We start from the raw sequence: 144,179 nt of genomic DNA on the forward strand, positions 1-144,179 counted from the left end.
AATGGAGTCTAAATAGATCTTTCTTCTTTATGAATTGTTGTATCTCGTCTGCCTGTTACAATAACAGAGAGGCAACCGCCACAGAGCATACACAGAGGGTAGATATTTTTTTTCTTCTTTCAGCTTTTTCCAAAAACGTGTGCCTAGTTATGTATATAAGCAATAATGGTGGCACTGGGGTCCAAGACCTTTGAGAAACCTTTAACTTCTGGACAGACACCAGGCAACAGGGCCTTTTCTGGACAGAATGGATATGTAATTTCCTTAGGCAAAGAGCCTAATCCTTTACACCTGTACTTTTCTGTTCCTTTTTCATCATACTTAAATAAAAGGCAAAAAAAAAAGGCACAAGTAACAGAGTTCACTCTAATAATGGCAGAACTGACTACATCTTTAAAGCAAACCTTTTCTTTGAGGCTGAGGAATCTGGAAGAAAAGTGACTGCTAGAATATAAAGAGTGGGGTCAGGGTAAAGGGTGGAGTTGAAAGCAGGAAAGAAGCAAGTACCCCTCATGCAAACAATCAGAAGTCTTGCTCTCAAGCATTCGTGAGGAAGACTCAAAGCTTCATACCAGAGAGCTACGAGAGCTGAAGTGAGATTTTCAGGCATCTGAGAGGATGTGCGCGTCACTTTGTGTTAGCCCAAAGCAGCACTGCCTGACAAGGGTTTAAATAGCTAAGTAGGGTGGGAATTACTGTTCCCAAAATGGTGGGGGTAAAGCTCTGCTAACATGTTCTGATGGATCTTAGTACAGTACCTGGTGGAAGCTGAGCATTTCTCACAGGATTCTAAACAGCACAATTATCAAAGACACCAGGGGAAACTGAATAGTACTCCTTGTGGAAGGAGGAAAAATTATGATTAATTCTCTAGAAGAAAGGCATTGGTGTCACACATCTTATATCCCAGCACTGAGAAGATGGAGGCAGGCCAGTCTCTGTAAGTTCAAGGCCAGGCTAGTCCACAGAGGAAGTGACAGTTCGGTCAGGACTGTTATATAGAGAAATTCTGTCTTCAAAAAAAAAAAAAAAAAAGATCAGCCAAAATATAAAACAAGGAAAAGAAAGCTGATCAATGGATAAGAACTCTACATGACAGAAATTTTGGGAGTTCAGACAAAGGAACCACAGATGCTTGCACAGCTGTGTTTGATGGGAACAAACCCAGAGCCAAACAGAAACTGCTTACAGCAAGTAAGCACTGGGAAGCCAGAACTGGGAAAGCTAAAGCATCATAGTAGAAAAACCTGCTGTTGGGTCTATGTACTAGAATAGAGAGAGCAGAGAAAAAAACAACAGGCTCTGGAAAAGCTTACCAACATCATTCATGGCGGTTTCTCAGGAAATTAGGGATCAACCTACCCCTGGATCCAGCAATACCACTCTTGGGAATATACCCAAGAGAGGCCCTATCATACAACAAAAGTATATGCTCAAATATGTTCATAGCAGCATTGTTTGTAATAGCCAGAACCTGGAAACAACCTAGATGCCCTTCAACGGAAGAATGGATGAAGAAAGTATGGAATATATACATATATAGAGTATTACTCAGCAGTAAAAAACAAGGACTTCTTGAATTTTGCATACAAATGAATGGAAATAGAAAACACTATCCTGAGTGAGGTAAGCCAGACCCAAAAAGAGGAACATGGGATGTACTCATATTTGGTTTCTAGCCATAAATAAAGGACATTGAGCTTATAATTCATGTTCCTAGAGAAGCTAAATAAGAAGGTGATCCAAAGACAAACACATAGGCATCCTCCTGAATATTAACCCTCATCAGGCGATGAAAGGAGACAAAGACAGAGACCCACATTGGAGCACCGGACAGAAATCTCAAGGTCCAAATCAGGAGCAGAAGGAGAGGGAGCACGAGCAAGGAACTCATGACCGCGAGGGGTGCACCCACACACTGAGACAATGGGGATGTTCTATCGGGAACTCACCAAGGCCAGCTGGCCTGGGTCTGAAAAAGCATGGGATAAATCCTGACTAGCTGAACATAGCAGACAATGAGGAATACTGAGAACTCAAGAACAATCACAGTGGGTTTTTGATCCTACTGCACGTACTGGCTTTGGGGGAGCCTAGGCAGTTTGGATGCTCACCTTACTAGACCTGGATAGAGGTGGGCGGTCCTTGGGCTTACCATAGGTCAGGGAACCCTGATTGCTCTTGGAGCAGATAAGGGAGGGGGACTTGATTGGGGGAGGGGGAGGGAAATGGGAGGCGGTGACGGAGAGGACGCAGAAATCCTTAATAAATAAATAAATTAAAAAAAAAAGAAAATGGAAAAGGGGAATAGAAAAAAATTACAATTATGTCATTTGAGATACAAAGAGGATAAGAAAGAGATTATCTTAGAATACTAGGGAAAGTGTCTGAAAATGCCACAGTATGTTGGGAGAGGGTACATTTATAGATTCAGCATCAGCAAGCCTGAGTCAGATGGTTTTTATATCCCAATCAAAGTTTTCCCTCCCTTCCTTCATCCCAGTTCCTTCCCCACTGCCACTTCCCCATTCCCTGCCCCACTCTTGGCCCCTCCTGCCCCATTTACTCCTTTTTGACAGTTTCTCTTAGATACAAACAGTCCTCCCATGGATATCAGCCAGCCATGGTATATCAAGTTGCAGTGAGACTAGGCACTTCCTCTTCTATTAATGCTGAATGAGGCCATCTGGTAGGAGAAAAGGGTCCCAAAAGCAGGCAACACAGTCAGAAATAGTCCCTGTTCTCACTGTTAGAAGACTTGCACGTTTTAATCTATCCACTCAAAACATAGTTTGCATTTTTTATTTTAGTCACCTTTATTAGCATTTATTAATTAAGTAAATGAATGGATGGGTTTTGTTATGGCATTTATATGTATTATATTCTGATCATCTTCAATATTCTATTATCATATACTGTTCCCCACTCCTACTGTTCACCTTCCTCTACAGTTAACTTGAAATCTGCTAGAGAGAACAGTCATACCTTTTGAATCTGTGAATAAATATTGCATGGTTAATGCTACAAGGACTTGAAGACTCTGGGACCACCATGTTATAATATGTAGACTAAAGGAGAACAAATCAACAAACAAGAACCTTCATCCAGAATTCCGTTACTGAAAAATGTCCATTGAGAATTAAGGTTGGGTAAAGGCATTGTCAAGTGATGGAAAACTAAGGGTGTGATTTATCACTGACTTTTCTTCAGGGGAAATGCTTGTTGCAGAATTTCAGACTAAAAAGAGATATTCTGGAGGGACACCCAAACCTTGAACAATAAAGGACTATCAACAAAAAAACTCAGTCCTGGTTGGGCATAAATTGATTTACTTATCTTCTTAATTAAAGTAAGAAGACTGACCATATCAGTTGGTGAACTTTATCTGCAAATTATGTGACAATAAATATGCTTTGGATTGTGGAACAAATGGTCTCAGCTCCACATGCTTAGTTTTGCCATCACAAGGTTTATGCAGCTCCGAAGAATGTGTAATGAAATGAGTGTCCATGGGTTGTCCAGAGGTTGCTGATTTAGAAACACTGACGGTAGCTTGACAATCCTGGATCTAACTGTAGCATCTAAAAGACAGACATTATATTCAATATCATTTGAATACTAAATTATATTCTGTATAAAAAGCACAATCAATAAAGAGATGGTTATTTATTAATAACAATCAACAGAGAAGGCATGACTTATTAACATCAGGGAAAGTAGACTTCAAACAAGAAACACTTTTTTTTTTTTTTTTTTTTTTGTTTTTTGTTTTTTGTTTTTTCGAGACAGGGTTTCTCTGTGGCTTTGGAGCCTGAAGAAACACTTTTAAAGATAAATACATCAGAATAGCAAAAATATCAAGTTATTAAATAAATATGAGATGCTTTATGGACTTCAAAAGAAAATTTCAAATGCAAGAAGCAGCAAATACAAGAATTTGCTGAAAGAAAATAGATACATTTACAGCCATTATTGAAGACCAGAATTTTCTTCTCAGTACTAAGTAAACAGAAGATCATTTGTGCTAAAGAAAGCCAAACACATCCTCAAAAACTTGATCTGTAATTGATGTATTACCCTACGAACAATATAAGGACATACACAAATTATTTTACCAAAATGAAAACTAAAAGGAATAATTATCATATTAGATACAGAAAAAATGAAAGGGCAAATTTATTTCTTTAAATATATCTGTAAAATCATTCAGCTAGACTAGCCATTAAAAAGCTAAAAAATAGAATTATGAATACAGCAATATAGTGAGAGAATTTAAGACTAAAGGATGCATTTGATCTCTAATATGAGCTGAACTACAGTCTTGAATGGCCTCGAACTTAATGGTTCACTATCTGGAGAAAAGTACAAGATTGGAAGGGGAGATGAGAAGGGAATGGAGGAGGATAATGTGAGGGAACAGGATTTTGAGGAAGTGGAAAGGACAGTGAAGGAGAGAAAGGAAAGAACTGTTGGGAGAAGTAAACCCCAAAATCCTGAATTTCTTGTAAACAACTTGTTTTCCCCTGATCTGAGTGCCTATGGGTGCTCTGAGCATGAGACCCTCAGGAGTTCCTGATGGCAGGAGAGTGGTTTCTAGTGGGTTTGGCTGGGGCATGGCTATCCCTATATAAGCTGCCCCTGAACACAATAAAGGTGCATTTTGGGGCCATTCCTGCATCAAGGATGACCTGTGTCTCGGTCTCTGTGTCTTCGTGTGTTTCAATCTCCAGCCTCTTGCCTGGTTCACGAACTGTATGGTGGCGCATAGATCATAGACGAGTGTAGTGCACCACAGTGAAATACATGGCATAAGGGAAATTCTCAGAAATCCACAAAGATGAACCCAGCTAAGACTCTAAGCAACAGTGGAGAGGACGCCTCAGCTGACCTTGCTCTGTAATCAGATTGATGATTAGATTAATTTTCATCATAGAACCTTCAACAAGCAACTGATGGAAGCAGATACAGAGATATCTAGGAACACATTCTCTTTGGAGGGATACCTAGATAGAGCCTAGATAAAGCGGGGAGGGCCTTGGTCTTGCCTCAAAGTGAAGTGTAAGACGCTGTTTTATCCCCATGGAAAGCCTTAGCCTTTCTGAGAAGTGGATAGGGGGGTGTAATGGGGATAAGAGTGGTGTGAAAGGAAGGGAGAAAGGGGAAGCAGGGACAGCTATGTAGAATGAGAAAAGATCGTATTAAAAATTATTAATAAAAAAGGAAATAAAAGAAAAAGAAAAAAATGAAATTGTGCCGGGCCATGGTAGTGCAGGCTTTAATCCCATCACTTGGTGATGCAGAGGCAGGGAGATCTCTGTGTGTTCAAGGCCAGCCTGTTCTACAAAGCAGGTTCCAGAACAGCCAGGACTGTTACAACAGAGAAACCCTGTCTTGAAATGACTCCCCCACCCCCCACCCCCCCAAAAAAACTAAAGAAATTGTACTATTTTCCCATTATTGAAATAAAACAAATGATAGTAATTCAAGGTAAATGATATTAAAAACAAAAATTATACATGCTGTGGAATAATCGTTTTGTACACTGTGAAGATTTGTCACCATGATTGGCTTAATAAAGAAGTTGATTGGCTAATAGCTGAGCAGGAACTTCCCCCAATAAACAGTAATTTTTGAATGTTGAAAAAAGTGTTATTAAAAACATGTTTCTGTTGCTAATGTATTAGGACTTATCCTAGTTTTCTAATGCTATGATAAATACCATGGTCAAGGAAACTGATAAAAGAGAATGTTCAGTTTGCCTTATGGTTTCACTGGGTGAGTCTATGATAGCTGAGCTAACATACAGCAGAGGGCTCCCATCCTTATCCACAGCTGCCAGGCAGAAATAAGGAACACTGAGAATCATAGGAGTATTTGGAAACCTCAAAGACAAGCCCCAGTGACACAACAGCTTCAATAAGGCCACACCTCCTAATTCTTTACAATGACTTCTATCAACTCAAGACCAAGTAATCAAATATAGGAACCTATGAGAGCCATTTTCATTTACACCACTACATTCTGTTCTTTGGCCCCCATAGGCTTGTGGCCATGTTATGATGCAAAATGTATTTAGTCCAACTTCAAAAGTCCCCCATAGTCTTTCAGTCTCATCATTCTTTAAAATTCCAAAGTTCAAAATCTCTTCTGAGATTCAAGGCAGTATCTTAACAGTCACTTCTCCTCTCTGTTGGGTTGGTTCCATTCATTGTATTTATCCCGGGCATACATCCCATAACTCTGGCACCTACCCCATCTTGGAGTCACCAAAGCAACCCAGACTTCACTTTCATAGCTCCCTTCTTCTATGTCCTTTTATGTAAATGGATGTTAGAAGGTACAAGCAAGATTGATGATGTATCTACTTACTTCCAATGATTAAAATAAGAATAACCCCTCACAGTTCTGCCCACCTTTTTAAATTTTAGTTGATTCTAGATATCATGAAGTTGTCATTCAATATTAGCCACTGTAGGATTTTCATCAGTATAATCTATCAAATGTTGATTCAATAAATGAAGTTGGGTCTGGAAATTATCAATCACTGTTTCTTTTTAATAGAATGACTAAGTATGGATAAATGAAACCACTGTGACCTTTGTACATTTGAGAAAAGGTACCTCTGATGGACAAATGAATTTGATCATGGTGCATGGATTGGCAAGCAGGAGTTGTTGACATTTTCTTTCTCCTGTATGTTCTCTTGGTCAAGCACTTTCATGCAGGGCAAAAACTACATAACTATATCTGACAGCTCTAATCAAGATAAAAGTCGGGTGTTACCTTGTCTCTAATATTAACTGTTTTTAATTCATTCAGCAATTTCAAAGATGTAAAGAGTAAAACCAAGGTAGCATTTCTCTGTGACATTAATCGATAATGACCATTTCCTACTCATAGAGGGGGTATGACAAAGGTCAAGTCCTTCTGTCAATCAATTCCCTAAAGGAAGCCAAAGGCAAGTAGGGCTGGGGCATAAATCATTTGCAATAATTAGAAAAGAAATGTGGAATGTTAGTTCAGAAGAGTGTCATGGAAATAATTTAATCTTTTTTCTTGCTACCCAGAAGAAAGATATTACGTTTAAATATGTTTAAAAGCTTTGCTAAAACCAATGCTAAAAAGACTTTGGAAAGATTGACATAAAATTCAGTGTATTCTGAGGAATGCACAGAAATTTATTATAGTAAAGAATTAAGTTGGGGGTCTTAATTTCTCTTTTGTGGCAGCTTCATTTTGCTTTGTTTGGTTTCCAACAAGAGATAATAGCAATATCATTTTATTTTCTGATTTATTCTATCAATAAATTTTTACCAAGAGCTCACAAGTCCATGCTCTTTGCTTTAATAGTGTGTACTTCACCCTAAGATAGAAGTACTACCAAGAAACAGGACAAATTAATCATAAAGACTATGGCCAGTTTATGATATTTTGATTCACTACATTTTAGCTTGGTAGTAGTGTGAAAATAATGCATATTATATAGAAAGTGTATTCCTGAATATGAATTCTGATCTTTCCCATGGTTATGTATTTATTATATGACACGTTTCATGATGCCCAGCAATATCAGACGGCCCCTAAGCCTGAGTTAGATACAAAGCTATGATGGTAAACCACCAATATCCTGCTACATAATTTCTTATCCTCTATGTAAATCAATATATTCCTTTAAGATACTTTCAAATCATGATTTTTTTTGAAGAATCTGTATTATAAATATAAACAAATCAATACAATGTAAATCTTTTTCTTTAAAAATCATTGTAGTTTTAGTGTGTGTGTGTGTGTGTGTGTGTGTGTGTGTGTGTGTGTGGAGGGAGAGAGAGAGAGAGAGAGAGAGAGAGAGAGAGAGAGAGAGAGAAAGGGTGAGCTTGTAAATTCAGAGCCCACAGATTCCAGAAAAGGAAATCAGATACCCTGCAGCTGGCACAGACAGCAGTGAGCTGCCCAACAAGGATACTAAGAACTGAATTCCCAGTCTCTGGAAGATCTCCAGATATTCTTAACCACTGAGCCATCACTCCAGCCCCTACAATGTGAATCTTGTACTAAACACAGTAACTTTTATGTGCATGCCTACAAGTTCACTATTGATTACAATGCAGTGTATTGACACATGTCCTGTTTATCCACATGTCTTCAACTAATCTAATAGGATTTATTTTATAAAATATATACAGATAAATCAGAATAGCAACTCACAGGCAAATAAACCAATAGCACTGTCCAAAAAACATGAGCCGCTTTGAGCTCAGTGGTTACTGTTATGTTGTGGTAAATACAAGAGTATGCAATATATATATATATATATATATATATATATATATATATATATATATATATATATATATAATGACTATATGATAAATTATAACATAAAATATTTTTATATTTTGTGAATATATGATATACGATGTTTATAAATATATGTGTATTTATTATGCAAATATAATTTAAACATTTTAAACTTAAGTCTTTATGTGTTTAGAGGTATTTGTTCATCTGGGAGTGATAGAGTATCAATCTTTGTGTGAGCATGTGCCTGTGTGCATCAAATTAAGAGATCTAGAACAGAAGCACATTGAGACTCACATGTCATCTTTAGAAATCCAGCTGTTGTACTCTGATTAGTCCCTTAACTTAATGCTACAAGCTATATTCACACCAATTTCCCCATATAACCACTCACTTTGATAAATTCATTGTTCAGAGCACATAGCACTGTAATAGAAGATCCTGTCTGTGTTCTAGGTGATGTGGTGGGGATTATAGGACAGATGACCACTGCTATTGGCATAATGCTGAACACTTTGTGGGCATTTTGGAAATTTGTGCTTGCAGGTGTTATTTGGTTTCACAAACTCCTGCTAGGTTTTTCAACCATTGCTCACCATGCTAAATATTACATCATCACCTCTGCATCCTTGGCTCACTCCATTCTGTGGTTTGAATTGTCATTCTTCCTCTAGAGTAAAAGAATCTTCCTGCGATCCTCTTCCTTTGGTCCATTTACTCCTACTCTATATCATCAACAACACAGAACTCTACAGAACTAACATGTGAGTCCAAAGCAGAGGCAACAGAATAGAATTCAGCACAGCACTGTCCTCTCCAGTGCATGGCAAACTGAATCGAAAGCTTTCAGGTTGTTCCAAGCACATTAAAAACATTTAAAAATGACCATTGCAGAAAATGCAAACTAATTCTATCAGTCAATAATGCTTCGCACATTTAGCTCATTAATAAAATCTTCATAAGCATTATTAGGATAATAATAATAAGGGTGAGACTCTTTGATCCTCAGTGAGCTTGCTGCTCAATACAATGCGAAGATGATTACATTACAGAGACAATAGGCACAATATTCATTCCAAATCTTGTAAGTCTCCAGCTGACACAGACAAAGTAAGCTGTTAAACTTGGATGGCAGCATTGTTTTTGAATCTGTAATCTGGAACACAGTTACTTAACAGAGGCTGTAATTATGAATAATGTCTTCTGTAGAGTCCATGACATCTGCAAAAGATTTTAGTATCTATTTCTCATTTAATAGTCTCATTTTACACTCTTCTGTATGTGCTGCGCATGTGCTTGGGGCATTGGTGGTATGTGGCTCAAGCTTACGTGTACATGAGTGTGCAAGAGCTCACTTCTTATTAAGTGGCACATGAGGGCCATAGGTGGACATTGGGGTATCTACCAATATCTACATATCTACCATTCTCTATCTTGTCTTCTGAAATAGGGTCTCTCAGTGAACCTAAAGCTTGCTATTTCATCTAGATTGGCTAACCAATAAGTCTATACATCCAGTGCTGGGATTATATGCACAATGCTGCCAGACCTGGCTTTTAATGTAGGCACTGGGGATCTGAACCCAGGTCCCCATGCTTGTATAACTAGTGTCGTATCCACTGAGCAATTTCCTCAGATCTGTCACTTAGTAGTTCTTAAAGTGAGCTATAAAGACTCACTTCTTACCTAAGTTCTGTAATATTAGACTGATGAAGCTGTTTCAGAACTTGGGATTTATGATTTTCAGCCCAGTGCTACCTAATCACCATAGATCAGTTCTCTTTCTTCACCTCCATTTCACCTAGTCAATCATTCTCTATACTCAGCACAGAACAGCTACTTGAAAGCTGTCTGCTGCCTGCCTGCTGCAGCAACCTGGACCCATGCTTTTCCCAGTATCCTGCTTGTGATATGTCATGGAATTCTTATACTAAGTGACCATTGCCAACTGGTAAGGTTTGCACAGTTTTGTCCTTCAACAGAAAATAAATCAGAAAAACTGAGGTTCCCCCCCACCACAAAAACTGCGTTCTGTAGTTACAAATGAGAAAGGTTTATCTCATATTTTTAAGGGTTCAGATAGATTTAAACTTAAATTGGAGTTCAGAGACTAACATATTTATATTTGCATTATTTCTTATCTAGTACAAAACATGAAGATAAATTTAGCTATATACAAAGCAAAGATTTAATGATTAGACTCTACAAAGAACACCTTAAACATTCCTAGCACATGTCTGTGTAATTAGTTAATAAAACAGTAAATGTCATAATAGCAATTCCTTATTCATCTAGGACAAAATTGAGCAGGATAATTTGTATGCACCTGTTTCTGATTTGCAAAATAAACTCACGAAATAATTTGAAATTATGAAAACTCTTTTATTAATTATATTTCATGGAATTATTTGTTTAATATTTTTCCTTAAAATTCTTTGTGGCATCCTTTGAGAAATCTTTTAAACTATTAAGAAAAAAACGTATTTCCTTTCACGTAGCTTCTAATGTCAGAGAGCATGTAGGGCCGGCAAAGCATAATTGACTAGCAGATGGTTTTCCGAATAAAAACAAGAGTCTCAAATTCAGCTCTGTAATGAGAGGCCTCTAGAGGTAGGCTAGACAGAGTTCACTGATGGCCTACTTGACCCACAGGTATGAAAATAAAACCAGATGGGAAGTATATAGAAAAAGAATCCTAGTGAAAGGATGATCATCTCCTTATGACGTTCAATAAGACAGAACAATGTCTTAGTGACAGAAATCAATTACAAAGGTATGTTTAGAATTTACATTGACTATGCATTTTCCCCAACCTTATTTCTTTACCTTATATTAAGAGAATTATATGTCATTTATGTATAGTCATATGCCACCCTTCCGTATGTAAAAGTCAAAGGGCTTTGTCTTCTGTCTTTATTACATTTGTAAATCTCACATTTACAAATGTCACAGGATTCGGGGCTGCTGAAAAGGAGTTACAATTTTGCTGTGAAAGGGGTTCTCAGTGTGCTAAATACACTGCTCTCTTGGAGTCTAGGAAGATTTGTAAACTCAGTTGCATTTGAAAAGAAGAATAACCTATGGCTCACCTGTATATTCAAGTATTATTTGTTATAACAATAACTGTGAGATCTAGGAGGAGGATTGGGAAGACCGCAGACATATCATGGTATCTCTGATCTCAATTCAAAAGAAAATGAGTGCGAATTGAGTTTTTACATCCTCATTTACTGCCTGCTCAGCTTCTGACTCTGAAGCCCACCTCTTGGCAAATGAGTGTTTGGATTGTTTATCAGTGTGTGAAATCTTTTTCTTCAAAACATTCTGTACAGGAAGTAATCAAACATCTCATAGATGATGGACATGGAAACCTGGCATCGTATCCTGAAGGTCCAAGGTGAATAACTGATGTTTTATAGGAGAAAGACAGAACCTGTAAAGGAATTACACATAAAAGTAAATGATAATATTTATAAGGTAAAATGTTTCCAAAATGTAGTGAAAACTATTGAGGAAGTCTCAATTGATATCTATTGTAAGTGACTGATCACTTTGAGGAGGAATGAAATTTTTTATTGAGCTCTCCATTTGAATGAAAATGTTTTGACCCAGTTGCTCTGTTGTGACATTTGTTTACCTACCTGAGAAGCACACTGGGGTTCATTTGTAGAAATGCATCGTGTCAGCTCCTTTCCACTGAATCTAATGAGTTTGGAGGTACATTTAAGATTACAGAGAACAAACTTCCAGGCCCAACACCCAAACTCACTTAGAAGACCTAGCCATCCAGGAAATGACATATATTCACATTTTCTTCATGGGTGCACACTTACCCAATGCCCATTTCCTTTCAGACTCCTTGTAGTTTCGAGAAATCCTGCAAAAGAAAGTAGATAAGTTTGATATGACCATAAAATGCCCCAAGGAAGAACATAACTAAAACCCACATACCTTCCTGTTGGTGAGCGAATCCATTGAGAAGAAAATCAGTAGGGTTCCTCATCAGGACCATATACACAAGAACATGGGGACACATGAGAAGATGGTTGGTTTCAGTAGTACATTATATTAAAGTTGAACAATGCTGTTGAGCTCTCTGATGGGCATTGGACTCTTAGAAAATGTGAATTCTTCTGAGAAGTGAAGATTTGAAAACTTGGAAAAACTGCTGAGTTGTGAATGAAATTTCTGTTTGTTAACACCACACACCCTGTGTTATTGCCTTCTGCAGATCTCCCTCCTCGAAACCCTAAAATACTAACAGCTCTACATGGAATTCTTCTAGGAAGCAAATCAATAGATTTACTTATTGTACAGATGTACTTCAGGGCACCACCCGTTTATCTACCACAAAACCTGATTTATGAGTAAGAGAAGCTATATTTCCAAATGGATGGAAGACACTGTATTTCTTCCAGGCAATCTGTGTCCTTCTTGTGATTTTTATATTTAAAATGATACAAAAGGATCATTTTTCCTTTACCCATGCATTTAAAAACTTTTAGGAGGTGAAGCGAGGACTGTAAAAAAAAAAAATCTTTTTTTTTTTAGATTTAATAAAATATTGCTGCTGGGACTAAACTGTGATAGCAGGGATTTTAACATCTTTTTCTTTGTCTCCCAGGTTTTAAGTAGTTTGCTCTAATTTAAGCATAAACATCCTCAGGTCCTCCTAGTGATGCTGAACAGAGATACTTGCCTTGTCATATTGATTCATGTTTAGTATGTTATTGTCCTAACAAACTGCTAAACTACCTCCAGTCCAAAAAGGTTCTCTTCAAAATTCAGCTTAGGAGCTACAGAGGTGGCTCAACAATAAAGAACAGCACCCAAGCCAGGTGTCTTACAAACTCCTGTAACTCGAGCTCTAAGGGAGTTACAACTCTCTATTCCAAGGGCATCTGTACTCAAATGCACATACTCACACACATGCAGAGAGTGGGGTAGGGCTGGGGCAAGGAGAAGGAGGGCAAGACGGAGAGAGGAAGAGAATTAAAAAATAAAACAAATCACAATAAAATTCAGCTCAGTTATCTGAAGGCAGCACTAGCCTAATGAGTTAAGAATTCTCATTGAGGACACTTTATCAATGTCTTTGTCTTAGCTATTATTGCCAGCAGCTGCTGTTTCTTTGTCAGTCTCTAGTGTTGCTCATGCTACTACAGTTTTCTCGTTTTATTGTGCACATGGCCGGTAGAACATTCAGAGAGCATTTCCTATGGATTAGAAAAAGGTTATGTGTGCGTGTGTGTGTGTGTGTGTGTGTGTGTGTGTGTGCAGGGAGAGACAGAGAGAGAGAAAGAGAGAGAGAGAGAGAGAGAGAGAGAGAGAGAGAGAGAGAGAGGAGGGAGAGAGAGAGAGAGAGAGAGAGAGAGAGAGAGGACATAGCAAAAGTCACCCCTAGCAAACATTTACACATGGTTAAGCACTGCACATTGGGAAAGATGATTGCACACGAAAATTGGTGCTTGCCTACCCTAGAGGCTGTGTGAGAACATAATTACCGATTTGGCTCTCAAGGATGTTTTCTTACAACCATGACATTAGTATTTGTAGATTTTCCACTTCGTGAACTTACGTAAGGGTCCTGTTCTTGCACCTGCCATGGGAAACAATTCCTATTTGTGTAAACTTTTATATAACTTTTCCCTTTAAGATTAAAATTAAAGTAGGTTATTTCAAAAGTTTGTTTTGCATAAAATTTCATTAAAAACTTGCAAAGAAATTTTATGTTTTATTCAGAATCCTTGTACTAAAACTTAAGGGTAAAGATGCTGTGGGAACTCCTTCAGCCAATGGCCTTTAAGGGACCATGTGGTGTATGTTGGTAATTAATAATGCACTTTTCTTTTTCACATTAAAATTAATATTTCATGGGCTCTAGAGGAGAACCAATCATCTTTTCATATCACTCAAAATCTGAGCAGAAATGACATGATCTATCTGTATGCATAAAAAAACTATGTGGACCATTTTGTTATGATTACTATGCATATTATTCAGACTTTGAAATCTGACACAGTAAGAAAGGAAGGAGATATATGACGCATTACAGGTTGGTGTTGTGGAAAAATCTTTGCCATGGCACCTTCTGATTCGTTTAATAAAGAGTTGAATGGCCAATAGCTTGGCAGAAAGAGATTAGGCAGGACTTCAGGGCAGAGAGAGAGAGGGGGAGAGGAGATGAATCAAGAAGACTAAAGACCCCGGAGGACAGAGAGAGGAATCAGTAGTATCATATGGAAGAGAGGTAAAAGTCAGGAGCCTATACATAGATGAACACAAATGGGTTGATTTAAGTTATAAGAGCTATTGAGATAAGCTGAAGCTATAGGCCCAACTTTGATCATTAATAATGATTCTCTGTGTCATTTTTGTGAACTTGGGCTCAAAGAAAAATCTGTCTATAGGCTGGAGTCCCCAGATCACCCTATTGGACTCTTTAGCCACCACGATGCGGAATGTTTCTATGTTTGGAAATAAGTATCCAAATAGTTGTTTTGTTTTGTTTTCCCGTTTATTTATTTATTAAAGATTTCTGTCTCTTCCCCACCACCACCTCCCATTTCCCTCCCCCTCCCCGAATCAAGTCCCCCTCCCTCGTCAGCCCAAAGAGCAATCAGGGTTCCCTGCCCTGTGGGAAGTCCAAGGACCACCCACCTCCATCCAGGTCTAGTATGGTGAGCATCCAAACTGCCTAGGCTCCCACAAAGCCAGAACGTGCAGTAGGATCAAAAACCCATTGCCATTGTTCTTGAGTTCTCAGTAGTCCTCATTGTTCACTATGTTCAGTGAGTCCGGTTTTATCCCAGGCTTTTCAAACAGGTGATTGTGAGCTGAACAACCTGTGAGTGCTGGGAACTGAATTTGGGTCCTCTGCAAGATAAGCCCTTCTCTAAACTGCTGAGCCATCCTGCTAGCCCTGCATATCTCCTTAAAATTCATATTCTGCATTTGTTTTAGAATTCAGTAACATGATAAATTCCTTACTGAGCTCATAACAGAAGAATGGGAGCTCACCTTCCACTATCCTTTTCATTTTTTTTGTTGTTGTTGTTAAAAGAATGTCTAAGAGAGTAATGAAAGAGAAGAGGTGAGGAAAAGGAAGACGGGGCAGTAATTTTGGATGTTTCTATAGAGATAATCACCTTTCTCACAGAACAGTCGAAGCATTACCTATCTCTACATTTTGAACTCATTCTTCCTTTTCACTTTGTTGTGCTTTATTCTCTTGCATTCAAGCAATGCAAATAAACCAATTCAGATTGACTATATTTTGGATCTTATTTAAGGGAAGTTTGCCAATTACTTTAAAAATCAGTTAATAGTGAAGTCAAGCTTATAATTTCCTTTTTAGTTAGAGTCATTGATACATAAGAAATATCTGGAAAGGCATTAACAGTAACAATCACAAGCACTGCATACATGACCTATGTAGCTGTCCTTTACCTATCTGTAGTCCCTCCAAGTGTTTTAAGTCCCCCCACCATACCGGGGACATTTTATGATTCTAGTTGTATATCTACAAATGAGGTAGAACTCGCCTTAACTGTAAGGTGAAGATCTTTGTTTTACTAAAGGATATAGAAGAAGTACAAAATGTGTAGTACTCTAATGGCATAAGAGCTAACTTTGCTCTCTAACTAGGTAAATATGAACACACTAAGGCTCAGCAAGGAGTCACGCCAAGTAGGTGACTCTGATCTTTGTTTATGCTTAGCACCAGAATAATAATTGAGGGTAACTGAGGATAGAGAGAATATAGCTAGGAACTCTAGCTAGGACTTCTAAAGCTTTTAAGGAAAAGGACAGATTTTATTGGTTTCCAAGGTCACGGTCATAATCTATTGTCATCAGTACAGCAGGTATTCGGGTTCTAAAGTCGCATCCAGGTGCATGGCAGCCGCAGACAGAGACACATTTCTCATTTAGACACCACAGCTTCCCTTCCCTATCCACCTTTTGTACCTAGTCAGGCTTGCTAATCACGCAGTGTCAGGATTGTAAATTCAAAATCATTTGAGAGAAATGGCAGCTATCTATCAAATCCAACATATCAAGTAAAAATAGACGACACAGCTTTTAGATTATGAAGCAAAATTTGCTACTAAGAAGATAAATGCTTTCTGGCTTTTGGAGTTAAAATTTATGGAGGGGCCCATTTTTTAAAATACAACCCGTAGTTTTATAATTTAGGTATTGTTATTCACACAGAAAGGCAAACCATGTAAATATTCAAAATGTTCAAAGCATCCCTCTAGGAAGAGTGAGTGCTTGCCTGCAACTAGCATAATTGTGATTGTTGTACATAATGTACTTAACTATAATTGAATACAATATACACATTCCCTAGAGATTCCCAAAGAATACAAAAAGTTACCGTTAGGTTTAATCTGTTATTTATGTATATGGGTATACATATATTACATCCATATAAGTATGTATTTGAAAAGTGAAATGTTATTTGAGAACACTATTTGAGGCTATTCTATCTATAATTTTTCTTATACTTAAACATAGAATTATTTCCTTTGCTTAAGTATAGCCACGTCTTATTTAAGATTTAACAGAACATGTAGAATCATCACAAACCAGGCAAAATTCTGCTTGAAAAAATTCTCATCTTAGATATATATTATTAAGTCAGTTTCAAATACATTCTTTTAGATATGAGCTCATATATTAAGAAAATCAGCCTAAAGCTACCCTTATGGATTTTCTTCGGAGTGGCACAGGATATGATTTGAATAATGGATGCCCAGTTGCAGTGGGGTGTGGTATGCAGAGTGAGGCCTGTATGCTGAAGTAATGGCTACCCTTTTGGAGTTTCAAAGATCGCCCTAGGTTCCACCAAGTTCAAGTATACAAATCAATCCATTGGAAGGCTATAATATTATGCTAGCTGAAAGACAGAATTTGTTCTTAAGTGGTAATATCTTTGAACTTTAGAGCAATACAAAGAGATGAATGTTAATTGCAGGTCAGGTCTCAAAGTCATGAACCTAGAGATGAGGGTGCTGATGCATGAGCCTTGGTGGGTAATTCCAGACTCAAGTTGTGGAAGCTGATTAACTATGTCATTATGTATCTTACCACAGCATACTCCAGCACACGCATCATACAAGTTCAGCTGAGTATCACTGACTAAAACTGAAAAGTAAGCTGGTCTCTGACATGCGTGTCACTCAAGTATGTTAAAAATAGAAATTCATATAGCAGTTATGCTGGATACATAAAAGCTACTGATAGACTTTGATTTGTTTAGAGCCGATAGCATGAGTGTTTACCGAGAAAATGGCTCCAGTAAACTGAGCAACTGGACCTTTGTGGGATGAGTGTTGAAACTGAGCAGCAAAAAGACTTGAGGACATAACTTGGCAAAGGGTTTTTCTTTTAAGGACCTCAGATTAAAATGATAAAAATTCTCATGCTTGGAAGATAGGGAACTAATACAGTGACTTAAAAATCAAATAACTGAGAGATAGGAGTATGGAAGAGTCCTCCATCATGGTGGATGAGTTGGCATTTTAGCTGTGTCCCCACCACACTGGGATATGCCCACTGGGCCCCATCAACTCCACCTTTACGTCTCACTATCATTTCGATCTTAAATGATACCTAGCAGATAGCATTCTATAAAGCGCATTTCTGCAGAATCAGATAATGTAGTGTAGCTACGTTATCTCTAAGGATTCGGTCATATGAATAAATATTCAAATAAATTACAGAGATTCTTATTTCAAAAGACAGTAGAATTTATTAGTTTTTCTCTAACTCCCACCAAGGATAGAAAAGGTTTGATAAAGGCTATGAATAGAATGGCATAAAGTTTGGAAATATGTCTTCCCCGCAAAGCACAGTAAAGTACCCCAATACTTTCATATGCCCCTGCTAGTCCTGATGACCATTTTTAAAATATTGATATATCTTTAATTTTTATTAGATTTTTACATATGTGAGTGTTTTCCTGTGTACCACATGCGAGCCTTTTGCCTGCAGAAGTCAGAAGAGAGTATCTGATCTCTGGGACCCATAGTTACAGGAAGTTGTGAGCTAACTCATGCGTTCTCAGAACTGAATCAAGGTCCTCTACAAGAGAAACAAGTGCTCTTAACAGCTGAACCATCTCTTCAGCTCCAAGACCATTTATTCCTAGAATAGGTGGTCAGGACAACAGACACTTTTGGCCCCTTGTTCTGATTAACCAAAAGTGCCAAGATGGGCTTTGCATTGCAGTCTTGCCCTACTTAGCCTGCCCCCCTGAAGAAAAGCTGGGAAGCATCCTCACAGCTTTCTCATTTAAAGAGTTTTCTCACACAGCCCTCCTGTTCCATCACTCTCAGTAGCTCACATCCTTGTAGCTGGGGCAAAGGGAAGGATTAAATCCCGTTCAGTTAATTTCATTTCCACGTCAAGTTGCCTCAGGATGGTAAGTAGTCAAGTAATGCAGTTTGCACAGAACGCATTAAGAGCCAATCTGTGTATTGTCTTAATACCATCCAACTAGCAGGAGGAATTTTTTTTCCTCTCAACAGCCATTTAGGACTTTATAACATTAGGAAATTTACTCTGTAATTAAAACCATAAAAAGCATGCATTTATGGCTTTAACAGGTCGTTAAAATATACATAAGTACCTCTCTTAGAAAATGCTGAGTCTTTGAGAGATTTTTCTGGGAGTCATGCATTTTTCTAAACCATATTTAACATTTCATACTTGTCCTGCCAATCTGCCTCATTCTCCACTGCGCAGACAGAGGCGTTCTTTCTAGTGTCAAACGTCTCTGACGAAAAGTTCCTTGATTTATTCTTTGCATGGCAGTGGCTCCTCTGAGACATTATCTTCTCTGTTAATTTCTCCCCTGCAAGGATGCAAACACCATGGGGCAGAGATGTGTCTTGTTTCCCAAATCCATTACTATTATGAATGAAGGCCTGAATGAAAGAAGACACGTGTGCAGAAAAGGAGACCTGGCCGTGTCATTTCATAATAGATTGACTGGAAACTGCTACCCGATTGTGGATTATCCTCTTAAGCAAAATTCCTCTGATTGTTGTTTAGGTGACTGTTGACTTCACATTCACCATTCATTTCTGCTCTGTTTCCCTTTTTCAGTCCTCTGAGTCTTATCACCGTGGATAGATTTAGACCTGGATGCTGGTCTCTCTCTCTCTCTCTCTCTCTCTCTCTCTCTCTCTCTCTCTCTCTCTCTCTTTTAATTTGGCAAGTGTCAGTTTCCCAGCAAACACACTTTAATTATAAAATCATATCTGTTAAAACATTTGGATGGGAAGTAAGTCAGTTTTTGTCCTTTTAGTGTCCCCGGTTCTTGTGTTATAAAGAATTTGACAACTTCCGAGGAATTATTCTGGGGTCACTGCTTTTTGGTTTGGATAAAGAGAGATGTCTCAAAGTGAATGTAAAATTAGGCCTTTCAAAGAAGTTGTTTTTGTTTTTGTTTTTAAATAGTTTGTGCTTAGAAGCCAAATCAAAATGGCAATTATTTTTTTAAAAAATTAACTTAAAAATGATCAGCTGCTTTGTGACGTGCTAGCATTTTCTTCTTCATTTTTTTTTGGTGCCTAATATCTATTTATTACACATTTAGGAATCTCAAAGCTACTTTATCCATCTATTGTAGGCTACTTCAGGCACCGAACATTTCTCATTACCTATTGGGTAGCTTTATTATGCCTCCCGGAGAAAGGAGGGCTCACAGGCCAAGGAAGGTAAGAAAAATTATGAAAACACTGCAAGGTGCACAAGACCTTTCCCCAAGATCAGATAAAAACAGTAAGTAATCAATGAAAGAGGGATGCGTTTGGAGGCAGTTGTCTAAAATGTATACAGGTGTTCCAGCAATGCAGGACACCATGCTGTGATCGGCTCCCCTGCTGAAGCTTCCTTTGGGTTATCTATATTCCTGCAAGAAATCTCTGTAAGCTCATTGATTTGCCAAGTTAGACTGCATTGGAGTCATTTCCTTCATGCTTTCTATCAGGGTGAACACACTTTTGGTTGTTACATCTCAGAAAATTCATACATTCCCATAGCCTGTATTCTTATTGCCCATAGGTTTATCGGAGACCATGTTTGTGTATGCTTTTTCTAAGTCACTTAAAACATCACTTTTAGTTGTCTATTATTGATCCACACACTGTCTTTATGTCCAGAGATTCAACGTTGGGAATTTGTCCATGATTTATGTTTAAGGAGTTCACAAAGTACACTGGAAAATGTGCCCATATGGGGGATAAAACAGCAGAGAGGCCAACCCCCTGCAAATATACTTAATGTCTTTAAACCCTGACAGGATGCTCAGGCCAACATCTCCATCTCGTGCTCCTTGCCTCACACTTCCATGGCTTCTCCTCCACTCTCACATACATCACTTCTCCCCTTCTTTTACCACCAGCTATAAGAGAAGTCATTTTTTCTTGCATTTCTATTTTATTCCTTTGCCTTTCTAGTTGATTTTCCATATCATTAAAGTGTCATTTCTTCTTAAGGCTCATACACTTTTTCTCATTCCTAAGGTTGATAATACATGCTTCCCTGATTTCCTGGAGGCTAGGATTCCCCATCAGTTTGACGTTTATTCAGAATAAATATGTCAGTTTGGATGCTAGAATGCAACGTTTCTTTCAGCTCTAGTACCTTGACGATAACATCTCTGACTTACATACTTTGGCATCTTGTTCCCATTTTCTACTTCTACCAGTCCCAGCCTTCACTGGCTTGAGTTTATAGATCAAGTTTATAGGTCAGCCCTAAAGCCCTATTTCTTCCTCTAGTCCAAATGATTACTGTCCCTCTCCTTTCATGGGAGACATGAGTTCCCACATGTAAACTTTAGGACTCCACACCTCTGAGAAATCCCTTCTTAAACTTTAACCATTTTCTTGATGATTTTGGTCATATATTTAATGCTATTAATTCATCACAGATGATTAACAATTTCTGGTCCCCAGTCATCTATAAAGCTCTGAGTACTCTGATTTCTGATATAAGCTGTCTTTTAGATGATTTTCTCTCATTGTAAATCAAAATGGTGCCATGTCACCATGATTGGAGGGGCTCATCTAATATGCTACCTTAGCAGATAACAGACAGACGAAAGAGATCATTCTGGTCCCCTTGAATTGTATGGAAATCAGGTAGTAAAGTGTGTGAGTGATTTCTGAGTGCCCTGTCTGTACCCTCCATTAATAAGCCAAGTTCTCAGTATTACAGCCACAAGAAAGGGACTTCTATTCATGACTAGGATAGACTTGAAGGCAGTTCTGTCCCTAGTGAGTCTTCTAAGAACTAAGAACAAGGTCCAAGAGAACCTAACAGGAATTCCAGGAAGACCCTGTGAAGCACATAGAACACAGCTGCTCGATTTCGGACCTGTGGATGCTGGAAAATATGACAACGTTTCCAGTAAATAATTAACCTGCTAGTTTCAGGCAACTGCGCCAACGGTCACAGGAAATGAGGATAGTCACAGAGGTATTTTATGTTGCAAGTGAGAAAAGTCATATTGAAAAAAATCTCAAGTACTTTACCTAGGCTGACATTATTGCTCAGTTCTCATGTTCGTTCTTTATCCAAGTTTCAAATTCTTCTACTCCCCTTCCCACACTGCAGAAAATACAGGTTAACAAGTACTGAATGATGAGAGGGTGCCAGGCAAGTCTCACTCGGCACAGGCATTGCCTTATTTAACTTCATCATTACAAAAACCCTTTGAGGAAATTCTTTTTGTATCCTTATTATAAATGGGAATTTTTAAGATTGTGTCCCATGTAGAGATGAAAAGTTAAATGTCATCCCCCAAACCTAGAGTGCATTAACTACTGTTTGAGCTCCCCCCCTAAAAAAAAAGCATGTTTCTAAGCATCAGTGCGGATCTAATTTATGTTCTCGTGTCTATTTTGCCTTATAATATTGTCAGTGCAAGAAGTCAGGCTAAAGTTTATTGTCTTTGCTTATTGTCTTATTCTTTCTACTATAATTTCAGCAGCATAGGGAATTCCTCTATAACCCTATGCTATGTATGTGTCAATTCTCTGTCTCACCACAGAGGCAGAATGACTGATACAAACTAACAGAGGATATACTTAGGTCGACTTACAGTATTGGAGTTTTTGGTCCATTGTGGAGGGGACAGTGTGATGGAGCAGAGCTGCTCAGCTGATGATAACCCGGGAATGCAGAAGAGCTGTAACAGAAAGGGACAGGACAAGATGTGACACCTAAAATAAGCTCGTTTTACAGTTATTATTAATTTAAATTAATATGTGGCTAATTTGAAATAAGAAATCTATAAAGTGAAAACTGTTCTTACACATGTTGGATCATTGGGCTTCTGAAAAGCCTTTAAAATGAATGAAGCAAAAACACTTTTAGACAAATTGTTATTATTTTTAATAAGGTGTATGTGTGTCCAGGTGTAGGAATCTGAATGTGAGTGAGTACGTCTTCAGAGGACATTGTCTTTGGCTCCTCCTGAGTTATAAACAACAGTGAGCTGCCTTCTGTGGATGCTGAAAATTAACATTCCTTAATTGAACTATGAAATGTTAACCACGGGCCCATCTCTCCAGCCTCACTATTATACTTTTCATCTTGAGAAGTTTCATCTCCATGGTGTAAGAGACCCACCCCACAATTGCATTTCAGCACAGGGATGTGTGCTGTTCTGGTTTTAGGGAAAAGGAGCGGGAGACAACTGGAAAGTGATGCTAAGGAGGCAATAGGATTTCCATAGCCACGGCACGTGGCGTGAAAGCAACTGAGGAGACTAAAGAGCATTAAATCAGCTTTTTTTGCAACTATATCAGCCTCAGGTATCTACATGGGCAGCACCTAAGTGTAGATTATATTCGGACCAGAAGAACTAACCACAGCAACACACCTCCTAGAAGATGGAGCTCAGAACACCGCATAGGAAAATATCCCTTCTCTGTTTGTCTTGCTTCTTATTTCTTTGTTATCGCAGAGAGAAATGCATTCAACTTAATGAATGGGAAGATGTGGATGTGAATACATTCAAGGCTAAATTGTTCTAGCACAGGAAGGGTTTGAGCTGAAACTGGATTCACTCTACCGCTGCCTAGAGCATGGTATCCACACACTGTAATTCCTGCCACCGAACCCAACAAGATACACAGTGAATATTGTCAGCGGAGAGCTAGTGGTGCTTTCAGGAAGGAAATAGCATTGTAGCAACAAGACGTCAGTGAGATAATTGCTTTCACTTAGAAAAAAATATGGCATTACATATCCTCACACAATATAAAACACGCTAACCAAACCTCATTTATCAAGAACAAGATGACCCAGTGATATAAGAACATGAATAAAATATATTTTAACAACTCTTTAAAACCTCTTATATGATCACATTTCAGGAATTAGTGCATGAATATATGTTTAAGTAAATGACTGAGAATTCAGAGTACTCATAATTTTATGAAACAATCTCCAAATCTGAACATATTTTAGGCTGTGAGAATTCAAATGCCGTCACACAAGGATATTATTGCTAGCACGGATTTCATTTTAAGAAGTGAGAAAGGTTGAACACGTTTTTATTATTATTCTACAGGCATGTCTAATTAGCTGGCTTAGTTCATAGTCTAGAATGCTCACATTAGAATGTAAAAGTTTAGGGACAAAGTAAATGTTAACATCAGAATATGTCTGATATTGCACCTGAGACAGGATCTCACTATGTAACCTACAATGGTATTACACTCTCAATGGAGCTCCGAGTTCTGATCCCGACTCTGAATCTAGGGCAATCAGGCATCCACTGTTGCAGCAGCTGAACTGCAGTGGAGATTCAACCTAGCACTTCCTTTGTGAGCGTTTTCTGTCAGCAAAGTAATTATATATTCACGACAGAAAAACAAAATTAGGCCAGAGGGATGACTCAGTAGTAAGAGTGTTGTCAAGCCAGATGACCTGAAGTTGACCCCAGAAGTAACATAGTGAAGGAAGCAAAAAGAGATGTTTCAAGTTGTTTCTGACCTGAATGTAAGTGCCAGGGCAAGCATGTGCCCACACACATTCACACACACAATAAATAAATCAATGTAAAGAGAATAAAATTGAAATAGAACTATTATGAAAGGTAAAATATGGTCTTATTTTGTTAACACATGATATAATTTCACTACTAATATAGAACAAAAATCTCATCATAGTCTGTGTGTTTACATATGAAAAGTACATAAATACATATATTTAATGTAGACTGCATAAACAAACAATAAACTAATTATGCTCTTCAATATAAAAAATTAGAATTGTTTAAATTGAACATTTATATCTGTTTATATAAATTTGGAGTTATTAATTTATATTTATGTATTAAGATTATATCTCATTAAACTGGTTGCAAATATATGATCACATAATGATAAAGTCAAGCAGCATCTTAAGATTGGCTTTTAAGAACTGTCAATTAAATAGGTTTAATAATTGGCTATGTCGGTAGTTCTCAAACTTCCTAATGCTGTGACCCTTTAATATTGTCCCTCATGTTGTGGTGACCCCCCCCAACCATAAGGTTATTTTGTTGTTATTTTACAACAGTAATTTTGCACTTTATAAATCATAATGTAAAATATAAGATATGCAGGATATCTGATATGCGACCCCTGTGTGGACATGATCCACAGGCTAGATGACAGCCACATCTCCAATGCTGGTTTATTGTTTTTAAAAAAGCGGGTTGAATTTAATTCCTTCATTTTAAGTCAATTTTTAAAGAAAAGTCATTTTTTAACTATTTAGAAATGAATCATTAGCCATTAATATCTCTTAGACTTTATCATTCTCATAATGATTTTGCATGAAACCACATGTATACAAGTTTCATTCTGAAGCCTGAAATAATTCACACGTCACGGCTGAGATAGTAATTTTTCACTCTAAGCATTCTTTCAAGAATCTGTGTGTGATGAGTGATTTAAGTTAAAAAGCCAACTCAACTGTTGGCCACCTTTGTGAAATCCCCCAACCGAGCATTTGCATCTGTGAAAATAGACACTTAACAGTTTGTAATTCATAAAGCTAAGTAAAACTTAATTTCCTACTAGTAATTCTAAACCATTGAATTTATTTTCTTTTTTTTCAAGCATTGACAGACAATACATACTAAACAGTATTTAAGTACTCATATAGTCTTGGGAGATGTGCTCCCCAAATCTGGGACTTGATTTACCTCTAGCAAAGATGTCAGAATGTACAGGAAATGCACACATGTGAGGGGAAATGTGAAGACTACACTTTGTGAAGTATTAAATACATTTCTAACATTCAGTTTGAAAAGAGTCATAAACATAGTCATTTTTCTTTCCTGCTATGTCAGCATTTGGAAAACATTATTAGCTTACGAACCTATCAACTCAACACTATCTACTCTAGGACGACCCTACATGCCTTAATTATTGGTGGAAGAAAGATGGCCCATATTGGTGCCCATTTACAAGTGTGTATGGAGATGCAGCAATGGGCACTGACGTTAATGCCACTCTGCATCATTCAGAGGTGGTGATTGCTGGAAAGACGACTGTTGCTGCGGACACAATATAATGGACTTTAATGTCCGCATTAATTTTGAAATATACCCCAGGCCAAGATAAAATGGCAAAATAGACACTTAAATGAAGTTACCCACATTATTGATTTTATTGCTACTCCCATAAATATGAGAGGTTTCTGTAACTTTAGGTCCAGATACGACAGGACATTTCCATTCTGTCTGATTTAAAGGGCCTGTGAATGTTCTCTGTGGGTGTTTAAAGTCTAAAAACATTTTGAAAATGAAATTCCTTGCTGAATTTCATCCAGTGAAGCTTTTGAAAACAGAAATGATTGTTTTCCAAATAGATGCTTTTAAAGACAAGTGTGCTTGCTCACTTTCTCATACACACAGAATAACTGTGTGTATGTAGAGGCAGATCTCTGTATTGGTGTATATGCTAGTAGATATATCTGTAGTTCCCAGGGAAATGAATACATACACTAAAATTTTTCTCCAGATCATTTCTTTGATCTTTGTTTAATTTTTCTCTATTATTAGGTATTAGTGATGCTGTTAATAATGGTAAATATTGCAGGATCAGTTTTAAAAGATGACTTATTAAATAAACCTAAAGAAAAGGGAAAAGGGTAGATATGGAGGAAGGAACAAACAAACAAATGAAGGGAGTGAAGAAGAAAGAAAATTCCTGAGTCAGAAGGCTCTATGGTCCACTGCAATCTGTGTTCCTTTTGTAAGTAATATGACTCAAAAAATCTTCATTTTGTTTTTTAATCAAGGATGATTTGTGGTGAAAGAAACATTTTACCAGTGAAAATATGAATGATAGAATGCATTTTCATGTGATATGGATGTCAATATGGCAGTTTAAAAATAACCCTAATCAGTTATGGCATGTGTCTGTTTTCTAGCAAAGTGATTGCATGACTATGAAAACATGTTCTGTAGGCAGGGTTTGAAAGTTGAATTAGGTACCTCAACTTAGTATCACACACACACACACACACACACACACACACACACGACCCATAAAAATGAGATATGAGCTAGGGACTATGAAGAATGGCTTGCACACTTGCCTCGATGACAGTACTGTGTGGGGTTAAACAATAAAGTGTAATGCAGATGTCCAAAGATAATAATAGGTGAGCATTGAAAACAGATGTTTTCAGACACAATGAGAGGAAAAACACATGAATCATTGCCATTGGCTTCCTGTATGTAAAATAGGAAAGACAGTATTAACTGCAATATCAGATGTGGTGGGTTTGTAGGTATATAAGGCAAAACAAAAATATACTTGTATATAGCTCAATCAGTCAAGTGCTTAATTAGGACATGAGTTTGGATTTCCAGGGCCCTTGTAAAATCCAGTCACAGTGGCATGCCTGTAACTTCAGCATTGGGTGTAACAGAGACAGGCAATGCCTGATGCTCAGAGGTTAGACAGCCTAGTCAATCCATAAGGTAACAGTGTCAGCGAGACTCTTCCTTAAAAAATATTCTAGATAGTGATCAAGGAAGATATCCAAACTTGACCTTTGATTTCCACACACACAGCAAACACCTTTGTTGTGTGCAATTGCTATTAACTCTTTCTCTCTCACTAAAGAATATGGGATTTTATTGAAGTTTGTTTCATTGATCATTGTTAAGAGTATCTGCCTCCTAGGATTTGGGGAGATTTAAAGTGATCAAAAGATATTCATCTATGTAATTAAAACTTTCTAAACTTCAAAGCACTACACACATCTAAGAAGATATTAGCATTTGATACGTTATTCTGTGCAAGGTTCATTTTAGTTCTGCTAAACAATAGACTACAAAGAGTTCTCTAATATCAAAGAGCTCTCTGATACATAGACATAGATATGTGTAGGGGAAGAGGAGATATAGAAGAGGAGACAGGGAAATAAGAGAGTTCAGACTGGAAAGTGCTTGTCAGACAAGCATGATAGTCTGAGTTCCAATCAGTTCTTGTCATTTATGTAAGAAGCTGGATTTGCAAATACAGATGTGTTTTCTGGAGCTTGCTGGCCAGTAAGTTTAGCCAGTTGATGAGCTCAAGGTTTAGAGAGAGTCTGCCCCAGTAAAGAAATTGTGGAAAGCAATTGAGAAAGACACCTGACATCAACTTCAAACCCCCACTTTCATGTGCATACCCACATATGATCACCTCTTGCTTGCACACACATGAAGAGATCAATATAATTAAAAGAGAGAAGAGAAAGTGAATAGCCTTCTTAAAACATAAAATATAAAATCAATATATAATGTATTATATTATAAAATATAAAAATAATTCAATAACGTGGAGTGTCTTCTCTGACAAAATAGATAATCAAGATTCTCTTCTCATGGTCTCTAAATTACTTACACTGTATTTGCATGTATGTATGTGTGAGTATTTCCCTATAACTTATGTATAAATCAGTATATTGTCTTTCCATATATTATGTGTCTACCATCTATGCATCTGTGTATGTATGTGCTTATCTATCTATCTATCTATCTATCTATCTATCTATCGTCCGTCTATCTATCTATTATCTATCTATCTATCTATTATCTATCTATCTATCTATCTATCTATCTATCTATCTATCTATCTACCTATCTGTGTAGTTATTATGAAGGGTGTTGTTTCCCTGATTTCTTTTTCAGTCCTTTTACCATTTGTATATAAGGGACTAATGAGTTTTTTTTTAGTTAATCTTGTATCCAGCCACTTTGCTGAAGGCATTTATCACCAGTAAGAGATCCCTAGTAAAATTTTGGGATTCACATATGCATGCTATCATGTCATTTGCAAATAGTAAAAGTTTGACCTCTTCCTTTCAGATTTGTATCCCCTTGATTTTCTTTTGTTGTCTTATTGCTCTAGTTAGAACTTCAAGTACCACATTGAATAGATATGAAGAAATTGGTCAGTCTTATCTTCCTGATTTTAGTGGAATAGCTTTGAAATTTTCTCTTTTTTATTTGATGTTGGCTGTCAGCTTGCTGTATCTTGCTTTTATATGTTTAGGTATGTTACTTGTACCCCTAATTTCTCCAAAACTTTTATCATTAGGTGGTGTTGGACCTTGTGAAAGGCTTTTTCAGCATCTAATGAGATAACCATGTGGTTTTATTTCTTTCAGTTTATTTATATGATGGATTACATTGGTAGATTTCTTTATGTTAAACCATCCCTGCATTCTCTGGGATGAAGCCCACCTGATCATAAAGGAAGATCTTTTTGATGTGCTCCTCGATTCTCTTTGCCAGTATTTTGCTGCTTATTTTTACATCAGTGTTCATGAGGGAATTTGGTATGCTATTCTCATTCTTTGTTGAGCTGTTGTGTGGTTTGGATATCAGGTTAACTGTAACCTCATAAAAAGAATTCACCAATGTTCCTTCTGTTTCTACTTTGTGGAACACTGGTATTAGCTTTTCCTTGAAAGTCTGGTAGAATTTTTTGCTGAAACCATCTGACCCTGGGCTTTCTCGGTTGGGAAACTGTTAATAACTGCTTCTATGTTCTTAGAGGTCATAGGTATATACAAATTTTTGGCTGATCTCGATTTAATATTGGTACATCATATCTATCAAGAAATTTGTACATTTCATTTAGATTTTCCAATTTAAAAAAATAGATGTATTTATTTATTTATTTATTTTACATCCTGGCTACAGTTTCTCCTCCCTTCTGTCCTCCCACTCCCTCCCCCATTCCACTCTGTTGCAAACCCCCAGTCTTCTCCTCTTCATTTCTGTTTAGGAAAGGGCAGGTCTTCCATGAGTATCAACAAAGCATTACATATTGAGTTGCTGTAAGACTAAGTACTTCCTCATCTATTAAGGTTTGGCAAGGTGACCCAGTATGTGAAACAAGGTCCAAAAAGCCAGTAAAAGTGTCAGAGGCAGAACCTGTTCCTACTTTTAGAAATCCTTCAAGAGGATTAAGCTGCACAACTATAACATACCTGAAGAATGCCTAGGTTAGTCCCCTGCATGCTCACTGGTTGTCAGTTCAGTCTCCGTAAACCTCTCTGAGCCCAGGCTAGCTGGTTCTATTGGTTTCATTGTGGTGTCCTTGACTCCAGTGGCTTCTACAATCCTTTTTTCCCCCCTCTTCTGCATGATTCCCTGTTTCTTGATTTTTTTTTTAAAGCTTCATTCAGAGGAAGGACAATGCAAGATTTGAAGAGGTACATTTGATGGGTTTATGCAGTCAGGATTATAGCTTAAAATGCCACAGTAGAAATGTCAATAAACATGGGAAATTGATTCCGTTACAGAGAAAATAACATTTTATGGTCATGTTCGAAAGAGCTGTGGAACAATAGAAATTAAGCTCTGTTGGGAAGGGAAGTTCTACGGAGGAAATGAGGTGGGATCTAGGATGCAAATAGGATCTTATTATGCAAGGCCTGATGCTGACGTGATGAAGTAATTCTTAAAGTCATAGCATCAACCTTTAAGCTTTATCTTTTGCAATTCCTATTGTCCCTCGACTGCCTTCCTAATTCCCTAAGGGCTGGGCTATTTGATGGAAATAGATTTCAGACTTTGTGACCACTTCTGTATTCCTTGAATCACTTACTCTTCCTTGTCTGATATGCTTCTTGACTGTATAGACACTAAGCAGTCAGAATGTAGTTGCTCTGAGTTCAGGTGCTCACAGTGTGAAATAAAGGACTAATTATAAATGCTTAATGAACAGAGTAACATTAATAACAATTACATAAATAATTGATAAATTAACTTCATTTTGATTTATTAAATTATATAATTAAATTAATTGAACTTATTTTTAATGTTTCTATAAGAATTTTAAAGATATGTAAAAAGGACTGAAGCAATGGCTAGGTCAATAATGTTCATAACAGGCAAGCATGAGGACTTGAGTTTGTTTTCTCAGATACATGTAAGTGTTGTGCACAGTGGCATGATTCTATAATATTAACACCATTGAATTTGACACATGGGAATCCCTGGAGCTTGATTCCAGTAAGCATAGCTTAGTCCATGAGTTCCAGGGTCAGTGAGAGACCCTGTACCCATAAGTGAGGTCGAAGACATCAGACATTGAATCTCTGGACACCACATGCATTGGTGCCTATGTACACATATACCCTCATGAATCTATGGGTTTGTGTAAACACATACATCAAAAACCAACACATAGAACTAAATATGTGTAACAATTATATTATTTTAAATGCAGGGACTATATTAAATAATGGCTATTAGATAGCTCACTGTCCTTATAAACTAAAATCTGCCTGAGAGCTAAATGTTACAGGTTAAAGTATTAAGTTGATGGGGGGAGAGGAAACATTATAACAGAAACTGTAGAATCCCAATGCTTGACTGATGTAAATTCTGAATTATGGATGGTTCTTTTACAAAAAGCATAAATTGAACTCCACTTATCAGAAGTATCACTGGTAATTCATGGATTCCTTTATGTCTTTGATTTTCAGGGTGGGGTAGTTAACTGGACTAAAGGAAAGAAAAGTTGATAATAAAGATAAGAGAGAAAAAGAGGCTGTATTATAGTGTGGGGTGGAAAGGAACACAGTAGAAGAAGTAGACAGTAAAGGTCAACGATGACTTGGGTTACTCTGTAAGTGTGGGCATTGCCTCCATTCAGTTAGCTGATGGAAATCCGTAATTCTACTGAGAAAAAGTGTCTCACTGTAAAATTGCAGATGCAATTCTCCTTTCTTACAAGTGTGACTTGAAGCAATATTCCCAGGAGAGTTTTTGTCTTACAGTATCTGCCCCAGTAAATGTATATTATATCATGGTATGAAATCCAAAAGCATTTGAGCTGCATAATATCACCATCAATATTTTGTCAGGAAGAGGAGTGATTTTTTTCAACTTTTCCATTATATGAGAAAGTAATCTATGCAATGCATCAAAGCTGTGCTTATGTAGAGCAGATAGTTTGCAAATGTCAACAATTTTCCTCTCCATCTCTAGGCAATCAGAAAATAAATCAGAGCACAAACAGAAATCACTTTTACGGTGTATACAAAAACTACATGATCAAAAGTATTGTCATGAAGCTGTGTTCAGCCAGACCTACTCAAACCTCCTTTTTGAAAGTTGACTGCAGTGTGTCTCCCTGAAGTAGAAGGGAGAACAAACATAAGGTCTCACTGAAGAAGTACAGGCAACTAAAGAATGCTGAAATTGGAAAAAATATGTTTGCTCCCCCAGAGAAGGGCACACCAATTCTTTATCCAATACCAAGTGGTCAGCACTGAAAACATACAAGTAATACTATACAATATGTGTATATGTGTGTGCTTGTATATATGTACACATGAACAATTAATAAATAAAGGGTTCAAGGATTTGAAAGAGAGCCAGGAAGTTTGTATGGGAGGCTTTGGAGAGAGGAAAGAAAATGAAGCAATGTTATATTATAATCTCAAAAATAAAAGAAGAATAATGAAAAACAGAAGATAAAAATAAGCAAACCTTTTACAAAAGAGGTTGTGTCCAAAACTTCATTTTTTTTGTTTCTTATACACTTACAATTTTGCTTTTTAACTTCTAAAATTTAAAGCCAGATGCTAAAACAATCGCTGTATGATCTAGTTGGTTCTTGTTGCTATGATCAAATACTTCACAGGAATAGCTTAGAAAATGGAAATTCATTTTGGGTTCATGTTTTCCTTGGGTGCAGTCCTTAGTTGCTTGATTCTACATGCTCACACATAACATTGTGATCGTGTAGGCCAGTGTTGAGGAGGGGTGTCAGGGTGGGAAGACAGGTTTGGGAGTCACGTATTATCTTTAAAGGCTGTTTTCTGTGACCCGCTTTCTCCAGTGAGGCTTTTTTCTCAAAATTTCCACTACATCCCAAATTAGTACTGCCTGGTAGATATAAAGAATTTACTATATGAACTGGAAAGGAAATTTACATATATAAGACTATAATAATATTATTCTCTAAAATAATGATTCATACTGAATATATGTTTTTATTTTGTTTTGTTTTCTCTTTGGTAATACCAGGGACTGTATCTAGATTCTCAAGCTTTAAGGTGGGCATTACAGTACCAGCATTAGAAAAATAGATACTAAACGCTACATTGATTTCCGTCTCCCAAAATGTATTTCCTCTTTTAGTGCCCAAAGAGCAAAATAACATATACAGAATGCATGCATATATACCCACACACATGTAATCAAAAGTAAAATAAATAGCAACAGGATTTCATAATTATATGAAGATTTTATGCATGGGGAAGAGACAACTGTGCACTGAAGCAAGTCCTGCATGGGGAGGCCTCTGGGATATATTAGGTTAAAGTCACTTGTCCACGTGTATATGATGAGTGAACTGGTACTGTAGATGTCATGAAATCTGCATGCATTCCTACTCTCAGAGCTTTCAGGAACTCCATCTGTTCTCCATATGGCACACTATCTCAGACTCCCCCTACTGGCTTACAGGCTTCTGCTTCTCCTCCTTCCCAATCCTTTTTATTTTCTGTGTTTTGATAGCAGTCACTCTAACCAGGACAGGTGAAATCTCAATGTGGGCTGAATTTGCCTTCCCGGATGACGACAGATGTCAAACATGTCTTCAGGAACCTGTACTCAGGGTCTTTGCAAACCTTGATCTTCTCTTTTTAAAAAGGAAACAAGCGAGCAAAGATCTGACTGTGTTTTGTAGTTTTGGTTAGGAAGTCAAAAGTGCTCTATAGGGTAAAAGGTAATGAGGTAAATTGGTCTTTCATGTGTGAGTGGGAGAGATATTATTTCTTGATATCTATATGTGTTCTGCTGTATTGGTGTTTCCCTAGATATTTTGTAGTCAAGATATAAGCATACAGTAATTTCCAGATAGTAATATCCCATTTTACTATCCAATTACATTATCCTGTTACAATATCTCATTTTAATATTACATTATAATACCTCATTATAATATGGTGGACGAAGGGGGAAAATCTACTCCAAGCCCTTGATCAAATGCTTTCAGCAAACCTTTATGTGTGGACTATGACTTTATTCGGTGATCTCATGGGCCCACACTCTAATACACACCTTATAGGAGACAAGAAGACAGGAGGGTCTTTGAGTTTGAAATTTCTCTTCTCCCAGGTTGGTCAAATATTTCTGTGGAGCAAGGGTTTTACTAACAGAATTTTCTGTATGTATTTGAAGATAGTGACTGATATGTTGACATGAAATGTTTGGGAATCAGAAGAAGAAGTAAATGTTTAAAGAGAGTAATCTGAAAATCTCACACATATGTACAAGAGATGTCATCTCCCACAAAACATATTTATTATGGATTCACATTTTGTTAAACAACTTTTTGATAATTGAAATTGACATTTTTATTCTCTGATCTATTATTTTTATTTAAGTAAGCATATCACTATTAGTACATAATGATACACTATCTAATTAATATAAATAAAAATAAGCCATTTGCAAGGTTGCTGGTATTAAACTCTTTTCAGAGTATGTATTGTATAGAATTGGTGAAGAGTAATAACCAAAATGTGATTCTTTTAACCATCTAAAACTATAGGAAGTGGGAATTATTTATTCAAGTTTATGTATACTATGAATGTTATAAAACCTATTACTAACAATTATAATAATACAGTTTCTATATTAACAATTATATAATTGTGATTAATGAAAAAAAGATACTTTAACAAGATCCATATTTTAAAATGTTATATTTTAGACATTTTTTCTGATGCTAGAAATTGAACCCAGGGTCTAATGCATATTAAGCTTATACGCTTCTCCTGAGTAATACAACTCCTCAAATTTCTTTTTCTTGCTCTATATTTCTATTCTGAGATCAGTAAATTATATTGTCTAGAAATAGTAACAAATTGCATGTTCTTGCTACGTAGGAAACAAATAAGAATGAGAAAATAGTATCATTCACTTTTCTATCATACAGACTAATAAAATATTATCTTGAAAGTTATAATCTTATGAAATATCAGCTTGTAATATTTTAAATCCATTTAAACACTAACAAATGAAAAAAATCAAATCACAATTACTTTACGAGGAAAAGTTGTAGCATTTGACTATTGGTTCTTCTTGTGATGACCCTGCCTGCAACAATGAACTACTGTGATTGCACTGTCTACAATAGAATGTGAAATGGAGAGTTAATTTGCAGTTTATATTAAAGTGATCGATAGTTTCAAAGCACAATATAAGGAATTCATTTCTATGTAGTTTCCGAGTGATCATCATAAAATCTCTAAATAGAAAAAGGAAAACTCAAAGTTATCTTAATAGAAAAGAGAAGGGATCTTGCTCTGGTTCTGAAATGGGCTTGGTACAATGTGGATCACCTCAGGCTACTGTAATTACTGTGTACATAGGAAGAAGATGGGCCAGACCACGAAAATGCCTGTGGGGAACATGATGAAAGAGTCTCTTTTGTGGTTTTCACAGTAGAGTGAGCAGTAGTGGCTCATCTCAAGAACTATTCTCAGGGATGTCCCTGAGATCGTTAAATACATTATAGGAAGACAAGTCATGTCTGGAATACCTGCTCAGTTGGGTTCTCTATGAGACAAGTTCTTCTTTGATGTTATAGCTATGCAGGGTGCTATGAGAGGGAATCTCTCAGTGCCTTAAGCCACATGTGGAAAATACATTGCCATCTTTTGTTCCTTCTTTTCATAAAGTAGTCGTGGACATTCTAAGCAAAAACTATAGTCCTAAGATATGTCTCAACTAGAATTCTTTTATTACTTACCTTTGTGAGTAATCTGTGGATGAGTTCTGTGTTTTTATTCATACTAAACAAAAACTTGTGACCTATTCTTGGAAGTTCCTGTATCTGTAAGAGTTCTCATAACCCTCACATGTCAAGTGGAGCCGCGTATAGTATTTCCAAGAATTGTCTGGGTTTGGGGAAAATGCTTAATGTGGGACTCCCATGGTGGTTTACCAACCAAGTTCCCATCATAAGCCCGCTCAAAATTATCTGATTTCTAAGAGTTTCTATGAATCTATTGAACAGAGAAAATCTGATATCCCAAACTTAAACAGAGTAGAGTTTTCAAATGTCACTGGCAGCTGATCACTTTACAAGTTCTCCTAAATTTATCAAGGAGTGAGGGCTTCAAAATTAAAATATGTTTCATTTTTATTTAAATGTATAAAAAAGACTTGTGTAATATACTTTCCAAAATAATGAAGTACCTTCCATTTGTACATGAAGACAAAACAATTAACTCTGAAGCATAGAGCAATGAATGCTTCTCTATCTTGATTATTGATTAAATGGATCGTGTGTACTTTTATTTTCTGTCAACATTTTTTAGCATTATGCTTGAAAAAAAGTATAGCAAAATATCTAACTTTATAATTTAGTTTCTAGGTTGAATTTTTTGCTTCAGTTAGATAAATCTGCTTTTGCAAAATTCTGAGTGTGTAGCATACTGTGTTATTCCTCACTTAAATAATTGATGTTTTAATTACCACAAAGTATATTTCCAAGGAGAATTTTTATTGGACTTTATATATCTTGTTTATAAAATGCCTATGTATCTAATATGTAAAATTATATAAGCAAAAAAATGGAAAAGTAGATTTTCATTAACTACATGCCCAAGGGGATATTTATTTCCTGAACTACAGTGAATTTTATTTCTAAAAAGTTTTAATATCGAAAATGTAAAAATAGATATCATTCAAGTATTAATAACCTTTTTGCAGAAGTTAGGAATGTGTGCATTTTAAATTATTACCGGAAATATTAAATTTAGGGGAAAATGCCATGGTTCTGTCTGAACATGTTCACTCATACCTGTGGTCTCAGCACTCAGAAAACAAAGCAAGGAAGATCAGGAGTTAGACACCAGCCTTTATTTATTTAAATTTTTGTTTAGTTTAATAAATTATTTATTTAAATTTATTCTATAAATTTAAAAAATATAGAATGTGTTGTCCTATATGTTTTCCTAGCTTGGTGCTAATAATGTTCAAGAAAAATGTATTTCAATTTCAATAGTAGACACAAAGCACAAATTATGACTTGTACACACATGAAAGGAAGAACACACAAAGGTGTAGCTTGGAATATTCCACTCTTAGATACCATAGTCGAGGAATCTCCATGAAGCTACCTGACCTGCCTGTGCCCAGGAAGACTATGTCTTCTATCAAATGGGCTCATATACATTGAACCAGAGATTAAAGATTGACTCTAGATGGCCATGATGAATGAACTTTTCATGGACTGTAACACAGGGATCAGGTAATTTTTTACGTTGTGAGCTCTCTAAATCAGAGAACAAATTTAGTCTGGGAACAATTTGATGGTCCTGGGACTAGAACATAGATTTCATGTTATGAGTGACCACTCCCATCTCAAGACTTCAGTCAAATTCCCTGTACTTTGCTTGACAAGACTTTCTTCTGTTTGTGAATAACTGAATGCACAAAATAATAGTTTATCAAAATGTATATTTTAATTTCAAAATGCAATAAACAATAGAAATAATTACATAAGTAGATTTTAGACTAAAATAAAATAAGTATTCATACATGTGATTTTCTTCTGGTCTGAAATTCAAAACATTTTACCTATCCTAATATACACATCTTTAGGAGATATGAAGTAAAATTACATTCATGTGTACATCTCATAAAGACTGACCTAGGTGCTTAACGTCTATAAACCGACATTTTTTGTCTTTTTCATGGTATTTATTTTTTGCTTTGTTTTTTGAAATGGAGATTTCTTATGTAGCCCAGGATGACTTGGAATTTATAATCCCCCTGTTTCATTCTCCTAAATCCTGGATTACTGGTGTATATCACCCTGACTTAAAAATCTTATAATTTCTTGATAAAATTAAAAAATTATTATTCTTTGTTGAAACAATGAATTATTTAAAAACTGATTACCCTGGCTTGCCATGGAGCAGCAAAACTCATTCCCGTCTTTTATGTGTGTGTGTGTGTAAAATTTATTTATTTATCCATCTTATTTATTTATTACATATCAATCCCAGTTCCCCATCCCTCTTTTCCTCCCATACCCTCATTCTCCCTACCCCAACTCCCATCCACTCCTCAGAAAGGATAAAGCCTCCCCTGGAAAGACAACTAACTCTGTCCTATCACCCCCTTGAGGCAGCCAAGGCCCTACCTCCCATAACGTGCTTAGGATGAGCAATGTATCTCTCCATAGAGAATGGACTCTATGAAGCCAGTTCATGCATTAGGGTTAGATCCTGGTTCCACTGCAGTGGCCCCATACACTGCCCAAGCCACATCACTGTTACCTGCTTTAAAGGGGCCCAGTTTGTCCTATGCAGGTTCCCAGTTGTCAGTCCAGAGTCAGTGATCTCCCACCAGCTCGGGCCAATTGATTCTCTGGGATTAACCATCATGGTCTTGACCTCTTTGTTCATATCGTTGCTCCCCCCCTCACTTCAATTGGACTTGGGAAGTTGCACCCAGCTGTTAGTTGTAGATCTCTGCATCTGCTTCCTTCTGTTTCTGAAAAAGAGTTCTAGATTCTCTGGGGTTGTAGACTGTAGGCTGTTTATCTTTTGTTTTATGTCTGGTATCCACTTAGGAATGAGTCTTTCTGAGTCTGGGTTACCTCACAGGACAGGTTTTTCTAGTTCTGTTCATTTGCCTGCACATTTAAAGATGTCTTTTTTTTTAACCACTGAGTAGTACTCCATTGTGTAAATGTACCACGTTTTCTTTATCCATTCTTCAGTTGAGGGACATCTAGGTTGTTTCCAGGTTTGGGCCATTATGAATAATGTTGTTTTGAACATAATTGAGCAAATATTATTGTGGTGTGAAAGTGACGCATATGGTCAAAAGTGGTTTAGATGGGTCTTGAGGTAGATTGATTCCTAATTTTCTGAGAAATTACCATACTGATTTCCACAGCGGCTGTATAGGTTTGCACTCCCACCTTCTTACTTGTTCTTCTTACCCCACCTCTTCTCCAAGCTCTTATCTGTGTTTTTGATCTTAGCCTTTCTGATTGGTGGAAGATAGTATCTCAGACTTGCTTTGCATTTCCCTGATGATTAAGGATGTCCAGCAATTCCTTAAGTGCCTTTCAGCCATTTGAGATTTTCTGTTGAGAATCCTCTGTTTAGATCAATAACCCATTTTTATTTGGATTATTTGGTAGTTTGATGTCTAGTTTCTTCAGGTTTTTTTTTTTTTTGTATGTTTTGGAGATCAGCCCTCTGTCAGATGTAGGATTGGTGATCTTTTCCCATTCTGTAGGCTGTCGTTTTGTCTTGTAAACAGCATCCTTTGCTTTACAGAAGCTTCTCAGTTTCAGGAGGTTCCATTCATTAATTGTTGTTTTCAGTGTCTCTACATTGATTCCTGTCGTACTATAACAGTGGATTTACAAAACATTTCCTTCCTCCTTGCTTCTTTACTCCCATTATCTCATAACTACCATTTCATACTTTTATGACATCAGCTCTTAATTTTCTCATATGAACAGATCTTCTGGTGCTTGGAGAAAGTGTAAGTCATACAGAGGACATACAAATCATGTGACTGTTATGGAAATAATACAGAAATACCTTTAAGAACCCTTAATGTAGAACTGCTCTATGGTTGAGCATTGTTACTATTGAGAATATTCCTGTAAGAACATCGATCAGCATGTCCAAAAGAAACACCTGCATTCTTTTGTTTGATGTGAGACATTTCACAAGAGCCAGGATATTAATTCAAGCAAACAATTTATCAGTGGATGAATGGATAGAGAAAATGAGGTGTGTGCATGTGTCATATATGCACACATATATGTAATAACTACTATTCGATTATTAAAAAATTACATTCTGTCATTTGTTACAGGATTGATAGATTGTTAGAAGGATTGATGGACCTTCAGGACAGATTGTAGTAAGAAATAAATCAAGTACAAAGGATCTTAGAGTTTGTTAAAATTATTCTCTGAGATTCTCCACCTTCTAAGTCTGGTTAACAACAAATGCTTCTATTTTATAGTACCCATTTCTCTGGCTAAATTTCTTACCTATTCATTAATCATAATCACATTTCCATAGTCCCTTGAACATATTTAGAATACCTGCTTTAAAGCTCTTACCAGCTCATTTAAATGTATGGGTAAACATGCACTGACTTACTTTTATTTCATTTTTATTAGTATTAGTCCAATATACTTCCTTTTTTGTGTACCTCATAAAAATAAAAGCAACATATATTACTACTTGATTCAGCAAGGACTCAGGGAATTGGTGTTTGGCTCATAATAAAACAATATTAAAAAACCTTCCATATTTAGTACTTTGACATATTGGCCCATTAAAAATATAATAAAAGCATAGAGATAAGGCACGGCAAGTAAGAGCTTTTGATGCTCCTACAAAGAATCCAGGTCTATTTTCCATCACTCACATGGTGGTTCACAATATAACTCCAATTTCAGGGAATCTGATGTCCTCTTCTGGTCTTCCCATGCACTGCACACACGTGGTATACACACATGTAGGCAAGCAATCATTCAAAAACTGAAACATACATAAATCCAATTTTTAAAAATGACTAAAATCATGGTGGAAGAAAGGCTTAGTGGTTAAATAATACTAGCTGCTCTTTCAGAGGTCCTGAGTTCAATTCCCAGCAGCCACATGCTCACAACCGTCTATAATTGTAGCTTCATTGGATCAGATGGCCTTTTTTGTGTGTAGATAGATGTAAATGCAGACAAAACATCCATATATGTGTGTGTGTGTGTGTATACATATATATAATTAAAAAATCTTTCAAAAATGACTAAAAGTATCTCAGTAAATATTCAGATATCACAGCTGTGAATCCCTCTAGTAAACTGAATATTAACTCAGAGAAAAGTTGACATTAAATGTAAGTCATTCCTTAGTATATTGAAAACATATGTATGTATTTTTAGAAATATATTTACATATTCACAAATTATATACGTTTCTGAAACATAAATATTTTGGTTCTTTGGGAAATCGAGTTGAAGAAGCTTTACAAACTCAGTTGTATCAAAAAATGCAAATACATTGTTTTAGAAAAGCATGCCTGCTTTCTAGGGTAACAGAAGCTGGAAGACGTGGTTAATTCAATCATGCATCATTAGATGACTTAGCACTGTGGAATGCAGTTGCTTTACTTCAACTGATAAGTCAGTCAATGTTAAAATTAATAAAGAATATCTCAAGAAGCATTCCTAAGGGTATTGCTTAGGTGGAAGAAGTTCAATTAGATTTAATGGCACATTAAGGAATAGATCTAAATATTGCCTAAGTAAAGGAAAGCTAAAACCAGGATACAAAAGCAAATTTATTGAATTGGTGTTATTTATTTTTAATATAAAAAGAGTAGCGAATCAATATTCTGGGTAAATATTTAGAAGTAAATGATATGAAGCTCGAATATTGTCTTTAAGGCTAAGCAGAAATTATGAAGCTAAAGAAAGCAATCAAAAATTTAACTCAGCTGAAAAGTGAGACATAGTGAGTAAATTTTAATCAAAACTAAAATATGTGCAGATTGCTGTAAACTTCATTCTGTGTAATTACAATTAAACAATCACAGATAAAAGAGATGTATGTATGTGTATGCATGTCTGTGTGTGTACATGTGTTTGCGTGTGTATATGTTCATGTGTGGGTGCACATTTGTGTGTTTATGCACATGTTTGTGTGTGTTTGTGTGTAACCCATGTGTGTGTGTGTTTGTGTGTGCCTGTAATGATTGATATAGACTCATATATCTTGCTATCAATCCATCATTCATTGCAGTAAAGTAACTGTTTACATGATATTTGTATTGTGTTAGGTATTAAGTAAATAGTTGATTTATCACATATAGAACGCATAGTGGCCTCTGTGAATGAATATGATAGAAATACCTCAGTTTCATAAATGAGATATAAGGATCTTTGTGTTTAGGTACCCTTGAGAATGTTCTGGAACCAGTCTCCAAAAAAGTGCCTCCCTAAGGGTAGGTACAAAGATTTTAGAGGTAGGTTTTTAGTAATTCTGAGAAATGTCAAGAAAATTTACAGTTCATTTTACTTTTCCTGGGCTGTCTGTATAGTCTTTCATGCAGAAAATGCTGATGTAAAAGGGCAATATTGCAAGGTGGGAAGTGGAAGCGTGTACACATTTATGTCTGTCATCTGTCTGCTGCAGTGCTGAATGGCTATAATTATGAATTGTCCTCACAGCACTGCTGACCTCTAGGTAAACTTAACATGATGAAGAATCGCCTTAAAGATCCAAAGGACCAGGGCGCTGCTCCCCAAATAAAGCAGGTCTCGGGTGGAACAGTCCAGAAAGAAAACAATCCCCTTGTGTGGATTCCAACAGCTTTGGCATTAAATTCTCTCGTAAACAATTTTAACATGCGCTCTTCTAGAGAAGCCGTCCTGACAAACGCATGGCTGCTATAGGACATCTTGCTGCCAGGCTGAGTCGCCAGCAAAAGTTGGCTCTTTGGACACACGCAAGACTAGGGATTTACAAAAGCAGACTTGTAACTGGCAAGAAGCAGATCATTTCGAATAAAAACAGGGCCTAAGCAGCCAGATTATATAATATAATAAATATGACACTCCGAATTTGAAGAAATCAAGGAGGGGAACATGGGAGATTTTGGAGGGAGAAAAGGGAAGGGAGAAATTTTGTATTTATACTCTATTGGGAACAGGCAAAAAGCGCCTTGTACTACCAAGCTGCAATTTTGGCTTCCGACTCCATTTTATCTGTACGCTGAAACCAAATTCATGTTTCCAAGCCTTAGGGGGAGCTGGGAACCTTTTAATACCTGACCAACTCCCTCCTTGAAACATAGAAAGAGTCGTTATGAGTCTTTAGTTCTCTAGAAACATTATGGCTGTTTCTACCAATAGAAATAACAGACGATTCTGATTCATTAGACTGAAAAGCTTGCCTTGTATGTCGGTTGGCAATGATGGAACCCTCAAGGAAAGCCCCGAATATTTGATTTCTGATAGGTGAAAAAAAAATGTAATTATAATTTGGCAACAAATGCTTATGATTTTTGTGCTTAAATATTTGCTTCAATTGACATTCCGGGTCTTGGTTCAGCTCCTGAGTCTGTTCGGTGGCCCAGATCGATCAACCCCTCCACCATTTCTTTTGAACTGCCTGTATTAAATCTTGCTTTGTTGTTAACCTTTTGCATCTGTTTGGGCTGATTCAGAGTGTTGGGCCACAACAATTATAATCTCAAAAAATAAATACTTAAAATAGGGCGAAGATTATCCTGAAAAAATCTTAGATTTTAATTGCTAGTTTTATTTTTCATACAACACATTATAGATTTGTACTTATTAAGTGAGCAAGAGTGAATGGGTGAATGAATTCATGCAATTCGGCACTCTGATTTATAGAGCAATTTGATTTTGATATATTTAGTGTGTGGTTCACTAATTGACTGCGATGTCCCACAATCTGTTCATGAATATTACTTTAATAAGCTGCATAACATTTCACTCAGATGTTTGCCTTAATTACAATATAAATCTTACATCATTTTTCTAATTTCAGAGTGCAGTCTTATGGACCCATGAATGAGGGACACATGTATAGCTAAGGCACAAATACAGAAGGGTAGGAAGAAGCAAGTTTTAAATAGAAATAGAGAAATAGATTTCCCAGTAGATTTTTCTGTAAATAAAAATAAATCATGGACCTTAAGTCCAAATGAAACAGCCATCACTCACCACCTGAGGAACAGACACTACACATGATGTTAATTAAGTTCATTGCCATAGTATTGGCCAGTCTGAATTTAGCTAAATTCTGATGTGGATAACATAAATATTCATAAAAATATTTAAAAATGGATCAGAAAACTGCCTTGCTTGATATGATTTTTACCCTGTCTTAACTGGTTTTAGCCAGGAGATTTGCACGGATAATTTGAAATAAAGCACCAAGTAAGAGAGAAAGAAGAAATTTAGATTACATCCATTTTGTTACTAATAAAGTAGTCTCCTTTCCATGAGGGAGAGATTGAGTGACTTTTTTTTTATTTGTTCTTTGTTTTGTTTTGTTCTTTTGTAGACCAAGCTGGCCTCAAACTCACAAAGTTCAGCTCCACCTTCCAAGTTCTGGGATTAGAGACTGTGTGTGATGTCCAAACTAGGTGAGAAAAATAAATTCTGACAAGAATTATTAAAAAAAACCTGACTGTCAAAGAATATAATTTACTAAATACATTTTTTAAAATTATTTGTTCTTATTTTCAAACAATTTTTATGTACGTATTATTCCCAAAAGAATCTCCTTCAGAAAAGTTAAGTCTAATTAAATATCCCACATACTTTAAACACTAATGAATAGCTATGCAATTTCCTATATAGTATGAATATTAATAAATGTTTAATAATTTCAAATATTGAATATAGCTGAAACTCACATATAATTAAAAATGGCTTTTTATCTAATGTTGAAAAAAAGGCCTTTTTTTTTTTTGACAAGATTGTCCTGATGGAGCTTTGAAAGTACCCCACAGACAGATGGCTTTCAAAATCTGATACAAGGACATTTGTATCAGCATCGTGTTTGAACTCAAAAATACCAACGTTCTTGGCCTAACCCTCGATATACAGATCTTCCTGAGAGAAAAGCTAGCAGATTCAGACTCAGAGTAAGGCCTGAAAACAACCAGTGTAGCAAAGCCTGTGAGCTGCTGCCACATGTGCTTTAGTTTTCTCGATTAGAAGGAGATGGCTGCTGCCCAGGAAGCAGGCAGCATCTCGATTCCTTTAAGGCAGAGGAAGAATAGGTTCCAAGATGATCCAGTTCATCATTGGTTCAGGGAAAAATGGTTTTGTATCATAGAGGGGCTTCATGAACAGAACATAAAAACAAACAAGTCTAAATAAAATTATCTATAAAGCGAACCAAAAAAAAGTGTAAAGAAGTCTAAGTCTGGTGTGGTGGTGCTTGCTTAGCAATTACACATTGAGGAGACTAAGGCAGGAGATGTGGTTCTTTGAGTTGAAGTACAACTTAGGATTCAGAGTGGGACCTAGTCTCGAGAGCCAAAGCAAACAAACAAGAAAGAAACTGAAGACTAGAATCAGGTGCAATCAATGAGGTCGAAAAGCCAGATATCACACCCACTCTCGAAAGTTCACCATATTCTACATGACAAAACAGCACTGTTAAAAAAAATAACCATAAAACTAAAAAGCCACAAATAGCAGAAAATACCTATTATGCACTCAGAGTCTGGCAAGCATTTTAATGCAAGATTCTAGTTAATCTTCTTACAGATCTGGTGGGATAGCCATAAGTATCATTTTGAGTTTACACAGCAGAAAACTACTTTGAAGAGAGGGGGTAAGTGGTCTTATTGAAGATGTAGGTATAGAGGTGAGGGTAGGAACAGAGAGACTTAACTGGGACCTGGGATCAGCAAAGTGCTTAACGCATTGCCTAAATAAAGGCAAATCATTTTAAAATGTGGAGAATTAGAAATTGTTGAAGCTGTCTGGTGGGGGAGATTAACCACACAGTAGTAACCATACATCTTCATACCCACTGTGGGGCATCAAAGACTCATATATACTTGGAGAGGCAAGAGTGAAATGAAGAATTAGCCATCTGGCTGCTATTTTATCATCTTCAATATCATCATTTTGAAATGCCATTATTTAGAAGATTATACAGAATTTAAATTGAAAGCACCAGTGAAATGACATTGAAGTCACATTGTGTCAGTATCTCTTTATTTTTTGTCTAATAAATAAATAAATAAACATAGTCTTTAGTTTTTGTCTAATCAAATTAAGTCATGTAGAATAAAGAAAAAAAGTGAATATGTAACAGAATTGAAGATAAGCAGACAAATGGCTGTTTTCTCACTTTTATTCTCCTTTCCACTGCCTCCCAAGTGCTGGGATTAAAGGTGTGCACCACTGCCTGGTGAATTTTTTTAAGAAAAACATGATAAAATTATAAAACCTGCTTTCTAAGCTCTCAGAAAATGGTTTAATTTAGGAAGTTCTTCCCACATAAACATAAGGGCATGTGTTCTGATCCCTATTACTTTCATAAAAAACAGACACAGCTGTGTGTTTCAGTAACTAACTGCAGGGATAGACATGTATATCCCTTGAGCTCATGTACTAGGTCATCTAGCTAATTGTTGAGGTCTGTGTTCTTCAGTCAGAGACCCTGACTCAAACAATAAAATGCAGAAAGCGATTTGCATCAACTGCTGGCCTCTGCACTCATGCAATCATAGAAGTTTATAAGTTTATTTTCTTACTTTTTCGACTGATTGTTTTAATTAAATATTGTCCCTACTAAAATTAATTCTATGTCCTCTGTATATGTATGTACTATGTATGTTGGCTTGGTGTTTATGTGGGACACCTGATGGTTGGGATGGGAGTGTCTCAGAATCTTTTGTCTGCTCTTGGGACCCCATTCCTTCTGTTGGGTTTCCTTGCCCACCCTTGATGTGAGAGTCTGTGCTTAGTATTACTGTTTTTTGTTGTTCTGTGTTTGGTTAATGTCCCTGGGAAGACTGGGGAGAGACAGGAAGTAGAATTTGGGAAGAGGAGAGGTTGAAGAATTTGGAGGGGTAAAGGGAGAGAAAGCTGTGGTTAGGACATATTGCATAAAGGAAGAAAAAACTTGAAAATAAGACAATAAATCAGATTAATTAAAATCTAAAGAATCAAAAAAGTAAAAGCATTTTGACTGTGGTGAATAATTGAGAAAAATGTAGGAACAAAGAAATATCTTGTCAATAACATATATTTGGGTCAAAAGTAGAACATAGAAGATGTGAATAGCTTCAAGGCACATGATTTATTTATATCAATGGTGAAATCTTGGGTTTTTATTATTCTACAATAAAACTTTATTCCTCAATTACCAAAATGAAATACCTGAAGCAGTACCCTGTTTTTTGAAAGCCCATTTAGCTCACATTTTTTTAAGAGTCAAAGCATGACCCAAACTGACTGTGTTCTGATAAGGGCTACATGGAAAATACCACTAAATTGGCCAAATTTCAATCACCCTTGCTCAATCTAGAATCCAAGAAATATGTTTCAAGGAACCAGGTTTGCACCCTTTAAAACAGCCTGTTGCTAAGAATTTACTTCGTGCCTTCAGTTTCTTAAAGGCAACCTATCATACTACCTCTTTTTTTTTTAATTAAGAATTTTTTAATACAATATTTTCTCATTTTACACAGCTATCCCTGTCCCCACTCCCTCCTTTCCTCCTGCTTCTCCCACCTTACCCTACCCTACCCCCATCCATTTCTGAGAAAGGGTAAAGCTTCCCATGGGGAGTCAGCAAAGTCTGATACTTCACTTGGAATCAAGACCAAGGACCTCCCTCCCATATCTAGGCTGAGAAAGGTATCTCTCCAAAAAGAACATGCTCCTAGATGCCAGTTCAAGCACAAGGGATAAATCCAGGTCCCATTGCCAGCAGTCCCACAGATTGACCAAACCTCACAACTGTTGCCCACATTCAGTGGGCCTAATTTGGTCCTATGCAGGTGTGCCTGCTAAGAGTCCAGAGAGTCAGTGAGCTCTCACTAGCTCAGGTCAGCTGTTTCTGTGGGTATTACCAACATGGTCTTGACCCCTTTGCTCATATTATCACTCCTCTGCCTCTTGGATAGTCTCAGGTAGTTTGGTCCAGTGCTTCACTGTAGATTTCTGTATCTGCATTCATCAGTTACTGGTTGAAGGTTCTATGATGACAATTAAGGTAGCTATCAGTCAGTTTACATGGGAAGGTCAATTTAGGCATCCTCTCCACTGTTGCTTAGAGTCTTAGCTAGGGTCATCCTTGAAGATTCCTGGGAATTTCTCTAGTACTGTGTTTCTTGATAACCCTTTAATGACTCCCTCAATCATCATAGTTCTTTTCTCTCTCTCCCTTCCCTTCCCCCTTCTTGAACATCCCATTGCCTCACATTCTCCTCCTCCCTCCACTTCTCCTCTCCCCCTTCCTCTTCCATCCTCCTTCTTCTCCTATGCTAATTTTCACAGGAAGTCTTATCTGTTTACTCTTCCCAAGGGAATCCATGTATGTCTTTCTTAAGAGTTCTCCCTGTTACCTAGGTTCTCTGGGATCCTGGACTATTGGTTGGTTATCCTTTGCTTTACAGCTAATATCCAGTTATGAGTGAGTACATACCATGTTTACTATCTGGGTCTGGTTACCTCACTCAGGATGGTTTTCTTCTTGTTCCATCCATTTGCATGCAAATTTCAAGATGTCATTTTTTTTTTTCTGCTGAGTGGTACTCCATTGTGTAAATGTACCACATTTTCTTTACCCATTTTTTATTTGAGGAGCATCTAGGTTGTTTTCAGGTTCTGGCTACTATGAATAATGATGCTATGAACACAGTTGGGCAGATGTCCTTGTGGTATGAGTATGCATCCTATGGGTATATGCCCAAGAGTGGTATTTCTGGGTCCTGAGGTAGACTGATTCCCAATTTTTTGAGAAACTGCGTCTCCTCTGAGGCATAAGCCTTTAACCCAACATCCCTTGGTCCCTTTTAGGACACCCAAACCACATCCCATATTTTCGTGGCTGTATGAGAGTTCAAATTTGGCATATTTGGGAGCCGTGGAAAGAGCAAGGACTGGAAGTAAAGAAGGGTATTATGAGTACTGACTGGTACTTCATGCTTACCTCACATTTCTCATGGATTCAGGCCTGCTATTGAGTGACTGCTACAATTATAGTTGGGTGCTTAGAAGAAAGGTGTTTCACTATCTGGAAGGTACTCTTCTGACTGAATCTACTGTGGAGATCTGTATTCTCACTTGATCTGCTTAGAGCTTGTTTCCTGTGAGATTCCAAGACATGGCATCTTCTCTCAATATTCAAGATAAGAAGCTGAAAGAAACTCTTGGATCCTAGTGTTTACTATAGCAATTATCCAACGTTCTCTTCAGGAAGCATAATCATAGCATAGGTCTTCTCCAAATACCTGGTTGCTTTTGTTTGTGTGTTTACATTCCCAAAACTGTTAAAGCTTTGGGAAAAGCTCATCACTTTTTTCAATGATTCCCATCTTAATATATGCACATAATATTATGTCAAAATTATCCTGACTTTGAACACAGCTTAAAATGCTTGTTGATAATTTACATTTACTGTGGTTTGCTTAATTAAAATTTTGCTTGTATTTTTGTGTTCTCTTTTAACTTCTCCCGATCACCCAGACTAGCTTTTTATTCTTGGCACTAAAATTTGTCTCGTTTTTACTTAGTAAGTATATTTTTATACATTGATTAAAAGCTGTTACAGCCTTATTTTCATTAATAAGACATTCATATTGCCAGATGAAAACACACACACATATATAAGCACCTTGCTTTCACAAGAGAAAACAACATCTTTCTTCATTTCCTCTAATCCTTTCTAATTGTATTTAATACTTGGTAACTCATATGAAATTTGTGCTAATATGAGTTGGCATTTTATTTTTGTTTAAATTATTGTTGAATTTTCATTGAGTCTATTTGTTTCTTTACTAGATAATACTTTCTCAATTGACAAAATTCTCTAGTTTTGTATTTGTCCTTTATTAATACTCCAGTTTTATATTCACCTTTATTTCCAAGTGAGCAAACTGTCATAATTTGTATACTTCTTACTATATTCTTTCTTAAAATGATGAACCCTTTAAAGAAATTTTCATGATTAATGAATCATTCTAAAATATTCGACTCAATTTCATTCATATATGCAATTACTCTATCTAACCTATTCCCTCCATTGCCTTCTCTTATCACGTCTCCTTCCCTGGGAGCCCTTCCCAACAAGTCTTCCTTCCACTTTCAAATAAGGAAGTGATCTTATATTCTCACATCAAGTATAATGGACCTAGAATAACAGGGACAGTATCCTGATTTCCTGCTTCATCATTTTGTTTATGGGACCTGGAAATATCTAGAACATTGCTAATACTGCAAATATGTGTTTAATGCACGCATGGATTTTCAAAACCATAAAAGAGTGACTCACTTTTTCAAAGCCAAAAGTGACTATCTTTAAGTAGTCACAGACACATAAACACAGCTGGAGGCATTTGTATTTAGAGTTGCGTCTATGTGCACAATTACAAACTTGTTACATTGACATCTACTAGAGTCACTGATAAAATCAAATGAATTTCTCTGATCTCTTCTTTTTGGTTTCATGGTTAGTGGTTTCTTTTTTCTTTAAGAAAATTCCCCTTAGGGACTTAAGAATTAGTGACATGTTTGTTTTTCACTGTGAATAACCTCTATAGTAGCATTTGTTTTATCGAATACGTTTGTCTAAAACTTCTCTTAGAATGATTTACTTGTATTTTGATTGCTTGCTTGTTTGTTTTGTTTCCTTCTTCATAATGGCTATGGATGGTATCCTTGAACAGTGCTGAGGACATTGCCTTCCAGTGTTGAATAAAAGAGTAAATAGATCACTCTCTGTTACACCCTTCAGGTCTACTTATTATAAGTAAGTTTGGTCTTAGATTGCATTTGTTTGTTTCAATAAATGCTGAACATTCTCCTGAGGTATTTTTGATGAGAGGTAGCTTAGTGGGAAGAGCTGTATGACTTCTTATTTCCATTGCTGTGGTACTAAGCTGGTAAAAATGTATTCCTGGTAACAGTTAATGACCTCCCCTACACAAGTATCTTAGTCATACACACTTGTCATCTCATCACAGAGGAACAAATCTTTCGTGGCTAGTTGAGAGAATGTGTAGCAGACGGAGGAATTATCATGTTCTGCTGTGTACAATTTTCATTCTTTTTTAAAAATGTATTTAAGTATTGTGTGTGTGTGTGTGTGTGTGTGTGTGCGGTGTGGTGTGGTATGTATTTGCACTATATGCCTGCAAGTGCCCATGGGTGATCTTCTGGAGTTGGTATAAAAGGAGGGTCTAAATATCCTTACTTGGTTTATGGAGCTGAACTTGAATCTTCTACAAGAAGAGCATGTTCTTTTCACTAATGAGCTATTTCTCCAGATCTATGATACTCATTTTGAAAAAAAAAAAAAATTTCTGACTTAGTTTAAGAAAATTTGATGCACTCAGTATATCATCATGTTATGTATCCTCTGAGATGTTTTAGATGAAATGGATTGAATTTTTAGTATCTGTTTCTTTTGGTTGTTATTGTTTGTGTGTCTGTGTGTGTATGTGTGTATGTGCACACTTGTGTCTACATGTGTATATGTGTGTGTGCTTGTTCTATGTGTCTGTATATGTATGTGTGCTTGTGTCTACATGGATGCACACATCACAGCACACACATAGACAACCTCAAATGTCAGTCTTTGCCTTCCTTTGTTGACCACTGCATCTGTCAGGTGAACTTGCGTCTTGCTTTAAGGCATTCTCTTAGCAACACCTCCTATCTGAGATTAGCATCACTGGCATCACATACCCTCCCTACAATGCCCAGCCTTCTGTGGCGTCTGAAGATGCACACTTGTGCAGCAAATGTTTTATTGCCTGAGTCCTTGCTCTGCATGACATTTAAAAAGTTTAGTTTAGCCCAGTTAATACTGTTTTTCCTGGGTATTCATGTTAAAACTCAAAGCCACTTTTCAGGAAGTATCCCTTCAATTATTAAAAAAAGAAGTCTTTATTCATGAAGAAAGAACAAGTAATTAGTGAGAATATGTAGATAAGTTATACATAAAAAACTTGAAGCTAGACACCTCGCTGCGCATAACAGAAAAACTTTATTCTTTGTTATGCCCCCATTTTATAGCAGAATTAAGTCTAAAGATGTTCCCTTTCATATTATTTTTAGGAGAACAAAAGAACCCGACACTTTTATTTAGAGAAGTGATTTTGAGTTAAAAGTAAAAGTTAAGTTCATTGTCTTGTGCAATGAGGAGTCTCATATAATCTGGTGGGGTTATTGTTTGCCTCCAGCAATTTAATTAAAAGCTCAAACAAATAGAGCCCTTGGGGGGTTTCCACCAGCAGCTAACTTATTACTAAATGCTGTGCTCAGTAGTACAGCACAGAAAGGAGAGTGTCTGCTGTAAGTAGGCTAATTTACGAAGGGCGCTAATACAGTTAGAGTTCATCTGAATGGTTCCTTCTTGCAGTATAAGAGGGAAGAAGTTTTGGCTTTTAATCTAATTAACTGTTTGTTTTGGATGGTTTTATTATAGAAACTACTACAAAATCCAACCAAGTATGAACTCCTAGATTTTCTCTGGGACTCTTCTCTATCTCATTCCATGCATATGTTCTTCTTTGTCTATCCATGTGCATGTGTATATGCACCACTAAATATATGAATAATTCCATCAACTGTTGGGTACCATTTATCTGATTCTCAATCATGTTTATATATGTTTATCATCTATCTATTCATCATCTATATATCTCCCATTTATCTATGTATTATCTAACTATAATCTGTCATATGTCTATCACCCCTCTTTCTTTGTATTAACTATAATCTGTCTTCTTTTAGCTACTGTCTATCATTTATCTATATCTATTATCTACCTATATGTATATGTATATGCACATATATATCCATTTATCTATATTCGAATGTATATCATTTATAATTTCTATTCTATCATCTGTCTATCATCAACTTTCACTTCACCATCTATCACTTTCTCTCTGCCTTAGATTTGGCCTATTATATTTTACAGATATATTGTTAGCAATTCTTCTATGCATAAGCTTTGTATAACTTCTAGCTACTAGAATGTCTTAATTCTTCATATAATTAAGATGATTTTAAAATATATGTTAAAATATTACTAATAACCATTTGTGTCAATACAAAAATTCTTCTCTCCTTTTTATATTTGTGACAAGATCATTACTTGTAGAATTTCTAATGAAACCAGTGTTTAGTAACTATTTTTTAAGCTCAGGACTAAAAGCACCTGAAATCCCCAGCAAAGGATTTCTACTCCAGGTGCTACTGACATCTGAAAAACAACTAGGGACAGACACCATAACAATGGACTTGCCACAGTTCCAACAGGTTTACGATGGAATGGCTAATATGAAGAAGTAAGCACATGTGGGTTCACAGAGGCCAAATAAGTGTGTTTCATCCCTCAGGATTCACTCCTGGACTTTGCACATGGGCTACATCCATTTATGTAGGGCCCTGGTCTCCCTTATTCCTGGGGTGCATTGCAGGGACAGTTTATGATCAGCTAACCTAGCTTCCTGTGTGTTTCCGTGCTCTCCCTGCCCCCCCTCCCCCACGGTGGTTAGCTACAGGGCATTTACTCCTTTGTTAATATGGTAATTTCCCACCTGCCTGGGCAGAGATCCTTGTGCAGCAGTTAGATACATAAGGATTTCTCCAAGTCTGAATAAACTGGCATTGGGCTGGTCTCCTTTCGAATGACCCTGGTGTCTCTTTGTGTTCTTTCAATCTCCAGGCTCTTGCCTGACTGGCATTCGGTACAGTGGCACGCGAACTGTACCGAGGGTGTAACACAAAATCGGGTGTTACAATTGGAGGCACCGCTGGGATCATCATGGGCAACTAGACCCATCTGTGAGATGGGGAAGTAGGGATCCCTGAGAGGTCACCCTCGGGAGGGAAGGCTGGCCAGCAGGTAAGAAATTGAGCTGCGAGGGTGAATTGGTTATGGGTGCAAGTTATTCTGTTCCAGTGTTTAAGGGCCGGTTAACAGGTCAGTTGTTAGCTCTTTTGGAAAATAAAGGCACCAGTATTAAAGTTGAGACAGCACAAGAGATCATTAAGATGGGTAGAGTTTAGTCCCTGGTTCCTACATGCAGGGGGTTTTCACATTACTGATTGGGAGCAGGTAAAGGCTGATCTTCAAAATGCACTGAAAGAGCGAGGGCCACAAGAATTCCCCACAGCGATATTTTCACTATGGCGCTTAGTCAGAGATGCAGTGAAATGCGATCTGGGGGCTCAAACCACTGCCACCACCATTCTTTTGCTTTTTTTCTGCCACGACTGAGTGTGCCCTCAAACTGTGAGCCTAAAAACCCTTCCTCCTTTTAGTTTATATATGTGATGGATTGCATTCATAGATTTGTGTATGTTGAACCAGCCCTGCATTTCTGGGATGAAGCCTACTTGATCATAATGGATATTTTTTCTAGTGTGTTCTTGGATTCATTTTGCCAGTATTTTATTAAGAATTTTTGCATTGATGTTCATGACTGAGATTGGCCTGTAAGTCTCTTTCTTGGTTGAGTCTTTGTGTGGTTTTGGTATCAGGGTAACTGTGGCTTCATAAAAGGAATTTGGCAATGACTCTTCTGTTTCTATATTGTGAAATACCTTAAGGAATATAGGTATTAGCTCTTCTTGGAAGTTCTGGTAGAATTCTGCATTGAAACCATCTGGTCCTGGGCTTTTTTTGGTAGGGAGGTTTTTGATAACAGCTTCTACTTCTTTGCGACTAACAGGTCTATTTAGATTGTTCACCTGGTCCTGGTTTAACTTTGGTATATGGTACTTATCTAAAAAGTCCATTTCTTTTACATTTTTCAATTTAGGTGCCTTCTTCAGCTCTCCCTTTCTTCACACTGACCTCACCAGGCCTGTACATGCCTCCCCTAATAATTCTCACTTGTGTCAAATAATTTCAATCTACTCCCATTAGTTTGACTTAACTTTATCACATTGATTTACTTTTCTAGTTTATGATAAAGATTGCATTGCTTATCAAGGTACTAATGCATTCATGTATTACAAGAACTTAGCAATTACCCTTTATTTTTTAACTGGACTGTTCATGTCTGATTACTTTAAGTTAGAAAGAAATTTCTCTTACTCTTGGTTTGGAGGTAAATGGTTTGTGAAAAAATTAAACCTATCCTAATCTGTCAGTGATTAACTCATAGATGAGCAAACAGATGGAGAGGTCAATAGAAAAGAAGTTGGATTTCAAAAAAGTATTATGTTCTAGGAATAGGAAAAGGCCTACATATCCAGACACTGCTGTATCTGAGGATTATCATAGGTTTTATTTCCAAAATAAATTTAATCTATAGCATTCCAAAAAAATATTGAGAGAATAATTTTAATTTAGTATACTAAAAATGTTTGAATCACTAGGTAATAATAAGAATGGCAAAATGTCCATATGGATAACTTTCAAAAGTACTTGCAATTCTTAATTGCCTAATAAGTTTAAAGTGTTTTCATAGTCATTGTCTTGTTCAATACTGATAATAGTTCTAGACTGACTCTTCCATTTAGATAATGGTACAAGGTCCCATTACTTTATGTCTCCAGATGATGATATATGCTAAGGAGATAAAAAGAAAAGCCTGTCTACACAAACTTGCTTATTTCATGAAACATGCAGCTCTACCTCTGTCCTGAGAGAGAAGTCAGATGAGGAGTGGGATTCCTTTTATCATATGTGAATCTTCATGAACATCATGAAGAAGCAGAGGGTCCTACACAATGAGACTGACAGCAACACCTGACTGACTCTTGGTTTCTCCTCAGTGAACATACCAGGGTCTAAGTTTGCCAAGTCTCAGGATTTAGTTCTGACCAGCTACATTTATAATTTTGAAGTATACCGTCTTCGACTAACTCAGTCACACTTGCTTGAATATTTGGTTGGGTATCTTTGGGGGAAATAAACCCCCAGATATAAATGCTATAATTGCCTAATGAAATCTATATCATGCGCATCACATTATTGACTTAACTGATTTTGTTAGGTATTGGTGAATTTTAATTTTTTTATTACCCTTATTTTACCACAAGAGTGTTAATTTATTTTTTCGGTGATAGAGATTGAGCCCAAAGCCCATATGTGATAGGTGAGTACTCTAACACTGAGTCACACCCCATGTTTTTAGTTTAAATGTTTCATTTTAGTAATATCTCCTTGTGTCTCCATAGAATAATAATAAATATCAAGTGTCTCTTGAATTCTTATCTTGTAAAAGAAGGTCAGGGCCTCTTAGGATTAAAAGCATGATTTGAATTGGAAGATGGCTTTTACTTCTGAGATTCTGAGTAGATGGAGACTCAGGAATGTGATAAAGTTAGTGCATCATGAGTTGGGAGAGGGAGTTCAACATACTACCTAGTTCAGGCTACCATACATCACCTACTTGGTTCTAAATTTAGCAAGTATTGTTAGCCACCTCCTAACACAGAACAGCTTGAGAAAAGACGCAATATAAACTCTGCATGGTAAAACTATTTAGCATTTAACACGTGAAATTCCTGTAGGTAGAAAAGAGATGAAGAAAAGAACAATGTGTCTTCAAGATGAGAATAAACCTAGACAGGCTCAGATGAACTTTGATCTGTGGCAGAAGCTCCCTGCAGCTATTGACTTCAAGGAGACAGAGAAGTAATGAGATTCCTGTGGAGGCACACAGCAAACTGACGCACATTCATTGAGGTCAATTTGCTCACTGTGCATTAATTTTCAGATAATGGGGCATAACTAAAATAGGTGTGGGCTGGGAGCTGCAAACCAGACTTCAAGCTTAGAGGGAATCAGTGGGACATGACGAAGAGTGGGCAATGCTCACTGACAGAGGTTTACAAAACCAAGATTTCATGCAGATATTAAAGTCAGTTGTGTGGCAGTACCACACTCATCAACTGTGTTTGAGGATGTTGCTATATAACCAATTTAGAGATAAATATCAATGACAAGTATAAATGCTATTTGATGGAGACTCTTAGGTTTTTCTCTATTGAGAGTTGTGTGAATCATCTGGTCCTTTATTCAAAGATTATGAGAACATTCAATATTTGCTATACATCTACTGCCAGGTATGAGGAAATGACCAAACCATGTTCTCCCCTCTGGGGCCATAATGTACTAGACTAGATTGCATGGGGCTGGGTCATAGACAGGATGTGAAGATTGCTACAATAAAATATGCATAGACACTTGAAATATAGAAGACATGAGCTTGAGCTCGGGCTGAGAAGAAGATTTCTAAAATATTTCTTCCTATAATGAACATTAGTTTCCATATTTTCCAGGACAACCAAGACACTAAAATGTATTGCGTTGGGTCAAGGAACAGTTAAAGCATACTCAGGGAAAGATCAATGAAACTAAAGCTAAGAGAATAGTAAATACCAACAATGGTTTATCAGGTTTAACAAAACTGAGCATTTACAATGACATGATGGGTGAATGATGAAGAAACAGAAAAAGTCTATGTGGAAATTCAACTAGTGCTTTATCTTTCATATATATATATATATATATATATATATCCTAATTAAAAGACATAATGCCTTAGGTAAGATACTTAATTCAATAGTTATGGTGCTTAATATGTCAGGTTCAGTGTTTCATTTAGAATCCATCCAGGAGATGAAGAGAATATTTTGCAATTTATCCACAATGTGCTGCTGAGACTTTGTAGTTGAGTGAAAGGGAGCCTGTGATAATAAGTGACAGGAATTATTAATTCTCACAACGGAACCTTTAAAATGCAGCTCACCAAAGTGAAATGTGTCTTTGACATGTATTATTTTTCCATTTCTCTTCCTATAATTAGCTACAATTATCAATGTCATTGAAATACAGGAAAGACAGTCTACAAATTTCACTTAAATATAGTAGAGAAACTTTTCAAATACCCTCTACATTCTGTCAACCTAGCCAAATTAAAACAAGAAAATATATTACCCTACCCTAGACTTGATGCTACTTAATACTAGAAAAAATACAAACCTGTGTGGGGTGTGTGTGTGTGTGTGTGTGTGCATATGAGACATTTCTAATCACTGTGATAGAATACCTGATAAAATACTTAAAGGAAGGATTGTTTATTGTTATCTTATGGAGCCAGAGGATTTGCTCCATCATGGTGAAATATAAATGGAAAAGCAGAGATGTACAGATATAGTAGCCAGGGAGCAGTGACTGGGAGACAGAAAGGAACTACAAGAGATATAGGTCCTAGTGACATCCAGTGGCTTCCAGTGTATCTGCCTCGAGTTTTTCACCTCGCCACAATGTAGGTATAATGTATTAATACCTCAATCTATTCATTTATTAACCAGGTTAGAGTCCTCATCATCTATTTATCACTAGAACTAATATGACATATACTATGAGAGATACACATTTATTAGCTCTTAGGTCCCATTTAATTCAACAGATATGACACAATAGGCTTTCAGAATAGAATGTTAAAGATAATAAATACTTGAATGTTTAGACATTTCATGCTACTTTACATACTTAAGTTCTTATGTATATATGTGTGCTAGACATAATCAATTGGAAATGCATACAATCACAGAAGTAGGATATTTTCCCTCAGATTTGTTTGTTGCAAATCCTCCAAACAATTAACTCCAGGCAAGGAACTTCCAAGTGTCATAGCCAGATTCTTGAAGCATGTAATGCATTCTTTGTAACTGATACTGCAATATCATGCCCTTTCCTGCGTCTTGTTGTCAGTAGTTACAGCTCAAAACTCAGCATCACACTTTTTTCCCTTGAGCCCTACCACTTGGAAGCAGTGTACTCTATACAAAGATTCTAAGACAGAAGTCATAGAAGTTAAATTAATTAAAATTCCAAGCCAAAAGGTTTAAAAAAGAGAAACAAACCAACAAAATCATGGTTGTCGGTTACATGAATTTTAACTGGTCTTAATAATAAAAACTCCTCGTCATATATGAGGGGTGTAAGCTGAAGGATGAGAAAAGCAGAGCAGTCAGCCACTAACCTCTACGAAATCCTCAGATCAAATGGGGTACCTGTCTCCACAAGTCCTTAGACTGAATACCTAAGCTCCTGTCTCTTTTTGTCTTTTATTTCTCTCTCCTCCAGCCATATCACTTCCCATATTCACCTCCTTGGTGCTGGGTATAAACCACCACTGCTTGGCTCTGTTTCTATTTTAGACTAATTCAATCTCATGTAGGCCAGGGTGGCCTTGAACTCACAAGGAACAGTCTACCCCTGTCTCTTGAGTTCTGAGATTAAAGGTGTGTACACCATTGCCTTGACTCTATGGGTAGCTAGTGTGGCTAACTCTACACTCTGATCTTCAGGCAATCTTTATTTATTAAAGCACAAACAAAATATCACTACATTTCCCCCTTTTTGTCTAAAATAAAAAAGAAGGTTATAACTAATAGAAGAAAAACTATATACAATAATAAAAAAATATACAATATATACTGGCAATAAGTACATCAACAATGTCTAGTCCATTTACATTTGACAAATTCAAATTTGAAAATATTACATTATCCATCCTATCTTGGTGAGTCCAAAGTCTTGTACCTAATTCACTTTGCATCCTAACTTGCATTACCAAAATTTTAGTGTGTCTCAACCCTATACACTTGACACCTCTTTTCTTTTCTGAAGCTGGTTACAAAGAAAACTATAACTCTAATTATAAAGTCTTCAACTCCATCAGGAACCCAAGAAGGAAATAATATTAACAGAATAATCAGGAAGTACAAGCAACTTCCAAAAAATGTGAGAAATAAAAAAAAACAGATGACCACCTAGACAGTCACTGAAGGTTCTTCTGTGGTGTCTGGGCATTCGTCTTCAGCCTACTAGCCTAGCATAGCTGAAATATTTTTCCATGAAGCAGGATATTCTGAAGGACTATCTTACTTTGTCTTGAAAAAGTACAGCAGTCACTTTCTTTTGTGCCCTGTTTGTCTAATTTGAACACCATACTGTCAGCAGTCAAGGCAAGAGCAGTTTCTTGTCCACTGGCTTACTTTTTTGACAAAACAAGTAAGCTTTATGCAGAATTTCTTCAATGCCCATCATCTCCAAAGTAGATTGCTGCTGCCAGGATCAGACATGTCTCACTGTCATTGAAAAAAATCTATGTTATTAAAACATTTTAAATGCCATATACTGTAGATCTGTGAAGTATTTTAAGTCTAGCTATCTAAATTATATCTGTGTTTGACCTTGAAAACATACTTAATATGACTACAAGTTTTAATGGAATGACTAACCACTAACTTGCATTTCTTTATATCCTAATTAGTTGATAGCAATAAGTTTCAATAACTTAAAATTTACATTACATTGTTAAATAAACTATATAGGTACAATACCTTGAACATAATTATAAATGTATGTACAGTATGTTCCAACAAAAAGTAATCTCAAATTTGTATCAATATACAAAGATCCATATGATTGTAAATATTTAAATCAAGTAGTTTCTTTTTAAAAGTAGATTCAATAATCCTTTTATCCTATCAAATCTATATCCTCTTTTTTCTTTTCAAAACAAGAACCCTGTATCTAATCTTCTTTTAGCTTTTTATTCTGACCATTATCAGTAACAACTTGTAACCAACCACCCTAAACAATGACAAACATCCATAATCTTCTGAACAACTAAAAACCAGCCACACCATCTCTTAGGGATGTGCATGCTGTGTTCCTAAAATCACTTCCTGCTGTCTGGGAATAAGATAGCATATTCGGGGGATGCTGAAAAGTAAAGTTTGAGTTATTTGTCAAGTCCTGGGAGAGGTAGCTGTATCATTTGTTATTCAGACTCTAATGCAGGGCTTGTCTCAAGTTCTGGCTAGAGTGTTTGTGATGCTGGATCATCTCAGCTAGCCACCTCAAAATTGTCCTCAGCAGTTTGTAATCCAAAGCCCATCTTTAAATTGTGTTTTTCAGCTTAGTAGTATTATCATAGTCCTGGTAGAATCATCATTGTTGGGTCCTATCATCTTTTTGGAGACTTCAAAGATCACATTAGGTCAGGTTGTTCCTTTTCTTGATAATTCTTTCCTGGTACTTCTCTCTTCTTCTTTGGATGCTTCTTTGTCCAAAAGTCTTCATGTTCTTCATAATGATTGTTTTTATTTTACATGAAAAGACAAATGCAAAAGCCTTCCCAACCCTAACTTTGGGGAGTTTTCCTTTTGACGAGTTTTGTCTGATCACCTAAAAAACATCAGTTAGTTTTATAAGTCAATTTATATTGAGTAGTCTAGCTGTTTGATAAACTATCTTCTCTTCTAATCAAGAGGTCTCTTTTATTCAAATCTATTTTTATCAGTTTTAATTTAGGTTTCCCCTGAAATTTTTGTTTTATTCCCTAAAGCTGTGCTATCATCCCGAGTGGTGGGTTTTTTTTTTTTTCAATAGGCACTAGGTTTTTTAATTGCTCTCAAGAGTTTCCTCCATGTTGACAGGAAACAACTGAACCAAATTGACATTGGGGGCTGCAATAGACCTGTCAAGGAGTTTCCTCAATGGCAAAGGGTTACCTTAACTGCTTAACTGTCCCTTGTTGATCTACATTCATTAGTCCAATACCTCCCTTTACCACACTTTCTGAATAATCCAGAAGGGAGAGGAATTCTGTTTGGATTATTCTAGAAAAAAACATTATTTCTAGGAATGCCCTGTTTACAATCCCGTTTCAGGTGACAGTGTTTACTGAAATTGAAATATTTGACATTTTGATTTTTTTTTCAAACCTCTGGAAAGAGCCTCCACTATCCAAGACTCATCATGGCCATGAGATTTAATGTTGATTGTATCTCAGATCCATTCCTCCAAGGGTGCTGATCTTTCCTTTAAAGGCCTAATTATCCTTTTTTTTTTTCATTAAGATTAACACTTTCAAAAGCCAGAGATTCAATTACTTGACCAGCTTCTGAACTTGGTATCATTCTATTTACCATAGAAGTCAATCTTTGTAAAAAATCAATGAAACTTTCTTTTCAGCCCTATATGACTTTAGTAAATGACTCAATTTTTTTTCCTATTTCTTCAGTTCTGTATCAAGGATTCAAAGCTGCTTCGTGGCATAAAATATGTAATCATCATATAGGGCTTGCCTTTCTATAGTAGCATAATCTCCTTCTCCAAGAAGTTGGTTTTGGGAGATTTCGATACTTCTAGCTTTACTTTGTTCAATTGTTTCAGTCTCATTTTTCCACCAGGCCCTTCATTATAATTGTGGACCAGGCTCCAAGACTGCTATAACCAAGTCTCTTTAATCTTGAGGGATAATTCTATTACAAGTTAACCAGGAGTTTAATATCTGCTTCACAAAAGGCTATATGAGACTATTGCTTCCTTGAATCTCCTTAAATATAACATTTCATTTGATTCCAGTGAGCACTCAAAGCCTTGAGGATAAGTGCCATTTGGCAGTTCCTCTAAGGTGATTAGATGAATTAAAGTTGGTTGTTTGAAAACCTTATGCTGTTCCTCTCTAACCTTATAATGCAATGCTGACATTGACTCCCTTATAAATTCCTCTGACTAGATTTGAATTTGTCTGTGATCTGTTTTAATAAGTTTTTCTAAGGCCTCCATCTTGGCACTCATATCAACCAACTTTTTAAAGGATAAACCTAGAATTATCAAACCAACAATAAAGATTATCAAAATGCTAATTAACATTATGTCAATCTCAGTTAAATTTATTAACCCTTCTTTTAATTGTTCAAACTTTAGAACATTTACTGTGTAATCATAGAGAGATGTCACTCCTTCAATCGTAATAGTGTTTTCCCATTTTTTAACATGGGAAAAAAAAACTCTCTTTTTTCAATCAGTCCCCTGTGTTAAGAATTCCCAATTGTCTAATCAAATCTTCTGAGGATGTTGGTGTAATGTAAAGCATAGCACGCGTAAGCAGAGAACACAGGTGGTGAACAACTTGGCTAGGGAGAGCTGTAACTGCTAGCATATATCCCTGAGCTGAGACTAGCAGTTCAAGAAGATGGGTTCTAGGGGAAGCCTGCAACTCACCAGGGAGAGGGTATTGGCTGTCTGAAAAATGCACAGGGGATTGTGCTGAAGATGCCTATGTGGCAGGAGTTGCCTGAAGGCAGAGATAGCCAATCTATGGCAAGTTAAGTCCTGTGGTGTTTGGGGCCCAGGTGCTTCTGGAGTTTCAGTGTCAGCTGAAGATTGCTGTAGAGAGGTTATGATAGGAAAATCCCAAGCTCTCTCAGAGGCTTGAGGGAAAAAAAAGAAAAGGAAATATAACTGGTGGGGTGGTGACTTCAGCAGGAGTCCCTTCATGCAGGTATAGTATGTGCCACTGGCTGCAAAGTCACAGGCAAGTGGGTTTTTCATGAACTCTTGCCTTAAAGTTAAGCACCATTTGTTGCATGAGTGCTAATTCATCTTAATAATAAAAACCCAGAGTCAGATATTAGAAGATGAAGGCTGAAAGATGAGAGAAGCAGAATAGCCAGCCATTAGTTCTTACCCCTACGAGATCCTCAGTGGGAATAGGACATCCTGTCTCCACAAGTCCTCAGCCTGAATGCCTGAGCTGTCTCCTCTTGCCTTCCTTGTTTTCTGTTTACAGCTGTGAAACACAAGTATAGAGTAATAGTGACTTCATTTCTCTATCTCTACTGACCTACTGAGATCAAATTATGTCCACTCCAAGAATTTTCTTCCCATCCAATCAAGAAAATACACTGGTATTTGAATAGAACTTCTAGTCAGTGATGCTGAGTTTAGGATATGGACAACAGCTCTTCAGTTTACTTTTGGTATCATTTGTTGTAACATTATTTTGACTTTCAACTCATTTTAATTAATAGGGAGGAAGGAGAAATTGATCAAACATTTTATTTTTCATCTTTTGCTAAAGAAAATTAAAGAGTAGAGACATATAGTATAAATTAGAGTTGTAAACTTTGAATAAATAATTCATTTTCTTTATGTAGCCTTTCTCACATGATAGCAAGACTCAGTCTCTAAGTTAACTGTGTCAAAAGCACAGGCCTTTAGCAGACATTCTGTGTTACAGCCAGCAATCAATGACCTACTACTCTGTTTCTGGCATGATGCCATGCTTGACAACGAAAGACCAATAAGCAAATGCTGATCATCACGGAGCTTGCTATTCAACTAGCAGGAACAAAACTAGGAAAAAAACCCCAAGTCAATAAATATATGAAGGTCAAATTTTAGTAACTATAGATGCTTTGAACAAAGAAACATAAATTCCCTGTCAGTCTCTCTCTCAGTGTGTTGCGATCAAACATCAAACATTTTATTCGTCCATGCTACTTCTGAAGTGACTCTGGAAGAGAAAGTCAAAGATGTGATTTTTGTATTCCAATTACAAACTAATTTATTTGAGTGTTTCTGCCATCTGTGGACCCTAAAAGTATTAAAGGTACTGAAGACATTTTTCAGCTGATCCTTACATTTCACACCAGGTTGTAAAAGTATGTGCTACAAAGCCGAGCTATGGCACTCTTTGCTCTGCTTCTTTCTTCCTGGCTCACTTCTGAGAGGTTGATTGGAAACTGACCACTAGGAATAGAATATGTTCTTACCATATATTGGAAGTCGCGGTGCAGCAAAATCATAGGTCTGGGGTCAGAAAAGGAGATTGGGGTTTCCTGGCAGGAAAGTTGGGAAGCGACAAGACCACCGGGAGAAACCGAGGCTATTCTGTTTTTCTCGGAAGTTTCCCGATCTCTCTCTCTCTTTTTTTTTTTTTTTAAATCACTGCTTGGCCCATTAGCGCTAACTTTTTATTGGCTAACTCTTATATTTTTTTTTATTTATTTATTTTATTATTTATTTTTTTTATTGAGAAAAGGAGAAAAAAAAACAAGTTTCCACCTCCTCCCAACCTCCCATTTCCCTCCCCCTCCCCCCACTCCTTTCCCCCTCCCTCTCCATTCCAAAGAGCAGTCAGGGTTTTCTGCCCTGTGGTAAGTCCTAGGTCCTCCCCTCTCTGTCCATATCTAGGAAGGTGAACATCCAAACTGGCTAGGCTCCCACCAAGCCAGCACATTAACCAGGATCAAAACCCCGTGCCATTGTCCTTTGCTTCTCATCAGCCCTCATTGTTCGCCATGTTCAGAGAGTCCAGTTTTATCCCATGCTTTTGCAGTCACAGTCCAGCTGGCCTTGGTGAGCTCCCAATAGATCAGCTCCACTGTCTCAGTGGGTGGGTGCACCCCTCGTGGTCCCGACTTCTTTGCTCATGTTCTCCCTCCTTCTGCTCCTCATTGGGACCTTGGGAGCTCAGTCCAGTGCTCCAGTGTGGGTCTCTGTCTCTGTCTCCATCCATCACCAGATGAAGGTTCTATGATGATATGCAAGATATTCGTCATTATTGCTCTAGGATAGGGTCATTTCAGGTTCCCTATCCTCAGCTGCCCCAGGAAATAACTGGGGACCTCGGCTTGGGCACCTAGGACCCCCTCTAGGGTCAGGTCTATTGCCAACCCTAAGGTGGCTCCCTTAACTAAGAATTGTGGTTCCATGCTCCCCTATCCAACCTTCCTTTATCCCAATCCTCCTGTTTCCCCAAGTCCCGATCTCTTAAGTTTCCTTTGTTGCCCTTTAGTCTAGGGTTTACTAGCTACACCTAAAGCATATCTCCTTTAGCAGCTTGTTTACTGTTATTTCTACTGGGTACACGTTTCCTTTCCTTCAGGCCTAATCAGAAACTCCTTGTGTTCTCTGACTTCTAATAGCACTTGTATATCTGTTCCTATATTCCTTTAATGCCTTCAGCCTTAAGCTGTCATTGCATTGGCAAGAGATATAAACTCTGTATAAGATCAGAGATCATAGTCGCACATATTCAAGGCACTCAGCACATTTGCTTTATGTAACATTGAAGATTGGAAAGACTTTTGAAAGTAACCTGCCATAATAAATGCCTACGCAAAATTATTAACTTTATGGCAAAAGACCAAACTCCTATAGCTGCAATCAGGGTGTTGTCTGCCTTGAGGGTCATTAGGCATCCTCTAATGTGCAGCACTGGGACTTCAAGTTGGCATGAATTATTTTGCCATGTCAAATATGACTTTCTGAAAGTCAAATAAAAATTTCAATATTTTAAATATTTAAAAAATTTAATTTAAAATAATTGAATCAGTGGGATTAGAATAAAATAATAACAGAATAAATGTTACACAAGAAAAAAGGACTTGAGAAAAGAGCCTACAGCTCAGGCTGTCTCACATGGCATCCCAAATACATGGTGAGTACCAGCCTGAACTCTGATCTTTTCAATACTTAAAGTATATAGAGATCCTTCAGAGCCTCCCAGAACTGTCTGCTTTTTTACCCTTTAATTTTGAGTTATTTTTTAGTGTCCATCTCTTTCATACTTTTTATATTTTTCCAAGTTGTCGATGGCATGTATGGGGAATGCTTTAATGTCTTTGAATGAATTGATGGTGGGTTTTCACTCTGGGTATTAGAACTTGAGAATGTGTTTGGCAGCACAGAGATCCACAGAGAATAGCAATCAATAAGACTCATTTATTTCCTATGGTCCTGCTTTAAAAATGCTGACAAAAGTCTTTTAATGCCATTTCAGTTTCCATGGCCAACACCCAAGGCATCTCTCCTGAGCACACTGAAAAAGAATAGCCATCATTTTTCCTCTGCCCCTGCTAGCTTCGGAGATTTATTATCCTAGTTACAGCTGGAGGAATATTTTGGTTATTGACTCTGGATTAGTAATTCTCTCAGTTTTTCTTGTTGAAAAAAAAAAAACACTAGCAAAGAATTCACACTCTACAGTTATTCCTTCCGAAACTGAAATGAGCTCGCTAACAGAAACATTTATGTAAATGATACGAATTAGCAGCTGACCTTGAAAAGGTACAACTGTGCCCATATACAAGCAAGTCCCCACTTGGCACTTCCCTCCTGAAAATGGTCCAGAACAGGTGTTCATTCTCAATTTGCAAGTTCATTATGGATCTGTAAAAGTTTAGAAGTTTAGTGAGCCTCTCAAGCGATTCCAAATTCTGCCATTTTCATCTACATAGTGGGTTTATATTCCATTACTTCTAAGGAGCATATGCTGTTACATGCTAATAGGGTCCATTGCATCATCACTATTATGTAAACATTCCTCTGCATGAAGCATTTTTCTATGAACGTGACATATCCTCAGTTTGTCTCCTCATTTTCAAAATTCATTCAAATAGCAAATTGTGGATGTCTTTAAAATATTTCAAATTTTCTGTCCATGAGATTTTAACAGTTGGTATATAGTTTTTGTGGAATGGTCTGGAGAGAATTTATTTCTAAACATATGGACAAACATGCCACTACAGATCTGAAACACTTACTCAGAAATCAGAAAACAAAATAGAATTGGTACTGAAATCTTCCACAGAAGTACAAAGGGACATAGGCAAAACTGTTCTCTTTGAATACAATGATCAGAATGGTTGCAAGTAGATAGGCTGATATCCAAGATGATCAATGTGTAATAGAATAACTTTCTGGATCTACGGAACATGAGACATCAGTAATTTTACTAGAATTAGTGAAGAAATCATTTGACCTTATTCTGAACACGTCAGTATAGAAACAGGATTAGAATATAACATAGTACTGTCATTGTATTGAACAGAAATAATAATAGGTAGGATTTATGAAAAAGCCACGAATGTCAGTATATATATATATATATATATATATATATATATATATCCAGAATACTATGCATATATTTAAAAGTATTAGCAAGATCATCAGTACAATGAAGACTTGAACAATTTTAACATGGTTACTTTAATATGTATTAAAATATTTATTTGAAGTTGTCTTATATATTCATTGAAAGTTCAATTTAAAATTTTACATTAAATTTAGTTTTAAAACTGACACAAAATAATAAAATATGTATACCTATGAGTAATATGATATTTTAATATAGATATACACTGTGAAAATTTTTATAGTTTTTTTTTTTCAGACAGAGTTTCTCTGTGTAACAGTTCTGGCTTGCCTAAAACTCACACTTGTAGACCAGGATGGCATAGAATTCACTGGGCTCCATCTGCCTCTACCTCCCAAGTGCTGGGATTAAAGGCAAACACCACCACTGCCCAGCTACACCGTCAAAACTTTTTACTTGTAGTGTTTTTGTTTGTTGTTGCTTTTGTAGTCAGGATTTCACTATAGAACCTTGTTTGGTTGGGCTCACTATGAAGATGAGAAAGGCTTCAATTTTACAGATATCCAAATTCTTCTGTCTCCTAAGTGCTGTGATGGAAAACATATATCACCATTCATGGACATGCTATTTTTTTAAGTTATATGTATGTGTTTGAAGTGTATACAAGAGTTCGAGTGTGGGCAGAGCAGAGTTCACAACAGAACATCAGATCACATGGAACTGGGCTACAGGTAGTTGTGAGCCACCTGATATAGGTGTTGGAAACCAAACCCAGGTTCTCTGCAAGAGCAAGGACTCTTAACCAGTGAGCCATTCCTCCAGTACTGAATAGTATAGAAATCTTAAAACAAGTACTCAGGTTAAACATTGTGTGTGTGTGTGTTATTTTCAAACATTCATCAATTTCCTATAAGAATTTTCAAATCAAATTGAAAAAAAAATTCAAATTAAGTTCTGCTTTTTGAAATGCAGGATTTACATTTATTAACTATATTCCCACTAATATCCTATATAATAACTTCCCTTCTTGTTTCTCCCTGTATCTTAGGACCTCACTAATGTCTATATCCTTGTTTCTTCCCAGCCTCTTACAAACACCATTATACTGGCAGTTACGATAAGATTGACTTTGTTTTTGCCACTCACATGCGATTGAAACCACACAGTTGTTATCTTTCGATGCCTCACTTATTTCACTTAATGATCTCCAGTTCTCACGTGATTGTCACATGAGACAAGATTTCTCTCTGAATAATATGAAGTGTAGTTTCACCATTTACCAGTTAATGGACAAAGGGTTCTTTTCCTTTCCTTTCCTTTCCTTTCCTTTCCTTTCCTTTCCTTTCCTTTCCTTTTTTTTTTCTTGAATAATGCCCCAACAAATATAGAGACTCAGGTGTGTTCTTAGCATATGAATTTGACTTTGTTGTGTTTGTTTAGATTTTGAATTTGTTTTTAATAAATAAATATGACCATGAGTGCAGATAACCATGGATGCCAGTGTTCCTGGATGAACATGAACTTAATGTCAGTAGTTTGCCGCCTACCTTGGGTCCTTGGTAGTTGAGCTCTATAACCCTCTGCATAAGCAATGCACACTCTTAACTCTTGAGACATTGCTGTGGCCCCTTGATTTGATTTTGATATGCTGTAGCCCCTTGATTTAGTTTTGGTATTATACCAAGTAGTGAGATTGCTGGACTAATTTTTAAGTTTCTGAAGATTCTCCACACAGCTGTAATTTTGATTTCTTCAGTATTTAAGAGTTTACATTTCTCCACCTCCCTGATAGCTCTTTAGTCTTTACTAATAACAGTGTTTCTTACTGGGATAACGCCAAGTATTTCTAAGTCAAATAAGAATTTGTCATTTAATTATAGATACCTGAGAAATGATCATAAGACTGTCAGAGAAAAGGAATTAGAAGTAGTTAAACCTCATTAAATGACTATGTTCACTTCCTTGAGAATTTTTTATGTAATTTGTCTTGCTTAAGAATGACAAGTAACTAAGAGGTTACATGTTGTCCTATTGCAGACAAAACTATTGAATTGCAAAATTATTTTTGGAGATGCATTCTTTTATTTTTGTGTTGTTTACGCAAGCATTCTTGTGTATAGATGTCAGAGGACAGCTTGTAAGAGTCAGTAATCTCTTTCCTTCATGTAGATCCAGGTATTGTGTGATAAGATTTTTTTTTGGAAGATCAAAATCACACATCAACTCATCTATGATTGGGAGCCTATTAATGGAAAGAGCACAGATACCCCAAATTCTAACTTGGGGTCAGTTACAGAAGTAAAAGTGAAGTATCATTACTTACAGGAGCAGACATAACTTAAAGGCAGCTGAATCATGAAAACTAAGGACCTGGAGCACACTGCAAAGCTTTCAGGCATCTCAACAGGTTGAATAGTGTCCCTTCCAAGTAACTCAGCTGGTACAGACTTCTTCCAGGCAGCTTGTCTGATTTCTTCTTCTTCTTCTTCTTCTTCTTCTTCTTCTTCTTCTTCTTCTTCTTCTTCTTCTTCTGGGCATCTTGTCTGGTCTCAGAGTCTTTTCAGCTTGGCTTGTCTGGAGATTGAATCTCAGAAGTCTTCAAACAGTTTACTCTTGGAAAGAAGGAGCCACGTGACTCCAATCAACTTCAGGAACTTCCTGGTTACTTTAAGTTATTTACCTTCTTTCTTGAAGATCTTCCCTGTCAGACAAAATGCTTCATCTCAAAGAAAATGTCTACACAACAGTTGGGGATTTGAACTCAGGTCCTCACACCTGCCAACCAAGCCCATTTACCTGATGAGATTCTTTTAAAAATTTGCCATTTTTTTAAGAAAACAATTGGGTGCATATTAGTGTCAGGTGACTAACAGAGCCAGGCAAGAGACTCTTTTCTGTCTTGCACCATTTTCTGTTTTTCTAGAAGCAGTTATAGACTTACAGTTCTGTGGCAATGTATGTATTTGCTTTGAGAAAACATTTGAATTTTCACTAAATAGCAATCTGAAATAATTTCAGCTGGAGTAGCTATGGAGTAGGGGTGTTGGATTTTTAATGGTTATTAAATGCAGTGGGACAAAGTACTGCTATGTTATAGGAGATTTAGTTTAGAAAGAGCTGCTCCTGGCATCACAATCAAGAATAGTGTAGTGAAGGGTCTGCAGAGAAATGAGTCCTTTTTACCAGGCACATGTGACTCCCAGATAAGGGCACTCAAGGAAAATGATGAAGTGTGATGACCAGAGAAAGCTTCGTGCCTAAGGAGAAGCAAGGAGAAAATAAAAATACATGTCTTATATCTTCTCACAGAAAAAAAAAAATCTGGAAAGAGTCCATTCTGTAAATGTCTGCATACTTGTTTTAATTGCAGATTACAAATTTAAAAATCCCCAGAATTCTAAGACTCTAAGAAACCAAAAATACCTTGAAGATTTGCCAATATGAAATCTGAAGTTGTTTAAAATATGAGAACCTCAAAGCTATTTCAGTAAGAAGGCTATGGTACTGCATTAGTCATATGTGTCTAGAGAAACTGAAGAAAAAGAGTAGCTGCTGTAGATAGATAATGATGATAGATAGATAGATACATAGATAGATACATAGATAGATAGATGATAGATCTGTAGTTATTCAAAAATGTTTATTTGATAGACAGTAATAGATTGTATATACATAGAAGAAGTATATCAGATGATTAGTAAATAGAATAATATTGAGGATAGGTGGATGGATAGATAGGCAATAATAATGGGATTTTTGCTAAATAACTTTTACTCTGAGAATTCATATACATGACTATGTAAACTGAATAGTCTACAAACACACCATTTGAATGCAAGGTATTCATGAACTCCCACAGGAGAAACAAGGGCCTGGAATAATTGAAGAAGCTGAAACCCTGGTCCTTTGATATGCTAATATCCATGGAAAGATTATGGCGATCCATAGTCAAAGGGAGACAGATTTGTACTTTCTCTGAACTTTTCATGTTCTATATCTCTAGTAGTGAATAGTCCCGTTTCCTATCATTCAACATTTTCCCATCTAGTTACACACACACACACACACTAGAAACATGCATAAGCATGAGGGAAATTATCTAATTATTTATAATTGTGAAGACCAGGAAGATGTCTTTAAGATTTGTGAGTAAGTATGTTTGTAGCCAATGGTGTAGAATAACTTCTACAAGATGAAATAATCTAGAAATCAGAATGGCTAAAGAAGTCAGTGATACTGCATTTTTATATTATTCTTAGCAAAGTTAAATTGTAGTGTAGACTCTGGGTCTGGTTAATTTTTGTGTTTTTTTTTATTTTCAAGGTTATAAAATTGGACATGTAATATTATATAGTATATGTAGTAAATATGCATTATATTTAGTATATTTGCACAAATATGTATTTATATAGATATAGGGAGAAGTAAAGAGAGAAGAGGAGGGAAAAAGAAAGAGAGAAAAAAGAGATCAGAATAAATCATATATAAGGGTATGGTAGTATGTAATTTTACTTCTACATATATCTGTAATCTCTGTCTCTGTCTCTCGTGTGTGTGTGTGTGTGTGTGGGTCTCCTTGAGAGCAAAACTGTGATTCATAAGTTAATTTGGAGAACTACTAGCAATCATCATCACTAAATATATTGAAGGAAAAATAAGAATATAGTGAGATAAAAAGACAAAGATTGAAACCACAATGTGACCTGTTTGGCGGTCTCAATTGGGCCCCTGAGGAGTCCTGTGTCTAAAATGGTCCATCAGAGATGTCTCACATTGAGCCAAAATATTGGGCCTTTTATCTCAGTCTGAGGCAGTCATTGGATATCGGTTCCTCCCAAAAGACCTGCCTTGCAGAGTGCAAATAAATTGATGCTGAGACAATCTCTGGAGTGGCAGAAAACTGCAGACTGAGCTGCCAGCACTTCATGCAGGAGCTGCTTCAATAACTCTTCCTTCAAAGGGAACCTAGCAGGTGCAATTCAATAACAAAAGTCAGAGACAAATGAATAATAAAAGCAGGAATAAATATTTGCAAAGAATATGGTTCACGAAGGACTAATTTCCTTAGTACATAAGAATCTCTTAGAGTTCCAGAGAAAATAATAAATCAAACAACCTAATAGAAAAACCACAGAGGACATGGACACAGTGCATATTCTTAGTACACAGATAGACACACAAATACACACACAAACACACACACATGACAACAGTCAAACAACTGTTAAAAAGAGAAAGAAACTATGCCACAATTGAAATGATGAATTAACATATTTAACAATCATAAATATATGCTACATTAGCATTGATGTGTGGAATATCAGTGAGACAAGGCCGGGAGGCAGAGGTGCCGGCTTAGCACCAAGTCTGATGTCCTAAGTTTGATTCCTAGAAACACACATGATGAAGTGAGAGAACTAATTTTGGTAAATTGTTCTCTGTTCCTTACAGGTATTCATTCCTTCAGCAACTAAGTAAATAAACGAAGTTTGAAAATATTTTAACACACACACACACACACACACACACACACACATATATTCACTTTATCAAATTTCACACTGAATAAATAAAAGCTATAGTAAATTAAATAAAAAAATCAATCACAGTAAAAGTCTGTAATTTTGGAAAACTATTAGGTAATTTATTCTCGACCTATCCAGTAGATGGATACAATCATTTCAGATGTGACCTGTGTTTCATTTTTAACATATGGTAAATTATAAAGAATGGTATTTTTTCTGATTAAAGAATAATAGAGAGCACACACTATTATTCCACGACTTTTGTAGGGGCTTTATTTCTTTATAAGAGTACACAAATCACACACACACACACACACACACACACACACACACACTTCTTATGTTTATGCAGAGACCTATACTGGAGGAATACATACATTCAGGTAGTACTTGGCTGTAAGTGTGCGAACTAAGAAACTCAAGGTCAGGGGCTGAAATCTCACCTTTCAGCATATGACAGTCAGTTACTTTTTCTGGGAAAACTTTTCTCTTTACATCACTTAGGTTTCAGAATAGTTAACAAATAGGAAAAAAAAAATCAGTGAAAGAGACATACTCCATCCCCCCCCGCCCCATGATTTTCTTACATGGAGAGACTTAAGTTGCTTGCTGTATATCCTTCTAAGTTACAAGAATATGAGCAGATACACTGATGGCAATAATTGCATATGTTCAGCATTTGAAAAACACAATCCAGGTTACATTTTGGAGGCTGGGGTAAGGAATGCCAAGTTCCGCTCAGCTTCTATGATTTGTTGAGTATTTCCTCGGTGTTTTTGTTCTCTATTGGATTAGATGCTTATGAGTTTTCTTAGTGAAGAGTGATAGAAAAATTATAAGATAAGCTATCAAAACAAATGCAAACCTTTCATAAAATCCACCAGTATTAAAAAGAACTAGCACATGGTATGTGGACACTCTTTTGGAATGTATATATGCATGCAGTTTGATACATAGATGATATTTGTGCAATCTGTTGACATATAACACAATATTGATCATTTAAATTTTCCAAAAGAAGGTAGCTTAGCCACTTAATGACAGCTTCCTAGAAAAAAAGCCCCAAGGTCATGAGATATTTGTGTTATCACTTTTTATTTCATTTTATTTTTATTGAACAATTTTGGCCAAATATTAGTAAACACACATGCACACACAGGCGCATTCTCACATAAAGAAGCATACATATAAACATACTTGCATAGACAAAGGCTTGCATACTGGAGCTCACATTTATTTTATTATATTTTATTTTTATTGAGCATTTTTGGATAGGTAGTATTAATATCACACACACACTCGGAGGCACATGCTCCCATACAGAAGCATACATATACCCTTACAGGCCTAGCGGGCATAGGCACAGACTCACATACTGAAGCTCCCTCTCTCTCTCTCTCTCTCTCTCTCTCTCTTTCTCTCTCTCTCTCTCTCTCTCTCTCTCTCTCTCTCTCTCTCTCTCACACACACACACAAACACAGAGAAAGACAAGGGCTTACATACAGAAACTCTGAGACATATGCAAATGAACACACACACAGGCACAAGAACTATAAGGTAAGAAACCCTGTAACATCTACAAATACACCACCAGAAGCGGTCCAGAACATTCTGAACTCACATTCCATATGATTGTATATCAGAGAATGAGCTCTGCATACAGAGGAGCTTATGGACTTGGTTTACATAACATGGGAGGTGCAGATCGTCTGCCATGTGAAGCTCTAGGCCATGTATTCCTAAACATTAAATTATGGAAACTGGGATGGGAAAATGTCTGTAGCCTTTCCAGCGTGTTTGGGTTAGTTGCACACGAACATCTGCTTCCTCTTCAGAAGCGGAGACTGGAGAATACCATCAATCTGCAGCATTAACAACTTCTGCTCAAAGAACAGCAGACAGCTCTCGGTTGGAACGCCACACCACAGAGTCTGTTCAGGGAGCTGCTTCTAATCACTCACACTGACAAAGAGCCAGCAACATTCTCACTGCAGAGGAAAGGGTGTTCAACCATGTTATCTAGCTATTTCTTTCTTTCCTTTCCTAAGTCTGCCCATCGTTGAGTAAAGGAGAGAATTCCCACTTTGATTGTTTAAAATCTACAACTGGCCAGGCATTAGATCTATGTGCTTATAAAATATATAGCAATGAACAAAAAATCCTCTATCCCAGTCATCTCGCCTTCTAAAGCAAACCATGACTATTGGATCCTGTCACTATATACATTATTTACCACGTCAGCAGCTGGCTCTTTCCATTCATATACATTGATACACATGTAATAAATGGTTTTGCTATTGTGAACACTATTCTAAAATGTTCGAAATAGCATTTTTTTGATTCTTTGAGGATTTACTAAAAATGTGTATTGATTTTATTCAGGACTTCTCCCTGACTCCTCCCACACTCACCTTCTCCATCGTCACTCTCTACCCATCTGAGTGTCATTTCCCCGTGGATTCCACCTATCATCATTGGGTATGGCATACCTACTGTGGTATTAGATCATTAAAGACAACTGACTTGTCTTCCCCAGCTGTGATCAATGCTAGTACCTCCCTCAGCTAGTGGTAGATGTTCATGGCCTCCTTTTCCCTTCCCATGCTGGGATTTTAGCTGATTTGAGCTTTTGAATGCTGCCACAGTTGCTGTGAATTCACATGTGTATCTTCTTTTGTACAAAGATTTCAGAGAATAGAATAAAGGGTGTGTGGGATTCTCTGTTGGGAAATCACAATAGCACATTGATGGCATCAAAGGGAAGGGGAAAATCAAGAACAAGTTTTGTCAAAACTCCAATCATTCCGTTCCCCAGATTGGACTTTGGCACTAATACCGCCCTGCTTGGCCCTTACCAAGGGTTACTAGTCTTTGTATCTGCCTCTCTGGGAACATTTTGAACTGTATCTCTTTTTCAGTCAGATCCTGTGACCTTACACATTTCAAAGAGTTATTCTTCTCGTTTAACCTTTTACCTGATTTACAGATGCCCTCCCTGAAAGTCACTTTCTGTCCATTTTGGGATTTGGAATAAAAGACACAGTAGTAATACACAGTTTTGATTTTTACTAAGTTTTCCTAAGTCATTTTTCCTTGAGAATCATTCCTCAGTGAGTATCTCATGATTATAGTATATGGGTTAACTATGTCTTAGGCAACAGGGTAGGGTTTGTGAATATTCAAGTAAATAGTCTTCTACTCCTTTAGTTATAAAAAAAAAAAGACCCATTCTGACCAGGAAGTTTCTGTGTCTATTTACCGTATTAACTGTTAACCATTTTGAAAAAATTTCTTCTGTCTCAGTTCTGATTAAGCAATATAGTGAATTTATTTTCTTATATCTTTCTACTTTCCAGTGAGTATGTATAGTGTATGTGTGTCTAAATATTTGTTGTTGTGGTGTGTGTATGATGTCTTGAAAATCCCTGTGGTGCCACTAGGAACCCACAGAGTCTCCAGCTATTTTTAAGGTGAAAATATGATGCATATTCTGACTTTAATACACATTACTAATGAATCTAGCTGCTATTGTATTTAAAATGCCCTAACTCATACATCCACAGTGGCAATGGAAGCTTTGTCTGTAGAGGGACAACATCCTAGAGGCACAGACATAATTTAAATATAATTTTGTTAACAAACTAACACTTGGATATATGAAACATGAGCTCAGGATCTAATACCAAAGAAGACGAAGTTGAGGGCAAAAAGGAGCACAGCATAAGTGAAGGTCGTGTTCTGACAAGACACTAAGTTTTGAAACAACAACAGTAAAGTGTGTATAAAGGAAGGGCTGATGATTGATGGAGTAGGGAAACTCGATTAAGCCACCTCATAACTAAATAACATCATTGATGCTTTCTTGATAATTCATGATCATTTCCCAAACAGTTGTTCCTCTTCCTATTTGATAGACAAGCATCTTCTCTATCCCTAGAATAATGCAAAGACACATTTTAAATCCTCTTAATTGGATAACTGAGAGAGAGAGAGAGATATTTTTAATAGCAATCTAACTTTTGTTTTGAATTTTGTTAAAGTTACAGCAATATTGGGATTACAGTCATAGTTGAGCCTCTCTTATCTCACAGAGGCATGAAAAGATCCCCAGTGGTTTTCTTGGTGATAACAACTTTGCAGATAATATGTGACCCTCTCTTGTCTTTGATTTACTGTTTCTTCAAATGCATCAACATGATTATCAAGTGTTATATATTATTAATAGGATAAAATAGGAAATTCTTCAGCCTTATAATACATACATTATTCATGCTGTGCCAAGTCATTTACTGTTAGTCAAGGATGTGACCTTAATTTTTAAACAGCTAACTTGTTTCCCTAACAAGTAGTGCAAACATAGATCAAAGTTCACTCTCATTCCTGAGGCTTATCTTTAATAGTCACTAAATATTTTATTTTCAAAAAGTTCTAAATATTTTTTTCAAGCCCTGGATACTTAATTATCACATCTTTTATTAGAAGAGTAAATATATTTTATACCAATGAGGCAACATGATAAGACCCAGAATTCTTGAGATGTATTTCTGACTCTAAATTTGTACGGCATATTTAAACATTTGTGTAGATAAATCACATAAAATATCTTTATAGTTTCAAAACGTATTAAGTTGGTGTTGTTTGGAATTCAACGTAATTCACTGATTTTCCTCCCTCAGTTCAGCTGTCAGCTTGACACATTTCAGAGTTATTTGAGAGAGTCTCAATTGTGGGGAGGGTGAGCTTTGAACAGAGTGGCCTGTGGCTATGTCTGAGGAGCAGTTTTTGATTATTGATTCCACGATAAGTGGTGCCCTACCCCCAGGCCCCAGCAGGTGGGGCTGTCTATATAAGAAATATGGCTGACCAGGAATCAGATGTGAGTTACAATGCAGCACTCCTCCATGTTCTCTGCCTCAAATCCTGCCTGCAGATTCCTCCTCTGAGTTCCTGTCTGCCCTTCTCTCAGTGATGAATTGTGAGTCAGAAGTGATAACATGAAATAAACCTTTTCCTCCCCAAAGATTCTTTTTATAATGGTGTTTATCAAGATAACTGAATGCAAATTAGAACAGTAGAAAAAAAAAAGCAATGCATTTACTGTTTTGGGTATCACTATCCGTGTGTAACATTAAGTACTTCAGAGACATTTTAGTGGTTACAAACATCAGCCTCTGAGAACCTGCCATACTGATTTCCGAAGTGGTTGCATAAATTTGTACTCTCATCTGCAATGGAGGAGTGTTTCCCTTGTTCCATACCCTCACCAGCATGTGCTGTCATTTGTGTTTTTGATCTTAGTCATTATTACCGGTATAAAATGTAATCTCAGAGTTGTTTTGCTTTGCATTTCCTTGATGACTAAGGATGTTAAATATTTCTTTAAGTACTTCTCAGGCATCTGAGATCCACTGTTGAGAGTTCTCTGTTTAGATCTGTAACCCATTTTATTTGGATTATTTAAGTTGTTGATGTATAAATTCTTGAGTTCTGGGCATACACCCAGAGGACGCTCACCACACCACAGTGACACTTGCTCAGCTATGTTTGTAGCAGCTTTATTCATAATAACCAGAAACTGGAAAAAAAATAAAACCTAGATATCCTTCAACCAAAGAATTGATAAAGAAAATGTGGTACATTTACACAATGGAGTATTATTCAGCTATCAAAAATAATCACCTCGGGAAATTTGCTGTAAATGGATAGAACTAGAAAATATCATCCTGAGTGAGTCAACCCAGACTCAGAAAGACAAGCATGGTATGTACTCACTCATAAGTGGGTATATTACTCATAAAGTGAAGGATTACAATGCTATAATTCACAAACTAGAGAAACTAAGTAAAATGAAGGGCTCAAGGAGGGGTCGTACATGACCCCTGTGAAGGGGAAAATAAAATGGACATCGTGGGTGGACAGGGGAGGGGTCTGTTTGGGGGTAGGGATGAGGTTAGCTAACTGTGGAACCTTCCAGTAAACCTTCCAAGGAAAGGTGATGAAAAGAATTCTCAGAAAGCTAAAGACAGTAAACTTTACTGCATGGCCCCAGTAAGGAGATGTGTCGAGAACTTTGAACAATTGTAAGAAGCAAAAAGAGTTTAGGCTTCTGTTCTACAGTTCCTCAAATTCAAATCTGATCATCTCGATGATAAATATAAGGTCACAAGGCAGATATCAGCACAGGCATGGTGTACCACGTGAGTGGAAGTCTGTTGGAAGTGTGAGCTAGGAGGAAAGCAGTAGTGAAGGCAAACGAGAACTTAGTAAACAAGATGCCCCCTAGAGTTAATGATCTAAGCTGTTTTACTCATCTACTGTTTTTACCTCATACTCTACATTGCTTCCACATCGAAAAGTGAGTGGAATCTAATATTAAATCACAAGTGTCTAGCCGGGATTCTTGCTTATAGTGCTTACATTTTGTGAACTTAGCCAAGTGTCTTTCTTTACCCTTGTTTAAAATTCTGCTGGAAGAAAATGCATGCAGTACTGTCTCACAGAATTGTAATAAGTACATCAAGGTGTTCAGGTGTTCGGCACCAGTGTTCAAATAAGATAGTAAATAATTATGCTTTGACAACTGGAAAGAGTAACATTGGTAGTTAAAGAGTTTAACATAATAATGATCAAAAAGGAATTATGATAATGATGATAAGATGATGATGATGATGAGATAAATCCTCTGGAGAGGAAAAGGCTGGAGGAACAAAATTTCAAGGAATTCTCTACTACATGAGGAACCAAATATCAACATGCAATACGTGAGACCTTATCTTTTAAATAGTAATACATAATAATAATAATAACAACAATAATAATAACAACAACATGTCAGTTGGTGTGGGAGGTCCTTCTGTTTTTGTATTGCTTTCTTTTGGTTAATGAAGAAAGAAACTGTCTTGGCCTGTTAATAGGGCAGAACTTAGGTAGGTTGGGAGACAGAACTGAATGCTGGGAGAAAGAAGGGCAAGAGTCAGGGAGACACCATGGATCAATCGCCAGAGACAGAAATGCTGGAACTTTGCTGATAGGCCACAACCTCATGGTAATATACAGATTAACAGAAATGGGTTAAATTGGACAGGAACCAAAAACTATGGAGAAACCCTGTCTCGAAAAATCAAAAAAAAAAAAAAAAGAAAAAAAAAGAAATGGGTTAAATTAAGATGCAAGAGTTAGTCAATAAGAAGTTAGAGCTAATGGGACTAGCAGTGATTTATTTAATTCAGTTTCTGTGTGGTTATTTTGGTTCTGGACAGCTAGGACAAACCAGCGGCTCTCTTCTCACAGCCAGTCTTTTGTCTGCAAGAAGCAGGTTATCTGGACTTGGTTTGTCACCTCTCCATTTCTGGCAAGAGCATCAGGGTAGAATTTGCTTCTGCCTACTCATCACGACCAATCTTTCCTTCAGCTGAGCCAGTAAGGACCCTGTGATCCACTGTGCAGAACTGATCAGTGAAGCTGTGCTTTGAAGAATAAAAGCAGGCTGCTGAAGCACAATTTGAGATTCTGGAACATAAACCAAAGATAGCCTCCCACCACTTTCTAGCAGACCAAGTGAGACATCAGGGAACATAGTACTTACTCGGGGACAATCTGTGAGGCTACACAACCAGACCTCCTGACCACGCCCTGAACCATTGGCTTCTAAAGGCATACCACAGTTGAAGCTGGTTCATGGGATGTGCTCTTCCATTAGATGTGTGTGCAAAAATAAATAAATAAAGTCAATGTAGTTCTTTAAGGAAAAAACACTGAGCAGCCTTTTATTAACACACTTGGCTTGCTTTTAATAAAGACAAAATCCCTCTTTTAACACTGTTGATGAAGCTCTCATGGCAGAGTTCATCAAAATGCCAGCTTAGCAGAGGGCACAGACACAGCATCAATAGCAACCAGACTCACTCAGAACTGTGCCATTTAAGATGCCCAGACAACTGTACTCAAACCAAAATTAGTGTGGATATAGTCCTTTCATTCTGCCTGGGGCCGACTCTTTCCAAAGTCCTCAGACAATGGTGAAATGGTATAGGGATTCAATTTTTAAAGCTGTTCTATTCAAAAGTGTAATTTTTATTTTCTTTTAAATTTGAAGGACTATGGCTTACACTTGTGCTGTGTATCTGGAAATACTTGAGTGCAAGAACTCCAGGCTAGCCAAGATCCTCAATCCTCTAAAAGAAGCCCATTTATTTATCTTACAATTTTTTTTTTGAAAAATTGGAATGCAAAGTAACAGTTTTCTAATGTCAAATGGCACTTCCACACATTTTGACTTCTTAGTGGTCTCTGCCCCACTTCAGATTCCACCTTCCATTTCCTGTCACGTGTCTTTTCTACCATCCTTCACCCTGCAGTCCTCCTTTCTCTGTTTCATTTGGGTAAATAGTCACCAACAGGAAAAGAGTTTTCATTTCCCAGTGCCTACATGGCCTCTTGTCTTGACAATGTCTGGATAGATATGGAATACTCTGATTTGCTTGGCTTTGGATGGTGCCTCAAGTGTTTGCAGGCTGCAGCCAGACTGATTGGCATTCAGCATTCACAGCTGAAACTGGTACCATGCTATTTCCTAGCCTGAATTCTTATGTCTGCTCAGTGAGTCAGAGCTCAGAACTGCTCACTGGCTGACTAGTGCCCACCTGCAGCCCTACACAAAAACCGAACCACACTTTTCCTTCGGACCCATCGTATCACCTAATGAGGAATCCAACAGGGCATGGAAAAAATACTGCCTAATTCATGCTCTTTCTGTTGTCAGTTCTTTACTAACTAACACAGTAATTGTGATTTAAAAAAAAAAGTGATGTTTTTAGACTCACAGTATTAGCCTGTGGAGGTAAAGCTGTTTCTGAATGGTACAACAAATTCAGCCTCAAAGGGGACTGCACGAGAGGAACCTAACTACAGAGCTCATAGTCTCATTGGTTTCTTGACTATTTTGTAGTTGCTTCTCTTTATGAAACAGAGTTAATCTCTCTGGTCTGCATTTTTCCTCGTTGGCATAAAGGGTATAATAGTAAGTCTTTTCCAATGGGATTACAGTTAGGATTAAGCACACCGGGATATACACAGCACTTAAGCTGTCCCTGCCATCTCTCCCATGCAAACATTGTGGGCACCACAGTCATCCTATTTTAGGACTGGCATTGCCATTACTTTGAGTATTGTTTTTGCATCATCTGTCAGTTGTAAAACAAAGACCCCAACCTTGCCTCCTGATGTTGACACACCACGTATAAAGAGAAATCATTTATGTCCGACAGAAATCTTTTCATAGGCTGCACATAATGTTATCAATCAAGGATAGTTAGGTAACTATTTTAAGTTCTTCACTTCAAAGCAAAATCCCTTGCTCCTATTTGGATTAGAGTATTAATAACCAATTAGTGTTTGAAGAGAGAAAGTTTGAAGTCACAAATACAAGACTCGGGTTAGAAGTTACAGCCATTGACTTATTCTTGCTTCCTCGTTGTCAAGCAATTTCTGCAATTTCCATGAACTAATTTCTAGAAAAATTTTCAATTTCTTTTATCATGACTGCCTTGTTTGCTAAATAATTGTGATGGGTTCAAATGAGGTAAAATATGATTGATTATTTTTTACACATTTTTCAATATAAATGTATTTACTTAAAGATTTTTCTACAAACTTCATTAAAGAATTTATGCATACACTTTTTAAAGTCCTTGAACACAGTCATAATTGATATTTTGAAGTTCTTGTCCAGAGCCTACTATAATAGGGTTGCTGGTTTCTGGTAGAGGCATATTGTCTTGGCTGTTCATGTGTGGGGGGTTTTTGTTTTGTTTTGTGTTGGCATCTAGGCATCTGAATTTATGATGTTTGAGTTGTTTCTTGGTGCAGATAACTGGGTTTGTCTTTGTTGGGTGGGTGTTCAGTTCTTTGGTGGTTAGGATACTAGATCAGTGTGGTGGCTATGTAGTCCCTGGTAGCATCTATAGTTGGGTATATGGCAGAAAGGAATGGAGGTGACCTAGGAGGAAAGGCTGAGGTGAGCTTTGGGAATGAGCGAAGGGGAGTCATGTCCCAAAGTGCTTACTTTAATAAACCTGTTTTTTAATTATTTTCCTTCTTAATTCCATTATAAATGTCCAGTCTTGAATATTCTCTTTTGAAAGAGAGCTAGCAAAAAAAAAAAGTCAAAGACAAAATACACCCTCACTTTACCTTGAACCATAGTCCCAAATCTAGAATAGACAATAGATATATTTTTTCAGGGATTTCTTTGTCTTAAAATGATAAACAAATTCATCCTAGTCTGTTCCTAGAAATCAGGATGTAATTGCTATTAGTTAATTGTTTATGAAAATAACTTGAGAACCTGCTACAGTTGTTCTGCCCCTAAGACAATTTTATTTCCTTCTTTTTTGATGTGTCTGATCTCACTGAGGCCTTGGCTTACTTTTAAAGAGTATGCTTTTCTTTCAAAGCCTAGGTGACATTTTCATTGTACTGTGAATAATAGCATGTTCAGTGTGTGCTGCATGTGCGTGTCTTTGTCAGTGTCTTGTCGGTCTGCAGTCTTTGGTTGTTTGTACACAGTGATTGCACAGCATTGGAAAGCAGAGAACTCATTGATTGGCAGCTTGGATGTTCTCAGATTACATGTTTGGCATACACAATCTTTCCATATGGTAATATCCCATCAGATTCTATACACTACTCCAGTATTGGAAAAAGAACCATGATAACATTATCAGTTGCTACCCGCTAACTGTGGTTTGTATGTGTCTGCTCCAAACTTGACACAAAAGTTTAATCTGTAGTGCAGTGAAACAAAGAGGTGAGGCTTTGGGAAAGAGATCAAGTCATGTGGGCTCTACCTTTGGGTCAACCAGTACTTCTGCGCATGTCATGGAGACCTCGGAGCCTCTATCAATCCTAACACTAATGATGTCATCAGATAACATCTGAGACCTATGGCAGGATGTTTCCCCAGTATAATGGAAAAGTGTGTTGATGTATGACTTTCTTTGTTGCGTTGTTATAGAAACTTCGACAATACATTGGAACGTGTAATTTGGTATTAATCTTAATTTGTGTTCCTGGGACATTATCATTTATGTTTAGTGACACTTATTTCTTAAACTCTTTGAGTGAGAGCTGTGTTTTTTAAAAATATAAGTTGACAGGTTTATGGAATACATACACACTACACATTTGGATATGGATTCTAGACAAGTTATCAATAACTGACTTGGTCAGTAAGTTTAATCTCTATACATTTACATACAAATTTAAGAGGGACATAGAGATTTTAACCTTGCAGGATATGGATGAAAACTAATTCATATAATCAATACAAATAATACCACAGAGCATACAGTACAAGCTGCTAAGATTTAGATTATTATACTATTTGCATTACTAAAATTTGAGTACTAATTCCATGTATCCCTCTGCAGGACCAACATAAGTCTAGAGATTTAAGCCAACATGTATTCAAACCTTTAGCCCAGAAGAAATTTCCTCAACTATGGTATTTCTGTCTTGGGAATAATTCCAAGAAGTACAGACTATTGTATTTATTTCTATATCACTGCAAAGCAGATATTCAGTAATCAGCTTATGTACAATGAGATGACAATGTCTGAAGCTGACAGAACTGGATTGTGAAGAAAACAAAGAAATTTAGAAAAGCAAAACTAAAATTTTATTGGTCTAAATTTGAATATTGTCTATAATTTGATACCATCCCAGCTCTGGAGGTAGAGAGTTAGGATAAAATCAACCGTTAACTCCATAAAGAGAAGCCCACAAAGATCAACAATTAATGTGGAACATGGAAACATGTTAATGGAAGTACATATAAAGTACTATGAAACCAAAAGAATCAGTTACAATTAGAAATTATATACAAAATACATATTGGCAAACTATTAGGAGATGAGAGCTCACTCTTCATTATTGCAAACAGCAGGCTATAATGATGGCTCACTAGTTAAGGGCACTTGTTGCTGTTGTAAAGGGCCCAAGTTCAATTGTCAACACCCATGTTACAGTTTACAGTCTTCTGTAATTCCAGTTCCAGGGTATCTGAGTCTCTCCTCTGGCCTTCATAGACAGAAGGCATACATCTGTGGTGAGTGTGTGTATATATGTGTGTGTGTGTGTGTGTGTGTGTGTGTGTGTGTGTGTGTGTGTAGGGACCACTCGCAAACATAAATAAATCTTTTTCAAAAATTGCTAACAGGCATGCATACTATTTGTAAGAATATGCAAATATGTAAAATGTCAAATGTTTTACATTTCTGTTGTAAAAACCTAGACCTTGCTATCACATGGAGAGTACAGGAGAGAATTTAATTTCCTTTGGCAGCAGGGAGTTCCCTATGGGAAGTTGCTGCTATAGCCATACAACATTCTGAACCCTACTCTATATTATATTTTTGTGCGTCAAGAAGGATTCTGTTTAAGAGGAAACAGCATCCCAAGAAACACCAGGAGGTACTGAATTAGTAATTTTCTATCCAAGCTTACTCATTCAATGTGAAATCCCATGAGCCTTTGTGCCTGTCCCATGTAATTTCCTTCATCATTGACCTCAAAAGTTACATATTTTCTGTGCTTCATACCTTGGGACATGTATATGGTTATGTCAAAACCTTTAGATAGGACAATTTGGATTTCTATGTCCACATAACCTGGTTGTAGCTGGGGTTATGGAAAGGTGGATACTTAAAACATGGAATCTAGGCCAAGAGATTTAGTTTCTTGTGGTTTTTTTCTAAGACTTTCTGGTCCTCAAAAGACCTGACCATGGGATGAAAGTTTCTGAAAGGTCCACTCTTTTATGAGGAGAGGGAAGAGTAAGGGAAAGGCACAAAGATGAAATAGATTACTTGTGTTGAGCAGCTAATCTGACTGCCCTCCCAGAAAACTGCCCTTGTTTACACCAGGTGTGGGCACTGCTGCAGCCTCTTGGGGGAACTTAGAGTCAAGCAATTAGGCTTAGCACATATTACCTTCCTAACCTCGTTCCCACCTCTGCATGCCTAGCCCTGCATGCTGGGGTCCAAAGATGGCCAGAAGTTTCTATTCTGGACTCTTTGCCAGAACAACATTCTCAGGAATTGATTCTAGGATCTTCTCATCTCCTTTGTTACTTCTTACTTCTGACTCTTACCTATTCTACTGCATGGATAAAAATCCTATTACAAGCCAGGTAGAAGGCTAGAAAAAGCACTCTCTCTCCTCAACTCAATCCATTTCTCCAGTATTGTTAGGGTAGAAGGCAGTTCTTTGTGACAGCATGTCACTAAGGGGCCTTTTTGTGCTTCAAGAAGGGTTCTGCTTAAGAGAAAACAGCAACCTAGCAACACCAGGAGCTACTGAATCAGTAATTCAGCAATGTCCCTTTGCCCACTGGCTTTGTTGAACAGGACTTTACTGAAAATTATTACAAATACCATCTCACTGGTGTTCAAAGGAAGTCAGTGTCCAAAGGCAAGTTTCACAGAAGTGCTCATATAAAAGCAAGCATTATTAGAGGGAACTATACAAATTAAGCGATCACAATCTTACAAAATGAAGCTATTCTGGAGGATAAAAGATGAAAAATTTAATTTTAAGATAATCCTCTATTGTCTGTGGCTGAGTCTCTTCCTGCTGTTTCTCTGAGTATCAGCTATAATGAAAGGAAAGGATGAATTTAAATATGTAATTTCTCTTCTCCCGGAATAATTTTATACTCATTAAAAGTCCCTGCTAATAAATGCCCCAGTTTCATTTCTGTTGCTAAGATAAAATATCCAAACGAAAAGCAACTTATCAGGGAAATTTAGCTCAGAATTCCAGGTTATATCCAACACTGTATGGAAGTCAAGGTAGATGGAATTCAAGTAGGAAATCATCACATCCTCAGTTAAGAGCAAAAAGAAATGAATGCATGACAGCCAACTTGCTTGATTGCTCTCTCCAATAGTGAAAGACCCCAGTCAGTCAGAATGATGCTGGCTACAGAGGGTTGGGTCTTCCCACATCAATACAAGGTCATGTCCTATAGTCATGCCCACAGCCCAACTTAATCTAGACAATCCTTCAGTCAGTCAATACTCTCTTCCAGGTGATTCTTGGTTTTGCCAAATTAACAATTCTAAAATCAAAATAAGTAAATGTCAAATTTTCCAATTCCTCCTTAGGCTTTATTTCTCCAATTGCCCAACCAGCTCTGACTTCTCCAGTGTCATAATTTGATAAGATTTCTCTCAGTGTTTCTATTGGTGAACAGTTTCATAGTTTTATATAATGGATTTTAGTCACAGCCATGATGCTTTGTGTTTACCTTAAGATTGAAAGCACAAAGTCATATATGGCAAGTGTGCAGGCTGAAAAAGAGTGGGAGGGACATAGTGGGTTTACTAGGATGACAAAGACATGACCACTTTCATCACTGAACTTCTAGTTCTAAGGGTACAAACAAGAGTTGAAAAAAGAGGGGGGGGGGAGATATAGCCTCATGAAAAGAAGCATATTAGGAGAGAAAGTGAAGGAACTATGAGATGGGAGAGGAAGGGAGGAAGGGTTGAGAAGAGGAAAAGAGGCAGCTTAGAATCTTATAGGTTAGTGACTAAGCTTGGTTTTTACTGCTGTTGTTTGGCTGGTTTGTAGTTTCTGAGTAACAAAATATACTGACCCTCAGTCACAGAAACTAAGGGAACACATGATATCATGTTCACATTCCATAACTGGCAAAAATTAGTAAAATGAAGAGTCCTCAGTTATCCTGCGCTAAAGCAGCTGCTACTCAGCATAGGTGCAGGCATTCACAGCCCTGTGAAAATGAAGTCCACTACCACCATCTAAAGGTGCACAAAGAACTCGAGACCTAAATATTTACATGAAGTATACCATTCAAAAATTTATAGGTAGAATTGGAGAGATGGATTAGCTGTTAAGAACACTTGCTGTGATTACTACCTGTACATTACTCATTTTGTCCTAACCAGAAAACAGTGTTTGGTTACTGCACCAGCAAGCTTGGCTGTTCTCCCTTGTTTCCTCTTGAATATGAGCTACCCCAAGAGAAAGAACCTGCTTTATATTGATGGCTTCAGACCTCTTTGTCTTCAATCACTACATAGTTTGCATGAGGTTTTCGGTGTGTTTGAGCAGGCACGTTTGCTCAGCTTCTCAGTGTCACATTCTGCAGGCTTAAGCATTCTGCAAATCATACACAGACTTCCATATGCCAATCACCCACTCCATTTCTGTAATGAAATCATGTGGGGATGAGACATGAGTCCCCAGCTCCTCAAAGAGTCTTACATGGTAGTGTGTCAATGCTATTTCAATGTCAAGCACTACATTGTTTGAATTTCAATTAACATATCCCAATGGTTTTTTTTTAAAGTAACTATTTGGTTGAATATTTTAAAACCATAAACTCCTAACCACCCAGCAAGTGGATAACTTGAAGTTATCAAGAAATTGTTATCATGTCTTAAAAAGACAGTAAGTTGGATTTCTGGCTGTTCATCTGATGTGTCATGAGCATGGAAATCATTGCTCTAGCCTATTGTAAAGCAAGAAAACAAATAGTCTGAAAAGAAACAGATTGTCTTAGGTGCAACAGAGAATTGATGTCACAGAGAAACTGCTATCCTAAAAAATGAGAGACAGGCAATTGCTGAGAATGAGAGCATTGGAAGACCTTGGGAGCACAGCCTGCCACCGAGGGCAGTGACTATTGGAACACCAGCTATAATTGAAGAATTGCTGGAGGCTTAATGTGTATATGCTTTAACCAAACACCCCTGGCCCTCCCCAGGTTTTGCTAACATTCCTTACAGGAGAAGGCTCTCAAAGTGAGTACTGAAAGGAAAATCCCAGGTGTTTCCTCTAGAGAAGACAGGAAAGCCACCATTTTGATATACCCATGAAAGGACGAAGTTCCCCTCAACAAAACCAATCCTTATGGTAAAAGTTCAAAGCAAAACTTAGCTGAAGCGTGTCTCCCATTGTTTTTTTTTTCTATTTCTTCAGAGGAAAGACTGATAAAAATTGGACAGGTTACTTAGAAAATAATACTATAATATTTGAATTTCTAATGCAAAAAATGTTGAATGAACAAGAAGAAAAGGAGGCAGGGAAGGGGAGGGTGGATCACTCTAAGAAATCAGGAGCTTGGTGAATATGATCCAAAAACACTGCATAAAATTATGAAAATAATGGGAAATATTCACTAACATATGCCATTAGGGAATCACATCCCTAATAGCCCCTGTCTGGATTAATGACTAACAACTGTTCAATCACTAAATTAATTATTAGATTACTGGTATCTTTTTTCCTTTTCTTTTTCTTTTTTGAAAAAGAAACCTAAGCAGCCCAGGTTTGTTTTGAATGAGTTTCTACTTATCTATTTATTGATTGATTGATTTATGTTAGGAGGAATCATAGCTTCTTGTGACTTGGTTTGGTTATTCTAGAACAATGGGAAACCTTAGGCCACAGAACACTTGGAACCTCTGTTCAGAGCTCAAATCCATAGACGCTTGCTAATGCCATCATCCTGTGCATATGCAGCACAGGAATCAACAAATTAGTACTGGCCCTAAATCCAGACTAAAGGAAAGTCAGACCACGTGCCCTTATCCAAGGATAGAAATAAAGGGAAGAACGAATGATAACACCATAAAGACCTAAACTCTGGCAAATGAACATCTGAAAGAATAAAACAAATAGTCCACTTGATTGTAAATTACTACCTAAATTTTGTTTTATATAAATAATAACTGGAAATAAATTAATTCTAAATTTCATATTTGTAAAATATTTTAAGCATTAAAATTACTATTTGGAATGCTATGCCACTGGCAGAGTGAGTAGAATATATTTATACAGACCAATCATTGTAGAGGCATTCTGTATAAAGATGAATATATTTATACAGACCAATCATTGTAGAGGCATTCTGTATAAAGATGAAGGTCTTCAGTTTGGAAAAATTATGCTATGTTAACATATCCCCTTTCATTGTTTCATGTTTAATGATATTGGTCATTATAGTTGGGGACATAATGATATTATTAAATAAAAATGAATCTACACAATTATTTATAGTAACATTACCTTTAAAATCTAATTTCCATGATAGAAATTCTTTTCTTTTTTCAATTTATATGTGGAGATCTGCCTCTTCTAGATTCTGTGTGTGTGTGTGTGTGTGTGTGTGTGTGTGTGTATGCCTATCTGTCTGTCTGTCTGTGCATAGGCCATATGTGTATCAGTGTCGACAGAGGTCAGAAGAGGGTATTTCCCTAGAGCTTAAGGTAGCTGTGTTTATGAGTCACCTGACATGGATCCTCTGGAAGATCACTGTGTGCTCCTAAATGTTGAACATTATCCATCTGCCTCTTTTCATTTTCTATGCATGGATGTGTATGTGTACACATGCACAACCTCATAATTTTGTGTGCTCAGAATTAGGAATCCTGAACTTAGGGGTCCCCATTAACCCACAAGTTTCTTCACACAATCTCAAGCATGTGTTTTTGTGTGTGTGAATTATGATGCATCGTCTTTATGCTTTCCTTGTGTGTGTGTGCATATCATGCAAGCATAGACACAAGCCCATGGCTGTTCTGTGTGTTTGTGTGCAGGGTGAGATTAAGAGCAGGGACACTGAAAATGCAAAGCAGAATCTATAATATGAACATTTTGAATGAATAATTTATTATAATTTAACTAAGTATTTCCAGGAAGGTAAATGTACACTTTTGATTTGCTTTAATATCAAATGGTTACAACAAAACATAAAAATAGATAGAAATACATGTGATATGGTGCTAAATGACTAAACTATTTTTGAAGATTATTTGATGGAATGTGCTATCATATATTAAATGGAAACTGTTATGCTTCTATTACAGGGTAAGATAGATAGATAGATAGATAGATAGATAGATAGATAGATAGATAGATAGATAACATGAACTAGTTTAATTAGCATATGCCCTCCATAGCATAAAATCCATGCCACATGTGTGCTGGCCCAGAAAGGCACAAAATAAAGTGTAGAATCACTTGCATTTTCCAAGTAAATAGTTGAAAAACAAACTAAAAACAGAAAAAACAAAACAAAACAGGTAACTGTGAATTTCAAGTGACCAGAACCATTGATGGACTTCATATGTATATTTAGAGAGTTTTGTAAATGTCCACTAAAGGCATGGTAAGTCCTTATGACCATTCACTCATATGTTATGGATATGGTGGAACCTTTGAGAGATGGGGTCTACTGGGTTAGACTTCGGTTATTAAGGATGTTCCCCATTGTGGTTAATGAGACATGGGTTCCTTCCTCTGTTTGCTTTCTGATTGCATTGGAAAGAGCAGGATGCTGGGTCTCTCGCACTGGCCGTGACACATGGCTGCTCTACAGATACAAATGAACCGGGATCATTGAGCGTGGACTGAAAACTAAAACTATCTGTGGTATTTCTCTTATGAAGGTAATTCATCTCTAGTATTTGTTACAGCAACATAAAACTGAAGGACACCATGGTTTCTTTTGTTGTTGTTGTTGTTAACTGAAGATTATTTTCACAGGAGCAAAATATAGGATTATGTTCTTATTGGTAAAGTATATATTTAAACTAGCAGTCAAGAAATTGTGCAGAATATTTGCAGAAAGAACCAAGCAATGAAAACAACAAAACAACTTGGGACGTGTTGAAGTTTACTAGTTTCATGAAGAGATAAATATGTATAGGTAGTGTCATGAATATAATTGAAAAGAATTCTATGCAAAGCCTACAGTGAGAGGGAACAAATTTAATACGTAAGCTCTAAGACAGTTTGGACACGATTGCCTGTTGAGTCCTATGGAAGAAAAGTGAGGCTGACATTTTCCCCTTAATGTTTTTCTAAGTAACAATGAAACAGTAATGCGAACTTCATCCCTAATGCATGCTGTATTAAACATGGAGGAGTAGTATACTCTACTGTATACTGAGAAAACAGATTTCCTTTGAATTTAAATATTTTTTCTCTCTTTGTATTTATTGCGCCTATTCTTTGCTATTTTCATGCATGTATGACATGCATTCTGATTATTAGAACCGCTCCACTGTAACCTGTTCCTCACCACTAACCATCTCTTCTCCTCCCAACAGGGCCCCTTCCCACAGTAAAACAAGCATCAAAGGAGCTCACAAGGTCACCTGTCCTCTGCATTTTGAGATTCTGCAGTATTCTGTAATTTATCTGTAGAACAATCAAAACAAGAGGCCATGAACTTGAGAACGATCATGGAGTATCTCATGAAGAAGAGATTCAAGGGGAGAGAGAAAGGGGGCAAGAATGCAATTATGTTGTAATTTCAAAAATAAAGTCTTATAAAAAACCCACTAACCCCAAAAGGAAAGGATATTTTGATTCTTATGCATAAAGCAGTGATTTTTCTTTGTTCTAAATTAGTGTTCTTTTCTAATTAAAACATGCATGGTTGCAGATAAGTTAAGTTCTCTATGAAAAGCCTCATACTAACTAGTGAATAAGAAAATAGAAGGCTATGGGAGATTTTGAGAGATATTCTGTCTCCGATTCCACTGCAAAACCCAATTAAACTTTTGTCTGTGCCTTTATTTCTTCTGGGTATTTGCATCTTTTTTTTTTCTGCTTTATCTCAAGATAGTCCCAGGTCCCTTTGCTTCACCATTCTTTAGAATGCTCATTTGTACTTGACCCTCAGAAATCTTTGCACTTTGAAGAACTCAGAGCGGCTTTCATAATTAATTGCTCAGCTGCACGTAAGAGGTTTTGACTATGTTCACGTTCTTTCTACACTACAGAAAATTATTTCCAACAGAATAAACGTATTAATATCCAAACTCTCTTTGAACATCCGTCTGTGCCCAAATGAATCCATCTTGGCTTGCTTTAACTCAGGAACTAAGTTCAAATATGAATGTATTGCTGCAAAACTAGGTTAGCCTCAGTTAGGCAGTTTATATGTAACAAATTAAAGAGATGATAATCTAGTTTAACATGTGTCTTCTTTGCTGTAATATGTGTGCATATGAGTTCTTGTGTGTACTAAACATAACACTGACAAAACAGCAATCATGCTAAAAAATGATTGACTATGGTCAAATGTTGATGTTGAAATAAGGAGAACCAGGTAGAAATCATAGAAACTACAGTTTGGAAGGACCTTTGGAGCAACATGTAATTTAACTACCTTGTCCAAACATTGATGCCTTTTCAATAACATAAGAATAGTGTCGGGTTTTTGATTAAAAACCACCAGAGAAAGAAAATTTTTATAAGAAGAATATAACCATGACTGAATTTTATCTCTTCTATTGACTCAATGAATGCTTTTGTAGACCAAACAAGCTTAAAGATTATTATTTACATGCTTTTAAAAAATAAAAAGCATTTAAAAGTCAAGTCTTGTATTACAAGCTGGACTGCTGAAGTCTTGAAAAAAAATATAGCCACCAAGGCAAGACCAGAACAATGACACTATTTAGCGCTGTCAATGTGCATAGAAAGATATTACAAGGACCCAGAGCTAGAAATGAGTTGCAAACAATTAATGACTATTGAGGACAGAGGAATAAATCTTGCTTAGGTTACCCAAAACTGAATGGATTCAGTAAGCTCTAAATAGATTCTAAGTATATTCCAAATCATATGCACATAAGGATGTGTGCATGTGTATGTATGTATCAACAATAATTAAAGAAGAGATTATGAGTTTGAGAAAAAGTGTGCTATAGGAGAAGTTAGAGGGGAGGGGGTTAGAAATGATGTAAGTACAGTATTCCTGTATAAAACTCACAAAAGGTTAAAAATTATAATTGGGCTATATTATGGGAGAAAAAATCTATTACCAATAAAAGGAAAATCTAGCTTTACAATACATAATGATAAGCTGTAGTTTCACTCACATCTGGAAATAGAAGTGCTCCACCTTGAGTGAATAGTAGAGCTGTTAAACAAATTATGGTACGTCTATTAAATTCAATATCACCTTGAAACTAAAAGGGGAAATTAGCTTCCATTACATACAACCGAGTGATGAATTTTCAAATATTACCAGTAAAAGAAACTACTTTCTCTAATGAGCCTTGACCTAATTTTAAAAAGGAACATTTCTTTTAATCTCTACAATGCTCTCAATATAGAGAATCATATCTATATGCTAGGAGTTACATAAAGAGTTGAACTTGAATTCCTAGAATCCATGGAACAAAGCTGGGTCCAGTGACATATACCTGTGACCCCCAACAGTGGGGAACAAAGGCAAGAGGATCCTGAGTAATCCTTTGACACTGGCCAGTCAACGTAGTCAAAATGTTGAACTTTAGGCTCAATGAGAGATACTTTCTCAATAAATAAGATGGAGAAATAATTACAAAAAGATGTACTAATGTCAGCATATGGTCTTCATATGCTCTTCCATGGGCTATTATTCCTGCATAGGTGGACAGACAGATGGACCCACATGCACATATGAATCATCTGACAGTTTCTGATATGTTGAACAAAAATACCTGTTATGAACTGGAAGTGGTTTGTGTGAATAAAGACAAATTAAATTCTATCACTAAGTGGCGATGTGTACTACTGGTTACTATCAGACAGCATTATTTGAATTTGTTATCTACTGATGTCAAAAGTCATCAATCTTAAATTCTAGTTGTTTTTCAAGTTGAGATGTTTTTAAAAGCAAAGAAGTGGCATGGTTTAGTTGTAAAACTAGAAAAGCAAAACTCCAAATATGTAATAACTTTGTTTTTAGGTTATGCTTAGAAATGTAAGGAGAATAAAGCTTTACCTCTCTATCCTTGGATATCAAGTAAATCCCAACAGATTAAAAGATTAAAGAAGTGCCTGGAGACTCAACTCTGTCTCTGTCTGTCCCAGCTTTCACCTACATGTTTAATTTATAAGCTGCTTCCAATACTACACTGTCTATTTTGACCACTGAATGGCATTTGTGATTAATTACATTGCCTTAATTAAATAGCAGATGGCTTACTGTGGTCACCTAAGGTGGCCAGCTTCCAATCACATGAGTTCCACGAACTCATCTCTATTCGCTCCATTTTCTCTACACTGCCCGCCCCAGAGAATCTCAATATGCCTGGTTTCAAGATTTGTAATGTGTTGGGATTATCCCTTACTCACAAGTTAAAAGTGGAGGCTACATAGTCCATAGATGCTGGCTGAAGATCTAATGCTCACATCACACAGGCAAGAGCCTCACTATTCACAACAAAGTAGGAACATAAGCTTCTTGTTCATGTGGGCTGTTTCTGCTTCCCTCGTTCTTTGGTGATGCTATTGCTGATCCAGCAGACACTGAACGCAGGCTGAGTCTGAATCTCAGCTGTGGGTACCATTTAGAAAACTCAATCCTTTGTGGTGCTTGAAAAAAGCCTACTGAAAAGGTTTATTGTGTGGAAACATTCATCTTTCTCTCCCAAAGCTCTTTATTAGACAACATTTTTTCTAGAACATTTCTACTTGTGACCTGAAGTATGAAGCAGTTAATAAGACTATTGCTTGGATAGGTTTTGAGGACATGAATGGTGAAGGGTTTTGTATACTAATATACCCTTCTCTTATATTTGAGAATATTCTGCCCGGTACACTGCCTTCCTTCTGATATTATGCAATTTTGATATAATCTAAGCTAAGAGCCACCTTACCAGACCCAATAAATCTCCTGGGCAATTAACAGCTACTGAGACTGTCTGACAAATATCCGCAGTCACATCTAGTACCCCGGATTTAGTATGTTGATTAGATAAGTGAGTCCCAGGGAGCAGCTTTTTGGGAGTCTGAGTGTGTTTTCCTCAGGACTCTGCCCCGAGTGCTTCAGTCCTTTGCTTTCATGGTTTTCTTTGTCCTCACACTAGTATATCCCATCTCTCTGAGTATTACTACCATCAGAGGATGATCAGGGGATGACCTTTGCCATCCCAACACAGTGAGAAATGTAGAAACATCAGAAATCCACAGATTTTTCTGTTTCGATGCCTTGAGCTAAATTTTCTTGATGATCTTGATATTAACTCTTACCTTGACATCCTGGACATCTCACCTTGGTGGCATAAAGAAGACAAATGGGTATTTTATTAACTGTTCTTCCACTAACCTTTTATGTAGGAGCCACAGGACTGGTAAAATATCACCAAAACGTGATTTGCGAGAAGTTTAATCTATATGGTTTTCCTGATGATCTCCAGGTCTTCTAGAAGTCTTTAAAAGAAAAAAAAAGAACTTCCCCTGTGTCATCGTCATCAGTTCATGTATTAAACTTCCAAGTCTACAATGACTTAGACCCTACATTTGTTGTGATTAAAGTGTATTTTCCTCAGAGATGCAAATGCACCTCTATTGCCCAATGAGTTAGCTGCATCTTTGACAAAGTGCAATAAACACAGTCATGTATTCTAGGAACATCAATTTTAACTCGTGATTTTGATTCAGCAATCATATACTTCATATCATTTATGAGTTAAACATTGTTGTAGGCAATATATTTTCTAAGTGTAAGAAAGTAATACTGTACATAAAGACAACAACTTAGTTTGGTAAAATGACACTTGATAGGACATTTATGAGATATGCTCTTGATTCTAATAGTAAAAGTAATATTTGTGAAAATTGTTTTAATTCCCCCAAGTTTCAAAAGGAATGTCTATAAAACTAAGGAATTGAGAACATTTTCTAAAGTACTTGTTAGACATGTGTTCCATATTCATGTTTCTTGGTTAGATTCCAGTGCTATGATGAACACCATGGCCGAAAGCAACTTGGAAAGGAAAAGGTTTATTCCATTTTATAGTTTTTCACTGAGTGAAGTCAGGATAGCAACTTATGACAGGAACACGGAATCAGGAGCTAAAACAGTGCAGCTTACTGGCTTTCTCTCCATGACTTGCTCAGCTTGTTGTCTTATACCATCCAAGGCTGCCTGCTCAGGGGTAGCATTGTCCACAGTAAGGCTGGCATTCCCTCATCAATAAATCATCAAGAAATAGGAGCCATAGGGGTCAAGGCACCAAAATAACACAACCCACAGAATGAACTAACAAGGGCTCGTGGGGTCTCATAGAGAATGATGCGATAATCAGTGGCCTGTAGGGATCTGACCTAGGTCCTCTGCTTATGTGTTATGTTTGTGTAGCTTTGTGTTCTTGTGCTCCTATCAATGAAAGCAGGAACTGTCTCCAATGTTTTAGCCTGCTTCTGGAACCCTTTTCCTCCTACTGGATAGCCTCACCCAACCCTGATATTAGAGTATTGCCTAGTCTTTTTGTTTTTGTCTTTTTCGAGACATGGGTTTCTCTGTAGCTTTGGAGCCTGTCCTGGAACTAGCTCTTGTAGACCAGGCTGGTCTCTAACTCACAGAGATCCACCTGCCTCTGCCTTCCGAATGCTGTGATTAAAGGCATGCACCACCACTGCCCGGCTTATTGCCTACTCTTATTGTAACTTGTTATGCCATGTTTGGTTGAGATCCCTGGGAGCTTGCTCTTTTCTGAAGGGAAATGGATGAGGAATGTGTCTGAGGGATAGGGAAGGTGGAGTAGAAAAATTGAAAGGAGGGGAAAGAGTGGAAGCTGCAATCCAGATGTAATATTTGAGAGAGGAATTAATTAATTATTTAATTAATTAGGAAAATGCTCTATAGACTTGACTGCAGGCCAATAATACGAAGATTTTTTTTTCTCTCAATTAAGATTCTCTTTCCCCTGATACGGAAAGGTTTGTATCAAAAAATTGACAAGAACCCCCAGGCATATTGTCTTTCTTCACTCAGCACCTTGTCTAATAATCATTATACTAATAATAATTATAGACACTAGCTCTTCGGTATCTGTTACATGTCGGGTTCTTGAAAAAAAGCAACATTAATTATAGCAACAATAGCAAACACTCGTCAACACTTTCTAATATTTCATTGATTTCTCATATTAAGCCTATAAAGTAATTTAGTTACTTAAAATTAAAGTTTGAGATCCTGAGTTCCATGAGCCAAAGTCAGATATGTACTAAAGAGATATGACACAAAATCATATCTTTTCTCCCTAGTATTTTCTATGAAAAGGAATAGGAGTAATCCTATCAGCAGGAATTTTGCCTTGCTTCCTGCCTCAGGCCAAAACAGTGTGATTCTCAGGTATACTGTCAGTAGAACATGACAGGGAACACTGTTTCTTCTGACTCCAGGGCTTTGGAGACTTTTGAAACTTATTTTAAAGTGACTCATATTCATTTACTTTTCCATTAATTCGTGCACTTTGACTTTGTTCTTATGATTTTAGTTCACTAGGTGAGTGGCACCGGAAGAGTGTTTTCAGTATTTTATTAGGTCTCTGTGGGGTACAAATGAGTTACCAGGCAATAACTCAGACTCACCGGCTGCCTTGATTGGAACTCCATGGAAAGCCAGTGACTGCGGAGTTGAAAGATGGAAATTTGTTTTGTTTCACTTTGGGAAAATAGAAGTCTACAAGAAAGGGCCTGTCTGTAGATATTTCTTATTACATCCTTCATCCTGTGATTGGAGAAGGTGGCTTTTAAAAAATAGGTTAAATGAAGTGCTTTTGTTGGGACCTAACATAAGGCTCCCGTATTGATGTGTCTATCTCTGCCCATCCACTAATTGTTGGGCTTACAGAAAAAACTTTCACACATGAAATTTTGCATACTGATGCTATGACTTAAAAATCAGACCCTCATGATTGTACACCAAAAACTTTCCCCATTGATCCATCTTTTCAGTCCTTCAGCATAAGAATATTGGAGGGATAAAGTTCATCTTATAACAATGGTTTAAAACCCAGACTCAGTAACTAATCTTCTATTCCACAAATCCCAGGCTTATCACCAAAGGGGCATGGATGGACCTTTGCAAGCTCATTAACTTTCAATGCCTCTTTTCTCATCAAGAAGATTAAAGTTTAGATAGTGTTAAATGTTTTTTTTTCTAAAATAAAAGCCTTACAGCAGTTACTGTTTACTGAAAACTCAGGGCATGATACTTATAATTATATTCTAGTTTTCTATGGTGTGGAGCCCCTCTTTAGCATCCGGTGGGTTTCCCTTTTGCTCTGTAGTATCCACCACTGATGAACAGTCTCTTTATACTTTACTTATGTATTTCCAACCTAAACAATGATTTCAGCTTCTTATTCTCATTGAGATTAATGAATATCAACCTAATACTGGAGAAACTTTAGCCACAGTTATATGCTGTTGAATTCAGTGGGATTTTCCATAGCACCAGTAATGTTGCCATCATTAAGTGATTGATGAATGGGCCTCAGCTGTTTCTAGCTCCCCCACCCCCACCTGAAAGTCATTGTCAACTTATTTCCCAAGGACCACTGTCACTATCTGCTTTGTATCTATCATTGTAAGCACTTCTTGAAGAGAAAGGTAGAGAATATCATCAGATAGAGCACTAGAACATAGAAGTATCCTCTGAAACCAGGTATGGTAAAATTTCTGGAAAAGTCACCAGAGATCAAAAGACACACTTTCTTTTTCTCATCTATCCTTTGACAGCAGAAAGGATGTTGAGGTGGGCAGCATTCCCTGCTGCAGGATTGTATTTTCCTCCTATAGCCGTCTCATTCCGTCAAGGGCACTACTTCCTATTTCTCCAGCTCTGTCTTTGCATTGGTCACAGATACAGCACCCGTGGAGTTAGTTTACTGTCCTGTGCCCCACTCAGCACTGAACTCAGCCCTATGCTTCCATTCCTCCCTTGATAATTTGAGTGTTGGTGTTACCCCAGCTTTCAGTGTAAACTCCATCCCTAGGAGAGCAGCCCAGTCACAATGCCATCACAATCAATGGACTCATCTTACGGATGTGATACTGTTGAGTCCACTCAGGAGAGAGACTCGAGGCCAGGATTCTCTCTCCTCCTCACGTGCTTTATGTATCCTCCTAGCTGCCATCAAGAATGACCTGGAACAGGGTAGGAAAGGAGTGTGACTCATTTCAACCAAAAACTCATGGTTTGAATACCTGAGGCTCTTCCCAAATATCCTAGCCTGGTTTCCAGCCATATGAACTTCTGCTCACTACCAACTGTAGCTTGAGCTCCAGGAAAGGCAATCTCATCTCTGGCCCCCACAGGCACCTGTGCACCATACACCTCATACTTTCATACAAACAAGAATTAATAAATCTTTTTGAAAAGCTTATGTTTTGATAAATATGTAAATTTTTCTAATAAAAGAAAGTAAAAATGATACACTACTTGCTCTTGGGTAACGTGAAACGTGAAAAGGGGTAATTTTCAGTGTCCTTAGTTTTCTCTCATTTAGTACTTGTCCACATGATGAAACATAAGTTCCATGGGAACATTATCCAATAGATATGTTTACTTCCAGAGAATTTGTTTAGCATGCACAGTTGTTAAAAGGTCCCATGGAAACATGAGACACTTGGGGTGATACAAATGAAGTAGAGAGTACAAAACTAATAGTAAAAGATGAAAATGTAATACACAGAAAAAAATGAAGTATTTGAGACTTTAAAAGTTTGGGATTTATTTCAGTGCTTTTTCAAGATAATAGATTTATATATTTCATTACTTGGAACCAAATAGTTCCTTTATGTGTTCACACTTTTAAATATTTACAATTATAATGTAAAGAAAATGGAGTGTATCTCTTTCACAGGTATTAAAAGCGAAGGCATCAACAAAACATTAAACAAATCTATCAAAGGCATAAACTATGTCAATAAAAACAAAGGATCTTAAAACTTAAAAAGAAAGTGCTTTGGACCTCTAGAAGGGCAGAACTTAGCTAGGCAGGGAAAACTAAACTTCATACTGGGAGAAAGAATATCCGAGTCCAGAGAAGCCATGTAGCCCCTTCAGAGATAGATGCTGGAACATTACCTTGTAAGCCACAGCCACATGGCAATACACAAATTACTAGAAATGGGCTAAATTAAGATATAAGTGTTAGCCAATAAGAAGCTAGTACTTCTCTGTGAGTTCGAGGCCAGCCTGGTCTATAAGAGCTAGTTCCAGGACAGGAACCAAAAAGCTACGGAGAAACCCTGTCTAGAAAAAAAAAAGAGAGAGAGAAGAAGCTAGTGCTAATGGGCCAAGCAGTATTTTTATAGTTTCTGTGTTATTATTTCGGGTCTGAGCTGCCGAGCAGCCAGGAGCCAACAGGTGGCCTTCCTCCAACACAGACAGTAGATCCTACATTAAGCACACAACTTGGGTCACTGTTGGCACCAGTATGTAGCCACTTTTCCCAAATAACTAACAGGCAGCTATGCAGAGCTGGATGACCTTTGAACTGACTCAGTTCCTCCATTATGTTCCTAGAGCAGTGGTTCTCCACCTGGATCAATGTAGGGGTCACCTAAGACCATCTTGCATATCAGATATTTACATTATGCTTAATAACAGTAGCAAAATTACAGTAATGAAGTAGCAAAGAAAATAATTTCATGGTTGGGGCTCACCAAAATATGAGGAATATTAAAGGATTTAGGCTTTAGGAAGGTTGAGAACCACTGCCCAGAGATAGCAGCACGTGAAAAGGTGGCCAAAACCGCTTCTCATCTGGTTATCAGTTGCTGGTCCCAAACCTTAGTTGGACTTTTTGTTTATTTTATTTTTATAAGTACTAAATGTTTAATGTGTACATTCCATTAAAAGTATAAATATGTGGATATATACTTTAAAGGGGAAATGTTGTCCCGTTTTTTTTTAAATAGCTAAGAAGAAACGTTATTTTTAAAAGATTTTTGGTAATAGAGTTCAATTTACTGTCACAAGTATTAAGTGGAGAAACTGTCTTTGACTAGCTATGATGTATATAAGTTACACATTTTCTGACCTGTATTTGTAAATGTTTAATTTCTACGTTGGTTGAGGATAGCTAGGATCAAAGTGTTGTTGAATCTAAGAAGCAGAAGTGGGATAGTAGGTGACCTTTATTTACCAGACAGTAATCAAGACAAGATACATCTCAACCAAAGGATACATAGAAATTATGCCTCGTGTTTTTCCAGTTCTGGTTTTGTATTATGATTTATTTGGGGGTATTGTTTTGATTTTGGCCAGAATGACCTTTGGCAAAACATACTGTTCCCTGAAAGCTACAGTTAATTATTCTATTCTGTGGTCTACTAAACATCTTGAAATATGCTGAAACCTTATTCCTAGATATATTTATCTTTTAATTGAACATCTTTATATGGCACTACAATTTCAAATCAAGTACATGTTTATTTTTCTTTATCTTTAAAAATTGATGCCATACATTTGATATTGAATTACATGCAACCAACCATTTAAAATACACACAGTAATTTGGAGTTAATATCTGATCATCTAAAACATCAAACAGTCATATTCATTTATATCATTACACTCTCTACAGAATATTTTTATATCATTAAACATTAATACAGTGTAATGGGAAAGCTAGTTTGAATCTGAGTCTTTGCTCTGATCATTCATGTCTTTGAACACACTCTGTTTATTTTGTGTCCTTAATAATGCAGAATAGTATGTACCATACTGGAATTTCAGAGCCATATCTCTGAGAAAGAACTGTCATTTTTCCTCTTATCCTAGGTTGAGCTTTTACAAAACTGTTAATTGTCTAATTTCAAATTTTGATGAATTTCTCTCCATGCTTTAGTAAATCCTTTTCTGTGGTTACTTTGAAGATCATTTCCATTGTGTTTGGATATTTGCATAAGAATATTTTTAAATTAAGAAGTGGCAGAGAGACTCGTACTACAAACAGATTGATAACTATGATTTGAAAAGTTGTCATTGTTTTAATAAATAGCACAGCGTTTATTATTAAGATAGCATTTTTAATTACGCTGGCAATACTAGAACAGTCCCAATAGCAATTATGTGATACTGTTAGACAGTGTGTTTTCCCCATTTTATTGATAAAATAACTGTATTAAATCAAAAGACTATTGTGCTATCTAAATAGTTCCACACTGTAAAATTTCTTAATTCAATTATTTTAGAATCTATATTAAATACTCAAATCTCTCCCAATGCTCTATTGTATAATCTTGAAAGCATTTACAGTTTAAATATTAATGAGTGCATACTAATAATCATTAAATAAAAGTTTTAAACATACTTTGTAAGTGAGTTGAGGGCATAAGCTAATTATAGGTCTATGGAATGGCATTTAAATCTTGAGATGTGCATTTTAATTCAAACAAAAATATTAAGCCTACTCTGGAAATGTGATTATATGACCACTAAATATTTTACTTTAAAAAATAGTCACCTTATGTCGCACTTTTGTCTCTTTGGCTTTAAACTCTTTGTTTCCTTCTATATATCCTATTATCTAATTAAGAAAACTAAGTTTATCATTGTATTACTAAGTCTATAAAGTGTTAATACTTGTACTCAATATCTACTACATTCAGATATGCTCAAGATGCAAAAGTAAATACAAGTATTTGTATTCTCAAGAAAATTATATCTATTACTTATATCTACAGATTATAGTTAAAGTTGCAAGCCTCTGTATCGTTGACTTCAGGTCAATAGCAGATGTTCACATATCTAGCTGTGATGATGCAGAAATGGAGGAATTAAGTAGACTTTGAACAAAAATCATTGATTCAAATAAGACTGAACCAAAGTACTATCTGAATAGAGTCGATGAATTTTTTTTATTTATTTGTATTTCGTGTGTGTGTGTGTGTGTGTGTGTTTTCTTAGTGTGGGTAGACAAATGCTCTAACACAGGAGCACTAAGATCCTGACTACTGAAGTGAATCAAAAAGAAATAATCAAAAATGACTAAACATGGTTTCTAATCATATGGCTATTCCAAGTGAGAATATTGCCATCACATTAGTTAGTAACTAACACTTTTTAAAATTAATCAAACCCATAAGCTCCAGATGAATGGAAAGCAGATGCTGTGCCTGAGAAAAGGAATCTAGATGAACATTTGGCAGTATTTCATTCATTCCAATATACACAGAAGAACCATATTATTCATTGCCCAAATGTCAATAATTTTGGGAGAGAGCTGCTCTCATCCTGCATGATGTTGGACAATTATACACCTGGATGCAAGGCCAAGTTGTTAGGTAGCAGTTCTCTTATGCTTCTAAGTGTCTGGCTAAGAGGTAAAATATCTTTTATGACATTGTGAGAGAGCTTGCCCATGTAGACTCCTTGCTCAGGAACTCGATGAGGAAGGAAGTAGATTAACTTACTCAACCTGGAGCATTTGGAAAACAGAAAACTCTGTGGTGTTAGTTTCTTCTGGTGTCTTTTCTTCCTTACTTTTACTGAGACACAAGAATGCTTTTCTTTGTTTTAGTCCTATAAAATGGGGGCAATGTCTATTTTCAAAACTGAAAAAGCAAAGCAAAGAAGATCCCTCAAATCTCTATGCAGACGTTTAGGAGAGTTGGAGTTTTCCAAAAGAATCCAATGAGAAGTCTCTAGTTCTGAGAAATTCCAGCACTATTTCCCACATTGATTTAGCTGAAGAAGGGAAGGATTTTCTCCTCCTCAGACCTAGTGTCAACACTGCAGTTGATTCAGAATAGGCTACCCAACACAAAGAGGTCTCTTTAATTGCTTCAAGGAATTTTGTGGTCCAAACCCAAGATTTTTTTTCTAGTGAAAATTTTGATGATAATTATAATATTTAGTGTGTTAAGAAATTTAAAATATATAACAATAAATTGTTCTGAAGTAATCAACCACATTATAGTAATGAAACAAATGTTGAAACAACTTTTTATCAAATATAAATAAAATAAACAAATAATCCAATTAATGCTTTGGAAAAGAATAAAAGCAGACATTGTCAAAGGATGATATACATATTGCGATGCATATGGTTATAAACAAATGAAAAGATACTGAATATTTTTACTCAACGGGGAAATACAGAGAATTCTGACAGGTTGGTTTCATTTGTTTTACTTTGAAATGCTGGCTTTCTCCTGTTTTATGGTTGTTTTGTTGTTTTCCCTGGGTAGAGCTTTCTGTCTTTTATTTGTATTCAGTTTTGTATTCTGCTGTTTCCTGGTTCTCTGCACCAATGTGATCATTCCCTAATAATTCTTCTGTTTCGGGAAGGGTGGAGGAGAAGGTTTTAAATTCGTATGTCATAATTCCCTCTGAATACACAGAAACATGAAAACGAAATGTTTGCTTGGCAGCTTGGTCGAGGAGTTTGACTCTTGAATGTTTAGTGCCCTTTGTGTCTTTTAATTCACAACTTTCTCCCCTTTCCTAATCAGTTAGAGTTCCTCTAATCTGTCTGTGTCATTTTTCCATCTACAGAAGCCAGAAAGTGTCCTCCCCATCCCATGTGATGTTAGGTTTTCATATGTAATCTATTACCTGATCTTGCAAGATGGTGTTTTCTTGGCATTTTAGAAGCAGTGTAGACTGTTTATTTTTGCGGCAATTTTAGATTAAACAAACTTAGAATCTGTCGTTGGCCCTATCCGTCTACATTGCATGAATTCTCCTCTCTCTTCACTTAAATTAGGACATTGGTAACTACATGCCCACGTCGTAACTTTTCTTATTGTATTATTTTTTAACATTTCATTCTCACTTTAGACATTGGGAATCTAATGTCTTAAAACTATGCTCAAGTTTCTATACAGTTTTTGTTTCCCCTCCTTGTTGTCCTAGGAGGGTATTTTTAGAAAAATTTAGTGGAGGGGAGAATCTTTGCCAACTCATTGACAGCAAACTCTGCAATACCAGCTCATATTTGAATGCCTGAAAATGAAAACTTATGAAGGTAAAAGATATATTCAATTTAAGGAGATTAATTGAAAAGTGGATGAAATGGGAGTCATGGATAAAAGAGACAGAAATGTTCTTAGGGCCTCTATACAACCGTGGTTCTCAATCTGTGGATAATGACCCCGAATGGACTATCAAAAAACGCTTTCCCTAAGACAATCTGCATATCAGATATTTAGATTATGATTAATAACAATAGCAAATTACAGGTAAGAAGTAGCAAGGTAACTAATTTTATGGTAGGGGAACATTACAACATGAGAAACTGTATTAAAGGGTTACAGTACTAGGGAGGTTGAGGACCACCATTATACAATGTCAATCCTACATCACTTTCCAACACAGCATGTAAACAGAAAAACCTTTGATATTCCCATGCCCCTTATGTACATTTATGGATATTTAAGATAGGATATGAAGTTTAAAAGTTCAATATTGCTATGAAAACACCACTACTAACTGTCTGTTAGAATGCCCTCAAATGGATGAGATTTTCTTACAACTAAGCACCACAGCAATAAATTAACAACAAATTGAAACTGTAAGCATTGAAAGAGTCAGACTGTTAGCCACATTCTGGAAGCAATGGTGTCTACAGAGAAATGTCATTTCCGTTTGCATGCTTGGAGATTTATTTTATCCTTTAAGGTGCCTGTTAAAGTATTCACATAGTGAAAATTCAATTCCATCTAAGACTGTAGCTCCTTATATATTTGAAAAGTAAATACCAGGGAAGGAGGAAAGTGAAAGAATGGTAACGAGACATGTCCAGGGAAATGGAGATTGATGGTTCACTTACTCTGGAAACTGTTCACTTGCCTATTATGTGAAGAACTGGGTTTTGCACAGCCTGGTGATAAGTTTGTAAACATGTAAGATTTCCCATCACACACCATTACCAAGAATTAAATAATCTGGATCAATAAATAATTGCTGAGGACCTTAACTGTCCTAGATGTATAAAAGCAAAATGTAAAGATAACAAGTCCTCACCACCCATCTTCCTTCAGAATGTTAAGTTGAGTAGACAAAGGTCTTTCTTTTAAAGACCTTGTGAACAGGCTGGTATAAAAACTAAAACTGCAATGTTCAGTGATGGAGATAAACTCTATGGAAATGGAGAGGAAGTGTGAGACAGTGGGCTTGCCTTTCCAGAGGAACGGGATGCTTCACAATGACTGCGATTTTGCATCAAGTAGAAAGATGGGCAAAGAATCTAACCACACATTTTCACTAAGAACGTATCCTGACAGCTATGATGCATATTAAAAGACACTCCAACAAGACCTAAGTTTCTACTTCAAATCCCAAAATTTTAGGGAAAGGAACTTTTCAAGATTTATGACTCCACAACAAGTATTACAATATGGCTATAAGGTAGATGTGGTTATGGAGGTTGAACCCAGCACTCATAACACTGAACAGGAGGATAGATATAGTCCACAGCCATGTAGGCTACATAGGAGTTCAGTCTAGCCTGAGTGCTACAGTGAGACTGTCTCAAAAATCAAATCAGTCAATTAAATGCATGACTACATTTCGTTATACTAACTGCTATAGACTCAAAAAAAAAACCACATTATAAACTCTTTGCAAAATATTCTTTGGAGCAAGATTTGAGAGAACAGGGAAACAAAGTTTATATGGGTGGCATTTATAGGCATAGATGAGTAGAGGCCTGAGATGAGAGACATGAGCCAAGAAGTCAAGAAAGAAAACAGAAAGAGATAGTGTCCTTCAATAGGAATCATGGCTCTGAATGAGACAATGAAGGATAGAAGGAAAGGAAGGCAATTGCCTGAAATGGAGGTATCCAGAATGCTCTCTGTTTGTCACTTCGTAGCAGTTATTCCTAGGCCAGTTAGGGATGCCTACACCTCTTACACCTCTCAGCTATTGCAGCTCTAATTCTATCCTTGTGGGTTTATTGCCTTCATGAAAATTGCTCATTAGAAACATTTGCGATTAAGGCCTTAAACACCAGATACAATGAGGAATTCAAGTTAACATGACTTTGAGTAAACTGTTGGCTTTAAACTTTAAAAATAATAAAAAATAATAATTGTGGGAAAACAACATGACTCAGCAGGTAGAGGAGCCCACTCCCAAGTCTGATGACCAGAGTTTCAGTCTTAGGACTCAGGACTCAACACGGTAGAAGGAAAGAACTGATTCCTTTATCTTCTGTTGTTCACATGCATGCCATGGTAATGCAGTGACTTTCCCTCCCAGCCAACCCATTGGGGGAGGGGGTGAGAAGGTGCTGAGTTAACAACATAGACCAAAGGAGTCAGATGAGAAGCTAAAGCAGACGCATTTATTGTGGATGTGGGGTTTACCTTTATACCCTCCTTCCAGTGCCCAAAAGGGGTTGTCATTGGGAAGGCTGTGGTGTCTGTTCCCCCTTGGTTCATGCTATCTGGTCTCTTGATATTGCCAGTCATCACACCCAGCAGCAGACTTTAGGTTGGTTCAAGGGAAAGTTAACAGTGTGCATGCTCTTATTAGGTAGTGGGAGAGGATTTCCACTTGGACTGAGTAACGGGTTGAAACTGGGCAACTGGCTTCTTCATACACCATGGTATGAGTGTGTGTACACAATGCTGATAACAAGAACCGATTATAGATTTATAAAAGTTTTCCTGCCTACTAAAAATCTGCTGCCTGGTGTGTAAACTTATGCTAACTAACATCTTTGGTCTTCTTTTACAAAACTCACCAAACAATTTGACCTACCTGTAAATTTACTGTGAAACTATATAATGTATATGAGATATTTAGCACTATGTCTAACATGCAGCAAAGTTTTAAAGAGAAAAATATAGCACAGCCTAAATATAGGGAATTATGTACTATTTGCCCAAAGTGTGAGACACACTCTGTAAATTTCAGCTGAATCATCTTGACAGCACCTCTACCAAAGGCAAAATGGTTCAACCCCTTAAAGTGTGACTTTTACCCCTGTGTTGCTACCCGTTTGCTGAGAGCCTGAAAATTGATGTAAACAGAATCAGCCAGCAAACATAAGCATTGTCATTTGCAATTGTTGGGAAAGATTTATATTACTTCTGATTATTTATTGTGAACTTTTACCTCTAATGCTAATGAAGAAAACAGAGGAGAAAAATATTTACACTGAATTTCTGATACTGAGGAAATCCTTTATATTAACACCAATATAACATGATTATCACCATTCCAGCTGTAGCTTTGAGAGATATATGACAGGAAATCAAAAATTAGCAGGATTATTTTTCTTCTCAATTATCTTTTTAAAATAGTATCTTTATCTTTTCCAGTATGTATGTATTGTATTCTCATCACATCACATCACTACCCCTTCCTCTGACTCTGAATCTCTTCCAAGCAAATTCCCCTCCTGTTTTTATGTCTTGTGTTTCTTTATGGCTCACTGCATTTCATCATCAATCTCTGCCTGAGCATGGGTGGAGGTTACTTATTTGAGCAAGGGCAACTTACCAGTTGCTTCAACCTTAAGGAAGACAATCACCTCTCTCCCAGAACCTCCATATTGATTCAGACAGTGGATTTCTAGTTTCCTTCCCAGTTGAGTATGAAGTTTTTATTTTGTCCACATGCTGGACAACATTAATTGATATTTTCTTAATAAATGCTATTTTACTGGGGTGAGAGGGTCTCTCAATGCAGCTTTAATTTGCATTTCTCTGATGGATACTGGAACTGAACATTTTTTTAATTCAGCCATTTGGGTGGTGTGTTTGGAGAACCAGCTCTTATTTTCATTGGCTTGTGAATTGTGCATTGGTTGGATTGTTTGGTTTCTTATTGTTTTGAGACTCTGCTTATATTCTAGCTAAAAACACAGGAAATCTCTAATAATTATATTAACCTTATTTTTATAGCAACAATAATGCACTAGACAGCCAGAATTCACAGCATTTACTAACCCTTCCTACTGATTGGTGAACAACATTGGTACAAACAGTTTACTTGTGGGTGGCTAAGGCAGTATATTGTGTTCATGAGGTTTTTATTTCTTAATATCACAACTAATGTGAAGACTGTTGCCCAGTCATAGACGTGCATGGCTGTGAAGTGGCACTAATGATTATCACATTACTTTCCAGTCAAAGTTCGCCATGCTGCATCTGTTGTTTGGGCAAAGCAGACAATGTGCACTCATTAATACATTGCCGCGAAACATTTCAAGATAGTTTATTGACTCTGTTTATGACTATATATTTACACACACACACACACACACTGTTGTGTCTTATAATTACAGAAGATAGGAAGAAATATCTAACATTATCCCCACTTAATAATAGTCAAGAGCAGATTACATTGCATTCCTAGGTTTATTTTCTCACATTTTCCAATCTTCTGTCTTTACACTCTCAGTTCTCAAGAACTGCAACATAAAGTTGCTTTTGGAGCTATAGGTTACAGCATCTATATCAAGAATTTAGGAGGTATAATTGTATAGATGCTTGTTTGATCTCTCTCTCTCTCTCTGGCTGGCTTTTTCTCCTCTCTTTCTCCCTCTTTTCCTCATCCTTGCTTCTGCTTCTATTGCTACTTGAACACTTGGAAGCCAAGACTTAACACAGATACCAAGTGCTAGACCACCCATAGTGATATACAAGAGAAATAAATTCCTATGCTGACTGCCTTGATCCATCCATTTCTGACTGCTAAAGCCTGTAGCAATATGCTATCCTGAGGTTGAAGCTTAAAGTTTTTGGGTCTGCTGATCTTACCCTCAGAATTTGGGAAATCATAGACCTGGAACCAGGAGAAAACTTCTGTTTACGGAATTGTGAATTCTACACGGGTAGAGATGAGTGACCCCAGGTAAGTGGTAAGTAACAGAAGAACCTCAAATCAATACAAGTAAAAACAGTGTATGGCTATCAAGAGCTTGAGAATATGTGTGTTGTGTGGTTGGGTGTGAGCTTCATTTCAAGTTCTGAAATGGACAATGGTATTGCTTATAAATTTCAGAAAGTACAAAAACCTTTGTAATTTAATTGGCTATTAAATATTCAATTATACCTTAATTGGCTATTAATAATATCATATAAATACATATTCAGGTCATGATATTATATGTATAACATTAAATAAGAGGAACATAGCCTTACCTAAAGAGCAAGAAAAAGAACTTCTGAGTTATGAAACCCCAGATGATATTAACAACTTCTCAAAGGCTGATGTATGCTTTTAAAAATATAGAGTCATACAACGAGGCACCTCCAAGTTTTCTCACAATTTATGAATTGTTTTACGGAAGGCAATCTTACTCTAGCTATTTTTCTCAAAGACAATAAACCCATTAATCTCTGAATAAGCATATCTACTCTTTACCATAGACATTAACAATCCATGTTTATATCTTTGGTATCACTACAAATAATTTTTCCTTTCCATGAGTTTGGGAAACCAAAGCAAACTTTTAATATAGTTACTCACTTCAAACTGTAGTTGGTGTTAGGATTTTTAAAGGGAAAATATCAAAATGAAAATGTGCCACACTCTGTAAAACAGTTTAGTCAAATTGTGTCTCACTGGTATTAACAAATTTAGTGTCTATATTTATACTAGCGTTGGAAAATTGATTTTCAGTGAGTTATGAAATCTGAAAATATAACAATAAGGAATAATGCAGCATTTGTAATTATATCTTGGGAAAATGCACGTTCTTTCACCTCTACTGTGTGGCCCGTGATTACTGTATCACTGGGTACTAATCAGATCCATTTGTTCAGAACTGTCAGCTGGGGTGAGCACATGTCAACCATCAGATAGATATCATTGTACCCCATTCAGGTAGTGGGAAGTTAGTGCATAGCTGTCATTCATAAACCATTTGGACAAAGACAGAAGCTCTTAGAGGGATAAAAAGTCATAGAGTTCACTTCTAAATTATATATTTAAGATTTAAGACTGTCCTTTGCATTTGTAGTTATCAGAGATTATTTACATCACCTCAGAGTCAGATAAAAATATACCAGTAGACTCCAGGAACACTGAATAAAGATTTAGAAAATGGAGACAGTATCTTGCAAGATGCTATTTTGATGGGTTTACGCGTCTAAGAGACGTCTTCCCTCAAGACAATGCCATAGGAATCTGTGTGTCAGACAACGTTTATAATCAGAAGATTATTTAAGGTTTTCTTCACATAACTCCAAAAGTCTATGTGTCTGACTGGATGCTGTGAGTTTTCCTGTTGCATGAAATAAGACTGATTCATCTGTGATCTTCTAGTTCCACAGCAGTCACGTACCAACTGACTTAGAAATATCTTTAAGGAGGGGCTGGGGAAATGAGTAAGTGAGCAGAGCATTTGAAGTACTAGTAGGTGAACCTGAGTTGAGAACCTGTATAATTCCCACTTTCTCTTCTATCAGGTTCAATGTGTTCTGACTGATAGTGAGGTCTTTAATCCATTTGGACTTGAGTTTTGTGCATGGTGATAGATATGGGTCTATTTTCCTTCTTCTACAGGTTGACATCCAGTTATGCCAGCACCATTTGTTAAAGATGTTTTCTTTCTTCCATTGTATACTTTTGGCTCCTTTATCAAAAATGAGGTGTTCATAGGTTTGTGGGTTAAAATTTGGGTCTTCTATACGATTCCGTTGGTCGACTTCTCTGTTTTTATGCCAGTACCACACTGTTTTCATCACTGTAGCTCTGTAATAGAGTTTGAAGTCAGGGATGGTAATGCCTCCAGACAATCCTTTATTGTATAGGATTGTTTTGGCTATCCTGGGTTTTTTGTTTTTCCATATAAAGTTGATTATTGTCCTCTCAAGATCTGTGAAGAATTTTGATGGGACCCTGATGGGGATTGCATTGAATCTATAAATTGCCTTTGGTAGAATTGCCATTTTTACTATGTTGATCCTCCCAATCCAAGAGCAAGGGAGGTCCTTCCATTTTCTGGTATACTCCTCAGTTTCTTTCTTCAATGCCTTAAAGTTCTTGTCAAATAGATCTTTCACTTCCTTGGTTAGAGTTACCCCAAGATATTTTATGCTGTTTGTGGCGATCGTGAAAGGTGAAGCTTCTCTGATTTCCCTCTCTGCTTCCATATCCCTCATCCATTGCTGGTGGGAATGCAATCTTATGCAACCACTTTGGAAATCGGTGTTTCGGTTTCTCAGGAAATTTGGGATCAACTTACCCCTGGACCCAGCAATACCACTCCTGGGAATATACCCAAGAGATGCCCTATCATATGACAAGAGCATTTGTTCAACTATGTTCATAGCAGTATTATTTGTAATAGCCAGAACCTGGAAACAACCTAGATGCCCTTCAATGGAAGAATGGATGAAGAAAGTATGGAATATCTACACATTAGAGTACTATGCTGCGGTAAAAAAAAATGACTTCTCAAATTTTGCATGCAAATGGATGGAAATAGAAAACACTATCCTGAGTGAGGTAAGCCAGACCCAAAAAGATGAATATGGGATGTACTCACTCATAATTGGTTTCTAGCCATAAACAAGGGTCACGGAGTCTACAATTGGTGATCCCAAAGAAGCTAAGTAAGAAGGTGAACCAAAAGAAAAGCATAGAGTTGTCCTCTTGGCTATGGGAAGTAGACAAAATTGCCTGGGAGAAAATTGAGATCTTGTGGGTGGGGTGGGATGGGGGTAAGGGGAGATGGGGAGAGAAAAGGGAGAAGGGGAGAATGGGGGGAACTTGGGGAAAAAGGAGGATTGGGATAAAGGAAGGTTGGATAGGGGAGCACAGAAGCACAATTCTTAGTTAAGGGAGCCACCTTAGGGTTGGCAAGAGACTTGAACCTAGAGTGGCTCCCAGATGCCCAAGCCGAGGTCCCCAGTTAGTTCCTTGGGCAGCTGAGGATAGGGAACCTGAAATGACCCTATCCTAGAGCAATACTGACGAATATCTTGCATATCATCATAGAATCTTCATCTGGTGATGGATAGAGATAGAGACAGAGACCCACACAGGAGCACTGGACTGAGCTCCCAAGGTCCTAAGGAGGAGCAGGAGGGAGAACATGAGCAAAGAATTCGGGACCACGAGGCGTGCATCCACCCACTGAGACAGTGGAGCTGATCTATTGGGAGCTCATCAAGGCCAGCTGGACTGTGACTGAAAAAGCATGGGATAAAACTGGACTCTTTGAGCATGGCGAACAATGAGGGCTGATGAGAACCCAAGGACAATGGCACGGGGTTTTGAACCTACATAATGTGCTGGCTTGGTGGGAGCCTAGCCAGTTTGGATGTTCACCTTCCTAGAAATGGACGGAGGGGGGAGGACCTAGGACTTACCACAGGGCAGGGAACCCTGGCTGCTCTTTGGGCTGGAGAGGGAGGGGGAGAGGAGTGGGGGGAGGGGGAGAAAGGTGGGAGGAGATGGAGAAGGGTGGGAGGAGGGGGAGGGAAATGGGAGGCTGGGAGGAGGAGGAAATTTGTTTTTTTCCTTTTCTCAATAAAAATAAAATAAAAAAAAGAACCTGTATAATTGTGGTGTGTGTGTGTGTGTGTGTGTGTGTGTGTGTGTGTGTGTATGACCTTGTGTTGTATTATGACAACAAAGAATCTCTTTCTGTTTTTGATTATAAATAGCAATGTTTATAGAACACTAATATTGTCCATCAGATTCTATAGATGTGCCACAAATTAGATCATTTGAAATCAAGTTTCTGGCATGGATCAGAGGCTGAACGTATAGTGATTGATTGTAAAATCCAAGGCAAATGATGAAAACTTCGCAGCAACCAATGCTTTTACTTGAAGAGTGATTGTGTTGCATGCACTTATTAACTACTGGCCAAGAGGAGTCATCTTGGGCCAAACCCAATATCAATGAGGGGGAGAAGGATGCTGCTCAGGAGTCACCACACATGACTTGGCCATGGGCATTATTCTCTCAAAAGAATGTGCAAAGATCTGAACACATTGTTATCTAACACTGGGCACATTTTTTGAAAATCAGTATTTTAAAAATTTGTATTTATGCTCATGTGTATGCCATGTGTGTAGATGACCTCAGGGACAATAAGGGAGTATCCCACCTCCATCTGTATGCTAGAAACAGAACTCATGTCTTACCTCTGATCCACCTCTCCCTCCAAGCTTATCAACATTCTTAAAGAAGTACAGCTTAAGTGATTTTTCCATATGATCTTTATTAAATATTTTGATTAACTTAAAGTGGTGTACTTTTTACATCTCCTTCGGCCCTAACTTGATGAAAAAATGTACAGTTTTATAATTAGAATATTTATATTGCAGTATTTATGACAAATATTTGTGTGACTAAAGCGTTGAAGAAATGTATTTGCCAAAAATCTGCAGGTCCTTTGAATTTTGGGCAGGCTAATTCATATTTTTAAGGAGTTATTTCTATTCATGTTTGTGCGTCTGTTTGTATGTGTGTGCACACTTGCAGGTGTCTGTGGAGACCAGAAGAGGACATGGCATTCTTTGAGCTGGATTTACAGACAATTGTGAGCTTCCAGATATGGGTATTGGGATCTAAACATAGCTCTTCAGTAAGTCAGTGAGTGTTCCTAACCACTGGACCATCTTTCCAACCTCAAAGTGGTCTTGTTTACAGAAAGAAGGAATGAGAAGACACTGATTTCTCATGTGTCTCCTTTAGTAGTGAAGGGGACAATCTGTGTGAAAGGAACTATGTTTTACAATAAGTGCTATGAATAAAAATAATACTTCATTTTGTAGAAATTATTTTAAAATAATAACAGTCTTAGTGCACTCAAATTCTATGTGCTCTCTTTTCCTTGGGACAGGTTCACAGCTTACATTTGGAGTTGTAAGTATAATCTCTAAAGCATAAATCTCTGAGTTCAGCATGGCAAAGTAGATGAATAGATTCCATTACTGTCGTTGGAGGCAGTGGTGTTAAATTCTTTTTTCATTTGCCTCAAAAGTGAAGCCCTAAGCAAGTTTTGCAAATGGCAAGAGTATTAACAGTTCAGCCATGAACCCAGGACTCCTACTGTGAATGTTCTAATTCATTATAGCAACTCTTTCTCTAACTGAAGTGATTTTCTAAATGGTTTCTAGGCCAAGCTGCTTAGCATTAAAAAAATAGATTTTGGTTCTTGTTATTGCTTTCTCTTTATTATTCATTTGTCATGAAATTAAAAGAATTTTCTATATAATTTTTCAAAGTTTGTGAGAATCTTCCTGTTTGATTAGTCATATTTGATGATAAAATGTAGGCTTTCCACATCTGAGAAAATTCACAGCTTAGTGTTTTGTAACTGAAAGAAAATGGGGTTAAGTTTGATAACTCTAGAACAAAGATCAATGAACATTGCCTTAAAAATATGTCTCATTCACTTGCCTACTATCAGCAGTGTGTGCAATGGTGATGTAATAAGGAAGCTGAAAGAGTGAAAAATGGCCTTGTGAGATGCCTATGTTGGTAAAGATGCTTGTCACAAAGCCTGGTGACCTGAATTAGATCCTAGGACATAAGTTGTAGAGAGAGAAAACTGACTCCAACAAGTTGTGCTCCAAATTCCACGCGGATACTGCAGCATATGAACATGACTTTAGCAATAAATGAATGTAAAAATTGTAACCAGAGACTGCTCATTTGTTCCCCGGCTGCCCATACCCTAATAATCACACAGAAACTATATTAATTACAACACTGCTTGGCCAATTACTTAGGTGTATTCCTAGTGAGCTCTTAACATCTTAAATTAACCCATTTCTATTAATCTCTGTATCTCCTTTCATCTTCTTGTTCAAATTAAATACCTATTTTTCTTATTGGCTTTTCATTTTTAATTTCCTTTATTATAATTTTCCTTTTAATTTATTTTTATGTTTAAAAATTTTATACATGAGTATTGCATTTTTATGTTGCCACTGCCATTCATCTACAACTGTTCACGAAACTGGCTACAGGAAATCTTCAGACGCTTAGACTGTTATCTCAAATGTCTGAACCTCAATAGGCCTTTCAAAGTCAACTGAATATTTAGTAACAAGAGTCTCTGGTTAAACATGCTTTCTACTCTATTTTCTTAAGTCTTATTATTTTTTGCTAAAATTCTTATTTGTATGTGTGTGTGTGTGTGTGTGTGTGTGTGTGTGTGTGTACACAGGCTGTGTAGATAGGTGCCAGCAGAAATAGAAGACAGTTTCATATCCTCACACAGTAGAAACACATGTGAGCTATTTGCCTGGGACTCTGGGTATTGGACTAGAGTCCTCTGAAAGTGCTGTGTTCTTACGGCTGACCCATTTCTCCAGCTCCTCTCATAATACATTAACAAGTTCAACAGAAGAATAATTGGAGATCAGGACATCTAAAAAAAAGTTGTCTAAAAGCTCAATAAATAAAAGTAGGTCAATCGTGCTTCTTGTCTAAATTCTGAAGACCCTTATCCTACCTTGCCCATTAAGCGATTATTGTTCAGCAATAAGTTCAGGTTTTCTTTGAGAAATCTCACCGGATTTTTGTTGTTGCTGTTTCCTTTGCTACAGGTATTTCTCCTTCATGCTCAATAGCTATTTCAATTAAACTGTCAGGATACATTTAACAGTCCCCATAACCTGGCGTGTAGAAAGCAAGCAAAGACAGCCTTTTATTAGAAGTTCGGAGGGCTTACAATGAACACACAAATGCTTTTTTTTTTCATATGTGATTTTGATCTGTAAATATACAGCACTAGGAAACTCTTCGGTGGCTCCAAAGAAAATCAAAGATTAGGCTAATTTGATGCAGCTTTGAAACTGAGCTTCAATAGGTGCTGAAATTAAGGGACATGAAATTTTGCTTTGCAAGCTCTTCAAGCAATGAGTTATTAGCAGCCTCTTGAAATGGCCCCCAGTCATTGCTTCCTGAGCTTTTTAACGGTTGTGCTAGATCTAAATCATAGCTTGAGCAAGGATACTTGCTAGCTGTATTAAGACCTGAGTCAGCACTGTCCACAGCTGAGCAAGATCAGTTTATTCGGTGGCTCCCACCCAACTGGAAAAGGGTGGCAACTCTCTCTCACCCTAACGGTGATAAACAGTTTCTCCTTTGACCTGGTAGAAAAGCTTCATTGAACATCTCCCATTGTCCTGCTGTTGTTTCTAGTTTAAATTAATTCCCAAGGAGTGTGACTCATTTTACAAATTAAAATCTTACTGTGATAATTTAAAATGATTATATGAATTTCAGATTGAAAGTAATTGATAGATAATACAATTTTTAAACTGAAATTCCTTGAAATAGTCCCATTTGTGTTTAAAGTTTAAGTGTCTGATTGACGAATTAGAATTTTGGGCTTGGAGAGAGTAGGCCTAAGGCAGATTTAAATCAACATTGCCTTGGATATTCTGGCTATTATTGAGAGTAAAAATTTATATTAATATGACCTAACATCATTTTGATTACCAGATGAACTTAGCAAACCACTGCCTTCCAACAATAAAAACCCTAGCATTGCTATCAAATGACTTGGCAGATATTGTCCCACTTTGCCTACCTGTCTGTTGTGTTTGACAAATGCGTTGATTACAGTTTTTCTCAGCATTCATATGAAGCACTCTGTAATGAAACATGCCATTGAAGGTGAAAGGTGCTGCATCTGAGGCTCAGGGTTGTCCTTTTCATAAAAGAATGATCAGAAGAGAGATTAACACCATAGACAGACAAGCAGAAAGCAGCATGCAGGGCTCAGAGGAGAGACAGGCCTAAATAGCAGAGTGGGTGTTACTTTCTCTAGATTTCAGAGGCAAGACGTGGGAGTGAGATTGAAAGTTTCTCTTTTTAGGGTCAACCAGTGAGTGCTCCGTTAAACAATGTTAGGTAATCAATTAACATGTCCTATCGTGGCCATTACTGCAGGTCCCTAGGGCAGTGAAATCACCTATTTAAAGAAACAGATTTCTTTCCTTCTAGAATCCAAATTACTGTAGTTAATGAATTGCCATTGTTCATCCATAAGGGAAGAGTTTCACAAGGTGATATGGTGATGGCAAATAAATCTGTGACCCTTTGCTAGGGTCAGTCATACTTAGCTCAGAATATGCTACCTCTTCCTCTGTGAATGAGAGATTTGGACCTCATTTCTTTAAGTATTTGGCATTGATAATCTCAAACACTAAAGTTAATAATAACTGCATGTTTTATAAGGTGACTTCTCTAGGCAGCATAGTGTTAAGGTTACAAATCTACCAAGGAAGCCAGGGATTCAGAATACAAGGCAGTTGGGGGCATGGGAGAGTTACAAAGGAGAAACTTTTGATAAAGAATGTGGTTGAAAGACAGCATGTTTCAAATAAAATAATTAAAAATTATTTTAATGAATAAGAGATCATGAATATTATTCTACAGTACTTGGGCATTAGAGGACAATACTTGAAAGTAAATAAATAATGAGAGGTTTGAACTATCTTTCAATAAATTATGACATCATTTCATATGAAAAAAACTTTTTAAATATCACAGACTGGCATAGGCAGGATCTATTAAATTGAGTCTATCACTTGCTGCGCTAAATGTATATCTCCTGCACAGAAACTGGCATAAAATTTCAAGGAAAGTACAATGGTAAATCCAGATATTCCTTTTTATATTGCCATTCCCAAAGCTTTCTTTATCTGACATGAATGTTTATTAATGGACATTACTTAAAATTTTCAAATAAAATATATTTCATTATCTTTCATCTAAAATTGAAATTCTTATCTCCATAAAATTAAAAACACTAGGAATTTCACACTTTTTTTTTCTAAAATGACACATTTGGTTTCAGATGTGGCATTTTTCTCAATTACTTAAATGAACAAAAACATTCTTTACGACTTGTTTGAATTATATGACACGTTCTTCCAAAATGACATTTATGAGCAGTACTTTCTAAATCTATAAAATCTGTTGAAACTAAAACTCACTGTAACTTTGGGAAGAGGTAATTTAATATTTATTTCAGCTGCTTAAGTTTATTGTAATCATACCAAGAATATAAGTGTATAATAAGACTATTCTGTGCTCTTAAATGAACATTTAATTATGAAACAAGAGAAAATTATCTTATGCAATATAACAATTTAAAATTTATGACCCATGTGAATAGTAAATAAATAATGTGCTGATATTTAGAATAATAGAATACTAAAGGGAAGATTATTGATGAACACAAACACAGAGATACATAGACACACACATGCGCACACACACACATACCCACACACATGAACTTCTCTACTGTCATATCGTTGAAGGAATGCATAGCTCTATTATAAAGGAAAGATATGGACTACATTGTATTGTGATTTTCCTGAGGAGATGGGGAAAATGCCTGCCTATTTATTCCAGATAGAATTTTGATAACAAGTCAAAGAAAGGGTTTTCCCCAAATCAACATTGACAAATCAATGAGATTATTGGGCTTACTCAGAGTGCATGAGGAGAGGTTATTTATAGGAGCATAGTTGACAATAGGCTTTGTACCACAAAAGCCCATTCCAGAATGGGTGAGGACCCAAAACAACTACAATCTTGTAGGTTCCTGAAAAACTTGCCCGCAGTTCTCCCAAGTTCCCCTTTTCCTAAGTGCTGTTTACTGCTTATAAAGCACATAGAGGGCTCTTGGGGATCTTGTAAATTCCATGAGCTTCCTGGGGGAGACTTGTGTGTTTTGTGATCTTCCTTACACTTAAAAGGAGTTTAGCTGTCTTTTCTAATCTTACCATTGTCACTTTTCCCAGTGAAGGAGTGTTTCAAGTTTGAGTAGCCAACTAGCCAACTACTCTCTCCTCAACAAACAGCAAAATGGAAATAACGTGCACTCTACTACAACTGCCAAGTTGTTGGTGATGATGTCTTAAAATGGTAACTCCAATTTACAATGGGGTCCCTAAGTGGATTACCTTCAAAGTGCCTCTTGATCTTCTGCTGATACCCTAGGGCAATGGTTCTTAATCTTCCTAATGCTGAAACTCTTTAATACAGTTCTTCATATTATGGTGACTCCCAACCATAAAGTTGTCCACTGCTACTTCATAACTATAATTTTGCTACTGCTATGAATCATAAAATAGATAACTATGTTTTCTGATGGTCTTAATCGACCCTGTGAGAGGGTCATTTAACCCCACATTGGTTAACATCTCCTTGAGCTCTAGCTCTGTAGTGATGGACAACTGTCACCAAGAATATTGTCACTGTTCCTTGCTCTCCTTCTCTCTCTCCCCTCTAACACTTCTGCTTGGGTGCAGAGGTTATGGTAGATTGTGGGTTTAGGGCAGGGTTTTAAAGACACTTAGAAATGACAGGGCACTTCCTCCTTACAGAGTCTCACAGAAGGCTGGTTTATACCTTGCAGTATGTGCTACTGGGTGCTCCAGGAAGTCAGGATGTATTATGAATCTATGTTGGTCAGAGTTACCTTAAATCTTAAAATTTCATTGCATAGGGTCACACATGTGAAATCAAATGAAATAGGGGTCGTTGGTTCAAAGGAGAGTTGAAGGGATGTTCACCATTCTGACTGTTGGTTTTGCTTCCTTCCCTGAGATCCCTTCCCTGGGTGACCCTGCATTGATTGTATTTTCTTTTTTGAGATAGCATCTCACATAGCCAAGGCTGACTTCAGACTCATTGTGTAAACAAGGATAAACTTCAACTCTTGATGCTTTAACTTTTATCTCTCAAGTGCTGAGATAATGGTGTGTGCTACTGTCCGTGACTCAAAGTGTTTTAATAGACAAATTTGTTCAGATATGATGGGTTTTCTCTTTCTAGTTGTAATCTAGAAACTGAAGGATCCAACATAAAAGGATACACGCATGGAGATGGGTGCAGATTTCCACATTTTTGTAAACTAATTGAAAGCCATCTTCCCAAGTTTGCAACATAGATAATGAAGTAGATTTGAGCTAAATCACATCTCCAATGAGAACCATTGTTCAATGGCTCCACATGCTGTTTAATAAGAAAAGAACTAAATCCTTTTCTTTACCAAGGGTCTGAGCAATCGTCGCTCCTCTGAAAATAAATGACAAAGCCTTTTTTTGTTCCACTTTTCACCTATAGAAAGAGTATCATGTAAGCGCTTTTCATCCCCCAAAGAGGCTGCTATGGAAACGATGCATGACAAAGGAGGAAAGACAGACTCACTGTGCTCGAAACACAGAGGCCATTCCTACAAGATTGCCAGTTGTACCTGGAGCCAACAAAGTAGTGACAGCAAATTATACTACACAGTCAAACTAAGGAAGACATCATGAGAATTCTGTTTTGCTAATTACATTTTCTCCAGGCCCATAATTAAAAGTCAGCTCCAGGGCAGTCACTAAGAGAGCAGATTAGCTCTCAACCCAAGGTGCTTGTAATTGGCGGTTCCTGTAAGCCGCTTTGGCTCCTTGAAGTCAAAGGGAAGAATTAATGTCATTTTAGGATTGAATAAATACCCCGTCCTCAAGCTTGCATGGAGGGATTCATGAGTATAAACTGCAACCTTACATACAAATGGAGAAACTGGCTTTGGGGAAGCTGAGCTTGTGAAAAGCCACAGCCCCAATGGATCACAGGACTGTGCTTTGTCTTAGTGTAAAACAACTCCAGTTTTGCGCAAGGTGCCCCAGATTTCCTCAGTGCCATCTTCATTTGTGTGAATGTCTACTTTCCATAGCAAGTTCACAAACTCCTTTGCAGTTCTTGCCACTGATCTGGGTGCCTCCGATTAGGACAATCTGTACCTGAAAGTCAACTCTCCTTTCAACCAGAAGTTCCCTTCATATTCCTGACAGTGAAGAGTAAAATAAAAATGCTTTTAAAAGTGTGATATAGAGAGACTCACCAAGTCCCGTGTAAATGCAAGAATGTTGCTAGGCTGCCTCTCTTGGTGGAACATTTTAATACAAATTAACAATAGAGCCTATGGGAGCCACACATATTACTTGTGCAACACTTCTGATTTGCCTCACTCAAATCAGCACTTTTAAGAAGTGTTTAAAAGGGACATCTAAAACTTTGTGTTGAAACTTACAGACATTGTCTCTCAGCACAATCCATGCTCACGACCACCCTGGAAGTCAGAGCTTGGGGCATTGTGGCATGGGATTAGAGATGGGAGACTGTTTACCCTTGAGGTTCTCTTTCTTATTATTCCCCCTGAAAGGTCTGCTCTAAGAGATTACCGCTGCTGATGACTGAGCTAGAAATCCATTATTTCCTCCTGCTGATCTGTCCTGAGCAGTTCCTTGTTATTCCTCCAGGCATCCTTGGGTTACCTCTCCCAGGCCCTCACCTGGAGAATATACAGCCCAACTTCCTGCGAATGAGACTGTGTCAGGGAGCTGTCTTCTCCTTTTTACCTTCCTCTCTAGGGCTGGGATTAAAGGTGTGTGCCAATACCATCCGATTTCTATGGCAAACTAGCATGGCTACTGAAATTAAATGTGTGTGTCACCACTACTTGATCTATAATGCTGACCAGGTCTGTTTTATTCTCTGAAATTCAGGCAAGCTTTATTTAGTAAAATATAAATGAACTATCACTACAATATATAGAATGTAAAATAAGAAAAAATAGAGTAGGGTCAGAAAGCTTTAAAAGTCTCTAAAACAAGCAAATTAGGAAAAAAACTATATAAAACAGCAAATGATCCGTTTGAGACTGTGTGGCACATTTCCAAATTGCTGTAGTATTTTGTGGAACACTACGGTGGTTTCTTTTATTGATGTGTATTTACTGTCAATGTCTAAATGCAAAGCCCATTATTGACCTGTGGTTACTTTAACTTAAAATGAACATGACTTGTGAAAGCTCAAAGCACATAAAAGATGGGTTTAGAATTGCAATAACTTTGTGGTTGAGATGGACAGAAATCTCAAGGTCCAAATCAGGAGCAGAAGGAGACGGAGCACGAGCAAGGAACTCAGGACCACGAGGGGTGCACCCACACACTAAGACAATGGGGATGTTCTATTGGGATCTCACCAAGGCCAGCTGGCCTAGGTCTGAAAAAGCATGGGATAAATCCGGACTAGCTGAACATAGCGGACAATGAGGAATACTGAGAACTCAAGAACAATTGCAGTGGGTTTTTGATCCTACTGCACGTACTGGCTTTGTGGGAGCCTAGGCAGTTTGAATGCTCACCTTAGGAGACCTGGATAGAGGTGGGCAGTCCTTGGGCTTCCCACAGGTCAGGGAACCCTGATTGCTCTTCGAGCAGATGGGGGGGGGGGGGACTTGATCGGGGGAGGGGGAGGGAAATGGGAAGCGGTTGTGGGGACGAGGCAGAAATCCTTAATAAATAAATAAATTTAAACCAAAAAATTAGAATTGCAATAACATCTGTGCAGAGGTATCTATCTTTATTACTCTGCACATTTACAAGTATTAAATTTGTGAGAAACAGCACAGGCTATATAGTCACATGTAAAAGGGAAAACTTTATTTTTTAAATCTATCTAAGATTAAATATCTTTAAGCTATATTTCTGACAGAATTGCATTTATAATAAGCTTATTGGACGTTTTTGAGACAGAAAAAAAGGAACATTGCCTTTTGAATTGGAATATATAGATTGGAAACTTTATTCTTTCCTGACTTCCGTAAAATGGTATTTTATGACCTCAAACTAATTTTAACAAATTTTGTTCCTTTTCCTTAATGTGGGTGGCATAAGACTGAAGTTTCAGAAGACCTATTCCATCTGTTCCTTATCTTTCCATAATTCACAAATATTATTACTGGCCCATTGTGTGAGTTCAAGGTAAAAAGTTATTTATTAATATATACATAGGCTATCACTGGCATTAAATCTCCATATGTACTCGAGTGAAGTTTTATATTCATGAATACAGTAAAGGAAAATGTGAGTTATATTTTTGCCTTGAATATTTACACGATACATTTAACTACATTAAGTTTATGCATTCCCTTGAGTCAAGTCTCAGTTTCTCTTTGAAAAACTTCTAAAATCATAATCATAAATCTTTTTCTGCTAAAGTCTGGCATCTGTTTCCCAAGAGGACATCTTCAAAAGATCTTCTAGTGACTTAATCAGTGAGTGCTAGGCTCTTAGTGCCAGTCATTTCCAGCAAACATAGATTAGCAAAGTCAAGATAGGAGATGCTCAAGTAAGGGTTTCACACACTCAATAAACACCTCACACTGTCTACATGAATAGCATTAGTAGAAACATGTAAAACTTGACTGCATTCTAAAACACAGCTAACTAATGTCAAAAAATGGATCGAAAGCTGGGTGGTGGTGGTACATGCCTTTAATTCCAACACTCGGAGGGCAGAGGAAGGTGATTCCCTGTGAGTTGGAGGCCAGCCTATTGTACAATACTAGTATCACAACAGGCTCCAAAGCTACACAGAGAAACCCTGTCTTGAAAACAAATGCATGGAAAATATAATCCACATGCTGTGTATTTTTTTTCAGAAGGAAGTAGTAGAAAGAAAAAAATAATGACAAACTGTCTCAGCTTTTCTCTGTGGATTTCATTTTATTAGTCTGTTTACGGGGATTTTTGTTTTAAGGTTTTTATTAGTGTGTGTATGTGTGTTTGTGTGTGTATGTATGTTTGTGTGTGTATGTGTGTTAGGTGTATAAGTGCCTATTTCAGCAAGAGGAGGGCTTTGGATCTCACCATGGTTCTGAGCTGCCAGAAGTGGGTGGTGGTAGCTGAAGTATGAACTCCTCTGGAAGGGCTCTCAACCATAGGCAGAACCATGTCTCGAGGATGCTTTCAGGAGGCTATGGGTAGAACTTCAAGTACTATTTCTCCAACATCCATGTATTCCCATCAACTTCTTCCAACACAAAATGGTCTTTGAATCTCATGAGCCACAGGAAGAGGATTCTCATGTCCTCAGGTATCAGATAATTGGATCTTCCTGTGTGCTCTCCCCGACGGAAGGAGATAAGCTTCTTCTACCACCTCATTTTACATTTATTTTTTTCTTGAGACAGGGTCTCACTGTGGAGTGATGACTGGTCTGAAACTCACTACATAGATAAAGCTGGTCTCCAACATATAGAGGTCCCCCTGACTTTCTCCCCCAAGTACCAGGATTAAAGGTGTGTGGCTCCGTGCTATGCAATTTGACCAAACTTTTCAGGAGTCCATAGTCTCAAAGTGACTTGCGATCTCTAGATATTCTGACCTGTGAAATTCCACACATATTCCCTTCTTCCCTAAGGAGGGTTTCAGCATAAAGATTCTATTCTCTATATTCATTTCACAACTTTGCCCGGGGGATGTTTAAATACCCCCTAATCCAATTAATATCCCCCAATAATTGTTGAAAATCATTAAGTGTCCTCAAATGATGGGTGCGAATGGAAATCTTTTGAGGGGTCACCGTCAAAGGGGATATAATTGCCCCCAGAAATTTTATAGTAGTAGTCTGTTGGATCTTATCAGGTGCCAAGACCAGGCCCCAACGGCGTAGAAAAATGAAAATATATCTACATCCATCTCCATGTACAAAACTTAAGTTCAAATGAGCCAAAGGCCTTAGCATACAAAAATTATGTTGAACCTCACAGAGAAAAATTTTTGAAGCACATTTTGTCACGTCTCAAACATAGCCTTAGTGGCACAAACATTGTGAGAAACCATAAATTATATCTCTTGAATTGAGAAGCTTTTGTATAACAAGGCTAGAGTGGGAAAAGATCTTTACTTATTACAGACCTAAACTGAAAATTCTCAACAGACAAACTTAAAAATGACTGACACATTTAAAAAATGTTCAAACATAACAACCTTTAGCCCTCAGAGAAATGTAAACCAAAACTTTGAGATTTTATCTTAACCTTGTAAAAATGACCAAGATTAAAAATTATTGTTAACAATTTATGCTTAAGAAAATGTGGGTAAAGAAAAAACCTTATTGCTGGAAGTGTAAACTGACACAGCCATCTTTGGATCACACATCGTATTGAAAAACCTGAACAAATCTAGACTCCTCCAGCAGGAAGAGAAGAACCAAAAATCCAGGACTAGCCGCTTCAGCGACCCTGCATCAGGAATTAGCTGAAGACAAAACCAGACTGCAATCCTGATAACAATCCCGATAAACAGTTGAGTTCTCTCCTTGTGATTATTAGCTTGCTGTTTTAGGAACTAGCTGATTATGACCTTGGGAGTGGTCCCAAGGCAGGGAGTCCCCCTGCGACCACCATTGGATTTTTGGAATTTATGACCCTCCCTGAGTATAGGGCTGTGGCCTCTTTTCTTAAAAAATTTTTTTTCCAGGTCACTAGGGGTCAAACTCCTCCCCCGCCAATCAAAGCCATGTGACCTCAGCAAGGACGGTCTCCGGCGAGCCATGTGGGGGCCCTCGCCATCCCTAGACCTTAGTGAGAGTCTCCCCAGCACTGGGAGTCTCCCATTAGGTCTATCTTTTAAAATTAGGCAAATATTTACCTCAAAACTTAGCAATACCCCTTTTGGGCCTAAATACATAGTTGTTTAACCACAAGAACATGTGCTCAGCCTTGCTTGGAGGTGTGGCTGAGTGGAGCAGTTGTGCCGACCTGATCCTGGCCGGGTGCTCCGGGCTAGGACAGAGGTTCAAGCTGGTGAGCCTCACCAGGGTCTTGCTGCGCTATGCCCTGAGGCCCACACTGGGAGTGGCCTAGCATTCTAGCCTGTCGGGCCTCAAGGCAGGTCCTGTGTTTGTAGCTTTGCATCTTGGAGCCACAGCTGTTCACATTCTACAAAATCTGGAGGCCTCGGTAACTCGAACCAGAAGAATATTAACTGTTTATAAGATACAGGCTCATAATGTCTCTCATTAGTCTGCGGGTCTTCAAAAACTGGAAATGCAGACGCTAGACGCGCCCATGTATCTCTTTTAATAAAATGGCATCCCCCTCTCCCTTGTGAATAGGATGGAAGCACAGGGGGCGGGCATGGTTCCCGTGGTGCCAATGGGCCCACACCCACCCCCGCTGACTCATTATGTGCAGGGGGCCGCCTCCATCCATATCCTTCCTCCTCATAGTCAGCGGAGGTTTCCTCCAGATCTTCATCCTCCTGAGGGTCTACCTCCTCCTCAGACTGATCCAGGCTCGCAAATTCCTCGAGCGCTGGATAGAGGGGACTTCTCCCCTTCTCATTAGCCTCTCTTTTAGAGAGGTTTGTACCAGGATCCTTTTCTCTTACTTTTTTTCTTTCAGGCCTTTCCAAGTTTCCTCCCTTTGAATCTGAATCTGAAAAACTGTTCTTGTGTTTAATGCGGGCCTTTTGCCCCTCTCTCGGAACGTCAACGCTGTTCCCTGTTCTGAGGTTGCGGCCGGACTTACGGCAGTGCAACCAGAGACAGCAGGCCAGTATAAACATCACAAACGCCACGAACACAAGACCAAACACCCAAGAACCCACTCCCACAAACAGCATACTTGGGGAGACTGAAATTAGCATACTGGGAGAAACTTACCGACGTCGCCACTCCGCGTGTTGAGTTCAGAATCCTCTTCGGCCCTTCGCCTGGCGACCGAAGTTCCCGGGTTTTCGGCACCAGCTGTGGCGGACCTCTCGACCGGCGACGAAGAATGACCACCACACCAGGATTCCACTCAGATCACGCTTTTACTGGAGTGCCCTTGATTGATGGGGAGCAGGGAACAAGAGGGCGGAAGACGAGGGACAGGGAGCGAAGGGGAGAGGCAGCAGGAAGTGAAGGGACCGGGGTGCACTAAGGCAGCCGCTTAAATAGGGAATTGGCACACGGGCAGCCCTGTGATTGGCTGCCACCAACAGCTGACACCAGACCGCATCGGGATAGGCTCAAGGATCCTCATCCTCTGCGCATGCGGGAAGCGGGGACGCGCAGCTCTCAAAGCCATAGCCAAATATGGAGTTGTTTATAACCAACGAGACAGGATGTCGGCGCCATCTTGTAATGGCGATCCTGTCCGGCTCACTACAGGTATATTCCCAAGAGTGGTATTGCTGGGTCCAGGGGTAGGTTGATCCCGAATTTCCTAAGAAACCGAGACACTGACTTCCATAGTGGTTGCACAAGATTGCATTCCCACCAGCAATGGATGAGGGTACCCCTTCCTCCACAACCTCTCCAGCAAAGGTTATCATTGGTGTTTTTGACTTTAGCCATTCTCACAGGTGTAAGATGATATCTCAAAGTTGTTTTGATTTGCATTTCCCTGATTGCTAAGGAAGTTGAGCATGACCTTAAGTGTCTTTTGGCCATTTGAACTTCTTCTGTTGAGAATTCTCTGTTCAGATCAGTGCCCCATTTTTTAATTGGGTTAATTAGCATTTTAAAGTCTAGTACCTTGAGTTCTCTATATATTTTGGAGATCAGACCTTTGTCTGTTGCGGGGTGGGGGGAGGGGGAGAAGGGTGGGAGGAGGGGGCGTAGGAGGGGAGGAGGGGGAGGGAAATGGGAGGCTGGGAGGAGGTGGAAACTTGTTTTTTTTCTCCTTTTCTCAATAAAAAAACAATATATAACTATCAATATTAATTATTAATAAATTAATATTAATTGGAGAGATATTGTTGTGAATATTTTTATAGCCCCGATAATTTTTAGACTGATTCTCTTTTGTTTTTAATTATGGTTTTTTTTTACATTTTGAGATTCTAGTATATAATTTTCCCATCCTTTCTTCCCTCCTAAACCTCCCACATACCTGTCCTGCTGCCTTCAAAACTCATGCCCTCTGTTTTTATTCGTTGTTGTTGCTTATGCATACACACATGCACACACACATACACTCACACATTTATATTCCTAAATCTACAATTATAACCTACTCAGTCTGTATAGCGTCTCTTGTATATGTGCTTTCAGGGCTGACCAGTAGAATAAACAATTGTTGTACTCGGCCCTGTAGCTGTAATTTTTGGAGGAAGCCATGATACCTACAAGCTAAGGCAACATCATCAGTTCTGATGTCTCAAAGTGTTGGTAGTCAGCATTTAGAAAGCAACTAAATTAGATGATCCCTGGAAATCTTTCTTCGTTCTAAAAAGTGTGGTGTAATGCCCACAAGGAAACCAAGCACCAAGCGTGAAATACGCAGCTCCTTCACAGCGCCATTGCAGTGGCATTAATAAATGGCATTAATAAACACTCTGTGAAGGCATTAAGATGGTTCCCATAAGAATATGTATCATTTCCCATAAAAGTGAGTGAAAGGAAGACTTTGCTTTTTTCATGCCCATGGCCTCCTGCCTTTTTCATGTGAGTTTTCCTTTCAGATGCCCAGTCATGATGGCCCCTGCTGCGGCGGTATATACAGGGGATGACTCTCCTGACTTTGTTCAATGTTATTTGCACTTCCAGCCTCCAGAGCAAAGATGTGCTATGCCTCTTTTCTTCATAACCTCAGATATTTTGTTATAGCAATGAAAAATGGTCCTACTGTATTTTGGATCCTGAAGATAAGCCAGGGGCACTTTTAAACTAGGGTACCTTTGACATCTCTCTAATCATAGCAAAATCATTACTTAATAAAATGGCAATATGAACTACCATACTCATATGAATAATAAAGGTTTGTGCTTTAGGCACTTCTTAGAGTTAAAAACATACTACTTAGAATGCTCTGTTCTAGAATTCAATTCTTTCCACTCATTTCTTTGCTCGAACATTCTATGTTTTTTAGATTTGGGGTTAATTCATTGTCTTTTGTTTCCTCTTCAATGTGATCTGCATATTCATACTAGCATGTATTTCATAGTAACTGTGAATATTAAAATAATTAATATACATCATTCTTCCCGTTGTAAGACTGCATAAATTGTTGCTAATATTCATAAAATTTTCAAATTTAAATTAATACATAGTTTGCTTTACAAATCTCAATACTTCCTTGTGTGCTTTAAGTTCTATGATTTATTCACTTTTGAGTACTAGGTTGGAAACCTTTGGATGTGCAAGTTACAATCAAACTGTTAATTATCGAGACATTGGAAGACATTTGGGATGTGTGAAGGACTCCATTACAAGCTCTGTTCTGACTTTCAATATCAGCTGCAATCACTCTCTAAAAAGTTGAAGTCAGCTTTTATTTTAAAAGTGCCTTAAACATTTCAGTGAGATAATTTAATGTATTGGTTTAATGGAACTCTCATGATACAGTAGAATAAATGGGCTGTTAAGAATATTGAAAGAATTAGGGAGCAGGGAATTTCAAGCACTATATTCAACGTTTCTCTGACAATATAAATGTACCCATTAGCACACAGTTCCTTGCTAAAATACAGCATACTTGAAAGATCTTTTTTTTCTTCTTTTATGATTTAAGAATGGTGGCAACAATATGTTCAACGAGCGAGTCTTGGTTTTGTACGTACAAGAGCACTTCCAAAGCATAACTGGCATGATTTTCCTATGGAGCTAAATTACCTATTTAATATGAAATTCAAGTAAATTGTCACACAGAACTATCTAGAATTATCAGTAATACTGGGTTGGAATTTTCAAAGTCTTTCCAGTCTATAATTAATAAGTTAGTGGTTTAGAAGACTAAAGCACATGATAAAGTTCAACTCATAGTGATAACCTCCATTTATTAATTATATACTGCACAGACGACTGCATATATAACAATCCTTGATTTAATTTCATTTCATTTCTGAATCATAGTTGCTACAGCTGAGGTCAACACTAATCCCTATACATTTTACTCTCCTTCAAAAATAAGCAGAAACAGAGGTTCATAGATTTCACTTTCTCTTAGGATTCTGATGTACGGTTTGAAATGAGAGATTCTGGCATTTTAAAAAGCAAGAGAGAGACCTTATATTCCAGACACTCCAACCACTGAACAAATGTGGGGCAGAGCACAGCGCACAGTGCTTGTATGAGTTGCATGAAAAAACTTGTATCATTATGAAAGCTGAGAAGATCATTGGATCCTCCCAGTGATCCATTTCCAATGCTCCCCCAATTGACACATTACAACTGAATATATTTATATAGCTAATTTCACTTGTTATCGTCATCTTAAAATTGTTGTTATAATAGCTTGTCATACCTCATTAACTTGTATCATTTTAACACTGAGTAGTATTCTGGTTTCTGGATGCTATATCATTTATCTATTCACCTGCTGGTCTGGCTAGAATTTATTTCAACATGACACGTGATACTTTTTTGACTCTGCTTTTTCTCTCCCAGAATTCAGTTCTGTTTTCTCTGCCTACCTAAGTTCTGCTCAATCAACAGGCCAAGGCAGTTTCTTTATTCATTAATGAAATCAACATGTAGACAGAAGTACCTACTACATCATTCCTCCCTTCTTCCATTCCTCCTCCCTTCCCTTCCTTCCTCTCCTATTTTCTGTTCCTTTCGATTTTTCTTTTTTTTCTCTCCTCTCCTATTACTTCTATTATCACTATCTCTTTTTTTTCCTTCTTTGGTCACATAGATGTCTAGTTGAAATACTTTCAAAATTTTTCACTTCTACAGTACAAAAATGAAATATTTTAGAAAATTATTTCTATATCACATAAAGAACGTTTCAATTTACATATGAGTTACTTCTATATGTACTAAAAAAGCTTTAACATTTTCTATTGTTTATTTTATGTGGAAAAGTCTTCTTATATTATTTATCACTTCACAGTGCTTCTAAGATGAAACAATGTAGTGTTCTGTGCGTTTGTAATAACTTTTTCCTCTTCTTTTCTATTTTACTATGAGTCTTTCATTATTTTTGTTCAATTAATTGTATTAATCTTCTTTTAAAAGCTAACATTTTACTTGATAATATTTGCTATGTTTATTTTCCAAATATCAAATTCCATTATGAAATTGTTCTTTGTATATATTTTATTATAAGTTCCAAGCTGTTTGTATTTTTATTACTATAACTCTGTAGTACAATTTAAGATTGCAGATGGTGATACGTCCAGGTGACTTTTATTATTCAAGATTGATTTAGCTATCCAGTGTGTTTGTGTTTCCATATGAAGCTGAAATTTTCCCTTTCATATTCTGTGTAAAATTGTGTTGTTATTTTGGTGGGGTTTGCATTTAATCTGTAGATCGCTTTTCATTGAATGGTCATATCCTCTACATCACTACTGTTCTTCCCTGAGCAGGGGGGACCTTTCTCCATTTTGATACCCTCTTCAATTTTTTTCATCAATGTCTTAAAGTTTTTATATAAACCTTTAACTTTCTTGACTACAATTACCTCAAGATATTTCATTGGAATATTATATTATATTATATTATATTATATTATATTATATTATATTATATTAAGAAAGGTACTGTTTTCCTACTTCCTTTCTCTGTCCATTTGTCATTTGGAAGATTAGTGGGTTTTGTGCATTAATTTTGTTTCTTGCTACTTGGCTGAATAGGTTTTTCAGGTGTATAAGTTTTTTGAGTTTTTAGGATACTTTATGTATAAAATCTTATCATCTACAAATAAAGATACTTTGACTTCTTCCTTCTTATTTAAATTTCCTTGATCTCCTTTAGCTGTATTTTCGCTCTAGCTGAGAGTTTAAGCGTTATATTGAATACGTATTGAGAGAGTGGACAGCTTTATCTTGTTCCTGAATTTAGTGGCAATGCTTAAATTTCTGTGTGTAGGTTGATGTTGGCTATGGGCTTGCTATAAATATTCTTAATTATGTTGTGCCGTGTTCCTTATATTCCTAGTCTTTCCAGGACTTCTATTATGAAAGGGTGTTATATTTTGCCAAATATTTTTTTCTGAATCGAATACAATGGCCACATGTTGTCTTTTCACTTTCAGTCTCTTTATATGGTGGATTACATTCATCTCTTTTGCATCCCTGTGAAGCCTACTTGATCATATGAAATAATCTGTTTGATGTGCTCTTGGGTTCAGTTTGTAATTACATTATTTTCTGAACTATATTTTTTTCTTAGTTTGTTAAATTACAACATTTATCTCCTTATGATGTTTTATGGAGCTAATGAAATATATATCTTTATATATCCATAATAATGGCTAGATTAATTAAATTATATGGACTTTTTTAAAATCTAAGGAAAAATTCTTTTAGAGCCACCAGAATTCACACTCTACAAAATCCCACTCAGTAAACGTTCTCTTAATGTAAAAATAAATATGTATAATTTTCTTGAGGAAAAGTAATTTAAAATTAAGAAACTTGCAGAGATTTTTTTTTCAGAATTTTTTAGACTTTGTAGGACTGAGTTATCTTTAGTTTCTCCCACACCTTACATACTATATGCCTAGTTGGTTTCCAACCTCAGCTTACTGACATTTTCTAAGATATGATATGAGCTAGTGGGAGGAATACTGAGATTCTATGACATGGCTTTTAGCAATCACGACTCTGTTTGCTTCAATGATTTTAAATAATATAAGAAAATATAAATCAGAATATATAGTATATATGAATCAAGCATTTGGGGGGTTTTGTTTTGCTTTATGAAGAAACCTGTAGAAGCACCTCCTTACAGAATTTAAGGATTTGTAGAAAATGGGTAAATAATTACATCTTAAAAACTGAAAATAATGAAGCAGCTTGAATTAATTTTGTTACTGATGCATTCATTGGACCAGTTCACTGAAACTAGTAGGAAATAGAAAGAAAGAGAGTGGGGGGAAGAAAGAGAGAGAGAGAGAGAGAGAGAGAGAGAGAGAGAGAAGAAAGGACAGAAAGGAAGGACAGAAAGAAGAACCAGGTGATTTATTTAAAAACCATTATAGCAAATGAGCCATACTTGTTGACTAAGAAATAGAAAATAAAATCTGAAAGTAACAAAATCACTATAAATGATGATTCAGGTTGATAAGATGGTTCAGCAGATAAAGGCATCTAGTATCAATCTTGATGTCTTGAGTTAGATTTTTCTGAACCACCATGGTGGAAGAAGATAATTGACTTCAATTAGCTGTCTTCTAACCTCCACATGTCCTCCATTGCACAGGCAAAGTCCCTCACACACATATGCACACAAGATGAACCAATAAAATATAAAATCTCAGTTTAAATAGTATTCATATTTTGATATATTTCTCTTCAGTGTCAGTCACATTAATGTAATTTAACATATACATCTGTAGATAGCTATAAATTTAGTCATGTCCAAAACTTTCATGCCATGTCTTTATTAACTTTATCATTAAAATATCTTAAACTGTTATAACATTTTCTTGGCTTTATCTACTGTTGTAAGAAGGCAGCTTGTTGGTTCCCGGCTGATGAGCCCCAAAATAATGACACAGAAACTGTATTATTTAAAACTCTGCTTGGCCCATTAGCCCTAGCTTCTTATTGGCTAAAACATATCTTAATTTAACCATTTCTAGTAATCTGTGTATGGCCACATGGCTGTGGCTTAGCAGGTAAGTTTCCCAGTGTCTGTCTTTGGAGGCAGCTCCATGGCTTCTCCCTGACTCTGCCTCATTTCGCCAAGCATTCAGTTTAGTATTCCCCACCTATCTCTGTTCCCCTATAGCACTGCTATAGGCCCAAAGCAGTTCCTTTATCAATCAATAATGTTCACAGCATACAGAGGGGAATCCCACATCAATCTATAGTATGTTTTATTTAAATGTGATGCTTGTTTGAGTGTGTATATACACTCAAAACTTTGCTGGTATTTCCAAATGTTTTTTTAGGGTTCTCATTTCCTTTCTTCTTCAACCTATAAAGAAAAGTTTCATCTATTTTCTAAAGTTTTCAATGTCTGAATTTATGCTGAAGAGATGAGTCTTATTAATATTCTTAAAGACAATGTTTCAATCATTTTCACTTCCAGGAAGATTGTCTTACATTTCCCTCCCAGCAGCAATATTTAAAAGTGATATCTCAATATCCATTTCATAGAATAGAATTTGATTATTATTTTACCCTATTGCCTACAATTTTATCTTATTTTCTTGTATATAAAATATATAATTATTTTCTATCCTTCATCACTATCTGTCAAATATTAGGAACACAATGAGTAAGAAGTTGATAAGCTTTTGAAAATTTCAGTGAGCAGAGACAAGAATGAGACAATCAAAAATAACTGTAAAATTGCACCCAAGGTAATGTACAAAGACAGTGTTGGTGGAAGGAGAAACTATAATAAGCATAATAAACTGACATGGAATAAGCTCATTGAACCTAACTAACAAAGTCTGATCCATCATTAGGAAAAAAGCAGTAAAATCTGTTCTGGGAAGACAAGAGTCTTGGGAAATACTGCTCTTTGGTAAAATAAGCTGGACAATTTAAATAAAATAGGTAAATATACAAAATAAAAATTAAGTATAGTTGCTCTTGGGTGAGCATGAGAAACTACTAAAATATTGGAATTAAAATATCTGTATTTCATATAACACTTTCTTTTTTAATAATTTTGTTATTTGATAGTTTCATATATCTATCTATATCTATCTATCTATCTATCTATCTATCTATAATGCATTCTGTTTATTCTATTATATCCTCCACTCTTTATCATCTTTAACACTCCCTAGGAGCCTTGTTCCTTGATTCATGACTTAGTTTTGTTTTGTGACCAGACCCATGTGTCTCATCATTTGAGTACTACTAGATATTGGAACTGAATAAAATTATGTGTCCCTTATCTTGAACCACTCAGTGGCTACTAGTCTAGCAGTGAGAGGAAAGATAACCATCTAAGTTCTCTTGCAGCAGTGCAGGAAACAACCACTGAAGGTATGCATAGCTGCTCTGAGTTCATGACCCTAACAACTGCCAGAAGGTGACTTTTCACAGTTCTCTCTCTGTCTTCAGGTTCTTACATGCTTCCCTTTGTCATCAGGATTTTACAGTCTTTCTACCTCCTTTTCCCTCTATCATGTTCCTCAAACCTTAGGAAATAATATAAATAACTCACTTAGTGATGGCACTCATCTGTCACCAATTTTCAGCACAACTTTCCTCATTATATTTTAAAATGTATTTTATTTTGTCTGTAAATGTGTGCCCGAGTGTATGTCTGTGTGTCATGTGTGTACATTGCTCACAGAGAGCAGAAGAGGTACCATATCTCCTGGAACTGGAGCTGTAGGTTGTTCTAAGTTGCCACATGGATACTGGGAACCAAACCCATCTCTTTTATATGAGTAGTAGGTGCTCTTAAAAACTAAGCTCTCTATCCAGACCAACTGTACTCATTTTTTGTACTCTTATCAACATTATCAAAGCTATTTTTATTATTTATAACTATTTCAAATATTACATGGTTTGATATATTCATTTTAAACAGAAAATAATTAATACTAAATAAATAGTTAATAAAACAACATAATAAGCTTACCACAAGATTCTAGCTCACTCTGAAGGTATTCTTTATTTTATTTTAGAATCAAGTTTTGTTTCAAACTTAATTACAAATTATCAAAAAGAGAGTTTTTTTTCTTCTTAATATTTCTAGCTGTGCACCCTCAAACTGTAAGAGGAAAAAAGAAATTCCTGGAGTATTGTAAGTCTTCCTGTTCTAATCCCTAATCCTGTAAATGACTTTGTGATGTCACATATAAGAGAAAGAGTTAGAAAATAAATACTTTCCTTTAAAATTGGGTCTTGATGAGTGAGATTCGGTCGATGAGTGTTGGCCAAGAATGCCTTCTGTTGAGCTGTGGCACAATTGCTGTGACCTGCAGAAGGACAAGGACAGATGTGCTTTAGAATCCTCTATGACTTTGGTTCAAATGGGAAAATACATAGTTGCTGACAAAAGTATGTAATTCAAGGGAACTGAGCCAATATTTAACAGGAAATCATCTAATATATTTGTGAGGATGTCCTGACTTCAGCAATACTCAAATAAACAATCAAACATTCTTCTATCCGGCCATTAAATCACATGTGGATTATATCTAACCTTGTCAGCATCTATCCCAATTCTCTTGGGTTGGATTCTGTGGAATGGTCTTGAGTATCTAAGGTCTTCTTTAAACTCTGGAGAGGATGATTTTATGGCATTATTTTCATTTTAAATGAGTAATAGAATCTAGATAAGAAGACCTATGTCCTAACATTTTGTGAATCTAAATGAACAGGACCAGTGATATTTTTTAGAAATATTTAGAAAAATAATTATGCAGATAGACAGTGAAGGAAAAGATGGGGCTGAGAGCAAGCGAACACTGAGAGTCTATTTTTGCTCTGACTCCCATTCCTACCAATAATTTCAGATAGAGTATTTAAGAAACATAGCAGATTCGCCTGTGAGGACTTCTGTAATTTATGTTCTCTTTTCCTTCCTTTTTCCATCACCTCCTTTTTTTTTTTAAATTTATCTATTTATTAAGGATTTCTCCCTCGTCCCCACAACCGCTTCCCATTTCCCTCCCCCTCCCCCGATCAAGTCCCCCTCCCTCATCTGCTCGAAGAGCAATCAGGGTTCCCTGACCTGTGGGAAGCCCAAGGACTGCCCACCTCTATCCAGGTCTCCTAAGGTGAGCATTCAAACTGCCTAGGCTCCCACAAAGCCAGTACGTGCAGTAGGATCAAAAACCCACTGCAATTGTTCTTGAATTCTCAGTATTCCTCATTGTCTGCTATGTTCAGCTAGTCCGGATTTATCCCATGCTTTTTCAGACCTAGGCCAGCTGGCCTTGGTGAGATCCCAATAGAACATCCCCATTGTCTTAGTGTGTGGGTGCACCCCTTGTGGTCCTGAGTTCCTTGCTCGTGCTCCGTCTCCTTCTGCTCCTGATTTGGACCTTGAGATTTCTGTCCGGTGCTCCCGTGTGGGTCTCTGTCTCTGTCTCCTTTCATCGCCTGATGAAGGTTAATATTCCTGAGGATGCCTATGTGTTTGTCTTTGGATTCACCTTATTTAGCTTCTCTAGGAACATGAATTATAAGCTCAATGTCCTTTATTTATGGCTAGAAACCAAATATGAGTGAGTGCATCCCATGTTCCTCTTTTTGGGTCTGGCTTACCTCACTCAGGATAGTGTTTTCTATTTCCATCCATTTGTATGCAAAATTCACCTCCTTAGTGACTCCCATTGTCTTAGAGGAGCCAGTTTCACTGAGAGTTAAATGGAAAGGCAAGCTAGACTCTCAAAGTTGGTCAATGTATTTTATCTGTCACAGGCCAAGGGAGTGAACAGAACACATTAGGAAAAATCAGAATAAATATTTAAAATTTTGTTGGAAGTTGTAGAGAAATATTAGAATTCATAGATGTGCATACTAGAGAGTCTCCATTTTCACCACTCATATCTAAAGTACTCATAACAGACAAAGAAACAAACAAAATACTGCATAACAGGGCAGAGTGAAAAAACACTTCTACTCACACAGTGACCTACATAGAAGGCTTCTTATACTTTATATTATATTGGTTTTTACAAAACAGTGTGTCCTATTCTCCGGACTGTCTTCCAACTCACTATACAGAAGAGGGTAGTCTAGAAGTCTTGATTTCTCTCTAATACCCAAGAACTGGTATTACAGGCTTGTATTACTACATCTGGATACTGTTTATATTTTTAAGCCATGATAGTGGAAATGTAGAATCCCAAGACACTTTTGTTGTTTATTTAACTATTTATTACCACATTTTACCTGAATAGTTTACTAAGACATGTAGAGTTCAGGATGGGCATGTATTTGAATGACAACCTTAATCTAGCTGTGTGATTCTTTTATCAGTTTTGAGTTAATTACAAGAAAGTGATAACAATCAAATGAGATGGGGAGAGAAAAGGTAGAAGGGAAGGAGGGGGGACCTGGGGAAACAGGAGAATTGGGATAAAGGAAAGGTGGATAGGGGAGCACGGAACCACAATTCTTAGGTAAGGGAGCCACTTTAGGGTGGGCAAGAGACTTGACCCTAGAGGGGCTCCCAAGTGCCCAAGATGAGGTTCCCAGTTAGTTCCTTGGGCAGCTGAGGATTGGGAACCTGAAATGACCCTATCCTAGAGCAATACTGACGAATATCTTGCATATCATCATAGAATCTTCATCTGGTGATGGATGGAGATAGAGACAGAGACCCACACAGGAGCACTGGACTGAGCTCCCAAGGTCCCAAGGAGGAGCAGAAGGAGGGAGAACATGAGCAAAGAATTCGGGACCACGAGGCGTGCATCCACCCACTGAGACAATGGGGCTGATCTACGGGGAGCTCACCAAGGCCAGCTGGACTGTGACTGAAAAAGCATGGGATAAAACCGGACTCTCTGAACATGGCGAACAATGAGGGCTGATGAGACGCCAAGGACAATGGCAGGGGGTTTTGATCCTACTTAATGTGCTGGCTTTGTGGGAGCCTAGCCAGTTTGGATGTTCACCTTCCTAGATATGGACGGAGGGGGAAGGACGTAGTACTTAACACAGGACAGGGAACCCGGACTGCTCTGTGGACTGGAGAGGGAGGGGGAGAGGAGTGGGGGGAGGGGGAGAAGGGTGGGAGGAGGGGGAGAAGGGTGGGAGGAGGGGAAGGGAAATGGGAGGCTGGGAGGAGGTGGAAACTTGTTTTTTGTTTATGTTTTTTTTTCTTCTTTTCGCAATAAAAAAAAACAATCAAATGAAATAGGATTTAAAATAATTTGTACCATAAAATCTGATTAGAATAGCCTGTTCCAAATTAATCTGAAACTGTGTCAGCTCTACTAAGAAATAAGTGACATGAAACAGCTGTGTGAATACAAACTGGAAATCGTAGCATTTGGGAGACAGAGGCAGTAGGAACATGATCTCAATGCTGTCTGCACTCACAAAGTGAGGTGAAAGTCTGCCTGGACTACATGAAACTCTGACTCAAACAAACAAAAATAGCAACAAAAGAATGTGACTTGACAGCTCAATGAGAATCACTTATAAAGCGACTGTTGAAAGTACATGTGGTGTCTTCAGAGTTTCAGGAATTGGGATACTTCCTTCCATATTTTATTTTCATGTCTTCACACTGCGTTTTTGAAGAGCACATATAGCCACTGTCCACAGAAGACTGCCTGCCAGTAATAAGGAGCAACATTTCCAAATTAAGAAAGTGCTCACCTGGGGTCACTGTTTGAGGGTACAGGCCTTCTTGGTGGAAAAGCCATAGAAGTAGCACTGTGAGGCAGTTAGTTACTTTCTGACCAAATCAGGATCGAGATTCTGATGTTCCACCTACTCCCTCCTTTGTATTCAAGCCAAGACTAGAGTCTAAGGGTCAGTGCTACCCACATCCGTGGTGAGTCATTCCTCTGCAGTTAAACCTTTCTCAAAATACCCCCAGAAGTGTGTTTCCATGGTGATCTAAATCTAGTCCAGTTGGCAATGAAGATTAACCATCAGGGCCCACGCCATATTTTCTTTTGCACCATCCTCTTACCTCACTTTCCCTTCTCCAGAGGGCTACCATCCAATACATCACAAGTAAACTTTGCTTCCTGCCCTCCACCACCATTGTAGGAGCCGCTCTTTGCCTCAGAGAAATGACAATTTCTCAGTTGCTCAAAGACGAGAGTCTCCACCTGCATTTCACATTTTCTCTTTGGAAGCCCAAGGCTCACATTCTGCTCCCACAGCCATGCTTTTCCCAGATGATCTGAATGCCTTTGCTTCTTAGTATTAAGACTTTAAACTGATATTTGCTTTGCATCCTGTGTTTGAAAGACAGCACATTGGAGTAAGAGAGAGTTAATTTTGGAGAATAAATTTTTCTAGCATTTCAAATGTCAGTTTATTGTCTTAGGAGATTTCTATGTCTATGATATAAAATGCTTGTAGATACAGCAATAAACCATGGTTTATGTTTATGCATTTTTCTTAAAAACCCGAATGCAGATCTACAGTCTGACATTATGTTATCTAGCAGAAACTCCTCATGCCCTTTCTCCACTCCTTCTCTTCTTCCCCTACACCTATTTCTTCTTTAATTTAATCTAGGACATAAGAAACTTTTAGGAATCAAATTAAGGAGTAATAGAAGAGTCGCTAGCTGGTAGAATTTTTAAAAGTTGAAGTGAGCCTTATGAGGAAATAGACAGAAAATAAGTCGGCATTTGAATGGAATACCCTGAAAATTTTAAGCTATTGGAGGTAGCCAGGAATAGGTGACCCATTGCCCTGTCCCAGTCTGATATCCCATTACACCCTAATATAATAGACGAAGAATCGTGAGAAGGAAAGTGGAGAGCATTGCTCCTTTCATTTTTAAGTTAAATGCAATCTCAACATTTCCACCTTTTATGTTCCTGACAAATAGGAGAGACAGTGACATTTAAGTTTGACCTAAAATTCCTTAACTCTTTTTTTAATGTTTCTCTTATTGTGCTAAACTTAAAAACTTATATCAACTCCAGGAGGAAACTAGAATACTTTGAAAACTTAATTTAAGATGTGATGTCTCAAAGTAGTAAGTTAGCATTTTGAAGGCTTTAGTAGAGCTATTTACTAAAGATAATGAAAGGAAACTTGAGACCAAAATTCACATTTCATCAGACTTCCTTGAGATGATATTTTGGGTTCTGACCGTGTAGCACTTGATTACCTGCAAAGTATTTTAAAAGCTATATGCTCATATTCCTTTCTGCTTTGCGAGCAGAGGTTTATACCATAGTCATTTGAAAAGAGAATTATTTTTCCTTCTAAATTTAAAAGAGATATAGATCAAATTACTTTCTAAAAACATAATAAAATCAGAATACATTTAACATAGTCAATTATGATTTACTTTTAAGTTGCTTTCTAATATTAAAAGGTGTAAAAGGGAAGACAGGCCAACAGTCTCAAAGAACAAGAGCCAGACTCAAAGAGAAGGAAAAACAAAGCGAACACTGAACAGGGAGAGTAAATGCCGACCACAGTGAAGTCTGTGAACTGCATATATACATGCTCTGGGAGTTGCATGGCAATCTTGTGATTTTCAAGATTCTGCATTTTACTATTAGCATTAGGATGAATAGGTTGTTGTATAAGACATAATTTAGATTAGAAATTTGTGAAGAAAATATTTTTTTTTAAATGTAGTATCTAGGATGGTTGTGGTAGTACATGCCTTTAAACCCAGTACTCAGGAGGCAGAGGCAAGCAGACCTCTGAGTCTGAGTCTGAGTTTGAGAGCAGGTGGGTCCACAGAGCAAGTCCAGGACAGCCAGGGCTGGCTATGAAGAGAAACTCTGTCTCATGAATAATGTAGCTTCTACAAGTTCTAGTTGGACAATAAGAATTTAACCTGTATTTAAAATTAACTATTTGATTAATCATCATCAAAGAAGTTTCTTTTTGCAGCAGATAAATTCTATCACCAAAGCCTACAATGGGTCAAAATGCAGAGACTAACAGAATATAGAATGCCAACTTCAATTTCTACATCTATAAGGCAATTACAATGCAACATCTAATCCATCAGGGATTTTCATGAAGGAGGAGGTAGAAAGGGGATAATATACAAAGGACTAAAATGTCTGTGACAAGATAGTATCTTCTATATATAAAGCTGCACATGTGAAATTTCAACAATTTGATAGTCTAATGAAGACTAGTATAAAGACAGCAAACCAACAAGCCAGCATGAATCAAAATCTTAAAAGGTCCCACCCTTAGATTCAATTGACACACACACGCATGCACACACACACACACACACAAACACACATATTCATGTAATAAGAATAATTAAAAAGAGGTCATGAATTTGAGAGGGAATAGAGAGAGATGAGAAGGCAGTAGTAGAGAGATGAAAGTTCTGGCTGTCCTGGAACTTGCTTTGTAGAATAGGTTGGCCTCAAATTCACTGAGATCCACCTGCACACCTGCCTCTGCCTCCCAGAAGCTGGGATTAAAGGCGAGCACCACCACCACCCAGCCCAAGTGTGAATTAAAAAGAGAAACTAAAGAGAATACAGTTTGTAGCTTTTGAGGGACAATTATATTGATGTTTTAAATCCTGGTGATTCATTATATATATATATATATATATATATATATATATATATATGTGTGTGTGTGTGTGTGTGTGTGTGTGTAATTATTTCTCTAATATCAACTTCAGCATACTAATATGGAAAACTCATGATTTATATCAGTAGTAAATTTGGAAGGCGACTTTATGATTTAAGAATAATCACAGAAAAAATATTTATATACAAATAAAATGATTATTGATAAGTAACTGAAATTATAAGTCAAGCAATATAAATTATCATCTTTACAAAACTTGTGGAAAAATAATAGATAAAATAACAGTCAATTAACAATGACAAATTTATGTAAGGGCTTGTATGTGTATAATTTTTGACACTTCTTTCTGAGGAAGTACATAGAATGTCAGTATTATCTGTTCCATTTGCAAACATATCTGAGGGCCAGAGCTGCTGATCAGAGTTTAAGTTTCTGAAATCTATGTATTGATATCATATACATATGAATATGGAGACATAAATGAGACTCCATGAGGCGATATATATATATATATATATATATATGTCACCATCCATATGTATGGACTTAAACACATATATAAATGTCTATAAGTATGTGTATAATTATGGGTTCAGAGCTGACACTATCTAGTCAAACATTACAATGCATAATAAAGTTCACTAGTGACTAACAATAAATAGTATATATACGGCCGGGAAGTGGTGGCACACGCCTTTAATCCCAGCACTCGGGAGGCAGAGGCAGGCAG

This window comes from Microtus oregoni, unplaced genomic scaffold (assembly GCF_018167655.1).
Source record: "Microtus oregoni isolate MIOR12 unplaced genomic scaffold, Mior012 000007F_ref0000211, whole genome shotgun sequence".
NCBI classification, from domain to species: Eukaryota; Metazoa; Chordata; class Mammalia; order Rodentia; family Cricetidae; genus Microtus; species Microtus oregoni.